This window comes from Lissotriton helveticus, chromosome 4_1 (genome assembly GCF_964261635.1).
Source record: "Lissotriton helveticus chromosome 4_1, aLisHel1.1, whole genome shotgun sequence".
Lineage (NCBI taxonomy): Eukaryota > Metazoa > Chordata > Amphibia > Caudata > Salamandridae > Lissotriton > Lissotriton helveticus.
Window position 1 is genome coordinate 1,608,094,285 of NC_136063.1, and position 144,179 is coordinate 1,608,238,463.

Consider the following 144,179-nt stretch of genomic DNA (forward strand, 5'->3'; position numbering starts at 1 on the left):
GCGGGTGCTGCTTGAAGCAGCACCCGCCGCAATGTTAAATATCCAGGATGTGACCGCCAGGATGGCGGTCACATCCTAATTTGCACGGAGGGACCGCCGCAGCCCATGCGGACGGTCCCTCCACCTCTGGGATGGCGGACGGACGCAAGTCCGTCCGCCATCCTAATCGGCCCCTTAGTTAGGTAGGGTTTTATATTTTCTAACAACTTTTGATGGATCTGTGTTATGGGTATGATTTCAGGGCACACTTTTAAAAAGAGCGATAAGAGGTCACTAAAGATATTATAAATACAAGTAAGGGGTTCTACCTTTTCCAGTATAGATGGCCATTTTACTGCCCTCCTGTTATTGCTCACTATAGGCTGTATGACCTCTGTGCCCATTCCAGGTTGTATCATTGAGTGTAGCAGGAAATATTTCCCTGTGAGATCTAAACACAGGGGAAAGCTCACTTTCTCTTCTGTCATCAACTTTAAAGTCCTGCACGTAAGCCCAATAAGCAACACTTATCATAAGATAATCTATCCGGGATGAGGAAAAAGTATTAGAACATTCAAGATCTGAGGGGGATCTGCCATGCAAGACCGTAGTCATTTCTCTATAGTAAAATAAGTAATTGCATTGCAGAGACAGAGCATCCCAGAGTCTTTTCTGTCCTTAGGAGCAGAATACTTATTGCTAGGTCTTCTCCCTCAAAAATTGTATCTAATCCCGACAAGGGTTCATAGCAAAAGTTAAAATCGCCTTCAATTATAATGGGCCCATTGGATTTGATAGAGTCAAGGACTTCTTCTAAATGCTGAATTAGTGGTGATTCTGTTGAACACTCTCTTGGTCTTACATATATATTAAATATGTACAGCCATTACTTGTTTGGAAACTTTAAGCTTAAGCCCAGTATATCATCTGTGGCAGTAGATACAATTTCTATAGAGGCATTTACATGATTTTTTATCCAAAATAAGAGACCTCCTGATGGTCTTCCGCTAATTAATTGTAGGGCCTCTATACTAAGGTGTCAATTCCGATTGGGTAAAACCTCCTACGAATCTCAGTACGGAGCATTTTTCCCATACGAATCTTACACCTACAACGTCCCATACGTATGATGAAGTACGATCCGAACCCAAAGCAGATCTCCATACGAATCGTACGAAAGACCATGCAACTTAAAAATACGTACAAATCGCATGCGGAACATGCAGTACGCGACGTCCCTATGGATTGAAGCAGCTTTTCACGAACCAGCAAGTACGATTCGTTACAACAACACTCCATACAACTCTTTTTCTACAGGAGTTTAAAATGTACGTAAAAGCATATTTCGACTCGAACCGTGTGCAAAACGGACCCCCCGGGTATGTGAGTGCACCCAATGATTGCAGGGGTACGGTGCATAGGGGTACGGTGCGTAGGGGTATGGTGCGTAGGGGTACGTGCATCGGGATATGGTGCATGGGTGTGCGGTGCATGGGTGTACGGTGCATCAGGGTACGGTGCATAGAGGTACAGAGCATGGAGGTATGGTGCGTACCCCCATGATTGCAGGGGTACGGTACGTATGTGAATGTGTGGTTCTCCATACGAATTGCTCATATGACGTTTTCTGTACGAATCGCGTTCTCGTTCCCCGGTCCGGATCGTACTTGTCGGGTCCTACAGTATGTTTACGATTCGTACGGTTCACTGTGAGGGTCCTATATGGTACGGATTTTCCCTTGCTTTTTGTACGGTTCGCACATATTCGTACGTATTTTTTTCATACGGAAATGGCTACGAATACGATTCGTCGTACGGATTTGTTTCCCGTATCGGAATCGACCCCTAAATGTTCTATAGCCTACTTTAAATAGTGGTTCCCTTGCCCAAGTCTGTTGAAAAAGGCAGAGATAAAAGTTATTAATATAATCCTGCCAGTCAGGTTCTTGGAGTTTTTTTTGAAAGGCTGGCTATATTCCAAGAAACCATTTTCACGCAGTCTGGAGTTGGATATATTGAGTTATTAGCAAGACAGCCACAATATGATGTTGTATATGTTAGTTTGTTAGCGGGGGACCCATCGTTAATAATACAAATAAACCCTTCTGACTCCAGAATATGAATTACTTGGCTTTCATCAAGGCTATGTCCTTCATGAAGTGCATTCACATTAAGTTGGTCATCCATTTCAATTACATCTCGGTCCTCAACCATTGAATACGATGTTTCCCCCCTGTGGAATACAGTTTCAACTCCTGGTTCAGTCAATCTACGGCTTCAAGATTGCTTAGCCCCCCAGAGGCGTGTGTGGTAATGCTACATCTGTCTATACAGGTTTTGTTTTGCCTAATGCAGATTTTGAAATTAAAAAAAGAATGAGGTCTTAAGTTCATGGTTATTAGGTTATGAGCAATGGTTTTGGAGTAAAATGTTAGCCTTATGTCATCTAGATCCCCCTCACCTTGCTGTATCCGTTCAGCACTTTTTATATCAGATCTTTTTATGGAGAGGCACTGTCGTTCTGTCCTGATCCAATGCATGCCTTTGTTTACAAGGGAATCCCTGTCTTCCCTAATCACCGGCTTCAATCTTGGGACATTGATAAGAAACACATTATAAAGATTCAGTTTGTCCTTAATCAGATGGTGAAGTGCCTGGTATAATCCATGTTTCCACTCTGGACCCCTATACCCTCTCCCAAAGTCCTGAGCGCCCTTTGTTGGTCTATTTGGGCGTAGAATATTTTTACCACTTGCATACTACCCCATAAGGACAAATGTAATTGCATCCATTTTGCATAGTCTGCCCTAGCCCTAGTGACAAGTGGATCCAGGTTAGCAGGCACCATGCCTCTCAACTCTTTGGACTGGTACACCCCTAATTATTTAAGCTGTCTGGCTGCTATTAAAAAGGATATTCTGCGATTGACGTAGCCATAGTCATGTGCAACACGCAAAGCCTCACACGTGCCCCAGTTCACTTTCTATCCTCAAACATCTCCGCAAGTGCGAGATGGTGGAAATAAGAGTTGGGAGGAACTGACTGAGGTCCATGAGCATGAGAAGTATGTAGTTAGTTTTAGGAAGCAGCTTGGATGGACCTGCTGGATTAGGGATCTCTACAATGTCAGGAGACTGACAGAAGGCTTCTAATGTTAGGAGAAATAGGAAAGGACATCCTTAGCACTTTCCTTCTGGACTTGTAGGTAAAGGGATGGTGCATCTTTATGTATGTCCCTGACTAGGCCACATTGGTACCTCATAGGTGACTGTGGGACGACCAGGCACAAGGCCAACCAGTGTGTGAATGATGAGTGTGGGGATGATTTTTTTATGGTGGGCTTGCCAGTAGTTTAATATTAACATTGAGGAGGGCTATGGAGGGTATTGCTGCTAAGTTGTGGGCCCTTACTCAGTTTGGGTAGGACAGCAATCACCACTCTGTTCAAAAGGCACGCTTTGCTGCCAGTACATTCTGCTTCATTATATGCAGCATAAAGAGAATCAATAATCTCAGTTTTTGAACATTTATATAATTCCCCGACAAAAGCATCTTCCCCGGGATTTGTTTTATGGGATTTTGGATATGGCTTAATTCATTCTTTGGTGATAATCTACACCCATAAGTGCACAGCCCTCCTCATTCAAACATGTTAGGTGGAGATTCTGAAAGATTCTGCCCACCACTACCCCATTTTTATAGATTTGAGAACAGGGCCTGGTCATACAGAGCACAGTCAGATGTTATTTCCTGTGGGTGTCTGAGCAGATGCCCCTCACTGGAGCGTATGGCAAAGATTGCCATATCCGCTTCCCTTTGACATAGTTGCACAGCAAGCCCTTTGACAAAGTTGCACAGCCAATAATCTACCGACCTTCTCTGCCTGTTCGCAACGCTGAGTTTGAAGTCGGTGCAGCATATATTCTACTTTGGACCTATATTAGTTATTCAATTCCATTCTTGCAGCTTCGAGCGGATGTCTAGTGGAGGGTCAAGGGTGATGAGTTTGCGGGGTATAGGCACGTTTTTGACAGAATATCAGCCTTGAGGGTGAGCTTCTGGGTTTGGTGATGTTTTTTGGTGATATGTTGTCTCTCATAATTTCACCCGTCAGGGTGGCTTTGGCTGCCGCCCTCAGGGTTTCTGCTGAGGACAGGGAGCCCATGTTCTTACCCAGATAAGTAGAAACATAGGATCAATTAGGCTTATTCTGTGGCCATTTTGGAATGTGAGAAGTTGAGACGCCATGGCTTGCAAGCTGGCCGAGCCAGCCTCCAGTCTATACAGATGCAGAGTGGTGCATAATCCAATAGAGAGCGTTCTAAAATGTTGCAGTCTAAGACCTGCGATGTCAGTGCAGGTGTAACAAGAAAGTAGTCCAGTCAGGATTGAGTGCCATGTACCGGTGATATGCAAGAGCATTCTTTGAGTGATGGAGAAGGGGCCATGCATCCAAGAAGCTATACTCTAGAATCAATTGGTTCAGTGTGATCCAGGATCACATCTTGTGGCAGGTTTTAGTCTCCATTAAGCATGGGCGTAAAATCCGTTCCGCTCGCGGATTTTGCGGATTTTAGGCAAATTCGCAATCCGCGAACTCTCGCGAACTTGCCGAAAGTTCGTAAAATCCATGCGAAGCGGATTTTTTGCTTGGTCGCACTTGCCAACTAGAATACTATACAATTTCGCGGGAATAAACACTTGCGAACACGTAGATGCGGCGGGCAGCGACAATCTCGCAATTGCGAGATTGCAAAATTTGCAATTTCGCACAAGAAATCCACCAGCAGGCAGCATAAACCTTGAAAATTATGATTTTTATCAGAATAACTCCTCAGGTTGACATTTGCCTGCACTTTTTCTTTGCAAGGAGTCCATTTGCGGGGGGGGTGGGAGGAAGGAAGTGCCCCACAGTCTCCAACTTCCTGTTCCTGTCCAGCAGGCTCCTCCCAGTGCTTTCTTCATGTGCTGGTCACTTTGATTTGGATCTTGACCTGGAAGGGTTACTTTTTGTGGATGCTGCTGGATATTTGGATTTTTGCAAAACTGAAAGCACTCAGCAGGTGCAAAAGTTCAATCTTATCATTAGTAACCTTTCCCTGTAGTGCTTCCTGAGGGGCCCCTTCAGAGTTCATTTGCCTACTTGCAACTATTCTATGACCCTGCTCTGACCCTCACAGCAGGCTCAGAGAATAGCTGCAAGTATACAACAAAGGTCCTGTTAAAAAAATTACACTGCAACAGAAAGCAATTACAGACAAAACTGAAAGCACTCAGCAGGTGCAAAAGTTCAATCTTATTATTAGTAACCATTCCCTGTAGTGCTTCCTGAGGGGCCCCTTCAGAGTTCAGTTGCCTACTTGCAACTATTCTATGACCCTGCTCTGACCCTCACAGCAGGCTCAGAGAATAGCTACAAGTAGGCCACAAAGGTCCTGTGAAAAAAAATTGCACTGCAACAGAAAGCAAATTACAGATAAGGAAGCAGGTGGCAGCCAGACTGGAAGTTTAAATTCAGTGACACATTAATCAACCCCAAATTAATTCATGTCAGTTGAAGCAGGGCAGGTGTGCTTGCTTTTTTTCACCCCCATAATCTACAGTGATAAACCAACCAGAGGGTGGCAGTGATGTACCAGAGGGTGGCATAGGTGTACCAGAGGGTGGCAGTGGTGAAACAGAGGGTGCTGTGAACCTGTGATGATGAACCAGACGTAGAAACAACATAGTCGCGGCCGTTGCGAGCCGACAAGTAAGTTCGCAATTGCGAACTGGTATACAACCCTCGCGAACTGGCAGAAACCCTTGCGAACACACAAAAAAAAACGCAAATTTGCGAGAGTTCGCGGATTTTGCGGATTGTGAATCCGTAAATACGCAAGTTCGCGGATTGCCAATTCGCAAAATCCACCCATGCTTAGTCTCCATCCAGGACCAAGTGGACAGAGCCACCCACCTTTGTGAGTCTGCTAAGGCAGCTAGGAAGTCTTGTGTGGATCCAATTGGGGTGTAGGTAGAGCCCACACCCTGTGATCAGTCCCCTATGCATAATTTTGCCAGAGTGTATCTGCATAACTGCACATGGGAGCAATTTGCGGATCATGATAGCTGCCCAACATTTGCGGGAGCCATTCGTGGAATGGCCCATACCTAGATTGGGAGGGAGTACTCCATAGCTGTAAATACTATGTCTCACCCAATCTTTCTTCAATTGTTAGGTCTCACTTTGGAATAGGTGGGTCTTCTGTAGGAGAGCGATATTGGCTCGCATGGAGGCAAGGTATGATAAGATCTTCTTATTCTTAATATAATGAGTCAGACCATTAATATTAAAGGAAATAATAGTGGGATATGCGGTCAACATGTCAAATAGAGGAGACATGGGGTTAGATCCTCCTGGGTCCTAATCAGGAGCAGGCACCTCATCTAGCAATGACAAGAAAGGACTAGCCGAACAGGGATCAGTCGGCTCAAGTGATTTCGGAAAGACTGGGGTGCTGGGTAGATAGAGGGGTGGAAAACAGGTGCCAAGGGGGTCAGTACATATACCTGGCTTAAGGGGGCAGTGTAGGTATGAAGCAAGCGAAGAACCTTGCAGACAGTTTCCATACCATGACAGGCCTGTGGACTGGGCTGTCTCTGAGGCACACCAAGAAAAAATGAGAAAAAAAGGGGAATGGGGATGAAACAAAGGAAAATTTACCTGTACCTGTCAATGGCAGGTCTTACCATAAATGCAGGCCGGGTTACCACAGGGAGTATAGGGGCCCGAAGCCTACGAAGACCAGTTCACAATGCAGAGATGTGGTGGAATGGGGCAAAAGTGAGTAAAGAACTAGAGTAGCTAGGGGAGGGAGAGTTGTAGAATGGAAATATAATGACACATTGCTCCTCCCTCATGCATGTTTTTCTCACATTTCTATGATTGAAACTTTAGGAAGCTGCAAGCATACACAAAATTCCAAGGAAGTCTAGGGTGGTGTTACTCTTGTGGATCCCACAATATTTTCTTAACCTTAAGGCCTTGCAAATCTCAAACTTTGGCTTAAAATGCACATTTTCCTCACATTTCTGTCAGAGAAACTTCTGGAGTATTCAAAAAAATGTTGCTACTCATCATTTCAATGCTTGTTCTGATAAAAAAACTCAACCCTACTTTTGTGGGTTGGCCTAGTACCCGCAACATAACAGGCCCCGAAACATAATCAACATTGCCTGTCAATAAATTACCTGATTTGGAAATTAGGGTAGCAGAGGTATTTGGGCCCGGGCTACTCCACCAGCCAAGGAAATGTGCCAAACCTGGATATTTTTTTTAAATAAAAACTTGGGGGAGTCCAGGGTGGTATGCCTTGCGTGAATCCCACAAAATGTTCTTTCCCACACTACCATGCACACCTCATAACTTGCCAAAAATCAGAGTTTACTCATATTTCTGTGAGGAAAACGTCTGGAATCTGCTGAAATCAACTATATTCCCACCGCACAGCATTACCACACTTTTCCCAATATAACGTTACCCCACTTGTGTGTCTGGGCCTAGTGCCCACAACAGGAACAGATCAAACCCAGGACAATGGGAGTCCGGTCCACAGATGCTTTGCTTTTAGATATGATTCCGTCGCTCATTTTAATCACCAAAATAGCCTACACAGTGTATTATGAAGCACATTTCACCTCACCTTAGAGGAGTAGGAAGGTAGCCACTAAACTAACACAAGCCAAAACAGTAACTGGTCAATCGATGCACACACTAACTCATTAACAGCACCTGAGCTTCAAAATACGTTATAGATTTGTATTAGTAATAATAAAGAAAACTTGCTAATTGTAAAATAAAGCAATAACAAAACTTGCAAAATTCCAATTTCCTCACTGAATCGGGAAACTTCACATTAGTATTCTTTACCACCCCAACAATGTAATTTAACTGTCAATGTGATTTTGTATCCAAGTTTCCCTCTGAAAGCAAATTGCAAAAGCAACTGCTTAATAAAGCATGCTTCAATTACTTATAGTCATAGTTAAGATCTTGTATCATTTTTCTAAAGTTAAACTACTCTTTTGTTAACTTCACTTTTCTACTCGCTCGACTCGATTAGCTTTATTCGATTTTGAAATATAAAATCATAAAAGCACATTGCGATATATATACATCATTACATGTCATTTCATTACACAGCAAGTTACATTATGGCATAAAATCTTTAAGAGAGATCAGGTCCCAAAATCGAACATTACAGAGTATATCAAGTCAAAGTCTGGATGATAACGCCCCTCACCCCGGAGCCGTTTCAGACCAACCAAAGGTTACTCTCTTCGTTGATCTTGTATGGGGGAGAAGTGATACTCTGGGATAAAAGGCAGATAGTCCCCAGGTGTGTATAGGTCCATCTCCTATTTGCGGTTGCCAGGTCTGGAGGTATGGGACAAGATTGCTTTTTCTAAACTTTATTAACACCAGATCGCCAGGTATCTCTTTACGAAGCGGGCCTAGCCAACCCACCCTTCTAACACTTTGTATTCTCCCGTCGATGTCAGTAGGCAAGGGTCTATTCTTCGTTAGCCAGAACAGTGCCTTATTTCTTAGTTCCTGTTGACTTTCAGTTTTTCCAAGTGTAAGTACTGGCACTCCAGAAAGAACGGACACAAACGGTTCAGCCTCCGGTGGTAATTGTATGTGATTTGATTTTCGTGGCATATCCCCTGGATTGGGAAGTGACTTTTTGGGTGGTATAGTTTCTTTGTTCTGCCTAGTTTTAAAGGAAGAGCTATTTGCTATTGTAGGTTTGATATGCACTTTCAGGATGGGTGGAGTTAGCATACGTGGGGCTGCTGGTTGGTGTTGGTCAATATTACTTTGAGGAGTTGTTAAAGGCGCTACAGTGTTACATAAGGGCTGTATATGATTGGAGCCTGCCATACTTTTTAGGAGTAGCGAGTTTTTCTTGGTCATTTCCTCTATTGCCACTATCCTATCCCCTAAATTGTCCATTTTTTCTATCAGGGGGAATATCAGAGAGTTGATCCTGGTTTCTATCTGGGCCAACAGGGTTGGTGAGGTAGGGGGTGCAGGAACTAACAGTTGCACGGGATCCTTACATGTTTCCGGGGAGAGGGTGATAAGCAATGGAGGGCTCAAATTCAATTTTTGCTGTTTTGCTTGGTTGCCTATATGTTTATCCACAAGTCGTTTCCTTTTACCAGGAAGGTCCGTAAGGGACATTTTGGGATTCATGTTTCCTATAGCAGGTGGACAGAGCGGAGTACCCAGGAGACATCCATTTAGTGGGGATAATATACTGGACGGGGGACTTGTGATGACTGTAGAGCAGATAGAAGCACTACATTGCTCAGATGTCGACTCGACAACAGAATACTTGGTTTTGCATAAGCTATTAAGTTCCTCCAGCAGTGATAGATTTTGTAGTGCAGCGACTGACTGTGGGGGGAAGAAATCGCTGATGGAACAGTCTGTAGACAGTCGTCGTCGTTCTATTCCTACTGTTTGTTGGACACTAGGTGGTGTTGTCTTGATTAAGTAGTGGTCCAACGTCCCCTTGGCCAAGTCCCTTGTCAGGGTAGAATTTTTTCCGCCCCCCTTGCATGTCATGATGTAAGTAGCACGTATACAGCAGCAGGCACCTACAGGGACTGGGAATGTCTCACAACACGTTGTAGCTAAGTATGATATACCAAGATCTTTACCTCCTTTTGTTACACAGCCAGGGGGGGTGGCCCGACCTGACCTCTTCTGGCCTATGATGGCCTTAGATGGTCCCGCCCTTGTCCCGGGCTTCTCCCGGCGGCACCCGCGCGCGTCCCGCGACGCGGAGGGAGCGACTCCAGTTAAGTAGCGCCTCCGGGCGCGCTGTGGGCGGGAACCAGGAAGTCCTCGCTAAGCTCGCTGGGAGCTGTAGTCCCCGGCCGCGGTGATCTGGAATGCGGCGGCGGGGTGACCTACAGCATTAGCCCCCCAGGAGCGTCCAGGCAGAGGGTAAGTGTCCGCACCTTGGGCTATAGGGAAAAAGCCCCCCGCTCCACCAAGGGAGCGACTCCAGTTAAGTAGCGCCTCCGGGCGCGCTGTGGGCGGGAACCAGGAAGTCCTCGCTAAGCTCGCTGGGAGCTGTAGTCCCCGGCTGCGGTGATCTGGAATGCGGCGGCGGGGTGACCTACAGCATTAGCCCCCCAGGAGCGTCCAGGCAGAGGGTAAGTGTCCGCACCTTGGGCTATAGGGAAAAAGCCCCCCGCTCCACCAAGGGAGCGACTCCAGTTAAGTAGCGCCTCCGGGCGCGCTGTGGGCGGGAACCAGGAAGTCCTCGCTAAGCTCGCTGGGAGCTGTAGTCCCCGGCTGCGGTGATCTGGAATGCGGCGGCGGGGTGACCTACAGCATTAGCCCCCCAGGAGCGTCCAGGCAGAGGGTAAGTGTCCGCACCTTGGGCTATAGGGAAAAAGCCCCCCGCTCCACCAAGGGAGCGACTCCAGTTAAGTAGCGCCTCCGTGCGCGCTGTGGGCGGGAACCAGGAAGTCCTCGCTAAGCTCGCTGGGAGCTGTAGTCCCCGGTCGCGGTGATCTGGAATGCGGCGGCGGGGTGACCTACAGCATTAGCCCCCCAGGAGCGTCCAGGCAGAGGGTAAGTGTCCGCACCTTGGGCTACAGGGAAAAAGCCCCCCGCTCCACCAAGGGAGCGACTCCAGTTAAGTAGCGCCTCCGGGCGCGCTGTGGGCGGGAACCAGGAAGTCCTCGCTAAGCTCGCTGGGAGCTGTAGTCCCCGGCCGCGGTGATCTGGAATGCGGCGGCGGGGTGACCTACAGCATTAGCCCCCCAGGAGCGTCCAGGCAGAGGGCAAGTGTCCGCACCTTGGGCTATAGGGAAAAAGCCCCCCCCGCTCCCTCTGAAAGCAAATTGCAAAAGCAACTGCTTAGATAAAGCATGCTTCAATTACTTATAGTTTAAGATCTTGTATCATTTTTCTAAAGTTAAACTACTCTTTTGTTAACTTCACTTTTCAACTGGCAAATCATGATTTTTTTTCACTCATCCAAACATGAAAACAGCCCAGTATTACAATGTTGTTCTGGGGTGTGAGGTAGGGGAAGAAAGCACTGCAAAGAGGGCACTAAACTGTTACAATGGATACTAGTCAGAGACATGTCCATGATTTGTCAATAGACATGTATTTTAATCCTATTTTGCTTGCACCAACATCCTGTGGCACTTGTATGAATTTAAAAACAGAGGGCCATATTTGGTGCAAGGCAGTGCAGCAACTCACCTTCTGGCAGAGCCCGTTGGTTTATGGATTATAGAAAACTCCCAACAGTACTGCTAGGATCTGTGAATTCGGGTTCAGACTATGAGCTAGGCTAGACAAAACGTTCTTCTAGCCTGGTAGATCTAAAATTCAAAACTACACCTTGCCCCATGCATTTATTTACCCCCTCTAAATCTACAACACTCTGCATGTCATAATATTATTGTCAAACAGACTTTAATTTAACCTGCTCTATTTCCTATCCAGTGCATGCTCTATATTTTAAATCTGCCCAGTTTCCTCTATGTGTATGTACAAGAGGGAGAACTTTCAGCAGTACCAAGCTTAGGGAGGGGCCTCAGGTGGCAAATTTAAAATGTTGGGACAGTCAGTAATCAATAGCCATTCACCAAAACATCACCGGTTTTATCTTTGATGTGGTCTGGCTGAAAAAGTACCCCATTCTTTGCTTTGCACAGTTGTACGTTTTTTGGCCTCCCTTACCAGAAAGAAACCTCCCACAGCTATTCACAATAGCTTGTATCTCAGCCATGTATCATAGTTTTGTGGTCTTACCTACCAGACTGCACAAATTATCTGGTTGTAAAACACCTTTTTTTTAGGCTTACAGTGAGCTTTTAGTCTGCCCATTGCTTACGACTGGTCGGTTTAATTGTTACTCCCCCTTTTCCTGTTTTGTTTTTACGGCTTTTCTTGTCCATCTTGTATTAGTCACTCCCCTGGAACATAGCTTCTTTACCATCCTCTTGTTTTGGCTGACTTGTGTCTTCCATTGCTCACTTTTAGGGAACTGAGGGGCCTATTATCAAGAAACGGAGCTAAAATCATCCCCGCTTTAGCGGCAGAAAACTGACGCCAAAGCGGCGATAATGGGCTTGATAATATGCCCTTGAGAATTCCAATAGAAGCTCATGTTCTGGTGTCTCAAGGGCATATTATCAAGCCTGTTATCGCCGCTTTAGCAGCTGTTTTCTGCCGCTAAAGTGGCGATAATTTTAACTCCATGCTTGATAATATGCCCTTGCATTTTTTTTCTTGATTAAGCACTCCTTGATAGTGCATGCGTTCCTCAGCTCTCTCCCTCGAGTGCTCCTTCGAAAAGACCACCCACCCGGCGCTCTGGCGTCCTCTCCCATGCACTTTGATTCATAGTCTGTGCTATTTTTTCTCTTGTGCGCTTCTCCCTCCTCTCCATGTGCTGCTGTCACCCTGATGTGCAGGTTGCTCTCACTTTCTCGTGTGCTTCTCCTCCATGTTCCATTATCTCAACTCCATCGTGAGCTTCTCCTCACCCCGTGTTTTTTCACTCCTTGTATTGATTGCTCTCTCCCTCTTGTGCTGCCTTTTCCCTTTACCCACCCGGTCCTTCTTGTTCCCCTCCCATTTGAGCGTTTGCACTAAAAAAGATTCTTTTTTTTTACAGATCTAAGTGACGCCCTTCATTTTGGATTGGTAAATAAAAATGATGGTAATGGTACCTGTTTGATTCTGCTCACGGGTTACGAATGTGAGTGAATTTGTTATTCCATATGTGCAGGTCATCAGAAGGATGTAACCACCAGTAGTTGTGTCATCATGTCTTTTTTAATTTTCGAGAAAAATAATTTTGCTTTTTTCCCCTCAACGCTGTACAGCATCACAAACGGCATTGACAAATCTAATAGGTCCCAGAGATGAGACCTATTGGCTTTGCCAATTCTTGTCTTCATATTGTGATCTCAAGGTAGTGGTTAAGATGAGAGGATAATATTTCTAACCTGCTGTATGGTTAAAGTCAATGGGTCTTATTTACAAGAAAGTGGCACCCCAAGCCCCTTGACTGCACAACGCTGCGGCACTTTCAAAGCACAGGGATGCATAATACTTACAACAATATGTCAAATCCCTGTGCATTCGTCTGCACTGGAGCAAAATTGGCTTCCATGCGCCACGCAGGCACCCTTGCGCCATGGTGCAAGGGTGCCTGCACTGCGGGACGACTGTTTCTGTGCAGGAAGGTGCACCTTCCTGCACATAAAACAATAACCCAAAAAAATAAAAAGAGGTGTTTTTCTGTTCCTATGTGTGCTGCAGAACGCAGCAACCCTAGAAAAAGGAAAAAACGTGGAGAAATGTAAACATTTCTCCTTGTTGCGCCTCGCTTCGTCACCCATGGGGTGGCGTAGCATTCTGACGCATTTCCAGCTTTAAGAATTCTCGTAAATCTGAAATTCCATCAGAAGACATGAATGTTGCGTGGGAACACCCACAGCAACACCCATGTCACGTCCCTTTGACGCAAGTGTTGCGTGAGAGGGGGCCATATTTACAAGGACAGGAAAAGCCACACAGGTTGGCTTTACGTGTCATTGTAAATATGGGGCAGGAGGTTGCACCAGCAGTGCATCACAAAAAGTGATGCCCCAGTGGCGCAAGGGCCTTGTAAATAAGCCCCAACTTTTTTCTACCTTTCCATCATTCCTAACAATATATAAGGATATTTTTCCGACAAAGTCCATATCCTGTACTAGCAGTCTAGGCTTTTTAATGTGTGTGGTGTTTATGCTTAGTGTGAAATAAAATGAAAATATACTGAATTAGAAGTTTATTTTCTGTCAAAGTGCACCTTAAACTTTGGGTGCAGGCTGAGACCCGACCCGCGCCATCATGATCACCGAATAGAGAATGAAGTTCCTCTCCCATTCAAGCTCTCTACTCCTGCCCACGCACCTTTGTTGCCACTCGTACTGGTAGTGAGGCAACATAGACACACAGGGAGTACACATACCAAATACTATGTAATCTCTCTCTTTCGTATCTAATAGCAACACTCTTTTCTGCCTTCCTACTCTCCCCACTTCAAGGGTCTGTACCGCATTTCAACAACAATGCTTCCTAATCTCCCCGCCTACCTCTTATCTAAAAGCTAATGCTGATATGGTCTTGGTGCATCCCACACAGCAAATTAATCACATCACTGCTCTTACAACAAAAATCAACGTATTTTTCAAAACTAACTCGCAGTGCTTCAACACCCACCGTACTTCTTTCTAGTGGGGAACAAAGGGGCATATTATCAAGGGGGTTTATCTCCGCTTTTTTGGCTTTAAAAGCCAAGAAAGCGGCGATAAAATTATCTCCCTATTACCTAGCTGTCTCTAACACCAGTTAGCGACAGCTAGTAGGAGATAGCGACCATCTTGGGCCCCACTTTCCATGTCAGTGATATTTATCACTAATGACATGCAAAGTGGGCGTGCCAAGATGTTAGCGACTGGAAACAGTCGCTAACATCGCTATCTCCTATTACCAACTTTTGGAACACCTGCCCTGAGCAGTTCTTAGCCATGTTATCCAATGGGAGGTGGATAACATGGCTAAGAGCATTAGCTCGGTAATGCATGAATATCGCTGACTTTTCAGCGATATTCATGCATTGCGGCCGTTTTTTATCGCATTTGCGATAAACCTTGATAATAGCAAGGTTTATCTGCGATAATTTCTGACGATGCTTAGCGTTAAAAAATTCGTTGCTAAGCATCGTTAGCGATAAATATCGCTTAAGGTTGGTAATATGCCCCAAAGTGTGGAGAGACCCACTCACACAGTTCTGATGTACCACAGCCAAGCAATCACCCAAACCCATTAACACACTTGCATACATATACACAACACAAGTAGATGAGTATAATAAGAGGCAGGAAACATATTTTGTTGATGGATGTTACAGGTTTGTTAAAGAGGGTCATTAGTTTTCTAAAACTTAGGGGTGATCCAAAAACAGCCAATGATGATAGAGCCTAAAGTGGCTGTCAGCATGATCTACCAGCGATCATTAGAGCAACATACAACTAATGTCAAACTCAAAAGGCTTCAAATGGCTTCACAGTAATTCGACCACTGGAGACCATTGTCCATAAGAACATAGCTTCCACTGAAGGTGGATCGAGCAAAGTTCACCCCCAAGATGCCCAGCTTACAACTGCCCCAGACTGAGTAAGTAAGTACATGTTATTAATTGCCTGAATAATACAAATCAATACAATATACATAAAACATAGTATAGCACTTCACACTGTGGTGCATTGGTCGCCGTCAAGATAAAATAAAGTGATTAGCTACAAGCACTTGCAATTAGATAAAACATTCACATCAAGAACAATATCTATCATTGTGCAAAAGGCTGGTGCAAAGAAACGCCAAAGTACCTCCATGAGTTTAAATCCATACTAAAAATAGATATCTACCATTGTTCAAAGATTAGTGCAAAGTATCGCTAAAGTGCTTCAAGAATAATATTCATATTAAAACATTGGGCAATGGATTAACCTTGCTTATTCCACCCAATACCGTTGCTGTTTGGTACAGATTAATAAAATGTTTAAGGGTGCTCCAACTCTAATTGGACCACTCAATATTGCCATTATTTGTAACAAATTGCAAAAATTCAGATTTGAACAAGGTTTGATAATATCAAAGAAGTGCGTCAAGTTGTTCCAGGTCGAAACGAAAACTTAAGGTTTTCATTTCATGACAAATAGCTCCGTGGAAATCCATAATGATTATTGGATCGTGGTCAGCATATTTTCCACCAAAAGCAAACACTTAATAATACACCAAATCAGAGGGATTGATTTTGCAGATAAACAAAGCATAAAGGTTTGGCCGCATCGTCTCACACCAGGTTCAATGAACAATGGTTTTAACAGATTTCATCATGCTTGCAGTAGACAAGGGCAGACACAAACTAAATGCAGTAAAGATTCTTTTGAATAGCTGCAAATTCTGCAACAGCTTGTTTGCCATTGTTGTGCCCACCTTGGGGTGTCATCCTTGTTGAGTACCTACCAAGTCTTAACTTGAGAAATAAGCCCCTCATGCGTGTTGAGAGATGCGACCGTAAACATGGCTCGATGGACATCATGTTTTCCAAATGAATTGATAATAGTCCAGGAATGACTTTTTGCTGCTAAGGCATCTTTGTTCTTTATAAAAGATAAGGAATATGTAGCTTGATTTAAAATGATCTTAAAAGAGGATTTATTTGTTTTTGAGAACCCGAATGACTGTCAGTTGAAAGTGTGGAGGCATTCAGATAAAAATAATCTTCAAACTCTTGTAGAATCATGATTTGTAAGTTCTTGCCCGCTCAAATTGACTTGAGAACCAGGTTCAGATGAAGACAGCATATGTAAACTTTTAAAAAGGCAGCCTGTCTCACAAATATTTGGCTTTGTAGGCTGAGCTCCAACTGAATTTCAGCATGACCAACGTTCTTCGGGATTGTGAAGACAGATTTGAAAGTTCTAATTTGTAACTGGTCCAATAATTTGCCATCGACACCTCGGATAATTACAGAGCCATGAGCTAATGAAGGGGCAAGCTTTGTCTACATAATTTTTACCAAATCCGTGGCTGGGGCATGACAACTTATCACACAAGGTTCTAAAAGTGAAGATAAGGGAAGCGGTTTTGGCCCTTAAAGTGTTGAAGTGGCCTTTAAACGATACTTAGGGGTCCATTAGGACACCTAACGGAGATCGGGACCGCCCGCCATAAGGGCGGGGGGTCCCGTTGTGGGTATTAGGATGTGCCCGCCACAGTGGAGGGCACATCCTACATGTTTTGCATTGTGGCGGGCGGTGCTCTCTGCACCGCCCGCCACAATGCAAAACATATGTTGACGCATTTCAAGATGCAAAGCGGCAGGCACCGCGCGGTGCCTGCCGCTTTGCATATGTACATGTGGGGGGGGGTACCATAGGTAACCCCCATGTGCCCCTCGACAGTGGTGGCAACCTGGGGGCCCTGCAGGGGGCCCCCACAGTAATCTCCGCCTGCCTTTCCGTGGCGGCATTGCCGCCGCGGAAAGGCCCCTACTTTGTTACACGAGCACCGCCCCTGTGAATGATTAGGGCGGTATTGATGTTTTCTGGGCTATCACCATCAAGCCCCCTCTTCTGAGCACATTTTCTTAATTGATTTCAAGTGCCCAAAGCATTGGCTTGCCCTATAGCTTCTCATTAACTACAGAAATTAGACATCCGATAAGGACAATAAGATTAAAAGAGGTTGGGTCTCCCGGACCATTCCGGTAGTGACCCAGGGGCGCAACTAGATCTTAATTTCGGGGGGGCTAACATGGCAAGTGAAGGGGCGTGGCTAATGTTAATTAATGGGGCGGAGCTAAAATGGCAGATAATCAGGACTTTCGGTATTCACAGAAGGAATTTAGGAGTCCTAAAGTTAGGAGTCTTAACTTCTGTGAATACCGAAATGAGTAAGTGTCTTCTGTGAATACCAAAATGAGTAAATGCCTTCCGTGAATACCAAAATGGTAGTAAGTTTAGGATTTTGTCATAAGTTAGTTCTGTGAATCGGGCCCTATATATATGTTTATATATCCCTGTAAATGGCTTTTTTTTTTAGTAAAGTGTGTGTGTGTATATATATATATATATATATATATATATATATATATATATATATGCACACACCCACATTTCCTTAAAACCCTACAACCCTTCAACCCATACCAACCCTAAAATTGCCCCCCTGGCACCCCAAAGCCCATACCCACCCTGAACCCTCAAATTAACCCAAAACCCACACCCACACTAAACCCCAAAATTACTCCCGGCACCCAAAAACCCATTACCAGCCTGAAACCCATGCCCTCCCTGAACCCTAAAATTACCACTGGCACCCCAAAAGCTATACCCAACCTGATCCCTAAAATTATCCACCCCTAGCACCCCAAAACCCATACCCACCCCAAACCCTAAAATTACCCCCTGGCATCCCAAAACCCATTACCCCCTAAACCCTAAATTCACCCCCCTGGAGCCCCAAAACCCATACCCGCGCTGATCCCTAAAATTACACCCTTGCACCCCAAAACCCGTACCCACCCTCAACCTTAAAATTACCCCCGGCACCCCAAAAACCATAACTATGCTGAACCATAAATTCCCCCTGGCACCCCATAACCCATACCCACCCTGAACCCTAAAATAGCCCCTGGCACACCAAACACATACCCACGCTGAACACTAAAATTAACCCTGTGGCACCCCAAAACCCATACCCACCCTGAACCTTAAAATTACCCCTGGCACCCCGAAACCCATACCCATGCTAAACCATAATTTCCCCTCTGGCACCCCATAACCCATACCCACCCTGAACCATAAATTTCCCCCTGGCACCCCATAACCCATACCCACCCTGAACCCTAAAATAGCCCCCTGACACCCCAAAACCCACACCTACCCTGAACCCTAAAATTAACCCTGGCACACCAAACACATACCCACGCTGAACCCTAAAATTACCCCCTGGCACCCCAAAACCCATACCCACCCTGAACCCTAAAATTGCCCCCTGACACCCTAAAACCCACACCCACTCTGAACCCTAAAATGACCCCATGGTACCCCAAAACCCATACCCGCCATGATATCTAAAATTACCCCCCTGGAACCCCAAAACCCATACCCACTCAGAACCCTAAAATTACCCCCTGGAACCCCAATTCATAACCCACCCTGAACCCTAAAATGACTCCCTGGCACACTAAAACCCTCACCCACCTTGAACCCTAAAGTTACGCACTAGCACCCCAAAAAATGAACACTACATTTACATATTCAGAGGGGACTGTCCTCTTTGACGTTTCCATGTATGTAAGTCAAGAACAACATTCACAGTAACCTAGATATGCAGGCAGTAGGTAATGCTGTGCTGAGAAATGCATTAAAGTTACTGGAACTTACTTAAAAAACTGCTGCCTGCTCTTCTGATACTATACTGTGGAATCTGGCTGATCAGCAGCACTGCGTCTTGGCATCCAGCCCCTCCCGAAGGTCTCACAGAGTAGATAGGTGTGGGCCAAATGTTTCCTGGTTTCTCCTTGCCTGGGCCTCCTCTGTTTCTTTGTGGGTGCCCTTGGATGCAAAAATAGAAAGATCCATGGCCTTGTTCACCATTTATCTGGTGAGCAGTGCAGTGGATGTGAATTCCATCCAAGTGCACAGACAGTAGGGGCAAAGGGATGGCAGTGCAGGTGACGCTTTTCCATTGTAAATTGATTTCTGCTGGTGTCATAGCCCAGGGTTTGCTGTCTGTGCACTTGTATGGAATACACATCTATACAAGTGCACAGACAGCACACCCTGGGCTATGATGCCAGCAGAAATTCCTTTACAAAGGAAAAGGGTCACCAGCACTGGCCAGCCCTTTCCCCCTGCTGTGCACTTCACACCTCATGATCACAAAACATCAAGTGCTTAGGTGAAATCCCTGCCTTCAGGCAAGGATTTCACCTCAGTGCCACTCTAAAGGAAAACAAGAGGTTCACTCGCTGAAACAGTTCAGAGGCTGGCTGTCTGGCTCGGGCTGCTGGGCATCTCAGAAAGCATTAAAAAAATCATATTCTCGGATCGGATGCGCAGCGTTAGTGAATCATTTCAGTGCATGTCATCTTAGCCCGGGCAGAGGAGGCGAGGGGGGGGGGGTTGAAGCCCGGTTAGCCCAATGGGTGTTGTGCGCCTAACTGACCCAACCGAAGAAAGGTGAAGTAGGCACTCTAAGCACAGTTCCGAGCTTGCTGGAATCCTGATCTTCTCCTCCCCGAACAGGATATGGGGTGTTACAGTGGGTACAATCATCGAAATGCACTGCTACAATGCTGCGTGTGTCTCCCTGCGATAAACATAGGCAGCCACATTTGTGAGAATGTACAGTGCTACGATGTAATATCATTGGCGGAAGTGCAGTACTTGAATTATAACATAACACAATACAAGACAACATAACAATATAACACAACACACCATAAAATGACTATAACACACCAGTACAAAGAATAAACTAAACTATAGATGGCATAACACGCCCCACCTGGCCCATCTCTGGGCGGTGCTGCTGCCTTTTTGCGTATTCAGTATGCATTGTCGAGTATGCAATTAATGTAAAATAATCAGAAAGAAACGAATATAATTGGCAAAAACAACAGTGTAACAGAATTGCTGTTGGAATCATCTCAAATTAAAAATGCCAACCAGTCCTGCAATTACACATTTAGCACTAAAACCAACACATTTCTCAAATTAAAAGTCATATTTCATTTCATCCTAGCACAACATTAGCAGTGATATGAACACCTAATTAAGCAATTTTATAAAAGTATAAAAGAGACTACATAAAGTTTCCTTTTCTGCTTTTATAGTAGCTTGCAATACATTCCCCTGCATCTAGCCTGTAATAGCTGGTAGCAGGGCTGTGACTATCTTGAATTCTGAAAGTTGAAAAAATGACTCAATCCATTATATATAATATGGTACCTCAGTTCAGACGCTCAACTTGAACTTTATTTTGTTCCTCAGTCAGTTCATAGCGGCTTATCTAATCTTGAACGCACACAAACGTATTTAGTAACATGGCACCCAGTATGCCTCTAGCTTTTAGTACAGCCCCCAACAAATGAATCAAATTATACGTGGCTGCACCTGCCAAGCGCGAGTCTAAAGGAGCGCGCACTTAGGACCCGGCCCCCCGGGCCCGCCTCCCGGTCACGAAGGTAGGGGGCGGTCGGTTCGCCCAATGGGCGCCCGGCCGTCAAGTGCTTGCGGGTCAGGGGGAGTGACGCACATCCGGTGCAGCAGAGGGCGGAGACCTTTGGCCTATTAGGGTCAAGTGCCCGTGGCCACGGCCTCTTTTCCCTCTGCTGCACCGGCTGACCTCGCCTTAGATGCTCCACCCCCCGTGGCTTACCCTAGTTCTTTGTTAACTTCCCAGCTGTGGGTATTTTCTGGAGCGGGGACCTGAGGATTTAGGAGCGGCGGCGAGACAACAAGGCTGAGCCCGGTGGAGAGACGACAAGGATGAGCGCGTGGGACTCGGAGACCGTCCATCTCGCCAGGTAGGGAGCCGGGTGCTCGGGGGGCCTGCTGGCGGCCGCCGATGACGGGAGGGGGTCGGTGGTGTAAATTAGGTGTGTGACTGCTCCGGTGGTCTGCGGCCGCCGGTGGGACTCCGGGGTGCGGGCTCCTTCGGGGGCGACATGGGCGGTCTTCATATGGGTTCGGGGTAGCTAGGCATCCTAGGGCCTCTAGCAGCCTTAATGGGAGCAGCGGCACATAGGCGCGAGGCAGAGACGGGCTTGGATCCACGTGGTCGGGGGCCATTAGGATCAATTGATAGACAGCGTACCTCGGGGCTGGACATGGGCGATGGGTACGCCGACTGCATTGTTAGTTGTGGGGGTTAATGCCCATTCGTGGAGTGAGTACTAGTGTTTGGTCCCCGAAGGTTTTCATGGCGGCACTATGGCATGTTGAAATCTTTCGCGCTGCTCGCTCGCTAGGGAGGATCGCAGCGGGGGGGGGGTCTGCCCAGGGCAAGCTGTGGCTGCTATGCGCGTAGTGTGGTGCGCAGGGGCCGACCGGATTGGCGGCCAGGGAAGGCAGGGAGCTTGGGGCCCGGCGGGGGCAGTACTAGAGGTCGGGTAACGGCATCGGTGATTGGGCAGCAGGGCGTCGAGGGCTCGACGCGGGCGATGGTGCCACAGTGTGTGTTTAGCGGCGAAGGAAGGGTGTATTTCCTTTTTTCTCCCATGGGAATAAAGCAAGTGGACACACTTTGGGGTCATCGTAGGATCACAGCCCAGTATAAGACAGGAATTAATTGCAGTTCGTGGGTGGGATATGGGACCCTCAGATGAAAGGAGGTAAAGCTGGTGTTGTCGTAATAGACGGAGTCCAAGGAAGGCTGTGTAGTTGAGCAGGTGGGGATGTGGGGTGTGCTGCGTTACCAATTCCTGCTCAAGCTGGGTTACCCTCGTCTTTCATTATGTGGTCTCTGTGATGGCTAAGTGAGATGAAGCCGAGATGCAGCTCTGGGCTGAGGACGGCCCCGGTGACCGGCAGTAGCGGTCAAGAAGTAGAAGATCTTCAATGGTGAAGTACATGTCTTCATGGCTAGCAACACGGAATATTAGACTCGTGTGACAGTAGGCCAAGTGCGAGTCTAAAAGAGCGTGCACTTCGGACCCTGGGCCAGGAATATTAGCGGTGTTGTTCGCTCCAGTGGTATTAGCAGTGTTGCTCGGTAGAACAGGCGGAGGTAACATGGTTCTGATCAGAGCTAGAGGTATCAGTGTGACCAGGGCCCGGGGGTATTTTGGAAGCTTGAGTTAGATGCGACTTTCACTTCCCGCAGTCAGTCAAGATGGTTGCTTTATATCGTGGATGTAGGTATCCCGAATTTACGCGGAAAGACACCACGGGTTACTTCTGGGCCTGGGGGGAGCGGCACAGTGCGTTTGTTTCTGTCCCTACGAAAGTGCATCTGTCCCGCCGAAAGTGCAAAGGTATAGTTGTTGAGGCGCGGGGTAACAGGCTGCGATCATCTAGGAGTTTTTGTTACTCCATCTGTGGCACTTCGGAATAGGTTATGTCATCACCGCCTCCCGGGGGTTGGATTGTGCACGACGATATGGGTCATGCACAGTTCGGGCACTTAATGGTGGAGCGGTCTCACGCAGTAATCTATACTTTGGCAGCTTTGTACTCGGCCCTCCTTGGTCGAACCGGATCCGCTAGGGTTCATTGAAACACGTCGGTATCGTCATGCAGCGTGTCTGTTGATTAGTGTCCCGGCCGCGGGCAGGCGCAGTTCGGGTTCCGGCCTGTCGCAGTGCTGAATGTTCTACGTCATAATGGCCTGTGTAGGTTAGCCGACGCGGTCATCTCATTCGCCTCCCCCCTAAGACTCGGTTAAGAGCCATGACCAAATCAGCGGTCTTCTTATTTAATGTAGATAGCGTCATGGGATACAGTCACTTCACGTGTCACTGCCTTTCGGATATATGTAATAACGCACATATGGTATGTACACTAGGCAAGGTGTAGCCGACAGGCGGCATATTATTTGAGTTCAAGGAACGGTATTGTTGGATGTTCCCTTCTCCAGAGGTCTCCACTCTGTTCAAATACCTTGTTCTGAAGAGGCGGGGGGCATTTTTGTCAGATTTCAATATGTCCGACTTCCACGGTGGGCAGGGAGTGATAGTCTTGCTGCTTGTTGGCTCAGTGGGTTAATGCATCCGCGGTGGTGGTCTATGTTGGATGGAGCAGAACCCCTAACAATTTTGACGCGGGTGCTCGCACAAAGGTGGTTAATGTAATATTACACTTAGGAGAGACATTTAGGGTCGGCGGATCCTTACCCTAAGGTGCCAGAGCGCGTTCGCATTAAGAACAGTAATGATGCCCAAGGATGGGGAAGGAATTCAAGGGCACACTAATGATGAATGCAATCGTTAATTTACATAAGGAAAATGTGACACTTGTGAGTAACCGAAAAACCAGATGGACCAAATGGTACATTACAAAGGAAAAAGTGATATGTGTGCTGGTTACAAAAGCGTGCAAAGTACAAGTAGGGATAATGCGGGTTAGTACACGCGAACTGGATAGATAATCTGGCTCACCCTGAAACAATATCACTAATTGCAGATCTTTCCACTCTGGGACTAAAAGCACAAAATAGCGGTGCTACCCATATAGGTGGCCACACCCTAGACTTAGTCTTCTCTAACTGCACCAAAGTAAGATGCTCACCTGCTAAAGAAATTCAATGGTCAGATCATTTTCTGATAGAGTTCATCTTAATGGGCCCGACAAAATTATCAAATAAAACGACACTCCCGCCAATTTGGCGTCGACAGTGGCATAAAGTATCGATGGAGAAGCTGCTGGAAAGCTGGAAACAACCAACTTTCACAGATAAGGATACAGCGGATACCGCAATAGCTAGATTCAATGATCCACTTAAGCAAGCCATTGACAGTCTGACCCCACTAAAGCTACATAAGCAATATCCCTCCTCCAAGCAAGAATCCTGGTATACACAGGAACTCAGAATAGAGAAGCAGAAATGCAGACGGGCGGAAAAGGTATGGAGGAAACTGAAAACTGAGGAGAATAAGAAAATATTTCAAGAGGCCCAGTCAACCTACTATAAAAACATAAAACAAGCCAGGAAAAACAGTCTCACCCAACAACTCGCGGAGGCGGGTAACTGCCCAAGGGAGCTGTTTAAAATATTACAGAGCTTTGTGAAACCTACAGCCTGCGAGAGCCCCGATGATTTCTCCCAGACCGTCTGTGATGAGATCTCGGTGTTTTTTGAAAATAAGATCAATCTCATTTATGACAAAATAATGGCCTCCAGTAGCGCTGGGAATGATAATTCTCCCCCACATAACTCATCCAAACAAAATTAAAATCAAATACTATCCTTCCTGCCAATCAGCGACATAGATCTTCCCCCTCTCATCAGCCACATAAAATCTGGATCCCCCAATGACTTCCTTCCTGCGAAAATGGTCGCACCTCTGATCACCCTCTTGGGACCGTCCATTCAATCTGTGATGAACATCTCATTGACAGAAGGACAGGTCCCAATGGAATGGAAGAAAGCAGTGGTGAACCCAATAAGGAAAAAAGCGGCATCCCCATGGACAGATCTTTCGAATCTCCGGCCCATCTCCCTCCTGCCGTACATCAGTAAGATGACCGAGAAGCACGTGAACACCCATTTATCCAAACACATCGAAGCAACGGAGGGCCTGGACTATTCACAATCTGCGTTGAGGCCCAACCACAGCACCAAATCAGCCCTCCTAACAGTGACCAATAACATCAGGATGACACTGGACGGAGGGGGGTCTATGATTCTGGTGCTGTTGGATTTATCCGCTGCTTTCGATACGGTGTCACACGAGGTGCTTCTCGGTCGTCTGAGGGATGTGGGACTAGGGGGTGTGGCTCTGTCCTGGATGGAGAGTTTTCTATCAGGCCGCTCTCAAGAAGTCAGGCTGGGCTCCCACAAATCCATCTCTAGGGAGCTCACCAAGGGAGTGCCACAGGGCTCATGCCTAAGCCCCACATTATTCAATGTGTATGTGGCCCCCTTGGCTGACCTAGTAAGATCCTTTGGGTTCACCCCGGTGTCGTATGCCGACGACACACAACTTCTGTTCCCTTTTAAGACCTTCACGCCTGCACTAAAAAAATCGTTTGCAGATGGAATGAGGGCAGTGTCAGAGTGGATGGCTAAGAACTGCCTACAATGTAATGTAGGAAAAACAGAAGTACTGTTGTTCGGGGAGGCAGCGACACTATGGTCCCCGAGTGGTGGCCCTTGGAATTGGGGCCTGTCCCCAGTCCTAAACAGACCGTTAAAAACTTGGGGGTGCTATTAGATCAAGCACTAACATTAAAAGATCATGTAAACCAAGTGGCTGGGACCTGTTTTCGTGCCATTGGACTGCTGAGAAGGGTTTTTCCATACCTACCTGACAGTCATAGGAAGACACTGGTCCAGGCGTTGGTCATCAGCAGATTGGACTATTGCAATGGTCTTCTTTTATCAGCTAATGAAGAACAGCTCAACAAACTGCAAATAGTCCAAAATACTGCGGCGAGGCTTGTCCTTAACGTTCCACCCAGGACCTCCTCCCGCCCCCTGCTGACCAAACTCCATTGGCTCCCTATGCGGCAGCGCATTAAATTCAAAATCCTATGCACAATTCACAAATGTCTGTCAGGCACCGGTCCCAAGTATCTAACAGAAGTTTTCCTACCTTATGTTCCTGGAAGCTCCCTACGCTCCAGCAATCTGCAGCTAATACAGGTACCCAGAATTAAAAAATCCAGGCAGGGAGGCCGCGCCTAGGCCCACAATGGACCTGTCCTCTGGAACTCATTGCCTCATATACTGAGACAAATCACAAACCACCTAACCTTCCGAAAATCCCTCAAAACTTACTTATTCAGTAACATCTAAAACCCATAATCACAGACTAACTATTCCTCTGACCAAGGATCAGCACGACCTATATTCACCTACTGGAAAAAGCGCGGAGATACCCCTTCGGGGGTCGAATCAGGCGCTATACAAGAATATAAATAAATAAATAAATAAATTAAATCCTTTCTTCTATTTCCTCACATGTTCAAATTCAGCATTAGGTATGCTACCGAGAATGCTGACGTACCAGCTTTTCTTAGGCCTCCTTTTTAGGTCTCACTTAAGACAGCGCAAGCTGTGTCTTCGAGACATTTTGTAAGTGGCTTTCAAAAGTGCCACCAGAGGCTTTTGCTGGCCTAAAGCTTGAGTACACGTGAGCGTGCACGCGCGGCGCCATCTGTCTGTCTTTGATCGTGATCGTGCCACCATGTCTTTGTCTTTGATCGCATTCATTTTCACGGGCGGGCAGGGGCCGCGAGGTCACATCACTTTTGCTTGTTTGTTATGGCTCTCAGTGCTTCCTTGTATCTTCTCACTCACTTCGTTTCCTTGTGGCAGTCCGTGCTTCCTAGTACACCCTTGTGTCATCTCGTAGCTCACTCTGTTTCCTTGTCACTCCCCGCGCTTCCTAGTGTCTTCTCACTCACTCTCTTTCCTCATGGTTCTTCCTGCTTACTTGCACCTCCTTGTATCTTCTCACTTTCCTTGTGGCTCTCCGTGCTTACTTGTAGACCCTTGTGTCTTCTCGTGGCTCACTCTGTTTCCTTGTCGCTCTCCTTACCTCCTAGTGTATTCTCACTCTGTTTCCTTGTGGTTCTCTGTGCTTCCTTGTACCTCCTTGTGTCTTCTCACTCAGTTTCCTTGTGAATCTTCGTGTTTCCTTGTGTCTTCTCACTCACTCTGTTTCCTTGTGGCTCTCCGTGCTTCCTTCTGCTTCCTTGTGGCTCACTCTGTTTCCTCTTGTGTGTGTAAGGGACTTCTGTGACTCTTTATTGAATGTGTAACTTCTTCCGGCTGCCTCTGTCTCCCTGGGGTTGTCACTCCACGTGGTTCTCTGTACCTCCTTAAGGCTCAGTGCCTCCTGACCGGGCTTTCTACGTCCTTGCGGTTCTCTGTGGCCCTTGGAGTTCTAAGTTTTCTTATGGCTCTTGATACCTCTGTGAGGCTCTTGAGGTTCCATTCCTCCCTGTGCCCTTTGTACCCCATTTTGGATCTCTGTGCCTTCTTACAGCTTTCTGTGCCTCCTTGTGGCTGTACATAACTCATTGCATCTCTTTGTGCCCCTGGAGTTTCTGTGCCGTTTTATGGGTCATAATACTTCTGTGTGGTCCTCTGTACCTCCTTGTGCCCATATGCCTCTTTGCGGCCTTCTGTACCTCATTGTGGCTGCCTGTGCCTTCTTATGACTGTTTTTGCTTCCTTATGGCTCGGTTTAACTCATTGTTTGTGGCTGGCTGTCTGTGCTCCTTGAAGTTATCTGCCTACCTAGGGGTCTTTATGCCTTCGCGCTACTCTCTGTACCTCCTTGATGCTTTGCGGCTCCCTGATTTTACTCATGGCTCGCTGTACCTCCTTGAGGGTCTGTGTCTTGTTGTGGCTCTCTGTACCCCCTTCTAGCTCTGCGTGCCCTCTTAAAGCTCTCTAGGCCTCTTTGGGTAGTGTGCCTCCTTCTGGTTCTACATGCATTCGTACACCGCCTTGTACATCTTTGTGTCTTTTTGTTCCACCCTATACCTCTCTCTGCCTCACACGAACGGCCACCAGAGCCTTCTTTCGATTTGTACCTATTTTAGTCTCATTGCGGGATGGCTCTGCCTCATTGTGTCACATTTTGCTAAATGTGTAATCCTTCTACCTCATTAATGATGTGCCTCGTTGTGGATTCCGCCGTAATTATGAGTCTTTCCCTAGAAAGTCTTCTAAATCGGTATAGACTTTTTTTCATCCTTTCGCCCCTCCTTGTTCTAAAGTTTGGACCCTGTTTCTTGACTCTTTCTCACTTGGCTGTTCCGAAATGTCCTTTTCGCAGTCCTAACAGTTTTATTCTATTCTCACTTCTTCTTATCTCAGGTCTTTCCCCTAAATCTTGACTCTTTCCTGCTCCCTCCTGTGCCCACCAGACTGTCTCATTAGTTCACCTCACTGTTCCATTCTTCTGGCCCTCTTTACATCACCCCTCATTATCATATCATCCCTCCCAGGTGCCCCTTCCTCCTCCACCTTCATCTTTCAGCGTACATCCCTTTTTGTAGCACTACTATAGGGATTAGGCACATGCGCTCAATGAGTAGGGCATCAAAGCGCTTTCTTCTCTTTGGCACCCATTTGCCACGTTGCCCTTTTCTTCTGATTCAGCATTTTCATTCTACCTCCTGATGATGTTTCGCCTCCTTTCTTTTTTCTTTTTTTTTTCAGATTTATGTAGCGTAAACTCGACCTGAAGGTATCGGAGTGCTTTACATGATCATCAGTTATGTTATACAAGGACACATTCATTCTTTGGAAGAAAGGGGAGCTTAAGTGCCTGGAATCACAGGATGTTGAGCAGAGGACGCCAAGACTCGAATCTGGTTCCCTAGCGCCACAGTCGGCAGTCCTGGCCGTTACGTCACCTTCCTTTTCTGGCCTCTAGTACCTGTTGCTGCGACCACTGCCTCTTCTATGCCCTGTAGGCCTCTCTGAGGATCTGCTTCCCCTGCTGGTGCCTCCTCTTCCTCACTAGTGCCCTTATATCCATCTCTTCCCCCTGCCAGCATGTTCTCCCCCTCCCTCTCTCTCTCCAGGCCTCTCTTGCCTCCTGACCTCACCTAAATCCTTAATGACTCTCGTCCGTCCCCTATGGACACTGTCATCTCTCTCCCACTCCCATTCTGCTCGCCCTCTCTGCCAGGCTCCCTCCCTCTGCCCCTCCACACTCCCATGTCCTCAGTGCTTTTCATGATCGGCTGAGCCCTCTGACTCCCGTAGCGAGCGTTAGTTTTAGACACAGCTGTACATATTGAGTGCATCAGTGGCTGCCTTTAAAAACTGCAAATCCCCAGGTTTCACCACCACTTTCCTTTTCACCATTTATTTATTTAATTAAAGTTTTATATAGCGCTCGCTTGACCCATAGGTATCAGAGCGCTTCACATACACACTGTAAAAAACAGAAGGATATAGCATTACATAGTAGGAAGGCAGTAAGGAAGCAAAACAGAGATAAAAACAAGCATTGGCATAGCCAATAGGTCTCGCTTTTGGGACCTTAACAGTATTTAGTTATGCAGCACAATATCCTTGGTGCAACAACATCAACTGTTGCCTGGTTAAGCACTTATAAGATCCCAAATGCGAGACCTATTGGCTATGCCAATGCTTGTTAATTATTTCTGCTGGTCGAATGCCCAGGTGAAGCAAATGTTTGTTCGTTTTCTGATTTTATGTCATTAAAGTAAGTTGCCACATTCTAACATTTTCTCTCAGACCTGCAACTGAATTGGACATAAAAGCAAATAATATTTGTAATTCACCCCTTTAATACAACAGCTGTCGTAAACGTTCACTATAACATACAGTAACCAAACGTAATTTAACACAACAAAAAGCAACAAAAAATTGCATAACATACATACGACTCCGCCTCTCACATCTGAATAGCATTCTGACACAAATAATCAACTATCAATGTGCAATAATATGGTGTCAGACTAAAACGACACTGCGCATATTATCACTTTAAACCAGCTTCTAACCCAGCGCCACACTAGCCAGCCCTAGATGGTGGGTTCCCATTAAAAAATATATATTTGAGATGGTGAAACATATAAACATGTTGTATCAATTTTTCCAGTCACTATTCTGTATTACAAAGCAATATGGTACTTAATCAAGGGGAGGGAGAACCCTGCAAGCAAGTCAGCACCAGTTTCCCCACTGCATTATTGTAGAAGTCGTTCCTAATGTAAAAAAGTGTTTGTCACAAATGTTGGCATAGTCTGTGTTTGCAATTCTAGATACACGTTTCAGGATTTCTGACCTGTGGCAGGAAGAAGCAGAGGGCTGGAGATTGGCTTGAAACCACAAAATTGCTCCTTGCCTGTATGTGGCAATGAGCATGAAACAGGTATCCCTGGATATACAGCTCTTCCTGTGCCAACACTGAGTGGCAAATGATTGTTTTTTTCGTTTTAATTTCTTTATTAGTTTTACAATTTTTATGTATCACAACAAACAAATTATTAATTTTCGTATGATCCATGTAAATGCGCACCGTGGCGGTTGCGATAACATACAAACTCAACATCATAAAATGCAATAAGTAAAGCAAAGAACAAGTGGGGGAGGGGGAAGGGGGATATATGAGAATCGATAGGGTGGCAAATGATTGATAGTTAGTATGAGCACTATTAAGGACTGCATCTACCAGAGTGTATTTGGACAACTGGTTCAGAAAGACAAGTAGTGCACTCCCCTCGCCCACATTTCGGTTTTCATTATGGTTCTTGGAGTTTCACTTTTCTCGTTGTTCGGATAGATCTCCACAATGCTGCCAGGTAACATGTATTTAGTTGTAGTTTTTTTTTAAAACAAATATTGTTTATTTTCCATGTACAACCACACCAACAATGAACTCACTAGTTGTGGTTTTTGATCCAGTGCTTCTTAATCCCCAAGGGTGTAAAGGCGCTTTACATGGTACGTATCAGATTAATGCAAAGAAAAGTTGATTTTGATAGGTAGGGGACAGAGTACCCTTCAGGGCAAAAATGAATGCAAAGGCACTCACCAGTAAACAGGTGATTGCGACAGAAACTATATGAACAAGAAAACATATGGTGTATCCCTAGGCAGATAAGATATTATATGTACATTGGCCCCGAATGTAAAAGAGTTTAACAGTAGTTATAAAGTGGAAGGATATTTAAATCTGTCATGCAGATATTTTCAACCGACTGAAGTCAGAGGTGACAGTCAGCAATGAAGGCTACTGTTAGAACTGTGGTTTCTGATTGTCAAAGTATGCGCCCTGTAGAAGCAGGAACCACCACTCTAGTCAGGGTAAACTAGATACACACTAAAAGATAACCTGTGCTCACTCTCTGGTAGCTTGGCACAGAGCAGTCAAACTAGAGAGGCAATGTGTAAAGTATATGTGCCACACACACAAACACACACACACACACACACACCCACACACACACATATACATACACGCACATACACACTAACGTAAATACCACTAAAATACTCCACTGGGGATTAGAAAAATTTATTGTATTTTGATGAGTAAAACAAGACCAAAACAGCAAAAATCAAATAAGTAGAACCACAGTTATGAATACAAAAAAAACAACTAGTGCCTCGAGTCAAATAGCACTTAGGGGTTGCTTGAGGTCTCGATGGACCGGGTTAAATCCAAAGTTCAGGTTGACTGCGATGGAGGGCAGGCCCGCTATAGAACTCACGCAGGTCCGCTAAAAAGGTACCTTGAATGGAGCAAGTGTCGACATCGAAGAATCTATGCATCAAGTTCCAACCTGCACAGGCCATGAAGGCTTCATCGATGAGCCCCTTCATGGTGCAGGTGCTCCATTGTCATCAAACCATGCTGTCCTTCATCAGCGAGCCGCGCAGTCCATCAAAGCAATGCCATTGGTGTTCTCCTGCATCGGTGTTGAAGTGCAATTCTTTGGTTTGGATAGGTGCAACGTCATCACTGCATCGATTTTGATGGTTCTGGACAGCAGAAATCACCTTTTAAGGGCCCCCTTGGCAGGGCAGGACTCGCAGATGGCGGAGTCCAGGTGCTGTTGCAGAGCTGAAGAAAGTCTTTGATGGCCCAGAGACTTCAGAATAGGGGGCAAGTCAGCAAGCCCTTAGAGTCTCTCTGGGTTCAAGTGACATTGGTCCAGTCCTTGTCCTCAGCAGGGCAGTGATCAGCAGGCAGCAGGACAGCACAACACAGCAGAAAATCAGTTTTCCAATAGCAACAGGCAAGTAGATTTGCAATCCTTGTAGCACAACAGTCTTTACTCCTTGTAGAGCTCTTCACAGGTCCAGTGGGGGTACTGTCTTTGTAGAGCCAGTGTCCCAGTACTTATAGCCAGTTGTCCCTTTGAAGTGGACTTCAAAGCTGTCCCTTGAGGTGCACAAGACCCCCTTTGTTTCCAGCCTGGCTCAGTACTATCTGTAGGGGGTAATCAGCCCTTTGTGTGGGAAACAGGACACTGCCTATTCAGGTGTAAGTATCAGCTTCCACCCCCTCCTTTCTTCATGGCCACGATGAGCTATAAGAATGCAGATAAATGCAGATGAGTTCTCTGTCACACCTACCCTTCCTCTGTTTGTGTCTGTCTAGAGAGAATGCACAAAGTGTAGCTGTCACCCACCCCAGATGTATATTGGAGACAGGCTGCAAGGTACACAGAGGAGTAAGGGCAAAGAACTGCCCACTTGAAAAGTTACAAACACAATGTACATTGTCTGAATTATTCACACACAAATTGCTTTCTCATGAACAAGAAATGTAATTAGCATGACCATTGATTCATTATGTTATATTCATTTGACAATTTTGTTTAGTTCTTTTTACATGATAAATCATAACCATTGGATGACATGACCATCAGTTGAATCTCATTTGCATTATAATGGCCCCCATCTTATTCATGAGTACTTCAAACAAACAGAAAACATAAGTGAAATTAACTGTTCCTAAAAATACACCTCAAAATGTTCCAGTCCACAAGTTTGTTACCAAAGGATTTGCAAGTGTTGTTTTCACATTACCAATGCTTCTCAAGTAAATCTGCATATAGCATTAGGGCATAGAACACCTTATCATTTTAGCCCATATGAGGCACCAAATCAATTACACATATTGGCATATAAATAAAACCCTAATGCTTGGTGTTCAACGCATTTGGACCCCCGTTGTTTTCGGGGTTTCCTCAGGACCGTGAACTGGGTACAGTTTAGCATGGCAGCAAAGTTCAAGATTACCTCCATAAGGCAAAGTGTATATATTTACATTATGGTATTCATGACTGCTCCTATCCTCCAATTTACTGAAGTGCAAATAATGAAAGCTTAATTTAATTAGATCAGGATTGCATATCACTATCTAAGTTAAAGTGCAACAGTGCTGGAGCAGACAATAGCTGAAAATGAGTTAATTTTCCATTGCAAGGAGCTAATTACATGTATTATCAAGAGTTTCTTATTAAATTATAGGGCATTGCTGCAACCCTGCTTAACGTATTAGCGGGTAAACCAATTTTAAAAACATTGCTTAAAACAAATTGGTTTTCCTCTGCAGGAGCTAAAACGGTGTGTTACCAAAGTGCCTTATTAAGTGCAGAAGATTGCTGAGAACCTTACTAAAAACAGTGTGAACCAACATGACGGAAATGTAAATGACTTAACATGATGATTTGCTTAGTCTAAAAATTGCTTTCTTACTTAGAATAGTAAAAGTGTGAACCCACATCTCGAAAATAAAAATGTCTAGACGTGATGATTTGTTAAACTAAAAATAGCTTTCTGCAATCCCTTGGCCTTAAGCGAGGTGGGATAGCGGTGATATTCTTCTAGCCGTTGATATCACCGCTAGCAGCCATAACAAACTATGGACCTGATAAGGATAGCCGTTGCACTTACTTCCGACCGCCATCCCTTCTGAAATGGGACCGCCCAACTAGCTGTCAGCAGTCCGCCCCACCCCCCGGATCACAATGCGACCGCCTTCAAGGAGTCGCAATCTATATCCTTGTATTATGGCATGTGCTGCGGCCTGCAGCAGATGCCATGATACAAAAAATACATATCTGACATATCCCTGTACTATGCAGCAGGCACCATATGGGGCCTGCCACATGGGTAATGGATATCCCCCAGGCCAATATCAGAGGTCCAGCGGGGAAAGGGGGCCCACTACGAGCCCCCAAAGACCCTTTCTGCCAGCCTTTTCATGGCGGGTAAACTGCATAAAACGGCTGGCAGAAAGGGACATTGTAATCCCTAGGGCGGTGCCTGAGCAGGCACCGCCACAGGCTCCTTAAGCCCATCGGATGCGTGGTGATGGGTCTCTCCGAACGCCAGACATCTGCCTGCCATCCTAATGTGGCAGGTGGTAAACAGTATTACGATGGCGGTGGGACCTCCACCGACGGACTGTCGGTGGCGGTCCCACCGTCATCGAAATCAGGCCTATATATGTGTAAAAAGAGGCAATTTTTATCCTATTGCTCAGTTCTTTGCACTTTTTATACTCAAGCAGCCCAACCCCATCTGGTTGGGTTTCATGTTATCGACTTCTACACACAGCCTAAATTGGGCATGTTGGTCAGCAGAACCATACCCAAATTGGTTCACCATGACCACTCTAGTACATCCTATAGGTCCGGTTCAAATGAAGTAGTGCGTTATCTGCTTTTGAATTCTTTTTGACTGGGCCAGCCGACAACTGTGGGTAAAGTAAGGACCCGAGTTCACCAACAAATGTCCTACATCCTGCCTGGACCCATGGGGCAGACTGTAAAGCAGAGCATGGAAGCTTCCTGGCACATGTTGGCCCCTTGGGATGGGGAGATCGGATTCAACAGTTGCTGCCTTGTAGAATCTAATTTGGGGCAACAACACAGCAGGTGCAGCCATGATTTGTGGCTATAGCTGCAAAGCTTGCATTCCACAGCTCTTTCTTGGCAGGTCTGCCTGTTTAGAGATTCCAAAAGGTATGGTTGCAGCTTCCCCACCAGTTAAGAATTGTGCAGAGGGAGGAATGTGCAGAGTTATTTAATGGCTTTAGGTCCTTGTCCCTTGAAATTTCCCTCAAGTGCCTGTTTATTGCTTTTTTCCACGCTGTATAGGGTACGTCCATGTTCTTTAGAGCCGTTTCCTCTATATGGAGAGACATAATGGCGCGCTGCAGGTAGTGATGCCACAGAATGTCCGGAGTCTCAAAGATACATTTGAGATGTGTTCTTTAAGAGTTGTCAGATGCCTCCATAAACTTGATATAATATTTCAGTATGGCAGCTTCACATGGACCCAAGTCCCCATGTACAATGACATTATTGCCCTTAACAGTTGTGGGCGGATGCCCCAAGCATTGAGTTTCCTCCATAGGGTTGCTTGTTTCACCCTATCGAAAGCTGCAGTGTAGTCTATAAAATAGCAGTAGAGTGGTAACTAATTTCTTTGTGCAGCTCGATGGGTCAAGAATGATAAAGCTGTAAAGGAATTTACTGTGGAAGCGGTCTCCCAGAAACTTACCTGAAAGAAAGGTAGGAATTTGTGATCTGCTACCAGGCTTTCAAATGTTTGAGTAGGGCTCGAGCAAAGCCATACGAAAATATTACCATTTGATTTATATAAAATAAAATGATCTCATATTGTCCCAACCTGTAGTAGGCGGGTCAAGCTTACTTCTTCTGTGACTCTTTAGAAAGTACCTATGTCACTATTATTCACTGCTAGGGCATATATCCTACAGGTACACTGCACTGTACAGACACTGCAGGAGAGCATGATTTTACAGTAGAGCATCTGAGACATTTCCAGGGACCAGGGCATGTTATTCCCTGATGGTTTTGGGTTTGGGGTGTGCACTCCTTATTAGAATGGGGTTAAACGTTCTTAATAATATAGGAAAATGGTGAGTAGACACATGTTTTCCCAATATCATGATGTACTGCTTTTATTTTGGGGGCATCTGATATTTATTTAGTGTGCATATGTTTGTTACAGGCCTTAACATAATGGTGGAGTCTTCCTAAACAGAAGTTCCTTGACCCTGGTTGGCAATTGGAGGTTATGGCAGAGTTTTTTCAAAGAACCTTTTTATGGGTTCGTGGATTCAAGATTGTAGGAAATTGATTAGTGGGTGGGGGTATTCACCTTGTGCTAGAAATAAACAAACAATCACTATTAGGTCCAGTCAAGTCTCAGTGAGTTAATCCTTGGTCAACACTTTGTAGCTTGAAAAATATGCAGTTTAGTTTATGCTTAGTTTAGGAAACAGGTATGTGTGAAGTGTTTAATATCACCAAAACAGTATATAAGTAATGCCTACAATAAGCACAGAGAATATTGTTATCTTGAAAAGGCACTAAAATTACAAAATGTCAATGTAGGGGACCAGAGATATGAATTTTTATCGCTGAAATCAAAAATTGGCATTCTAGCGCCAACATGCTTAAATTGTCGCTCACTTCTATCTGGTCGTGCTCGACTAGGACAACCTCAAAGTTTTAGGTGGAACCCAATGGAGCACAGGTCAAATAGGCTGAGTTCTAGGTCTCAGTCAGAAGTGTACCTTCAAACGTAGTCTTTCCTTTGGAGATTTTCTCTCGTTGAAGGGCTCACCATGCTTTCACCGATATGAAGTTCGATTCAACGTCAGTGGCCTGCTGCAGTGCGATGCCTCTGTGAGTTTCTGGAAGTCTTTGTGCTTGACCCTGAAGGTGAAGTGTTAAGGGGCTTTCAGTGAGACAAACTAGCGAGGTCAGGCCGATTCGCAGATCGACAAAGGCGGCTTGACTCTCGGCGTCATGCTGGTTTCCTTCTAGAGCTTTTCTGCATTGAGAGTGCAGCAGGTGCAGCCCTTTTGACTGCAAGCCTTCTGTGGTGCAGTCCAAGGGTCTAGACTGGCAGTCCTTCTTCTTCTTTTGTTCCAGGCAGTATTCGGTGGAGCTCCTGCATCTCTCCCATATTTATCCTCTATTCTGGGCTGGCAGGGGGAAGGGACACTCCAACCAATAGAGGTAAAGCTACCTCCCTTTGCTATGACCACTTCCTGTGTATTCTAGCACATTTCTGATGCAGAATGCACTGTTCTCCCAAAAATCAAAATGTAGAAATTCTCTCCTGGGTGTGTGTGTCTTCGTACCCCAACCCAGAGGTGTGGCAAGCATCTGACTCCATTCCATTCCACCCCCTTGCCTAATTTAACACCTTCAGCGTGGCGCGAATTGGGCGGGGGTCCTAAATCTTTTGGCCGGTAGTGTGGGCCCCACTCATTGCAACTGCCGCCCGACAGGACCAGTTCTGTCTTGCCTGGATTTAATTTTAGGTGGTTGTGGTCCATTCAGTGCCGAATAAAATGCATGGTAGACTGAAACTCAGATATAGACTGTGGAGAGTTGTCAATTGTGAAAAATAGTTGAAGGTCGTCGGCTTAATTAAAGGGGACCACTTTCCTTTCCTTCAGAGATCTAATCAGTGGGAGAAGGTAACAGTTAAACAGGTGCAGGGAGAGCAATGAGCCCTGTGGGACCCCACACATAGTTTTTAATTTAGGGGCCATAAACTGGCCGCACCGGACGGCCTGGGGACGGTCATTCAGGAAGGAGTTGATCCAACTAAGGGCTGGTCCCTGAATTGCCAGCCTCTCTGACACGGTCGACCAATATACCATGGTCGACCGTGTTGAAGGCGTCCAAGAGGTCTAACAGCACAAGGGCCTGGGGAGTACCTCTGCTAGCAGTACTGGACTCCACATGGGCCTCCAGCTCCTTAGCTAAGTATGGTAGCAGGGAGATGGGGTGGTATTTTGACAGCCAATTAGATGTATACCAATAGGATATAACTTTAGAGGGCAGATAAGTCACCCTGAGCCTGTGTAGCGGAGCCCAGGGCACTTTCAGAAGCAGTAACCACCAGCATCAGTCAAAAAATGGAGGTGATCAAGGCAAAAGGATGACTTTCCTACAAAGGTCCATCAATATTAACAGAGGTTAGTTGTATCATGAAAGGTTGAATGTGATTCACTTAACATGTTGGAACTGATTGTGTTTTAAGGACATTTATCCACTTCTTTTCTATTGTTGTGGTCTTTTAATTGAAATGGTATACAGCAACACATTTAGGTTTAGGATTGTATTATATAATTGATTCCATTCAATGTCATCATTGAGGCATTCTAGATGAGTCTTAGGCTGAAATATCTAACATAGCCCATACCTCAGTATAATTTTGAGTTCTTTGCTAGGGACCTTATCTATCACAAACTCATGAGATCACAGTCAGTGTGATTTTGTCCTTTGAAGTGACTCGCTAACATCGTTGTTAGTTTTCCTTGATGTATATTTCCTCTGCTCAATGACCTTCTGCATTGCCATATCTTCAAAGTGTAATTCACATTGACATGTTATAATGTATCAATAAATCAATCAATCAATCATAGCATTTACAAAGCGCACTACTTACCCCTGAGGGTATCAAGGCGCTAGGGGGTGGGAAGTGCTGCTACTGCTCGAAAAGTCAGGTTTTGAGGAAGGTCAGCAGGTCTTGGGTCTGCCGTAGGTGGGCGAGGAGGATGTTCCAGGTCTTGGCGGCAAGGTGGGAGAACAATCTGCCTCCGGCTGTCGCTCTTCGGATGCAGGGGACTGTGGCGAGAGCGAGGTCGGCGGAGCGAAGCAGAGCTGGCGGGTGGGGGTGTAGAAGCTGAGTCATCTGTTGAGGTATGCTGGCCCAGTGTTGTGGAGTGCCTTGTGTGCGTGGGTGAGGAGCTTAAAGGTTATCCTGTTGTTGACGGGGAGCCAGTGCAGGTCTCTCAGGTGGGTGTGATGTGGCCACGACGAGGGATGTTGACGATATGGCGTGCAAAGGCGTACTGGATGCGTTGAAGCCGTTTCAGGAGTTTGGCCGAGGCTCCTGCGTAGAAGGCGTTTCCGTAATCCAACCTGCTGCTGACAAGGGCCTGGGTGACCGTTCTTCTTGTTTCGGTGGTATCCACTTGTAAATCTTCTGGAGCAAGTGGAGGGTGTTGAAGCAGGAGGAAGAGACGGCGTTGGCCTGTTTAGTCATGGAGAGGGTGGAGTCCAGGATGACCCATAGGTTGCGTGCGTGTTCGGTGGGTGTTGGAGCTGTTCCCAGTGCAATCGGCCACCAGGAGTCGTCCCAGGCTGAGGGGGTGGATCTGAGTATGAGGACCTCCGTCTTGTCTGAGTTCCGACTGTTCCTCATCCATTCGGTGATGGCCTTCATTCCTTCGTGGAGGTTAGTTTTGGCAGCGTGGGGGTCCTTGGTGAGGGAGAGGATCAGCTGGGTGTCATCGGCGTAAGAGATGATGTTGAGGTCATGCAGTCGGGGGACCTGGGAGAGCAGTGCCATGTAGATGTTAAGCAGCATTGGGCTGAGGGATGAGCCCTGGGGTATGCCGCAGATGATCTTGGTGGCTTCGGAGCGTAAGGGGGGAGGAAGATGCTCTGTGTTCTGCTGGAGAGGAAGGAGGTGGTCCAGTCCAGGGCCTTCTCATGGATCCCAGCGTCGTGGAGGCATGTGGGTAGTGTGCAGTGGCAGGCCGTGTTGAAGGTTGACAGGTCCAGAAGGATGAGGGCTGCGTTTTTTCCATTGTCTAGCAGGGTCCTAATGTCATCGGTGGCGGCGATGAGGGCAGTTTCGGTGCTGCTGTTGCTGCGGAACCCGGACTAGGACAGGTCCAGGATGCTGTTTTCCTCGAGGTAGCGGGTCAGTTGTTTGTTGACGGTCTTCTCAATGACCTTCAGTGGGAACGGAAGCAGGGAGATGGGCCGGAAGTTCTTGAGATCTTTGGTGTCTGCGATGGGTCTCTTGAGTAAAGCGTTGATCTCGACGTGCTTCCAGCTCCCCTGGGAAAGTAGCTGTCTCTAAGGAAATGTTGATGGCCTTCCGGAGATGGGGTGCGATGGCAATGCTGACTTTGTTGAAGATGTGGTGCGGGCAATGGTCTGACGGAGAACCGGAGTGGACAGTGTTCATGATCTTGATGGTGTCGTTGTCATTTACGTTGGTCTAGGAGATCAGGGAGTTGGTGTGGATGGTGGTCGTGGAGATGGAGGTCTCCGTGGTTGTCAGGGCGATCGTGGCATTGAAGCTGTCATGGATGTCTGCGATCTTGCGTTGGAAGAAGGTGTCCAGCGAGTCACACAGGTCTTGCAAAGGTGGGATGCCATTGATGTTGGAGCTGGGGTTGGAGAGCTCCTTCATGATATTGAAGAGCTCTTTGCTGTTGTGTGCGTTGTTGTCTAGGCGGTCTTTAAAGGAGGCCCTTTTGGCGGATCTGATGAGGTGGTGGTGTCTGCGGGTGGCATTCTTGTGGGCTGCGTAGCTGTCCAGTGTTCGTTCGCGGTGCCAGTTCTTCTCTAGCTTTCGGCAGGTTTGCTTGGAGGCCTGGAGGTCTTCAGTGAACCAGCTGGCTTTTTTGCTGGTGTGGCTGTTTGAGGGTTTCTTGAGCAGGTCAAGGGTGTTGGTGCAGTCATCGATCCACTGTCTGAGGTTGCAAAAACGGCGGAGTCGGGGTCCATGGGGTTGATGGGTGGGCTCTGGGCAATGGTGGTGGTTAGCTGGTCTACGGTGACTTTGCTCAAGCTGTGGCGGGGCATCTGTTGGGTGCGGGGATGTGAGGTATGTCTCCGAAAGTGGAAGTGGATGCAGCGATGGTCGGTCCAGTGGAGTTCGGTGCCGTGGTTGAAGGCGACATGGGGGCTTGCGGAGAAGATGGGGGTCAATCGTGTGTCCGGCGGAGTGGGTGAGTGTTGTGATGAGTTGTCTGAGTCCGAGGTTGGCGAGGTTGTTGATCAGGGTGGTGGAGTTGGTGTCGTTGTTGTTCTCGAGGTGGATGTTCAGGTCCCCAAGGAGGATGTAGTCCGTGGAGGTGAGGGCGTGTGTGTTGACGAAGTCGGCGATGGAGTTGCTGAACTGTGGTTGGGGTCCCGGGGGTCTGTAGACGAGAGTTCCTCTGAGGGTGGTGTTGGGGTCAGTGTGGATCTGGAAGGGCAGGTGTTCGGTGGAGCTGAGGGTGTCCTTGGTGTTGGTCGAGACTCTGAGAGTGTGCCTGTGGACGATGGCGATTGCTCCACCTACTCTGTTGTTGCGATCCCTGCGGGTGATCTTGTAGCCTTCCGGGATAGCTATGGCGATGTCGGGTGTCAAGGAGGGGTTTAGCCAGGTCTCAGTCAGGAAGGCGATGATTGGGGAGGTTGAGTTGAGCAGGTGCCAGAGTTCAATGGCGTGTTTGTGGGTGGAGCAGGTGTTGGGAAGAATGCATCTGAGATAGTTGGGTTCTATCCTGGTTGGTGGATTGGTGGGCCGGATGCTGATGAAGCTGCAGTTCCGGCAGGAGAAGGGTCCTTGGGAGCGCTTCGGGGCGGCCAGGCAGCAAGTGCGTGATCGTCCGGCGATGAGTGCATGGAGGGTGCTGGAGGTGTAGCGGCAACGGGTGTCATGGTGTTCATGGGGGCTAGGGGTTCTGACACTGCGGGCAATCCAGGCACGGACGGTGCAAACGGGCTTGCCTTAGGCGCGCCTTCAGTGCGCCAGCGGTGCACCTGCTGCGCGGCCACACAGCGGCCGCCATATATGGGGAGGTGGGAGGGAGGAGCAGCTGGGAGGCGGGAGAAGGGTGGCGAATGGGTGTGTGGGAGTGGGGCCGCAGGGAAGGAAGCAGCGGGAGACAAGTGGGAGCTTAGCGGGTGGAAACAGAAGCACAGGGACAGTAAAATAAGCAAAACAGAATAATAGAGTTAAAACAGTTAAATCAGAACAAATAACCCAATCCAAATACAAGGGCACAGAATACAAAACACTGGAAAGGGGGGCAGCTGACTTACAGAGGTGGCGAACTCAAGCAGCAGGGGACTGAAGGCACGAACGCACAGGTGGTGCTGTGCAGCATGGTGAGCGGCCTAACCTGCAAGCAGGGTCAAGGGTCTCTCTCCTCACCTCGCAGCGGCCACCATATATGGGGAGGTGGGTGGGAGGAGCAGCTGGGAGGTGGTAGCTGGTGGCAAATGGGTGTGCAGGGGGGTGAGGCCGCAGGGCAGGCAGTGGTGGGAGATGAACCGGAGCTTAGTAGGCTGAAACAGAGGCACGGGGACAGTAAAATAAGCAAAACAGAATAATACAGTTAAAACAGTTAAATCAGAACAAAGAACCCAATCCAAATACAAGTGGCACAGAATACAAAACGCTGGAAAGGGGGGCAGCTGACTTACAGCGGCAGCGAACTCAAGCAGCAGGGGACTGAAGGCACGAACGCACAGGTGGTGCTGTCCAGTGTGGGGAGCGGCCTAACCTGCAAGCAGGGTCAAGGGTCTCTCTCCTCACCTCGCAGCGGCCGCCATATATGGGGAGGTGGGAGGGAGGAGCAGCTGGGAGGCGGTAGCGGGTGGCAAATGGGTGTGCAGGGGGGTGGGGCCGCAGGGGAGGCATCGCTGGGGGATGAACCGGAGCTTAGCAGGCTGAAACAGAGGCACGCAGACAGTAAAATAAGCAATACAGAATAATACAGTTAAAATAGTTAAATCAGAACAAATAACCCAATCCAAATACAAGAGGCACAGAATACAAAACGCTGGGAAGGGGGGCAGCTGACGTACAGCTGCGGCGAACTCAAGCAGCAGTAGCCTGAAGGCACAAACACACAGGTGGTGCTGTGCGGCGTGGGGAGCGGCCTAACCTGCAAGCAGGGTCAAGGGTCGCTCCATGGTATTACCCTTCCTTTGTAATTTTTTAATCAAACAGAATTTAGGACTTGACCCCAGAAAAGATGTCTGCTCGATAGGGGAGCCCAATGGCAGCTCGGGCAGAGTTTCGGCCTCGTCAGGGACATGGGCGTATCTGCATGGGGTTGGAGGCCTTCAAAGTACGAAGGACTCCGGATATGACGTATGCAGTTTTGTGAATAATCAACTGGTAGGGAAGAGGAATAAAGTGTCCACTTATTTCCCCAGGGCAAGTATTTATTTATCAAAGAGAAAGGACACTTGTAACAATTCAAAACCATTAGTTTGAAGACACCCTCAAAAACTCAATGTTGTTTTGGAATAGCGGTATATATTGTTCATCCGCCCTACATTGATGTTATGGTATTTATCATTGGATGCTGCAATACGTGCTCAATGCCAGCCTCATCCAGAGGCACCTCTGGTTTCGAATGCAGTGTCCAGAGAATGAGGGATGACCCCAACAAAAGATTAAATAACAGAAATGTTAGAAATGTTGAGAAATAGAACATCACCGAATGGCTTTAATAGAAAGTGAGGTTCTATTGACGTAAAACATTTGGGTACTTAAAAGGATCGAGTTACCAGATCCATTAGTATTTCAAAAAAGGTTGTCGACATGTTTCAGCTCCCTTTGGCCCTGCTGGGTCTATGGAGCTTTCGTCAGGACTCACAAACATATAAGTGTACTCACACAACTTGTGTAGTATGGTTCTAAGTATCTTCTTTTGACACTTATTATTGCAAAACTTGTTCTCTGTGATCTGTGAATACAAAAGTAGAGACATGCAGCAATACACAGTTTTTGGTATCTTGCTACGTTTCGAAGGAAGGTTGGGGTGAGGGTTTTCATTATCTGAATTAGATTTGTATATTTCTATTGTCACTGTGAAATTCTAATGAGAATAGGACTATTTTTGGTAGAGGACTATGGTGTCATTTCGAACTATATGATAAATCTGGTTAAGTCGTTCTTCTGCCTAACTCAATTCCAAGGTTTAGTTTGCATTTTAACATGTAGCGGATGTCGAGGTATGAATATCAACATGTTTTAGGTAAAATGCGTATGCGAGGGTATACAAGTATGTCGCACACTGCTATAAACACAAATAAATAAAAAAAAGTAAAAAAATAAAAAAAAATTAAAAAAATTAAAAAAAACGTGACCAGTCGCCATTATGCTAACTTGGTGTAAAAAATGTATCAAAATTCGATAGTCAAAATGGTGCAGAGCAAAGAATTTAAATGTAATCATGCCACGCTGTCGTATTTTCAGTCATTACAACTCGGGGGAACATAGATTATAAAGCGAAAAGATACCCACAGATATTTCTTAAGGGAATTGATTCCATTGTGATACATGTAGATTGTAATGTTTGTATCGAGCTACGTTTACAGAAAAGTTTTTCTCTATAAACCTTACCTTTACACGAAGAAACGGTTGCTTCGTCAGGGGATATCGCTATAAAGCGCAAAGCTGGGGAAGAGGGATGCATTGTATTAAAATCGTCCCTCTTACATCTTACCGCTAGAAGGAAAAAGACGTGCTTCCGCCATTACCCGCGTGATTTCGAATATTCTGACTTGTGCTGACTCTGCCCCTGGACATCAGGAGGGCGGGTTCCGCACGTATTTATGGGATCATGACGGCGGTGACTTTTTTTTATTAAAACAACAACTTTATGCTTAATATGTTTAAGCTGCAAGTGTAGTATATAAGGACGGACAGCTGATTGATTGACATTTCTTTTTTTCTTCATTCGTGTATAAAAGGCATTTACTCGAATGGTCAGGATGAAAAAAAATTTTTTTTAAATAAACTAAAAATCAAATTTTGCGGATCGAGACACTATGTTGTGTGGTGATTTACATATCTTCGTCTTTCAGTATACTTTCATTAAGTGTTTTAATAATCCTATGTAAATGTATATTATGGTATTTTACATTTATTCACCAAATGAAAAGTCAGTTATTTCTTATATGTTGTTATTTTGCGAAGTGGTGCCATGGAATATTATCATTGAGGCCCAGCACATGAGTTTGGAGGCGATTCACCCACCTCTGTTCCTTTTCATAGAGTAGTTTTTCTGCATTCTGTGACTTATCTAACAGCATTTCTAACACAGTCCAGTGTAGATCATCACAGGAGTGGTTCATTTCAACAAAATGTGAACCGAGTTTAGTTGTGTTCTTTTTTAGTCTGATATTACTTTTGTGTTCCCCTATTCTGGTTTTAACCTTTCTACAGGTTATCCCAATGTACTTTTTTTGGCAGGAACAGTTAGCCATATACACGATGCGGGTGGAGTTGCAGTTCGTGTGCTGTCTTTGGGTCCACAATAAAGTCTCTGTTAACTGTAATGACTTTGATATTGTTGTTGATTTGCATGCTACACATGTCCCACAGGGAAAGTGTCCTGTGACTGGTGTCATTGAAGTATCTCTTATTTGGTCAGGTGGTTTGCTTTTTGTGGGACGGGTATGTACCAATGTGTCCTTTAAGTTCTTCGTTCTTCTGTTAGCAAATCTCGGTTTAGGCCAGTCAAATATTCCTGTGTTTAATATGTGCCAATTTTTCTTTACCAGTTTTTGAACTTCATAGGATGATGGACAGAATGTCGTTACACAAGTGGCTAGATCTGGCACTTGTTCTTTTTGATGGATTTGTAAGAGGCATTCTCTTGGTTGGTTATTTGCTCTCTTTCTACATTTAGATATAGTTCTGGAAGTATAGTCTCTCGCCTTTAGTTTTTCACTTAGTTCTTGAGCCTGGTTCTTATAATCACTGTCTTTACTACAGTTCCTTTTCAGTCGTAGAAATTGACTGTATGGGAGGTTATCTCTCAATGGCTTTGGGTGGTAACTCTTGTACGATAGAAGGCTGTTTTTAGCAGTTGGTTTTGTATATGTTTTGGTTTGTAAGGTGTTATTTTCAGTAAAAATTGTTAGATCCAGAAATTCTAAATGTGAGTTGTTCGCCATGTAGGTGAATTTAAGCCAAGGATCGCGTCCATTTAGCCAGACGATGAATGATATTAGTTCCTGTTTAATGTCCCAGATTAAAAGAATATCATCAATGTATCTCTTCCAGTATAAAATACTGGAAGAGAAAGGGTTAGACTCATTTAGGACATGTTGGCTTTCAAAATGGCTGACATATAGGCCTGCTACCGAAGGAGCAAAAGCACTGCCCATGGATGTGCCATGATTTTGTAGATACAGGTCTCCATCATATTCGAAAAAGTTTTCTTTTAGTGCTAATTTACAGCACTCTAAAACGAAGTGTCTTGGGGTGTTATATTGCCAATCTTCCATGAAAAGAACATCCTCCAGCATCTGGAGTGTTTCGTCTTGGGGTAGACTGGTATACAGTGGCTCCACGTCGAGTCCCACTAGGAGCATCGTATCGGGGTCAAAGAATTTATCGGAGATCTGTATTAAGAGGTCTCGGGTATCCTTCAAATAGGTCGGTGTTTTTTTAACCAAGGGCTTGAGATATTCGTCTGCAAATTTAGATAGAGGCTCCAAAATTGATCCGATGCCAGAAACTATCGGTCGTCCTGGTGGAGGGTACTTATTTTTGTGGATTTTTGGGAGCGAGTAGAAATATGGAATCTTTGGTTCTTTTGTTAACAAAAAATCAGCTTCTCTTTTTGAAATCCACATGTTTGTCTCGGCTTCGTAGATCATCATTGCTATGGTATTCAAAAGTCTCTCTGCTGGATCCACAGCGATTTTTTCATAGAATTTTGTATCTGACAAGAGGGCGAGGCATTGTCGATTGTAGTTGTCCTTACTCAGGATTACAATGCCTCCCCCCTTGTCAGCTGGTTGTATTACTATGTCTTCATTCATTTGTAAGGCCTCTAGTGCCTGACGTTCTTTCTTACTTAGATTTTGAAAAGTTTTTTTCTTGTTTCTCTCTATATGGTCCACGCCTTTCATTAGTGCCTGTTCGTATGTCTGCAGTTCTGGAGGAACAGTACCTGGTGGAGGGTTGAATGTGGATCTTTTCTTTAGAGAGGTATCTCCTTCTTGTGTTAGGGCAGGTTTCCCCGAAAAGTAGGCTTTAAGTTTCAATACTCTGCAGAATTCTGCTAATTCGCATTTTAACTTGAAAGTATCGAATTGGGGAGTGGGCACGAATCCTAGGCCTCTGTTGAGGACATTTATCTGGTCTTGGGAAAGTTCTATGTCTGATAAATTGATTATCAGTGATTGTTCTTGCTGGTGGTTGGCTGAGCTGCAGACATACTCCTTGTCAGTATGTTTCTCTGTTGGTCCTGCCAGGTTAAGGACTTTTTTCTGCCGCGGAATTGTTTTGGCCCCGGGATAAAAAAGACTGCTCTTGTGGTTGTAAATTTTGTTGTCCTGTAATCTGTTGGTTTCCCATTTGTGGCATCTGTTGCATCTGTTGCATACCCTGATTGTAAGGATCCATCCACCCTCCATACGGTGGAATGAATGGTTGAAAATACGGTACATTCATATTAAGGTAGTATGCAGTTTTGTGGCACTGGTGAGTGCTATTTTGATCTGTTATAGCCAATGCATTTCCCCACATAGGATACGTGTCCGGCATTTTGTTTTAGTGCTGCTCCGCTCGGTATTGTCAATTAGGCAGCATTTCATCGTTTTTCGTATGATATGCAGGCCAACATGGTTTGGATCTGCTTTTATTGATTGTATTGGGCTTTTCCTCATGTTTGACACCAAGTTTTATTTCACTGAGACTTTCCCTTGCAAAGAGGGTGCACTATTTTTAAATACCTTCCATTTTATGTCTGTTCTCACCTCATACCCTCTCTTTTTTGTTTCTCTGAGAGTGTATTTATGCCTCATTCTTTTAGTTTTTTTCTTGTGCCTTCGGCACTTTATTGTGAACCCCAAGGAGTTAGGTCCTTTAGGACGTGGTGAAGGCTGGACCCTTTTTAAAGTATACAACAAAAAATTGCCTAAACCACACTTACTGAAAGTAAAGACGACTTTTGGGGTCAGAGGACTATTTATTATGACCAGACCCTGGCATCATTACTTCATGCCACTTTTTTATAATTTTTCTTTACATTTCTACTACACATTAAATAGCAAAAAGACAAAACACACTGTACACTCTGATATTTACACTATTGTTTATACTACATAGCATGTAAAGTAACAAACTAACATAAATCATCCTACACAGAATCGTTACAAAAACACAACATTACATACAAAAAAATCAATGAATTAACAAACTCAATAGACCGAGGAATATAAGCCAACAAATGGCAAATGTTTAAAAAAAAAATTTGTAGACTAACTGATCCTAGTGTCTCTTTCAAGCCAACACTCTATTCCTCCAGATGTGCCGACGCGTTTCGAGGCCAGGCCTCAAGTTCCTGGACTCTCATCAGGGCCTTTTCTTTTGTGTCAGACTCGAATTTGAGGGGAAGAAGGCTCGTAGGTCTTGTGGGGTAATAACCGGTTGTGCTTTAAGCCTCACCTGTCACTGGTGTCCCTTCAATGTGTTTATCAAGCAATCTTACTCATCGTGGTGGTTAGCCCAAGGTGTGTTAAAGGCAGGCATCATGGTTTAAGCCGCTGTATCATCTGACTCTGGTGTCCGTGTATCTCATACTACTGTTCTTGGGACGCCTTTGTTCCTTCACTCCACGAGCGTGATCCGAAACGCCACTTCGATCTCAATGTGCGGCACTTTATTGACATTATTCTTTAGCTGGGTACTTCTCCGAGTGCAATACTTTTGCCTGCATGAATTTAATCATTGCTAAACTCTCACCATTATAAGGGTCCTGACTGGAGTTTATAGGGAGAATGAAGTCTACATGCCAAGTTTCTGCTACTTCTTCAGTGTCCTCATCTTTGGCGGATTATAATCCTTTTTAACATCCTTTGAACAGACATGGAAAAGTCTGAATGCAATATGTTATCTCCTCCTTTGTGTGTCACAACATCATCGTCAAGTATTCCACTTCCCACTGATAAACTTACTTCTAAAATGGCTGCTTAATCTACACTCTCTCCTAGTAAACATATTAAAAAGGATCCTCACTCCCCTGCTATATCTCCTCTGTCAAGAGCCATGGAGTTACTTCTTGAGGACATGTGTGCTCTTCCAACTTATGTGGAGTTAACTAATAAGAGTCTTCAAGCCTTAGATGACAAGTGGTCAAGCATGAAGAATAAGGCTTTGTAAATTGAGCAGAGAGTGGACTCTTTTCAGGCTATGATGAACCCGGCCCAGTCTAGTAATATGGACATAACTCACCTTAAAAAGGTACTCGAAAATCCCTAAAATCGTAACAGGCATAACAATTTGCGCATATGTAATTTGGTGGAAGGTTTGGAGGGCTCTGTTCCTTTCTTGTTTTTTTAAAATATTTTTTTCCAGAATTTCTTGATATTTTTAACTTTCCTGTTCTGAACATTCAAAGAGCACACCGCCTGGGTCGTTGTCCAAATATGGCATCATCCTATAGCAGACTAATGGGTGTGATTATTTTTATTTTTTAGTATATACTGTCTTAACCCCTTCGACGCTCATGACGAGCTCAGCTCGTCATGAGGTACGCCTGTCGTACGCTCATGACGAGCTAAGCTCGTCATGAACCGCGGGTTTTTTCAAACTTCAGCGCACAGTGGGAAAACGCTTAGCCCGGATGGTGTTAATGAAAGTTCTGCAAGCAGCCAAACTTAAGGGACGAATTTCATGGCAAGGATCTCCTCTTTTCTTTTCTCAAGACTATGATATAGAAACAGCAGATAGAAGAAAGAGCTTTTTGTACATGAGGCCAATGCTTCGCTGTCTCAATGCCAGTCACACATAAAAACACAAGCTTTGAAGATCCTGTTTTAAGACAACGTTTTTTGGATCACTGCAGAGAAGAAGATGTGGATGTTTCCAAACTTTCTAGTGTTTAAATTAATTGTGTTGTGCTTTAAATGCTCTCTCTTTTAGTTGCATGCTATTATTATATGTTTTGGTTTTGGGCACCTAGGTGTCATCATGTTTTCTTCCTTTTGTTAGGTGTAGTTTTCGTATATCATTGTGATTCCCGGTCTGGTTTGGATGGGGTCTTCTCCTCCAGATCCACCCTGGATTGTCTGGCTAATTGTATTGTCTTCCTTAAGTGGCTTCACCACCCACATTTTGTCCAAGTTATTTTTGGCCTGTTAATTTGTTCTCAAAACATATGGTTTTTGGCTTTCCTTTTTGTACATATTTCTCTTTTTTTTTCTTCCCTTTCCTGTCTTTTTGCGAATAATCTTTCTTCTCTATTAGGTATTTTTTACTTTTTACATCCTTTCTATTCCTATCCTTGCTCATACCTAACTTTATATTCATTTGCTAGTTCCTTCCCTTCCCTAACTACTTATTTCTTTTTCTATGCTAATCAGTTTTGTTGGTATAGTTATGCATTCTCTCTGTTCATTCCTATTGCTCATATGATATTATTTTATTTAAAATGTTTTAGATTTTCCTGTCAAATGTTTATCATATTTAATGAGCTATGAATGGCTTTATGAGTTATCTATTGGAATGTTAAATGTTTAGGCTCTCCTATAAAACGCCAAAGGGTATTAACACATATGTCTAATTTGAATTGTGATATTGCTTTAATACAAGAAATTCATATTTTAGACAAAGAAATATCTAAACTTAAAAGACAATGGGTTGGTCATGATTTTGCTTCTCCGGGTACAGGAAAACTTAATGGAGTAGCCATTTTATGTCACAAACGTATTGACCTGCAGGTCCTTATGCAATATGCTAATGTAATTGATAGATGGGTTTCTGCTTCTTTGTTGGTTAACAACATTTCCATGAGTATTTTCAATCTTTATGCACCTACTGCCCCAGACCCTGCCTTTGGGCCCTCAGCATCATCTAAACTACTGTCCTATCAAGATGATTATTAATTGGTTGGTGGCAATTGTAACATGGTTTTTGACCCCATTATTGACTGTAATTATAAATCGAAATTCATACCCCCCACACATGCACTCTCAGTTTACATCTACTGTTCAGCAATGGTCCCTAGTGGATGCTTGAAGACTATGTAATCCTAAAGTTTTAAAATATACTTTTTTCTCCCCTGTGCAGTCTTTCCAATCCTGAATATATTATTTGTTTCTTTTTTAATCACTCACACAACATATTACTCAGATATTGGCTCCGTACTAATCTCAGATCATGCTCCAGTTACTTAGGACTTGGATCTTTTTCCATGTACTCTAGGTACTTGAAGTTGGAGATTCAATATTTCTCTCCTTTTGGATTCCAATTTTACTCAAAGGAATGGATCTTTTTCCACCTACTCAAGGTACTAGAAGTTGGAGATTCGACAATTTTCTCCTTTTGGATTCCGATTTTACTCGAAGGTTTGAGTCATTTGCTACCTCTATTTTCCTTGAAAACAAGAGCCTGTCCATGTCACCTCAGATTATATATGACACTTTTAAGGCTGCCTCCAGGGATTTTATTATTTCTTTTGTGTCTCATAGAAAAAAAGTTTCTCTGAATAATTTAAGGTTACTTACGGTACGCATTAAGCAACTAGAACCTTCTTACTCTCACACAAACTGTAGGACTTGTCTCAAATCCAAATTTGAATTCAATAAAAAATAAGGCTGGTACGCTTCTGGCTAATTATCTCAAAGTGAATAAAGAGTGTACCAAAATTGATTCTATCCTCACTTCTACCAATCGTATGGTTTATAAAAATGAAGATATATTATCAATATTTACACAATTTATTCAGACTCTTTATACTCCAGATTCTCCTGTACTTCAAGAAGATATTCTCCAATATTTAGCTTCCATTGCTCCACCTTCTTCTCCTAATATACATATTTCAGTGCTAGATGATGATATTCAAAGCTTAGATATTCTTATTGCTATTACATGTGGTAAAGCCCCGGGACCTGATGATTTTACTATTGAATTTTATTCTCATTTCTCAAAATTTCTTATTCCTAAACCACATCAGCTCTTTCACTTTTTTATTTATTCCCCACAATCTAGTGGTTCTTTTCAGGCTGCTTTGATATGTCTTCTTCCCAAGGTTAGTAAAGATTATATTCTGGGTAAGAATCATAGACCCATTTCTTGAATTAATTTTGATTACAAAATGTTTGCAACAATTTTGGCTCACCATTTAGAATCTTTATTACCTCCATTGATTGGACGGGAACAATGTGGTTTTATTAAGGGCAGACATATTTCAGACAAAACTAGACTATTTTTCAATGTCCTTAGCAAATCCAAATCCTATAGGAATTCTTTGGCAGCCATCTCATTGGATGCTGAAAAGGCTTTTGTTCATGTTGGTTGGCCTTTTATCTTTTCTACACTATCCTGGTTTGGTGGCACGTTCGTTAATTATGTCTCTTTGTTATATTCTTCTCCTGTCTCCTCTATCAAGGCTAATGGTCTTATCTCATCATCTTTTTCATTACAACGTGGGGTTAGATGAGGTTGTCCTCTCCCTCCCCTTTTATTTATTCTCACACATAAACCTTTCTTGATTTGAATTCATCTGAATCCTCAGATTGCAGGTTTTCTGTATGGTGCTAGTCAATTCAAACTTTCTGTTTACGCTGATGGTATTTCCCTCTTTCTCTCACAAACACAGACTTTGTTACCAGCTTTTTTATCCTAAGTACATCTTTTTGCCTCTGTGTCAGGTTATAAATTAAATGTTGATAAGTGTGAAATTCTTCCAATTACAAATTATGTTTTTCTGCAGATTATATTTCTTATGGTTTTCGTTGGAACTCAGATAAAATCAAGTATCTGGGATTATGGTATAAACCTTCTATCAAGAAATGCATATTGCTTAATTTGAAAGAGTTACAGACAACATTGAGGTCTTGTACGTCCAGATAGAATCCCCTATTTTTATCTTGGTGGGGCTGCCTTGATACAATAAAGATGATGCTAGTTCGTATAATACTTTTTATGTTTTTAATATTCCTATAAATATTTCTAACTCTTACTATAAAATATTTTACTCTAAATTATCAAAATCCCTTTGAAAAACAAAAAACCTTGCATGTCTCTTCTTAAACTCAAATGGCCTAAACCTTTAGGGGGGGGGGTAATTTTCTGGATTTTCAACCATTATCATACAGCACTTTTCCCTCAAAAACTCCTCTTTGTTACTACAAGAGGATGTAGAGGCAATCGTACCATTATGTACTATTATCGAAAAATCTTTTTTTCAGCGATTTTCTTTTCAGAAATTATTATCCTTTATGCATAGACCTTTGTCACTTTCCCTTCCTATTTTTTAGTAAACTTCTGCACCCAATTTTTATTGGTTATCACAATGCTAAAGATACATTTTTGTAATCCTCAATATGGTAATAAATATCTTAAAATTAATTATAAAATCATTTTCTGGAAGGACTGTCATGCTAAAGGACTGTCTTGGGTTTATCAACTTTTTCAAGGTGACACTTGTATAGTCTTATGTTTGATCAAGCATGCTTTTCTTTACCTTCTTCTTATGCACCTAAATATGCATCTTTAACCCCTTCGATGCTGGTGGCGGAACCGTTCCGTCATCAGTCACGGGTGAGCTGTGCTGATGACGGAACGGTTCCGTCACGACCGCACCCTGTTCTGGAATGTCCAGCACAGGGCGCGGCTACGGCGCCGCACAGAAGCGGTTAATTTAGTTGGTCCAATTAACTTATAATCACCTCTCTCATACTCCTACCTCTCCTTCTTCAATTCTTAGTATTCTTTCGGTGCTGGCTCTTTCTCCCTCTACATCTAAACCTCCTTTCCAGTTACTCGAAATAAAACAGAGGTGGGACTTTCTTGGGATTCTGATCGTCAAATTTCCTTTTCTATCCATGTTTGGAATAGGATTTGGACTAAAGTAGGGAAATCTTCTAGAGCAGCTAATACTACTATTTCATTGCACAAAATAAATCCTACTTTTCCCCCCTCTTGTTGGTCATGTAATTCAATTCCAGCAGGTTTAAAACATATGTTATTTGATTTTCCTCATATTGATACTTTTTGGACACAAATCTGATGATGAATCAATACCATTTTTAACTCACAAATCCCTTCTACATTTATCAATATATTCCCGGGTAGTGTCTCTGAAGGTTGGGCATTTTATTCTAGTAATTTTTTATATACCATATTTGCTTCTTACAGTTGCTTTCCAACAGATTATCAGTGCATGGAAGGACGCCACTACTGTTTCTTACGAGCTTGGGGGTATGGAGTCAGTTATATTCCCAGATTGGATAGAGCACATGTTTGTCCAGTTTCCCTTACTATCGAACAAGATTTTCTTTGGTCACCCATAACTCATTTTTTATATTTATCGGCAAATGCAACATACTTAGGCTTTCCTGTTTTCAGTTTCTATTTTTGGTAAATTCTGGTGGGGTTTATTCAGTGTTTTCAATATCTTAAAAAACAGTTGTTATCAGTGGTTACACATTTTCGCGCCACTAAAAGCAACAGAAAAAGTGTTTTTCCGGTGTTTATGGAACGTTTTGCTTTTATTATTGCTTGCTTATTGCACTGAAAGAACATGGTATATAGACAGTGTACTTATAGTGTATATGAGGTCCAAATAGATTTTTGCAAATTAATCTTAATGTAGTACACCATACAATACTTCTTCAGTGAGTCTTTGGGTCATGTGCGCTCGCTCTTTCCTTCCCATGTAAACTTCTGTGAAAAGGCCCTCTCAGCATTCATAGCCCCTTGTGCTGAGAACCATCAGCTAACGGACACAGTTGGGATGACTCTTTCATTGATGCCACATGAATCACAAAATGATAATTATTTGCATTTTAGTTCCTGTGCATAAGAAAACAGTGCACCAGAATGGACTAAAAAGTCAAGAGCATCCCTCATTAACTCTGAAGATTGTAAAGATGCTTTCATCATACCATCTAACAAGTGGCAAGAATCTACTACATGGAATCACTTCAGCTCGGGTATCAATTTTGACAGGTCATCTCCCACAACTTTTTTATATACGTAGCTGAATCACTGCAAATACAAACAACATCGCTCCAGTCTTTGTTGAACTTGGAAAGAACCTTTTTTGCAGAGCATTACAAGTGACACTGCGTTCCATGTTTTCCAAAAGTCTGGTGTCATGTTTTCACCACTATCCCAGATGCTTGGTGATATATATATACTTGTCACTATACCTTGTATTGAATGTTTAAAGCCTGAGGTGTTAGCAATTTACCTACTATCAATACTGACCCAGTAAAAACTATTGTCTGATGTGTTAAGGGTTTTTACCCATTCTCTGTGGGCAAATGTGATGACACATATTAGGAAAGATTTTTATGAAACCAGCCATTTTACCTATCAGTGAAAGTATCAAATGCAGCCAAAATATCAAATATGAGTTTGGTATTTCCTGATTCTCTATAATTTATAAAATAATTAAACTGGACCTAAAACATGAAACTAAACCTTGCATCTTTAGGCCAAAGGCCACAAAACTGAAAAAAGTAAAACGAAGAAGAAACAATAATGTTAGCCAGTCTTTCTTACTGCTAGCTTGTATAACAAAGTTACATTGTATTGACCACTTCAGGAAGAAAAAAATGACTCTTTCACTCTCTTTATTTGAATGGCATTTAGTTTGTGGTTGTCCAGGTGTTTTTCAGTGTTTATATGTTTTCACCGTTGAGGGCTATTTTTCTTTCAGTGGGGTTTTATCTGTTATTATAGGTTTAAACCTAAAACCCCACAGCCTAAACATACTTTCATAATCCTCAACTTGAAGAGGTGCCTAGACCCCGTGAATATGTTTTGTGTTGTATTTCATGTCAGTCTCACTCACTTTCGATTTGTTTTCTTGCTCTATGCTTTTAGAATAGTTATTGTATGAATGCTACAGGCAGAAAAAAATCGATGTTCAGCCAAACCTGCCTTAAGCTCCCTTAATTGGCTCCCAATCCAGGAGAGAATTAACTTTAAGTCCCTCTGTATAACACATAAAATCCTCCAGGGTAAGGGCCCTCTTATCCTAAGAGCCCGATCAAACCATACAAAGCCAACAGAAGCTACGATCTGACCACCTCTTCCTGACATCCACTCCCAGAATTAAGAAGGCACAATCAGGGGGACACCTCTTTTCTTACTACGCTCCTAAGCTCTGGAACTCCCTCCCCATCGACATTCGTAGGGAAACCAACCTATTAAAATTCCGTAAGCTTCTGAAAACCTGGTTTTTCTCCTAGGTCCCACCCGTTCCCTTGCTAACTCCACATGCTCAGCGCTGGGACGCCTCTGGGTAGCCAAGCGCTTTATAAATCCTAGTCCAATTCCAATTCCAATGAATGGATATGTTATTCCAGATATATGCGATTGTCATTTATTTTCTTCCTTTTCTTTCCTCCTTTTCCCTTGTTTATCTATTGACTTAGCGTGTGTGTAACTTGATTTTCTCTTGCATTTTATAATAATGTGATTTTCTCTATTTATAAATAAAATCTTTTCAACCTAAAAAACTGAATTTAGGACTGAGATCAAATGATCAAGTATGGACCAGATAGTCTTGTAAGCTTTTGTCTCTTTTATATCTTGTTAAACAATGGCTAGAAGTTTGTGCCCATAGTCAGTCTTTCAGGTTTCTCTTTAGCTACACTTTCAAGTAAGGCATCCCTATTGCTCTTCTGCTTTCCTATATTATTTTCTTGGAGTAATTACTAGCCCTTAGTTCCACTGATTGTTTTGTGATTGTTTTTCAAACGTTTTCTCTTTGGTACCCAGTTTCCTGCGAATCCTCAGTAAGTGTCCAAATGGTACGCTCTCTCTTAGAAATATGGATGGTGTCAAATAACAGAAGAGAGTTCTTATCTGTTGACTTTTGGTATACTTCACAGTCTGCTCTCTTCATCATTAATGAAGAATCCCGGGAACATTACCTTGTTGAGTGAATTTCAACTGTCGAACTCTTCCATTCTACCATGAGCCAATTGATGCTGCTTGCTTCCTCCCTATTCCCCGTCAGATTATAAACACATCATCAATTTTCCATTTGCGAACTATCATACTGAAATGTACCTTAACAATTGTTTGTCATATAATGTGTGATGGCAAGACAAACATTCACTGTGAGAGTCAAAGATACAGAACTGACTTAATTCATTCCAATATTCATCATTGTTCATGTGAAAATATAATCTAGTGCTTGTTATAGCTGTTGCTTACACAGGCATGTAAAGGTATTTTGTACATCCCTTCCATCAACAAAGTTTGTAGCATCATTTCGCCTTCATCTTCCGCTTGTTTGCTTATATTTGTTACTTTACTGTGTCATTTTCATTGTATTGTAATTGTGGCAGGTTTCATGTATCCCATGGTTGATGCTGAGTGCTAAAATATGATCTATGTCTATTTAGTTTTAACTACCATTAAAATGTGGAATTTGAATAACATGGTGGACTTATATAAAACTACCATATGGTGCCATCTATCCCTATCTTCAGGTTTGGGGCTGCTTGACTCTGAAGGTCAAGGAAGAAAATTGACGTGGATTTGCTTTCTGCTCCTCACCCACGCACACAAAGCACTCCACACCGCCGGACCAGCCTACCTGAACAGCAGACTCAGCTTTTACACCCCAACCTGCCAGCTCCGCTCCGCCGTCTCGCCCTCGCCGCTGTTCCCCGGATCCAACGAACAACCTCCGGCGGCAGATCCTTCTCCTACCTTCTGCTGCCAAGACCTGGAACACCCTCCCTACCCACCTACGGCAGACCCAAGACCTACTCGCCTTCAGAAGACTCCTCAAGACCTAGCTATTTGAGCAGTAGCGGCACCCCCTCCCCTCAGCTCCTTGAGACCCTCACAGGAAAGTAGCGCACTTTACAAGTACTCTGATTGATTGATTGATTGATTTGGAGACCTAACCACAAAATCTGATATCATATATAAGTGTATTCTCTTGGAAAGACTTATGTCTGCGCACACACCCTTCCTAGTGTAAAGAAGTAGCTTAGGAATTTTTTATCAATGCATATAAGTAAGCACTTTTTCAATCGGGCCTAGAGATGATTTTAGCTGACTCGCCATCCTCATGTTTACTAAAATAATATTAAAAATCCTACACGCACATCCATATATAATGGTAGATAAGTTTACTGTTGGCAACATACCCAAAAACCACAAACCAAGTAAAACAAATTTCTATAAAATTGTCTATAAAATAGTACAAATAGTCCTAATTATACATATGTAAACCACTCATTGATATATAAAGTCTACTTTTACAAGCTGCCAAGAAAAAATGAGAGTCAGTAGAAACAACTTTGATAGATGTGTCAGTTTTACATAACTCTAAAATCTGGTTTAGATTACTGGTGTCCACAATTCCTAACAAGTCCCCATGCCACTTTGCTCTTGATAAAATGTACAATGGGCATTGGAGTAAGAGATGTGTTGCTTCCTCAACCAAGTCAGTACTGTAAGGACAAAACTTACCTTTGAAGAAGGAGGAATAACACGTAGAGGTAATATTATTCAATAGTAGGATGCCCATTCTGGATTGAGCATGCAGAAACTTGGCTAGAGAAGGCTAGACTTCATCCAAAAACATCTTCAGTGTGTTTTCATCGTAGACATGCATGGATCAATGAACCCTCAGGGGCCAGTATGTTCAGATGCACTAATGCCAGGACATACATTTGGCCTTTAGTTTTGCTGCTGCCTCAATGAAGATGGATTCTGGGCAGGTCAATAACTGTGGTATACCTATCTGGCGTGCAAATGTGCAAACATGTCTAAACCAGGTCAATAAACTAATCCCACAGTGCCTAAAATGTCAATCACATTTGTGCTAAAATGGCTCAATTATAGGGTTCCCCACAACCTAACACATTAAAGTAGGGGTTGCTGTTTTGCTAGATGAGACATGCTCACAATACGAAGGTCTGACAACAGAGGGACATTGAGCGCACATAATGGAAGTCACAAAAGATATCCTTGTATATAGAGGTGAGCCACATTGTTGTACCCTCAGATTTCCGTGCTTTATAGTGAGGCATTTTGATATAGTGCTCTGTACACTTTTAGGGCTGTTGCTGTTTTCTTAAAAACTGCCAGTGAGATGTCATGAGTGATGTAATATGTGAGGTCATAAGTTATAGTTAGCTCAGGTAAGATTAACTACTGAATTTCTATGGTTTTGTGCATTTACAATCTGAGGCTAACTATTAACCCTGGGCGTAGTGTGCGGAGTGGGGCTCCGCGGAGCTACGCGAAGTGGGCACAGAACTACGCCCACCCGCACACTCCGCGTAGCCCCACTACGCGCCGCCCGCCTCCCTCCCGCCCTCCCTAAATACTTAAATAAAAGGATAGAAAGCTTTTAAAAACACTTACCTTGTCTGCCGCGTCCCCGGGGCTCCCTCTCGCCGTCCCGCAATTCGCGCCGCCACCGATTCAGATACTAATGCGCATGCACCTAGTTATGTTTTATTTCCATTGCCTCCTATCCTTGTTGCTAGGCAGCACCTCTGCATTCCATATGTCATTCATGACAACACAATGCTCTTTCTTCCCCTGCTGCGTCTTTGCTAGTTTGATTTGAGCTGCTGCTTGGCTGGTGGTCTGTGTATGTGCTCCTGAATAAATCTACTGAAGAATTGCTGAGTGTTTCATGGACTTTTTTACACTGGCGACGAGTTGGGCCTGCGTGGCATCCCTTGACCATCAGCTTCCCCATCCGACCCATTTGTGAACTACAGCGCTTACTTGGCCATGGTTGGTTTGATATCTCCTTGGACTCTGGCTATTCAGGTACTCTGTATGTCTGGCGTCAACCATTTCTACTTTTTGGTTTTGCTAATCCTTTAGAAAATTATTCTACATTATCGCGAAGTAGCGGTTGTACTTTGAATATTACAGGCCTGAAGTAACTGCAATTTTCTACTGGAACTGTACTGTCAGAGTGGGCCTTGTGAAGTTGCTTACCTAAGGCCTCTTCGTGTGCTGTACTGTTTCCCTGGGAATGGAGGGTGTGCGCGCTGTGAGTACACGGCCCTCATCATTGACCTTGGTGCCGGATTTCTTGATGGTGGCACGCTAAGCCCATGCTTATGCCCTCAAGCTGCTGTTCATGGAAGGTCTCTGAAGAGAAGTGGAGCCCACACGACAGGTAAGGATAAGGGCTTTATTAAACGTCCAGCCACAGCAGCTCCCCGGCAGCAACTGCCGATAGCAGATTCTTACAAGTGTTCCACGCAGGGAACATTCTGTTATGGAATACAAAGGCAGAGAGGAGAAGTCCCAACACATCTCCCTTTCTTCATAGAGAAAACAAAAGAAGAGAAAAAGGAAAAGAAGAAAATAGAACACAGAAAAGAAAAAGACAGAAGCAAATAGAAAGATGAAAACAAGGCAAAACAAAACACATCATTTCTCAATGTAAAATTAATACTACTTAGCTGAAAAACAAACATTACTTTGCACCCACCATGTGGTCTAGGAATTTACATCATCACATAGTCCTGAAATTTTCCAGGAACAGATCTGACCCTGGAAGAAGTTTCCCTCCGCGGTAAGTTTCCCTCAGAGCGCACAACACCACCCACCTTGGGAGTAGGAGGGGAAACGCTAAGCCCCAACCACTTTCCGACACTCTCAATCATGGGGCCAGGCACGATAGAAACCATACTCTTGCTCCAAACTCTTCCATCTTCCAACACCACCACATAATCCTTCACTGCAGACACCTTCTTAGGAGAATAAAACCATGACTCCCCCTTACAGAGAAACCCAGGTTTCTTTATCCTCACCCAATCACCAACCTTCACCTTGCAAGAAGACAACACGTCCGATTTAGTATCATACTTGCTCTGAACCGAAACCCTGACATCAGCTACACCAGCTAAACAAGCAGCATCCACAACCTTCCTAGACATCCATTCTTTGTTCAACTTGGTACCAGCGACCCTACCACGCAACAATGTAAAAGGAGCAACACCAGTCGAAACATGCGGAGTGGTTCTGACAGCCCATAACATGTCGCTAACTGCTTGACGCCACTGCAAACCATTCACTAAAGCCAGCTGAAGATGCTCTTTGACCACACGGTTGAAACGCTCAACCAAACCGTTGCTACGAGGATGATAGAGTGACGTACAAATATGCTTAATGCCAACTTCCTGGAAGAACGAAGTCATCTCAGCAGAAACCAACTGCGTACCATTATCCGAGACTATCTCTTCAGGAAAACCCTCCCTAGAGAAAACATCTCGTAAAAACGAAATCACTACAGAAGAACTGATGGAATCAACAAACCTAACTTCAGGCCACTTGGTCATATAGTCAATCAACACTAAGATAAATTTGGGAGTTGAACCAACGAGACCATAAGGTCCAGCAATGTCTAAAGCTAACTTGGACCAAGGAACATTCTTCACAACGATAGGTTCAACAGGCAAAGGACGGGTGACTTGTGACTTATTACTAACAATACATTCACAGCATTCACAAACAAAATGTTCAACATCCTTGTCAACAGACGGCCACCAAAAATCCTGCCTCACCCTTCGCTTCATGGAACGAATACCAGGATGACCTTCATGAGCCAGACCAAGAATCTTACTACGAATCGAAAATGGAACAACCAATAAACCACCCCTTCTCAAAATTCCACCTACAAGAGACAACTCATCCTTGACTCTCAAGTAAGGAACAATAGCGGCAGGACAAGCTTTTTCACACGGCCAAGGTTTGCAGAGGAGATCAATAACAATCTGCATGTCATCATCTGAAGCAATCCCCTCCAACCACTCACACTCAGAAAGAGCACACCCAACAGAGTCACATAAAGAACCAACCGCACAAACCATTTCCAAATCATCACTCGCAACGCTGTCATCACCATTGGAAACGGGTAGCCTGGATAAGTAATCACCAACCAAATTCTTCGCCCCAGCTACATACTCAAGCTGATATTGGAATTCTTGCAGCCTGAACTGCCACTTGGAGATTCTTGGAGTTGCCCTGCCACCACCTTTGGTCGTGAATAGATCGATCAAAGGCTTATAGTCAGTACTCAAGATAAACCTGTTGCCCCACAAAAATGTTTTGAAATGCAAAACTCCCCACCACATTGCTAGAGCCTCCTTTTCATGGGTAGAGTAAGTTCCCTCAGCACCCCTCAAAGTTCTGGAGGCAAAAGCAATGGTTTCTTCGTCACCATCACTCCTTCTCTGCATGAGGACAGCCCCCAACCCCACATAACTTGCATAGGTGGAAAGAATGCATAAGTCATTGATGTTGAACAATTTCAGAAGGCGAGCACCAATAATTTCTTGCTTGATGACATTGAAATTGCTATTACAATCATCATCCCAAACAAACTTGACATTCTTCTTGAGTAGGCTACACATAGCAGCAGTTTTGGAAGAGAAATTCTTAACAAATTTGGAGTAATACTCCACCAGACCAAGATATGAACGTAATTGATCCTTGTTCGTAGGAACAGGAGCATTTTGAATGGCATCAATGATCTTGGCCTTTGGTTCAACCCCATTTTGGGAAATGTGGTGACCAAGATAGTCCACCCCGTCTTGAAGGAATTTGCACTTGTCTTCCCTCAAAGTTAACCCACTAGACCTTAGTATGCTGAGACCAAGTTTAACACGCTCATAATGTTCAAGTTCGGTTTTGCCATGAACCAGGATGTCGTCCTGGAAAAAGACAACACCAGAAATGTTCTTGAACAGGTTGTTCATTAACCTCTGAAAAACAGCCGAGGCTGCAGCTAAACCAAACGGCATGCGGATGTAACGATAAGCTCCCTCCGGAGTTACAAAAGAGGTAAGGTGCTTGGAATTAGGACACAGCTCAATCTGATGATATGCGGATTAAATATCGAGGGAGGTGAAAAATTTAGCACCTTCGAGGGTGGCTAACATTTCGTTGATATTTGGGAGTGGTTGCCGGTCGATCCAAATATTTGCATTGAGATCACGCAGGTCAACACACATCCTCAAACACTTGTCAGATTTCCTCGCCAAAACTATGGGAGCAAGCCACTCAGAACCCTCAATTGGCTCAATCACACCAGCAGCACATAAACGCTCTAATTCCTTTTTTAATTCCGCACGTAGGCTTAAAGGTACTTTCCGCACTTTATGGGCAACAGGAATGGCACTCTCTTTTAAAATTATCCGGTGTTGGAAACCCTTGAGTTTGCCTAATTCCCAGCTAAAAACTTCAGGAAACATGAGTGCCCACTTGGTGTTAGATACATGAGATACAGCAAGTGTTTTTGGTGATGCAGAAACCGAAGAGTAAAACTCACATAATTCTCTGCGGGATATCACCATGTCTGGATGGTTGGGATCCAAAAAAATGTTTAAATCTCCCTGTTCGTCCCACCCTAACAAATTGGTACCATCCTTAACTATGAATACTACACTGGTGGTGTGATCACCATGAAACTCTAGTTTAGCAGAACATTTTCCCAAAACGTCAACCCTTTTGCTATTATACGCAAAAATCTTGATACTGGAAGGTTCCAAAAGTATATTAGATAGTTTGCTGAAGTCAGTAAAATTCAACAAAGTAAAAGGAGAACCAGAGTCTGCAAGGAACTTGCAGACAACTCCAACCACAGTTATTAAACAAGAAGGAGACTTCCTTTTCCGAAGACCAGACAAAGCAGACAGTTCCACTACCCCGGCCTCATGCGAAGCAGCAGACAGCATCAACAGTTCATAGCATTCTTCATCAGATTCCCCTGAAATATTTTTTATAGAGGGAACGGGCTTATTCGTAGAAGCAGCTTTGCACATGCGGGAATAATGACCTTTGTTCCCACACTTATAGCAGGTTTGATTGAGAGCAAAGCAAAATTTAGCAGAACCCAGATGTGACCTACTGCCACAAAGAAAACATATCAATTCATTCTGCACAGACCTGGTTCTGGAAGCAACATTAGATGGAACAGAACGGGTAACATTAGGCAAAACAGAGGCTTTAGGTTTGAAAGGAGGTTTGGAATTCAATAGTTTGACCTCTGCAGAAGAAGAGGGCGTGGATGAAGAAGGAGAACTCATTTCTCTAACACAAAATTGAGAATGCTCAATACTTTTGGCTAAAGTGAGAGCAGTCTCCAAATCAGGATCGCCAGAAGCAAGTAGTTTCTCTTGAATTTTCTTGTTGGAAGTCCTTTCAATAAGTTGATCACGTATGATTTCATCTCTGAATTCCCTGTAGTTACAGTTAATTGCCAGTATGCGAAGGGCTGCTACAAAGTCATCAGTTGATTCACCAGGGGTTTGGGCACGTTGAAGAAACTTACGGCGTTCGAGCACAACGTTCCTCTTGGGAGAGAATCTCTTATTAAGAGTTTTGATCAACGAGGCATATTCATCAATTAGAAGTGATTCCCCAGCATCACCACCACTAACTGTAATACTGACTACTTCAAGAGTCAAAGTTTTTAATATGTCTCTGCCTTCAGTGCCAAGATTATAGATAAGCAGAGCTTTTTTCTTTTTGCCTGTGAAGGTATCGCCATCGATAGCTTCTAAATACGCTTCAAAAGTGTCCTTCCACTGCTCCCATGGTACAGGGGGAGTGCCAGCAGTCTGTAAGAAAAGAGGAGGAGCCAAAACACGATCCATTGCGTGGGTGAGTTGCTGCCACAGTACACACAAAAGAAAATAATTTCAATAACTATTAGAACATGAAATTATTTGCTCAATCATGTTTGCATTAAAGATAATAAAATAAATGTACTTGAAAAATGTACACAGTTTCATTTGTGGTGAATATGGAAGGTTGTGCCCAACAACAATGATGAAAGAATTCAGCTCTCTTTTTTTCTTTTTTTAGCTGTGTGCCTAAAACACGTTGCGCCAGTTATGCCCACTTATTATTGCTCACAAGGGAAGGAAAGAGCTTTGCTGTGCGCATCAGCGTCGAAATAGTGATTTAAAATGCTAGATGACGAGCTGTGCGAATCAGCGTTAAAACATACAAGCAGAAACAGCTGTGCGCTCGAAATCGGCAATGTTGTGCTGTGCGCATCAGCGGAGAAACAGTGGAGCAGAATCAGCTGTTCGGTTGCTAGGTTGCAACCAAACCTCAAAATGGCTGCTTCACGCAACGTAGAATGTCTCGCCTGCGTCGTCAGGCAGGTCAGGCACAATCACGTTGTAGCGCGAGAGCATGGCAAAAGCTCGATCGTGCAGGGAAATGGAAAAAAAAGTACCTTGAATCTTCACTGGGGAAGCATCGAGGAGTTAACAGGCAACCAGGACACCGTCGAAAGCCTCTGGAAGGAGCCCTTAGTCGAATATCACTTTTCCCCACAAAATATCGATTACTCAAATTTCAAGGAGAAACAGAACCAGCACAGAGATTTTTCACGGAGTTGGGGAGGCTGGAAGCTGGAACCAATCGTCGCCACTGAAGAGAAGTGGAGCCCACACGACAGGTAAGGATAAGGGCTTTATTAAACGTCCAGCCACAGCAGCTCCCCGGCAGCAACTGCCGAGAGCAGATTCTTACAAGTGTTCCACGCAGGGAACATTCTGTTATGGAATACAAAGGCAGAGAGGAGAAGTCCCAACAGTCTCTTCACGCCATGCAGAGGACCATTCTGGCTGTTGTGCCCACGACCTACTAGTTTCACCGCTTCCGAGGCATGATCCTTCAAGATCTCTCTCTGCGCCTGCCTGAGGAGTGCGGTGCATGCGCAGTGTGCACCCACTTGTTTCTTGCCCTGCAGGGAGCATGCGCAGTGATGGGCACACCTTTCTCTGAACTGGAAGAATGCCCAGTGATGTGCACACCTTCTCAGAAGTTTGGAGCATGCGCATTGTGTTTTTTTGACTGTTGAGTTTCATTATTATTCAATCTGGGATATGGGCAGGGATGGGCACACCATTTCTTTGAGGTTCTGTGTATTTGCAGTGTGTCAGTGACGCACTCACTTCTTCTGGTTTATTTAGAATTTTATTACGTGCCCGCTGATGCGCACACCTTTCTCACATGTTGAGACATTTCTATATTGCGCACAATTTTCTGGGTTTGCCATGTTTTCGGTGATGCGCACACCATATTGGCTTCAGCAATTATTTTAGATGGTGCCTTACCTTTTGGTTTCCCAATTGGAATGCCAGGTACTGTTGTAATTGCTTTGGTAGTGTTATGACACGCATAACCTAAAATGCTTTATTCCTTTTTGTTTTTTTCATTCTTATTTGGTTTCTGTAGTAATCTTCTTTGTTAGTCATAGAGTGTGGAGTGCTGAACACAATGCATTCCACATTCCTTTGTGCACGGGCATTTCCACTTCTTGTCAGTTGCTGTTGACTGGCCAGAGGGACAGCCACGTTATTTAATCTGCTGATCTTAATAATAAATAATTCATTATCTTTACTAAATTTATTGTACATCAACTTACTACAATTCTTGGCGACGATCTGGCGCAGTCATTCATGCAGAGTATTGTGGCTGATGAATTCCGGCGTGTCGAAAGAGAAATGCCGTCTGAGGAAACTGGTGATTTGGTCGCTTGAAGGAAAAGAACATTTGTGAAGAGTGGTCGTTGCTGTTTTATTGAATGCTCAACTGGATTTAACTGTGAGTAAACACAGTATATAGTTAAAGTGCATTGAGAGTGACAGTTGGATCTAGCGCGTTACGAACGACTTCATTGTACCCGATCGCCTAAAAAAAGAGTGTTGAGTCACGCACAGCTCGTTTGGAATACAAGCTCCACTTTGTATCGAAACAAACGTGAAAAAGATGTGGCGGCCATTTTATGTGAAAGTAAATACTAGTGAGAAGCTGTATTACGAGCTGTAGAACGAGAGGCGAATTCAGACACAAAAGAAACTTGGATGTTAACAATTGTATATTTGGAAGGTGACGACTACATAACAAATACAAAGGTATTTCTTTTTATTAAAAATAAACAGTTTTAAGAGAAGATTTTTGCCTTGACTGTAACTTTCAAACTGTTGCCATTGTACAAGTGAAACTGTTTTGGTTTCTGGGAAAGAAGACTTCAAAAATCAATTAGTCTACTAACACAACTTATATTAATATTTGTTATTCACAATGGCCAACCAAGGTACAATAGTGACACCTCCTGTATTTTTAGCTTCTCCGGGACCGCTTTCTGTGGAGTGGGAAGATTGGTTACCTATGTTCGAGAATTACATAGATGCTATAGATGGATATAAATTTAGCGCAGCAAGAAAAAAAGCTTTACTATTGAACAATTTAGGAAAAGAGGGTCAACGTATTTTCAAGTATTTACCCTTAGCAACTTTACCCAATGGTAAAGCAATTGAAGACGTATTTGAAGAAACAAAGAAAACGTTGGAAGTAAGATTTGCAAAAGAGATCAACATAGTGATGAATAGGTATCAATTCTATACCCACAGACAGAGCGAAAATCAGTCTATAGATGACTTTATTTCGAAACTAAGAGAGTTATCTCTTAAGTGTAAGTTTGGAGCGAGGACAGATGAATTAGTTCGCGACCAACTGATCGTACAGTGTAAATGTAAAAAGACACAGGAGAGACTTTGGACAGCGAAAAATCCAAGCTTGAAAGATGCCATTGAAATAGCAAAAGTAATGGAACATTCACAATTTTGTATGAGAGAAATGAACAAGAAAGGAGAAATCAATCCTACAAACGTTTCTTGTGTTTCCAGTGAAGAATCAGACATTGCAGCAATTTCTTGAGGAACAAAATATTCACAGAGAGGCAGACAGCAGTTTAGGTCATGTTATAGGTGTGGTAGCACATACCATAATGCTGATAATAGGAAGTGTCCTGCTGTTGATAAAAATTGTTTAAAATGTGGAAGGAAAGGTCACTTTTCAAATATGTGCAGGAAATCCTTCAAGCAGAGAGTTGCCATGATAGATAGTAATGATGCTTCTTTGTCTCAGAGTGTAAACTTATGCGAAACTAACAATGTGGTTTCTTCGCAGGTGGACAGAATACTCTGTGTAGATGATCCTAATGACCAAAGTGGCAGGAAAAATAGACCTAAGGCTGAATTCAAAATGAATGGAGTAGTTGTACACTTAATGGTCGATTGTGGGTCTATGAATACTATCATTCCAAGGTACGTTTATGAGAAATTGTGGCCTAACACCACACTAGAACCCAAAGATATCAACCCAGGGGGATATCAAGGGAAGAGCATTGATCCTATTGGTTATATGAAGTCAAGTATTGAGTTTAAAGGTAGGCTAACAGAAGGCAAGGTATATATAGCTAAAGATGGACCTCCTATTTTAGGATGGATGCATTAATTTGATTTGTCTATTATTATAAATCCGAGACCTCCAACACAGGTCTTAGTTGTCGACAATCCTTCAATAGAAGAAATCTTAGACGAGGCTAAGGATGTATTTAAGAAAGAGTTAGGTTGTTTCAAAGGATACGTACACAAAATAATTCTTAAGCCTAATTTAATTCCAGTACAGCTTAGAGAACGAAGAACACCCTTAGTAGCTAGGGAAGCCATCAAAGGAATGCTTAAAGACATGCTTGATTCAGGGGTGATAGAGCCTGCAGAGAGTTCGCCATGGGTTTCGCCAGTAGTTATCACAGATAAATCGGATGGCAAGTTTAGGTTCTGCATCGACCTGAGATCTCTTAATCAGAATTTCCTTCTAGTGGGGGGGGGGGGGAATTCCCTTTTGGACAGTCATCTTCTGGGAATAGATATTAAATGGCCTCTGCCGTTAACATTTCTGCTAGTTTTCATTCCCTAGGTCATTTGATCCATCCATGTGAGACATCAGTGGCGTGTGTATGTTTGTCTTAGTATGTGGTAGTAGGATGCGTATGAAGAGTGTGTGTCTTACTAAAAGGACACAGGAAACCATTGTGGCATTCCTTTGTGCAGATAGCTCCACAATTTAGAGGGATTTGGTGAGACTACTATGGTCATTTTGTTTGACCTGCAAGCAGCTTAAGAACGATCATGAACCTTTTCCTAGGGCTGTGTTCCAGCCGGGCTCATATGGCTGATCTGTGGGGGTAAAATGGTTTTCCTTTGTTTCACTTGCGGGTGCGTCTGGGAATCTTCCAGCCCGCTTCCCCAGGATTGCCCTTGAGTATGATAATACGTGCTAGGCGGGACTGTTCATTTCGTTGATTGGATGTGCTGGGCCTAAGGAAGATTGAAGAATCACATCTAGCAATTGAGTGAAGCTTGCCCGGGCAGGAGAGACAACATGGCGGCACACTCCCAGCTGATCTCAGCACAGCATTATCAAGTGACATCCCAGGTCACGGATGCAACTGCTGTGTCTGCCCACCAGCCCGAACTGATCATAGCCTGTGTGCACAATGCAGCCATGGGCGTCTGCAGACATTTTTCCAGGGGGGCAAAATGTTAACACCATCACCATCATCCGACATGATGTGCGCCAGGTGGGGCACAAGAAACACTGGGATGCCAGCGGAGCCATGGGGGGCAGGGAGCAGGCTGCATATGATCTCATACACCATAGGGTTATTGTGCCGCAGCCATCTCTTTCTTTTGTGGCTTTTGGTAGATATCATTCACACTTTCTAGCAGTTGGCATCAGAAAATGTACTGCATAACGCTGCAGCCCTATTTTTGCTGCATAATTTAGTTAACACTGCAACATAATTTTGTCCTCCATTGCTGCATAATTCTGTGGCCCCAAAGCAGACGGTACAAAAGGGGGTGGTGTTGGACGGAGCATCTGAATCAATCAAACACTCACACCCAGTCAAAAGATCTGGGTTTAATCCATCACCGTTCTTAAGCCCACTCTGCCACCCCAGTTCAGACATGGCTATAAGCAAATCAGTCTGACCCTGTGCCTCATGGGACCAGTCCAGCCCGAACTGCCAAGCCATGTCTTCCCTGGACCGGAAACAAGCTTCCGAGGACCGGTTTCTGACATTCCAGCCGTCTTAAGCCCGGCTTGCTTGAATCCAGTGGCAAAGTGAGCAAGGGACTCACGTCTGAGCATACCCTGCCACACTTATGGCGGCCAAAAGCGGTACAAAAGGGGGTGGTGATGGACGGAGCATCTGAATCAATCAAACACTCACGCCCAGTCAAAAGATCTGGGTTTAATCCATCACCGATCTTTAGCCCACTCTGCCACCCCAATTCAGACATGGCTATATGCAAATCAGTCTGACCCTGTGCCTCATGGGAACAGTCCAGCCCGAACTGCCAAGCCATGTCTTCCCTGGACCGGAAACAAGCTTCTGAGGACCGGCTTCTGGCATTCCTGCCGTCTTCAGCCCGGCTTGCTTGAATCCAGTGGCAAAGTGAGCAAGGGACTCACGTCTGAGCATACCCTGCCACACTTATGGCGGATAAAAGCGGTACAAAAGGGGGTGGTGATGGACGGAGCATCTGAATCAATCAAACACTCACACCCAGTCAAAAGATCTGGGTTTAATCCATCACCGTTCTTTAGCCCACTCTGCCACCCCAGTTCAGACATGGCTATATGCAAATCAGTCTGACCCTGTGCCTCATGGGAACAGTCCAGCCCGAACTGCCAAGCCATGTCTTCCCAGGACCGGAAACAAGCTTCCGATGACCGGTTTCTGGCATTCCAGCCGTCTTCAGCCCGGCTTGCTTGAATCCAGTGGCAAAGTGAGCAAGGGACTCACGTCTGAGCATACCCTGCCACACTTATGGCGGCCAAAAGCGGTACAAAAGGGTGTGGTGATGGACGGAGCATCTGAATCAATCAAACACTCACACCCAGTCAAAAGATCTGGGTTTAATCCATCACCGTTCTTTAGCCCACTCTGCCACCCCAGTTCAGACATGGCTATATTCAAATCAGTCTGACCCTGTGCCTCATGGGAACAGTCCAGTCCGAACTGCCAAGCCATGTTTTCCCTGGACCGGAAACAAGCTTCCGAGGACCGGTTTCTGGCATTCCAGCCGTCTTCAGCCCGGCTTGCTTGAATCCAGTGGCAAAGTGAGCAAGGGACTCACGTCTGAGCATACCCTGCCACACTTATGGCGGCCAAAAGCGGTACAAAAGGGGGTGGTGATGGACGGAGCATCTGAATCAATCAAACACTCACACCCAGTCAAAAGATCTGGGTTTAATCCATCACCGTTCTTTAGCCCACTCTGCCACCCCAGTTCAGACATGGCTATATGCGAATCAGTCTGACCCTGTGCCTCATGGGAACAGTCCAGCCCGAACTGCCAAGCCATGTCTTCCCTGGACCGGAAACAAGCTTCCGAGGACCGGTTTCTGGCATTCCAGCAGTCTTCAGCCCGGCTTGCTTGAATCCAGTGGCAAAGTGAGCAAGGGATTCACGTCTGAGCATACCCTGCCACACTTATGGTGGCCAAAAGCGGTACAAAAGGGGTTGGTGATGGACGGAGCATCTGAATCAATCAAACACTCACACCCAGTCAAAAGATCTGGGTTTAATCCATCCCCGTTCTTTATCCCACTCTGCCACCCCAGTTCAGACATGGCTATATGCAAATCAGTCTGTCCCTGTGCCTCATGGGAACAGTCCAGCCCGAACTTCCAAGCCATGTCTTCCCTGGACCGGAAACAAGCTTCCGAGGACCGGTTTCTGGCATTCCAGCCGTCTTCAGCCCGGCTTGCTTGAATCTAGTGGCAAAGTGAGCAAGGGACTCACGTCTGAGCATACCCTGCCACACTTATGGCGGCCAAAAGCGGTACAAAAGGGGGTGGTGATGGACGGTGTGGCAGGGTATGCTCAGACGTGAGTCCCTTGCTCACTTTGCCACTGGATTCAAGCAAGCCGGGCTGAAGACGGCTGGAATGCCAGAAACCGGTCCTCGGAAGCTTGTTTCCGGTCCAGGGAAGGCATGGCTTGGCAGTTCGGGCTGGACTGTTCACATGAGGCACAGGGTCAGACTGATTTGCATATAGCCATGTGTGAACTGGGGTGGCAGAGTGGGCTAAAGAACGGTGATGGATCAAACCCAGATCTTTTGACTGGGTGTGAGTGTTTGATTGGTTCAGATGCTCCGTCCATCACCACCCCCTTTTGTACCACTTTGGCCACCATAAGTGTGGCAGGGTATGCTCAGACGTGGATTCCTTGCTCACTTTGCCACTGGATTCAAGCAAGCCGGGCTGAAGACGGCTGGAATGCCAGAAACCGGTCCTCGGAAGCTTGTTTCCGGTCCAGGGAAGGCATGGCTTGGCTGTTCGGGCTGGACTGTTCCCATGAGGCACAGGGTCAGACTGATTTGCATATAGCCATGTGTGAACTGGGGTGGCAGAGTGGGCTAAAGAACAGTGATGGATCAAACCCAGATCTTTTGACTGGGTGTGAGTGTTTGATTGGTTCAGATGCTCCGTCCATCACCACTCCCTTTTGTACCGCCCCAAAGCAGACAGCATATGTTAAAAGTGCTTGTGCATGAAGCAGAGACCCAAAAGCTTGCAAACCTAGTTTGGTGTGCGTGCAAATCCTGCATTGCCGATCCCTGGTGAGTTGCACTACTTCTGCAGAAACAAGGCTAATGGAGGGACTAATGGGCGAGGCGAACTAGCCTCAGGTTCCTGTGACCTCAGTGACAGAGTCACTGTCGCTCTAGCACGTGCTGCTTCATAGGCCTGCCCAGAAGACTGAAGGTGAACTTCGGTATGGATTGTGGGGAACAGACCTTCAAGGTTAATCCACTCTTGCCACAGCTAGGGACATGCTGGTGCTAAGACACCAGGGCGTCTAAGGTCTTGCGGGGCCTTCTAAGGTCTAGCATGGGAATGAGGTCCCTTAGGAGAGAAGGCTGAACCTGGTTCCCTAGTTCCAAATTTGCCAGCTCTGGCCATAGTTCAACATTTTCTACTCCAATGAACACCATACTCTTCCACTAAAAGAAACTCACACTGCCTTTAGATGCAATTCAATTGTGTTCCGCTATAAACACCTGGAAACCACTCAATTCAAATTATGTACTAGACAAGAGTAATATTCTGTCTGAAAAAACAGTAACAACCTCCTGGAAAAAGAAAATACTCACAGGGAATGCAGGACTGAGTAAAGTATGTGAAATGTAAGCAGGAACAACATGCTTACCTTAATGCTTGTGCACTCGTTATTCAGAAACCAATCAGTGTTTTGCCTGAAAAGCTAAGGACATGACTACAGGGCCCGGGAGGGACCCGATTCAATGTTCATTGCTTAACTCCTTACAAAACATAAGGTGTATGGTTTTAAAAGATCACATTTCTGAACATAAAGTTGCAGTACTCTACACATTTCATAAACTAATAAAAGGAAAACAGCTGATAAGTATCACATGAAACATTTGCTACACCACGCATCAACCAGATATCTCAGGACCTCCAGAATTGGTGAACTTCCTCACCTGAGGAAAAAAATGCTACTCACAGACGAGAAAAAAATGAAAGTAGTGCTTCACTGGGAAAGTCTGTAAAGTGGCACTAATATTTTTTGGTGTGAATAAAACCAATTTGGCAACTTGGTGACCACTCTGTCTTGTTTTAAATTATTTAGTTTAAGCTACTACATCTGTGGGTCGAGGTTCAGCCTATAAATAATAGTTTTGGTCTTGTGTGTGCGATCTGGTGGTATGCTCCAACAGTGATGAGGAAGGTATGGCAGCACATTATTGCATTAGGTGGACTGTGAAGGAGTGTGAGAGGCAAGTTCTCAATTTTCTTAAACAAACCAGTACACTGTGTAGCAGAAATCACTTGAAATCATAATGCAGAGAATAGCCAGGTGTTTACTATTTTTAGTAGGAAAGGTATTCCAGAGATTAAATGTTAGCCAATTGAGGAATACACATTTAAACCTAGAAGCGCCTCGAACACTGAAAGAGCTCTACAACATCTGCAATGCTTGCTTTTAAAAAAGAATTGTAGTTTTATATAGCACAAACTCAACCTAAATGTATCAGAGTGCTTTACATGAGCACCAGTTGCATTACAGACGGACACATTCATTTTTTTTCCATCTGTAATATAAAGCATACTTTTGGGGAAAAGTAAACTTCACAATGTATGTCAGTTAATACAAGCATCGTCATAGCACATTGTTGTTGAAAACTTCATTTCGATAGCCCTGTAGTTTATCACGGGCAGTGTTTTTAGTTCTTTTTGCTGGAAATGTAGTTTATGACTTTGGCATCAACCACAAATGGGGTAACGTGTGTTGAGATTTTACTAAAACGTGTGAATACCAATACTGAGAGTGAGTGAGTGAGTTATTTATCTGGTGAGGCAAATACTTCAATTTTGAGTTTTCGTCATATAAATGAGGGATTGCGTGTGAAATTTGGGGAGTTCCACTCAGTGGCGGCTAGTGGCATTTGAAAGTGGTGAAGTGAATCACGTCAGCAGGTCTCGGGGCTCACGGCTAACGGGAACAACCCTGTAGCCCTGCATCCCATGTCTCTGCATTTCACTGCCATACAGATTTTAATTTAAGCAAGCACGGGTTGTAACAAGAAATGGATCAAGGGCAAATGATACACAAGCCAATTCATTCTTATCCTTCCTTCCAGACGTGTGAGACTCAAGGTCCTTGCTATGTGGCATCAAGAGCTGCAAATTTGAACACAAACGCTCGTGCAACATAAACCACAACTGAATTCAGCAGAGACATAATTGTGAAAGGTAGCTGGTCCAAATTATTTCTCTCAATGGCTCCGTTGTCTTGTATACACAGTACTTACTGCCTGTCCCCTCCCCCAGGTGAAATGAGTTGCCCAATGTCACACAAAGCTAAGAGGTATAAATGAGACTACAGTAATTGTGTCTTGATCTGTAGGCAGCAACCTGACCTATAGACCGCCTGCCCAGCTTTATGTGGCTTCAATAAATCAATAAAAAGAAAATGTGTACATTTCAACCTTACTTTTAAACGTACTCAATGTGTCATTGAAGCTCGTGCAAAGCTTCCCATCTTGCAGTGCAATGGAGGATCTAACAAGCAGTTAATTTATTTCTTATTGCAGATAATACACCTTGCTCAAAAAGACCTCCATTAATTTTTGGGCGAGAGGCTGTTAAACAAAAGTGTAATCTTTTAAATAAATCTTTATTAAAATAGTCGATTTGCATACCATACAGTGGCAGTAGCCTGTACGAATACTGATAACTATTAATGCGCTGAGGTGAAGGTCCCGGTTTACACGTCAGCCCCGTCAAACCATAATTTCACAATATCTGATTCCCTAATGCTGACATATTAACAAAACCAGTCGCTCTGTGTCAGAAATCTGGCATGAACATAACGATCTGGGATTTTCTAGAACACACGCTGATGCATTCCAATCCAGCTTCCGAATGTGCATTGCGACTTGCAGCATCCTTACATTCAGTGAATTTCGTCAGGTAGGGCTGGCCTCTGCTCAGAAAGCACACTGAGCGAAAACAAATGTTTATTTATTTTATTTATGCGATTTTATATAGCGCAGACTTTACCCTAAGGTGTCAGAGCGCTTCACAATAGGAACAGTAATGATACATGAGGAGAAAATTACAAGTGAACAAATTACAAAAGCAAACGTTAAGTTACATGAATCAAAAGTGACAATAGTGAGCAACCAAAATACATGAGGTAGCAATCGGTACATTACAGGAGGAAAAAGTGATATGTGTGCAGGTTACAAAAGCATACAAAGTACAAGTAGAGGTATAATACTGCAATAAATGGCAGACACTCCAGCACAAGAACAAACGTTACGTAGACAATGGTGGCACTTGTGCAAGTATCTAAAGAAAACAAAAAGTGAGAGGTAGCATACAGTGTGTTACACGAGAAAAGTGATGTGTGCAAGTTACAAAAGGGTGCCATACACAGGTACAAGGATAATACTGCAATAAATGGTAAACACTCAAACTGCCAGAACACACTGGGAAGGCACTTCCATAGTCATGGACAGTAGAATTTTTATTAATGGGAGGTCTCATTCAGATGATAGAGAGGGCGTGAATTAGATTTGGAGGTGTCTTTGGAGGAGGAGAACTTTGAGGTCCTTTTTGAAGGCCTGGGAGGAGGAGGTGGTCCTTAGCTGAGGCGGAAGTGAGTTCCAGATTCTCACTACGTTGCCTGAAAAGGATTGGGCCATCGATCTTTCCTTCTTGAAAGTGGGGGGTTCAAGCAGTAGATTTTCCGCATTACGAGATGGTCTAGAGCCTCCAGACAGTTTCAGTTTATTCGACAGGTAACGGGGAGAGGAGGAGTGCAAGGCTTTGTCGGTGATACAGGCAGTCTTGTAGATAGCTATAGCCTCGATTGGAAGCCAGCGAAGGGTGGATAACAACGGTGTGATGTGGTCGCTTCTTTTGGCCCCACAAATGAAACGGGCTGCTGAGTGGAGGACAGATTTAAGGGGGGACAGGTGGGATTTGGGGAGGCCAGTAAGAAGAGAATTGCACTAGTCCAGTCTGGAGAGGACCAGAGATTGCACCAGTGTTTTAAGGTCTTGTTCAGGGAAAAAGCGACGAATTCCCCAAAGAAGGCGCAGTTGGTATCGTGCAGATTTTGCAATAGGGTTGATGTGGGGGATTAGATTGAGTTTGTTGTCGAGTATGACACCAAGGGATTTTGCACTGTCGACAATGATGGGTTTATTGTTAAGTAGATTCATCTGATCCATCCATGATTGAACCGGGGGAGGAGAAAGTGAGGAAGAGAGGAGGAGGAATTCAGTTTTGGAGGGATTCAGAATCAGTTGATGAGTTGACATCCAGTTTTGAATGGAGTCGAGAGTCGAGCTTAGGATGGTGAGATCATGAGTGGAGGCAACCTTGAGGTAGATTTGAGTGTCATCTGCGTGGAGATGATAGTGGATCCCGGATTTACTTAGGAGATTTCCTAGTGGTTCTAGGTAGAGATTAAACAATGTGGCTGCAAGTGTGGAGCCTTGAGGAACACCTTGACCTACCGCCAAAGGAGATGAAAGACTGTTCTCTATTTTGATCATTTGGGATCTATCAGAGAGGAAGGAAGCGAACCATTTAAGCACAGTGCCCTGCATGCCCATTCTTTGTTGCAGAGTGTTGAGGAGAGTGTCGTGATTGACAGTGTCAAAGGCTGCAGAAAGGTCGAGGAGAATTAGAAGACAGGACCCCCCGAGTCGAGTATCCTCAGCGCGTCATCAACCACTTGTAATAGGGCTCTTTCAGTGCTGCAGTTTTGGATGAAGCCGGACTGACAATTGTCAAGAAGATCATTGTCCTTGATATGACGAGAGAGTTGTTTCACTACACATCTTTCTGTGATCTTCGCAAGAAAGGGTAGGTTTGTGATGGGGCGGAAGTTGTTGAGGTCATTCGCATCAGCAGTGGGTTTTTTAAGCAGAGGGGTGACTGCCCAGTTTTGAAGGAGACAGGAAGGGAGCCTTGACAGAGGGAGAGGTTGACCAGAGTGGTCCAATAGGAAAGCGAATGGGAATAGAAGTCAATGGCAATGGCATTTTGGATGGGGTCAAGAGAATGGTTGGAGGGCTTTGTTTTGAGGATGCACTTGGGGAGGTCATCTTCATAGATGGGGTCAAAGTTCTGCCAAATGGCTAAGGATTTGCGCTCCTCTGGAGGGGTAGGATGAGCGACCTGAGCCACAAGGGATTTCACTTTTTCGTCAAAGAATATACCAAAATCCGCTGCTTTCTTTGTAGAATCCTCCAGCTTGGAGGTTGGGGGAGAGCGGTTAGGAACCTTGATGAGATTGAATAGTTTTTTGGGTCAATATTTGGCAGAGTAAAGGAGGGTTCTGAAGTGCGACGCTTTCCCAAAGAAGATGTTCTTGTGATACTTGGATCTTGCTGAACGAAGCGTGGCCAAATTATCAGTGGAGGGCGCTTGCCTCCATTGTTTCTCCAGGAATCTTAGTTGTTTCCTTTCTTCATAGAGGGATTTGTTGAACCAGGGTGCTGAGGGAGTGGGCCTTATCTTTTTACTTTGGAGAGGAGCGACGTTGTTGATTTCGACTGCAAGGACTGTGAGGCATTGGGAGGTGAGTTAGTCAACATCTAGGTTCGGGTCTAGCCTTGGAAGTGATAACAAAGCTGATTCACAGAGGGAAACAATGTCAATATTTTTAGCATCACGGAACCAGGAGGTAGCCCTCTTAGGTTGGCCAAGAGTTATAGAGTGTGATAGGTGAATAGAGAATGGGATGAGGAGGTGGTCAGACCAGTCAACATGAATAGGGGTAGTGATAGAAAGTAAGCATGGGCGGATTTTGCGGATCCACGATTCACGGATTTGCATATTCACAGATCGTGGATCAGCAAAATCCGCGTATTTGCGGATTAGCGGATTTGCGGATTTGGGGCGGGGCTTCCATGCGAGTGCACATGCCTCTTGTGTGTATAAAAGGTCAGAGACCGATCAGAGCAGCGGATGAAGAAGATACAGAAGCTCCTGGCCACAGGAACAGCACGAGGGTTGCGCTCGTGAAAGTCAAGGATGCAAAGGCCTCTGTCCAGCATCACAGCCGATTTTCGATGGTATATTTGGGAAGAGGGCACAGCTGCCCAGCCTTGACAACGCTCACGATTGTTTTTTGGGCCGATGAATGAGTCACTGAATTTAAGCTTCAACTAGGGCACATGCTTAAATGATATCTGTAAGTGCTTCCGGTTGAGGTTTAATTTTTGTGCCAGGATCATCGTGCCAGAATGAACCCTGCCCTTCATATTTATTCAATTAGACGCCACCGTTTTGTGCCATACCTCGTTGGCTAAATGTATAGTGCTTTCACTACACTACACTACAGCTGCCTAAAGTGCCAGAGAGTTGTCTACAGCGACCAGGTGTGTGTTACTATGCAATAGCGCGGAAGGGCGCAGGGGTCCCTTGAGTGAGCTATAAAAGCTCCTGTCCCCAGGAACAGCACGAGGATTGCCCTCGTGACAGTCAAGGATGCAAAGGCCTCTGTCCAGCATCACAGCCGATTTTCGATGGAATATTTGGGAAGAGGGCACAGCTGCCCAGCCTTGACAACGCTCACGATTGCTTTTTGGGCCGATGAATGAGTCACTGAATTTAAGCTTCAACTAGGGCACCTGCTTAAATGATATCTGTAAGTGCTTCCGGTTGAGGTTTAATTTTTGTGCCAGGACCATCGTGCCAGAATGAAACCTGCCCTTCATATTTATTCAAGAACACGCCACCGTTTTGTGCCATACCTCGTTGGCTAAATGTATAGTGCTTTCACTACACTACACCACAGCTGCCTAAAGTGCCAGAGAGTTGTCTACAGCGACCAGGTGTGTGTTACTATGCAATAGCGCCGAAGGGCGCAGGGGTCCCTTGAGTGAGCTATAAAAGCTCCTGTCCCCAGGAACAGCACGAGGATTGCGCTTGTGACAGTCAAGGATGCAAAGGCCTCTGTCCAGCATCACAGTCGATTTTCGATGGTATATTTGGGAAGAGGGCACAGCTGCCTGGCCTGTTAACTATTTTACGATGGCGCCGGCAAGCTGCCAGCGCCATCCTAAAATAGTTACTAAATTAGCTTCAACAGGAAGCTCGAATAGATAAAATAAAGCAGATGCACGAGCGCCTGCTTGATTTTATCTATTAGTGCTTCCTGTTGAAGCTAATTTAGTAACTATTTTACGATGGCGCTGGCAGCTTGCCGGCGCCATCGTAAATTAGTTACAACAACAGGCCAGGAAGGCTTGAACTTTTGGCCTCGGAATCCGCCGCTCGCGGATTGCGAATTTTTGGTAAATTCGCAAGAGTTCGCGGATCGCGGATTTACCGAAAATTCGCAAAATCCGCGAGCGTAGCGGATTTTGCGCTCATGCTTAATAGAAAGCATGTCTGCTTTAGAAATGACAAGGTCCAGGATTGAGCCCTTAGAGTGCGTTGACTCTGTGCAGTGTTGGATAAGATCGTTAGCAGAGAGGAAGGTGGCCAGCGAGTTCGCAGAAGAGTCTTGCGGTGAGCCCCAGTGGAGATTGAAGTCACCCACAAAGGTCTGATTGTCACTTTGCGAGTATTGGTCGCTGATGAAGTCAGTGAGTTCCTCCATAAACGAAGGGCCGCTACCCGGCAGGCGGTAAATGACATGGAATCTGAGGGGTGAGCGGTGGTGCAATTGTAGCTCAAGAGAAAGGCATTCAAAAGTGCGGAAGGAGCTGAAAGGAAAAGCCTTCAGTTGAAGGGAGTTCCTAAAGATGACTGCAACACCTCCCCCAACGCTGTCAGTTCTGTCATTCCTAAGTAAAGAATAGCCTGTGGGTAATAGGAGATCAAAGATAGAGTGAGAGGTATCGTTGAACCAGGTCTCTGTGAGGAAGAGCATGTCTATATTGTGAAAGGTGATGGTATCGGAGATTTCAAGTTTGTGTTTTACTGCAGATCTGCAGTTGTGGAGCAGACAGCGCAGCTCTGTCAAGACTGTTTTGGTGACGGGGGCACTTGGGCTCTGAAGGGTGATCGGGATATTGTGTTTATACGAGGGTGCTCGGGAGGGTTTAGGTGGATGCTTGGTTCTGACAGAGGAGATGGTCGGAATAGAGTAGATAGTAGGGTTACAGGGAGGTGCAGGTTGCAGAAGGGAGGAATTCAAAGGCTTGTGTGAGTTGACGAGGTTTGTAGAGGACAGGTTCAGCTTTGTTATAGTGGGGTGAGGGGGCGAGGTGCAGCTCGTGGGATGGTCAGGGTTTTCCAAAGGAGAAGAGGTGTATGGAATGGTGGAAATCTTGGAGCTTAAAAGTGAAATGGCAGTTACAAGCTGGGAGATGGAGGTGATCAGAGAGTTTAGCTTATTTTCCAGAGAGAGAAAGGCAGAGTTGGGTGGCTGGATGGAAACAGGAGGGGGTCGAAATGGTGGTGGAAGGCAGGGAGAGGTGGGGTACAGGAGGGGAGTTGGGGTATAGGGTTCAAAAGGGGGAAAGTTGGAGGTTGAGAGCGGGAGTTGGTGAGTCAGAGGCGAAGGGAGAGTTGTCTTTGTTGGAGTTGCAAGAAGGAAAGGAATTAAGGACAAATTTAGGGGGAGATGGGTGCGGATCAGGGCGGTATGGTAGAAGGAGAGGGGAGGCCTGTGTGGAGTCATGGGAATGTAGGAGGTTAGGGAGGAAAACAGGGGAGATGGTTGAAGAGGCCCTGTCATCGAGAAGAGGTGGCTGTGAGGGAACGGGCATCTGGCTGAGTGAGGGGGGTTGAGAGAAAGGGAAGCTGAAGAAAGGAAGTGGTTCTGCTGTGCCCGAGGGAGGGAAATGGAAAGGGTTAGCAAGGGGGGAAGTGGGTAGCACAGCACAGCTGGAGGAGTGGGGGGAAGGAGGGATATGCAATCGGTTTGTGGAGAAATCGAGGTGAATAACGAGGGGAGGAGGGGGTAGAGGAGAGGGGGGAAGGAGGAATAAGGGGAGCGTAGGGAAGGTTGACCAGGGGAGAGGGTTGGAGGAGAGGTGGACTCAAAAGGGGGGTGGCAGGTAGGAGTATGGGTGAGGTGAAGAGATTGGGGAACCAGGATGGTGCAGATTGGACAAGGAGCGTATTAGTTAGAGGTAAGGCTGAAGTGATGAATGGGGGGGCAAACTGTGAGGGGGGAGGCATAGGGGAGGAGGGCACAGGAGAGGGGGAGGGAAGAGGGGTGATCCAGCGGGCTATAGAAAATATGTCATAAACAACACTACCCAATTTCATAACCTAATAACAAACTCTACACTAACTCATGGACCCATTTATAAACCTGACATATTTGGGCCTACTGAATCAGGTGGTCAGAATAAATCTATATACACCTAATTTACAAACTATATACAATATTATACATTAGCGAAAAGAATATTGTCATTATAACACATCCTCACTATTTAAACGACCACCATAGGCGACGTGATCTAGCTAATAGTAACCCACACTTCTGAATAACCAAGACCAGCTTGTTTGTCAAAAGTAAGATTTTTATTACTAAATTATGGTATATAAGTTGATAGTTTTATAAATGAATTTTATTAGCATTAAAGCAAGCATGATTGTAAAGAAATATGAGAAAAATACAATTTAAGCAAGTGAATCAAAATCAAAGTGAATATTTAAAGTTTAGCATTTCTAAAACCTAAGTCCCTAACTGAGCTAAATAGATAGAAATTAAAGAAAAGTTCTTTGAGGATTCTTACGTGCTCCACGCAATGTCCGACAGCACTTCACCCTCATCGGAAAGTCAGAAAGCAGCAGCCAGCCCATCCCTAGGGGCATGACTTTTTATACCTTTCTACGCTAACTAAACTACGCAAAGGAAAGTTTTCAGAAATCTTCGACGTCCCATTGGCTGAGAGTGACAAGTGACATGTCACCCACATTTCAAAAGTTCCATTAGGTCACTTTTCTTAAGGACCATTGTCTTTTCTGTATGCAACCAGGAGCTTCCTAGGTTTGCAACAATTGTATATTAATGTTCTCATAGCTTCCAATTGACTTCCGCGGATGCCAAGTTAAGGGCTGACAAAATGTTCTTTTCGACCTTGGCCATGTCCGACAAAATGATGATAGCACGTCAGTTTTTGCTTTGTGAACGCAGCTTTTGACGAACATTTTATTTCAGAATGGGCGTCTCGTGACTTTTGCAGAAGTAAAATTCAGCTTTTTGTAGCTCGAGCAGACTAGGCCCAAAAGCAGGCAACTTATGCTTTCTAGTATAAAACAAACACAAGAAAAGTATTAATGTAAGAAATAATATAGATTCTGTATCCACCCCAGGATTTACTAATTAATTAACCCACCCGATTAATCAAATGTTACCTAGCAAATGCAAACAAATAAAGCAGCGTTTATATCTACCGGTCTCCATTAATCCATGAGACTTATGTGCACCTAGAATAGTAGAAATGACATCACACAGACAAGGAAAAGCAAAACAAGCACATGCTTCTTTTATGTTTGCAGCAGTTAGTAATGACAAAAACGAAAACAATAAATTATTTTATTATTTTGCACGAACAAAAAGATGCAACAATTATGCACGTTTATGAGCACACATGTTAGTCCCCCCACGTGTAAAGTTTAATCTAAGTTGTATCAGCACGACATATCACAAATCGTTAATATTATTATTCATGTTATGGAAATGTGACTTCACGAGTTTAAACAAAATTTTGTTTTCTATCTCGCTCCATCAACTCCCTCATCTGGTGATTAACAAATCACCACACCAGCACCCAAAATTTTGGTAATTTAAACTTCCAAGAAATCGATTCAAATTCAATTGTATTAGTAAACCTAAAAGTCAGTTTCTGCATAATCTTTGGAATTAGCATAACGTTCTCTATGTAACTCCTGTAATTCGATTTCCCTTTCTTCTTCTTTTCTAAGTTTATAGATTCTTTTCTTCTCTTTCAACTGTTTCTTTCTTTTATGTAACAAACAACCTATTTTGGTCAAAATAAAAATGAATACTATTACTATCAAAGGTGCCAAAATCTTGCCAAGAATTGAACTTCCGATATCATGAAACCAGTTTTTAATTGCTTGAAACCTTTTTGAAAGTTTCCCTGTAAAATCTTCTTCTTCTAAAGGAATTATCTCTGAATGCATTTGTGTAATATTCTTGATATACATTTCAATATTCTTACTTTCGTCAGGTATATATGTGCAACAATGTTGTACATGTAAAATGCCACAGACTCCTCCCTCTTTTGCTAGGATTATGTCTAAAGCAAGGCGATCTTGAATTACCATGGATCTAATTGCAATAACTTCAACATTTACTAATTGAAACCCATCAGCTGTGTCAGTTGATAATCTATCAACTATAGTGGACAATTTTCTAATTCTCCCTGCATTTAAGGTTATACCAACAAAAGGTATTACTGCTTGAAAAATATCTCCTAGAACTTCAGTAAAAGTTTCTCTTTTAACTCTATTTACATAATTATGTATTTTAAACAATCCTTCTGAATCTCTGTCAACATGAAACACTTTAGGAAAAACAATTCCCACATAACAAGTTCCGTACCAGTGGTCTGGAAGGTTGTAGTAGGCTTTGTCACCACAAACAAAATAAATCCCAGGAAAGATTGGATCCTTTCCACCTTTGAATCCCCAACCTCCCATAATCTGATAAGTATCTTCACAGTTACTTGCACCTACAAAGTAATTATCAAAAAGTGTGTTATCTCTTCTAATGCAAAGCTTTCCACTAACTGGTTTGTCTATGTGAATTGCAATATTTTCAAGCATTTTGCCATTTAACTTCTCATCCTCTTTCTGCCAGAAACTTGACCTAGTCTGCTTGACTAATTCATTCCTCTTATAAATTGCTCTTCTCTCCTCAACCATATTCAAAAATTTCTTTCCTTCAGCACTTAATTTGCAAGTTAGATTATTTTTATAAGCATACTCATAAGTAAGTTCGTTAGTAACAAGGAAAAATTCTCTCAATTGCTTTGCTTTCTTATGCTTATTTAAAGCATTTTCAATTTTAATATTTGCAAAAATTTCATCGTAATTTGAATAGTAATATTCTAAACGTCCAGTTTGATAAAATAAACTAGTTAACACACTACATGTTACAGCATAAGTGAGAGGAAGCATATTATATGTTACTCCCTCAGAAACAGAAGCAGGTAACTTAACGCAGACGTAGCAGTCTTTTGCATCCATTACCTTAACATATTCACTCAATAGCTTTGTGAATGTATTACTTGAGAAATCACTAATTGATTTATCTTGATGAATGTTAGGCTGATGATCAATAACTTTTGTAGACGCACTATGTTTAGTTTGGCTAACCAGAGCTTTGTTTGTTATGTTAACTTTGTGTAATTCTCTATTCATCTCTAAAGGGATAATCACAGCTAAAACCAACCAGAGCAGAATTAAAATGAGCAGACACACCAGAGTCATCTTACAACATCTCTTAAAAACAGAACACTTTGAAGTGCTCTCCTTAACATAAGGCATTTTTGGTTAGTTTAGCCTCAAAATAAAATAAAAATAAATTTTAAAATTCTAAATTTATATTTACACCCTCCTTTTAAAAATTATTATTTTTTTTTTTTTTTAAAACCCTAAACAAGATTTCTTCGACCTTATGTCATACATAAGTTTTCTTCAACTAAACAGTTTTTCTTCGACCTTGTGTCAACTAACAATTTTTCTTCAGCCTTTTGCCAATTTAATATTTCTGTATTTCAATCATTGTCACTAATTTCTTGGATTTCGTTTTCTTCTTCACTACTATCATATATGTCAATAACAGGTGGAATTACTAAGTAAGTCCACTCAGGAGACTTGTATTTTTGGTTTGGTCTTACTATTCTTTTTCCTTTTCTTGATATCACTTCAATTTTCCTTCCAACTCCAACTTCTTTTCCAGGACTCTTTTGACTACTGATTTCTTCAACTTGTTCTTTTGGTTTCTTGATCAATCTGATTCTCAATCTTCCACCAGGCCAGTAGTCTGCTTTTCTCACGTACTTCTTTTTTGGTTCAGAATTATTTGATTCTGACTTCCAAGTCCTTTTCTTTCTGTTTTCACTTTCACCATCCACGTCACTTTCTTCTGTTTCGTAGTCTGAAATTTCAATTGACTCAGGAACTTCTCTATTCGGCAATTTCACTCCTTCAGGAACTTCGCTTTGTCTTCCATCACTGGTACTCGGTAATTCGTCTTCCTCCTCTTCTTCAATTACCTTCAACTTCCCAGATTTCGGATTTCTGTTCCTTACTTCAGAGTTTGTTCTCTGCCTTTCGATACTCTCCTGGTCTGAAACTTCTTTTTGTTCTGCTTCTTTGTCTTCGATATAGACAACCGAATCCTCAGTTATCTTTCCCTTTAACAGATTCTCTTCACCTTCAGAATCTATTTCAATTATTTCCAAGTCTTTTCTTGTCAAATTTCCATTTACTGGCACAGTTTCCAGATGTCGACTTTCTTGTCGATCTTCAGAATCTGGATTTATTTCACCTTCTGTTTCGCCTTCTGCTTCAGAATCAGAATCATCTGTGGTATCACTTTCAACATCAGAACTCTCAGGAGTTGGTACTGGAATAGTATGACTAGGATGAATCCAGCGTTTCAATCCTCTGCACTTTACAGCATTAGTAGTAATCAAAATTATCTGCCTAGGCTTCTGCCATCTAGGAGCTAGACAATTCCTTCTCCGATGTACTTTCGTTCTGACCCAATCGCCAGGTCTCAGATCATGTGTCAAAACCTTTTCATTTGATTGTGCTTCAGTTCCCACCTGATTAGACACAGAAGTTACCATATCAGATAACCTTTTACAGTATTCCAAAATAGCACTGTCATTTATGCTCAACAGTTTACCTACAGGTACAAAAGCTTGCCTCATAACTCTTCCCATTAAAATTTCATGAGGACTCAAACCTGTCTTTTTATCTGGTGTGCTTCTTAATGACATCAAAACAAGTGGAAGAGCATCAGTCCACTTTACACCTGTTTCAAGACACATTTTTCCAATTCTGTTTTTAATTGTTCCATTAATTTGTTCAACCACTCCTGATGCCTCTGGTCTGTATGCACAGTGTATTTTCTGCTCAATGCTCAAAGCTTCGCAAATTAACTTCATCAGTTTGTTATCAAAATGGCTTCCTCCATCACTCTCAATAGTGACTGGAAAACCATACCTTGGGATTATTTCTCTGAGCATTAGTTTTGCTACTGTAATTGAATCACAATGTCGTGTAGGGAAAGCCTCTACCCATCTTGAAAATAAGCAAACAATTACAAGCACATATTTCAAACAATTGTGTAAGGGCATTTCGATGAAATCCATTTGTAATCTGGTAAAGGGACCACCCTCTCGACCAATTATTCCTGTCCCCACCACTGATTTTCTGTTTGGATTCATTTGTTGGCATGACAAACACCTTTGACAAAAAGATTCTGCAATAGTTCTAAACTTGGTATTGAACCATGTTTCTCTAAAAAGTCTAACCATAGAATCTCTTCCCAGATGTGCTGGACCATGATATAATCTGGCCATGTCAGCAATCAAGCAATTTGGTAAGACTACTCTGCCATCTTTGTAAACCCACACTCCATCTTCTTCACGTGGTCTACAATCTGATCTTAACCACAAGTCTTTTTCTTCATCATCTGCTTCATTTTGTAAATCTCTAATCTCATGCCATGTTTCTACAACTGTTGTTAGCATTAATGAATTTGAATCAGTTTCTTTACTCCTTTCCCGATTGTATGCATAACCTTTTCTTGCACAGAATTTAGCCGTTTCATCTGCAAAGGCATTGCCCTTGGAGATATAATCAATTCCTCTAGTGTGCGCTGCACACTTAACAATGGCGATTTCTTTTGGTAATTGTATTGCTTCAATTAATCTCCTAATGAAAACTGCATTTTTAATTGGTGATCCTGCTGATGTCATGTATCCTCTCTGTGACCAGAGTTGTCCATAATCATGCACAACTCCATACCCATACTGACTATTTTGCACGAACAAAAAGATGCAACAATTATGCACGTTTATGAGCACACATGTTAGTCCCCCCACGTGTAAAGTTTAATCTAAGTTGTATCAGCACGACATATCACAAATCGTTAATATTATTATTCATGTTATGGAAATGTGACTTCACGAGTTTAAACAAAATTTTGTTTTCTATCTCGCTCCATCAGGGGCTACCTGTGCTTCTCGAAGGTGCACCATAATGGTATGTAGGGGGGTCAGGGGAGGAGAAAGTGAGTAGTGGGTGGAGCTAGATGAAGAGTCAGGGGATAACCCAGTCGCAGAGGAGGGGAGTAGGTAGGGGAAGAGGTGGTCAAAGAGCGAGAGACAGGTGTCTTTGCCTTGGATCATGACAGTACCGTTGTTATAGAGTGAGATAGTGAGGTAGCCGTTGAAACGCGCAGAGGGGGACATTTTTACTTGTTTATCATGAGGGATAGAGGAGGAGGAGGTGACGTTAAGGGAATTATATAAGCTGGTGGATAGAATGAGATAGTGAGGTAGCCGTTGAAACGCGCAGAGGGGGAACATTTTAGTTGTTTTCCATGAGGGATAGAGGAGGAGGAGGTGACGTTAAGGGAATTATATAAGCTGGTGTCACTTTCCTAATCGTCCTCGTGCTAAACTGAGACAGAAAACGGAAGAGGTAAATCTACATTTTAAAACATACTATGGCAGCACCAGAAGGGCGGGCCGGATGATCAAGGGGGTGAGGGGGGTGGAAGCGCCCATCCTTGCCCCTCTGCCCCCCACCCCCCCCCACCCCAGCGTAGGCCCATGTGCACATGTGCACAGGGCGAAACAGGGGACCATAGGTTGGTCTGTGAAACCACCAGACTTTGCAGTCTTCATTTTGTTAAAAAGAGAAACACTGTGTCAATCACAAAGAGCCATTTGGAAGTGCGTCTGGCTGCTTCATTGACTATAAGAAACCCCAAAGACCTTTTGACAAAGGTCTATTTCAAACCCCATACAAGATCTGTAGGCAGTGACTGATTAACCTCAAAGCCATTAGTCAAATGCTGTAGACAGATGTGAACGGTGACAGGTATAGGTCTATTTTATTGGGAAAATCCAATATTTACATTGATCAATGTTGCTGTATGCCTTTTTGTATATTTTCATGCCTAGTATTTAAGTGTGTGTATAATACATAACTGTTGCTCTATGCTATTTTAAAAGCACTTGCTGGCCTGAAAACTTTGTCGAGTGTTATTGTTGTCTCTATCGAGTTCTGAATGTGTAACCCATATCTCCCTCTCTGAGTAAGTCTTTGACTGCTCTGCCTCACTACATGCTCAAGGGGGTACTTGTTGCTAGTTTTTGGGTATTAGTAAGGCAACCTCACAACAATGGAGATAACATGCTCCAGTTGACTCAATTGTAGCACAGGAACTCCTGATTGACCTTGGACCCCAAACCAGTTCCTGCTGATTCGCTCACTCACACCCTCAGACACGTCTTCCTTAACACTCTGTTGTCTTGTTTCTAAAGATATCCATTCGGGTACCTGTACCTGAAAATTGTAAACTGTCCAATTGTTTGTTTACCTTGCATTGCTCTCAGTCTTGCCATAGGAAAAGCCACAGTTGGTAAATTATATGACTTAGAACCATGTGTCCATTGTCCTCAATATGCTATCCATGATACGATTTTCCCCATGTTTAACTCCGTGTACAAAAGGGCAACTATGTTGCTCCTTAAACAGTTTCCCGCTCTTTCACTATTACTCTGCTGATCGTGCGTAGGATTCAGTGGCTAATTCCTTACAGGCTTAGTGTAGGCTTGATTCAATTCTGGCTGGGTTTTTGTTATAGCTACTTCCTGTAAGTAAACAAACAGGGTCCCTAAGTTAGGAAAGTATTTGATTTTCAAGGGCATTTCAATGTGATGAAATGGAGGATTTTGTAATGACAACATTACCTTCCTTGCATGCCTGGTGCAACCTTTCATGGCAATTAGTGTATTTCAACTTCATGTCTATGAATTAATGATGATTTCAGGATCAGTCGCACTCGTTTTGGAAGAAATGACTTGGTAATTTGGAAAAAGTCTTTACCATTTTGAGTTCATATTTACACAGCAAATGAACTTCATCTAAAGGTTTCACAAGCTTGGATTCGATACAGTGCTTAATTTGAGCCGGTGGTATCAGGTGCACGGCACCGGCACTTAATTGTCTACACCAACGCTTGTCGCTTGCCACAGCCTGGGGCTGTGTGGCTAGTTTAGAGATGACCACAACAAAAGTCAATGATTAAATCAATAAACATTAAAAAAGACTATTACCTGCGGCCCAAGCCTTGGGGGCCTGTAATTGTGTTTTTACTATCATTGGCAGCATAGGAGGGGCAGTGTGTGGTGCAAGTTGCAGTGGCCTCCTGACGAGAGCCCTGGTACTTATCTTTTTTACAAATTAAGCACTAATTCGATACAGTTTGAGCAGTTCATGCTCTGATTAGCCAGCAATGTGGTTTGTAATTTTACACTTTCTACATTTCTAGCATTATTTTTAGTAACAAACCCTCCATTTCTTGAGGATAAGAATATGAAGATACATACAGAACTCTGATGGACAGATGTAACAAACTTTAATTGCAAGTCCCAGGTTAGAGCTCATATGGGAGATGAGCATGCATGCTTTGATGTCATCTCAAACACTGGCACATATAGTCATGCTCGTGTTATTAGGTGGCATGAAATCACCTCCAACTGTCTTGTTGCTGTTTCTAGAACGCTCATTAAGCTTGTTTTACCTACTGTGACATCCCATAATCTGAATGTTAGACAGTTTCCTGGAGGAAATAGAAGAACTGTAGCCTAAGGATACACGAACACAGTCAACCATATAGACATCTTTTCAGGTTAAAATTACTTTCATTTACTTTCTATTTTCATCTTAGCAGGTGTACCGATGCTGAATCCCTTTCAATTTCTGTGGCCTGCGATTCTCTAGGTGAGGCAGTTTTTCACGGCCTTCTCTCATTTGCATGCACTTTAAATGCGACAGCTGATGTTAGAGTCCGAGAACATCTACATTAGAGCTGCATTTATTAAATTGAGCAGAAGCAGAGCGATTCGTTTACTCTCCTTTTTGCATGTCGCGTGGGGTACTGAAAAACAGGCTGTGCGGCGTCTTCTGTATTAGTGGTCGGCAAAGAACATGCCCCAGGACACTTACCGAAGGAATATTACCTATTCGCTGGGATTTAATATGCAAATTATAATATAGGGGTGCTGCCACAAGTAATTAATAACCACTAGAAGGGAGTAGGGGCTGGCCAACGCAAAAGAAGGCCATTGGCCGAGGGATGGCTTTTAAAATATTCTCACTTTGCTGCAGTGATCTGCCCCATATTTTGAAATGGGATCTGAAGGAACCAGTGAAATGATCAGTCAGATACAGCACTCCCTATTGGTAGGATGCGGAGGATTCTCCTGAAAGATTATAAGTTGTTGCCAGAGAACATTGACAAAGGACTAAGTTGTGAAGGCTAACACATAGGGGCCGATTACAATCTCAGTCGGAAAGCATCCGACCTTTGTAGGTCGGAGGCTTTCAGACTGAGATCGTTGGTTTCACTTCCGTCCACCTAATTACAATTTAGGCGGTTGGAAGTGAAACCACCTGGTCATTCCAGCTGGCTACCGACAAGCTCAAGGAGCCCGTTGGCAAGTCAGAGACCGGTCCGTAAACCATATGGACGGCTTTTTATGCTGTATGGATTACGATGCTAGGTTTCCGGCATACTTTCCATGCCGGGCTTTCTGACATAGAAAGCCGGTCGGAGAGTGAGTTTGGGGGCCTCTAGCAAGGCCGCCTTCTGTTCGCAGCCTCTGCCAAGGGGCCTGCTCCATAGTGCAGGAATGAACACAGCCTCCCATTTCCCTATGTGAGATTGTGCTATTGCTGGTTTATGGTCATAGCATATGCGCCCATAGGGAAATCTGAGTATGCATCCGCATCATGGGCAGTCGCATCTAATTAGGCAGTCAGGACCACCGACCAAAGCTCAGTCGATCCCATTTCTGTGACGGTGTCAGGAGGATGCAAGTCCGCTCAACATTGTAACAAGACCCATAGTACGTATGCACCTGTGCTCACCTTTCTGGTAAGTACTGAATAGGGTCCCTAGTTTGGAGCCTCCAACTGTCACTAACAGCTGTCAGCAGCCTCTGTTGGTTGGTATGTCCTTACAGCAAAGTTTTCCCTGGGTTTTGGACAGAGGCCAGACTTAGAGAACAGAATGGGCCATATCATCTTGTTGACCAGGGTGGTACTGTCTTTCTACTGGAATGCATCTGTTTGGAAAGCTAGGGATAGGTACCTCACAGATCAAGTCTGTAAATGAGGAAAAGGTTCTCAGCATCAAATTGTTTATTTTAAGACAAACTGATAAAATACAACATACGTATAATATTACGAAATATGAATATCATCAGTGACATAATTGCTATCATCTTTAAAATGTGCTTTAAAATACATAAATTCGTAACAAATTGTGTAATTGATACATAAACTGACTGACCCCCCCGACCCCCGCCGGAGCCTACACCTGCCGCACCTGTTACTTAGTCACCTTTGCGACCCACCTAGCTGGCCGAAACACTTCCTTTGTCACATGTTTGCTTTTTCTTTGAGGAGGAGGAAGAGGGTAGGGGGGGAGGGAGGTTTGTTTTCTCGTTCATTGTGGTTACTGCCTGAATATACCACAGTGATATGCCGGGTTGCAACCCGATGATTGTGGAGCACATTGGCTCTTTTGTTCTTTCTGTGGATAAAACCAATAAAAGAAATTTAATCCAAAAAACTTATCAGAAAAAGAGCTCTTTTGCAATGTGGGATTCTGAATACATATTACATAGTTCCAATTGACTATCTTCAGAATCAATTTAGACACCACACAAAGACAATTTGAGTGGCTTCCATAGTAAATACAAAGTAACCCAAACCAGAGCATAGGGCTGCCTTGTGTTATTTTGCTTTGGTAGGCATTAAATAGGTGGAGCATGGGCGTTCCTGTGCATCCATATGTGTATTTTGAGGCCAACCCAGAATTACACACACCGTTAAACATGGGCTTGCACCAAAATAGTGTGCCTACACAACAGTGGTGTAATGAGGAGCAATATCAAAATTTCTACTCATTACTTCCTTTTCCCATGTCTGCTGCATTCTGCAGCACACATAGAAAGAGGAACATGAATATAAGGATTGCTTTTGTGTGGGACAGTCTCCCTTCCTGCATGAAAACAATCCTGCCCATTACGCAGACACCCTTTCAACATGGTGCAAGAGTGCCTGGGGTGGCACTAGGCAGCACACAGTGCAGCAGCACTATGAGAAATCAGAAGTGTACGATAACTTAGTGGATATGATGCTTTTCTGCTTTCTTCCTTTAACGCAGCACAACAAGTTGACTTGCTGTGCTGCATTGCATGAAATATTAGTATATCTGGCCCTAAGTCCGAAGGGAAAAAAAACTTCTGACAGGGCAAAACCTGGTTTCTGAGGCTGGCTTGCACTTCACTGCAGTCAACCTCAAACCATGTGTAGGTCACAGCCTTCTGTGACCGGTTGACGGAAGTTGGATTTTAATGTTTTTTCTAAGCTTAACCAAACATTCTCTAGGAAATGATTGGCATTGATGTGATCTTTGCCTTGAGCACAGACAGTTTTTTTCATGATCTTGCAGATGAAGGATAGGTGTTTAATGGCCCTCTAGTTGACACGGTTATTAGGGTTTAGAGTAGGTTTCTTTAGGATTGAGAAAATCTGGCTAATCTTGAGAATCCTGAGAAGATGCTGTGAGTGAGGGAGGTGTTAACAATGGTGACATTGAGTTAAACAGCTCCTCCAGAGAGAGAGCTTTGCTAAAAGACAATTGCAAGACATCATCTTTCGAAGAAGGGAGTTGAGTACTGCAGTGTGATTTGAAAGAGTCAGGCTTTAATGAATGCTTTTGCAGGATTCTATAAGAAGGAGTGGGTCGAAGAGGAAAAGCTGGTTTGGTGTTGTCTATGTGCTCTTGGATCTTATTTTTTTCTCTGAAGTAGGTGATGGCATTTCACTTGTCTGTTTAGTGTGGGACAAGAGGGTCAGCCAGGGGCCTGATAAAGTACTTGATTACCTTGAAGATGGGTTTGCTTCCGTTGGTAGCTTCATTTATGGTATTGCATAGTACTATGCTTTGGTTCATATTGTGAGTCATGTACTTACTGTGGAGAGGGATTTCAATATTGTGATCAGATGTTCTGTTTTAATTCCATTTCCTTTCCTGTCTGCAGCATTTGGACATTTAATGTCAGTGGGGGTCTTTGAAGCACCAGATTACTGAGATTTCAGGTTCTAGTTTCCAGAAATGTTTTGGCATTGTTAAGAAGGGTGTTAACATCAGATGTGGAGCTGTCAGGTCGAGAAATTAGTTCAAGCTTGAGGTTGTTAGTGGAGAAGCCGGCAAAAAATGTGAAAGTTTGGTGTTCTTTTTGATTTGACTTTGGATTACTGTTTGGAAATTGAGCAGGGAGATGAGAGATGGGGTTGGCATGTTGGTCAGTCAGTCCAGGTGTATGGTTGATTTGCTTTGGATATTTGGTGATGCCCAGAAGACAAGGTTGAGAATGTGTTGTTTGGGTGTCGTGCTGTAATACATTGAGTATGTCAATGAAGTTGAGACAGTCACTCAAGGCTTTATTTTGGACCTTGTGTTTGTCTTGGAGACACAAATCATCCAGAAGTGTGGTGTTTGGATTGTTGGATCAATAAGGTGGTGAAGGAAAAGATGTAAAACATGTATATAAAATACATACTTAATAGACATTTTCTGACATTTTCTGACTTTTGTTGATATAAAGAATGCAAAGAATCAGAAACTGTGGTAAGATTGTTTTGTAAAAATCTTTTTAAATAAAGGTTTTGACTGAACAGTAAACCTGGGATGAAGAAAAGTACATGGTTTAGTTCTTGAAATTCACAATTACAATAACGACAAAACTAACATTTTAAAGATTATACAGGACGACAGATGTATTCGTCTGTTGGTACATTGCCTAATTTAAAATTCATAAACAACCTTAGCACTTCAGAATCTCTTGCAAAGGAAATTGAGCTTCTCCCAATTTTAGGAAAGAGCAAATTATATGCAGTTGTCTATTATAAAAAAAATGGGGGAAAACATTTTCTCCAGGTTCTCTTGATTAGCGAATGTTTCATGTTGCCATAATGGACTGAAATCAAATCTCTGATTTAGGTATTAGGCACCGACGGAAATTAAAAATGATTAAAAAAACAAATACCGCAGATTGACATCACGTAATAATTTATACAAGATGACACTTTTTAAACAGAGGAAGAAGCCTTGGGTAAGTGATAGAAATGGTGAACCACCTTGGAAAAAAGGCACAATAACTCATCATGCGTTGGAAAAGTTCTAGTCGTAGACAATCAACCTAGAGTACATAGTCTTAAACCTAGACAAGTCTTCAAAAGACAATATTCTGCCTTGTTCATTTCGCTAACTGTAGAAGGGGGGTTGGGCTTCAATAGCATATGAGGCATTGGCAGCAATTTTAGAAATACAATAGAAAAAATGCATCTTTCTTGGATAAAATTTTGAAGAAATGTAATTGGCGCAGTGTAACATAGCTGGCTTTGGCTGATTGTGTTTTTGTTTGGTTTAGCGATAGATTAATAGAAACTGTTACTCCCAAATAGAAATAATGCTTCACAATTTCAAGACAACCATCTTTGAGTGTTCACTGGCAAGGAGTTGCCACTAACTGGAAAGCCATTGTTATGATTTTGGTTGTTTTTTTAATCATCAGAGTATAGGCTCTCAAGCAATTAGCCAGAGTTTCAAATTGACATTGTAAGTAGGGGTGGGTGGAACTTTCATAATTTGACTCCGAGGAATTCTTCAGGGTGAAATAAAAACTAAATGAGATACAGCCGAGTCCTTCCAATGGTTATAAAACATGCAGATCATGCTACTTCCACTGTAATTTAGTGCCAGTATTGTGAGCAGCATTGAAAAATCTGTGTAGGTTTCACCATGCATTGTGCAAAAGCATGGAGTCATTTGAATTGATTTTGCTGCTGCTTGAGAGTAGAAAATCAACTTGAGCAGCAGCAAATCTTCTCGATAACCAGACCTCTGACTAGACCCACTTGCGACCGCCAGTTACTGCTCACATCAGAAAATCATGCCTGGAGACACCAAAATCTAGCTTGCATGTTCGAAGCCTCATGGGAAAAAAATTCTGCCACAGGTCGATTGGTGAAATGTACCCATAATTAAGTCACCAAATTCAGCCAATTCTGCGGCAGAATGAAACATTCTGACCACCCCTAATTGAAAGCCTACCAGGGTAAAGTTGATCAATAGTAAGGGCCAGATTTAGAGTTTAGCAGTCAGGCACTCAATCAAAAACATAATAGTTATCCCATCCACCTTATTAAAAGAGCATTATAAGCTAATCCACTTGTAATAAGTCTGACAGGGCATCCACCATGTTTATGATGTAGTACCTATCTGCCAAACTATAAAAAACAATCGGCATAAAATAATCTACATTAACGTGTCAATCATAGTTCGAGAGGGAAGAGGTTAAAACAAATTACAAATGTAGGAAAATTAGATATTTAAAGTGAAATAAAAATAAGGAGTGAGAACACAGCCCTGTTTCAGGCCTTCCACCAAAGGGATTTTATCAGTTAGTTTATAACTAGTCCCATTCATGACCGAAATCTAATTGTAAAAGTGTAAACTTACTATTGCTTGTAATAGTTTGAAACAAGTTACAAAATGCAATGGTTTCAATATTGTTACAGTACTCAAATTCACCCATTTAAAGAACTCTAAAACCATGTTATAGTCCATACAGGCACAATATTTGAAGGAATGTTCCATTTGTCAAATGCAACAAAACACAGGGTTCTGTTCAGAGAGGTGACTCTCCAAATGTAGATTTATCAAAGGTATATTCACTCTTACATTTGTTTGAGTAACCTTACTACTTTTGCCTATTCAACATTCTCAAGTATAAACTTACTCAAAAGTGTAGATACATACCCCCACCACCTGAATTAAGAAAATAAAAAAATATATACTAACCTGTTGTGTTTCTATCTAGGACCCTAATTCGATATTCCCGATTTATGCCCTTATATGGCTATAATAAATAATAGCCTTATAAAGGCATAAGAATCATATCCATATTTAGTAATAGCTCATGCAGTCCAAATACGGCAAGGCTACTCCCCTAGACTCCTAGAAAGTACAACGCGTTCTTTAAACAAACGAAACAACCAGCAACCTGGGAATTCCCCTTGCTTTTGTTTTGATTTGTCCTAGAACTCCTGCGAGCACTGAAAGAACGGCCAGTTCTTAGTGACATCTTTTATTGACGTCTTATGTTCAACCTTACGTCAAACCCGGCACCTTTCAGGTATAAATATACCAACAGTTGCCTTAAGCAAACACACGGTGGTTTGGAGCAGAGCGGCTATCTACTTGCCCGAGAGCCCAGCTCATGCGAGAGCCCACAGACGCCGCCCCTCCCTTTTGACGCACTGAGAAAGACGCTGTCTTTTTCTCCAGCCGAGAAAATCCAGCTCCGGTGTTTCCAGCCGCCCTTGCGGGTTGCTGGGATATCGAGTCGTGAGAGAGAGATACCAGACCTCCTGCTTTCTATTACCCAGGTACGGAGCTGACTAAACCCTTAAAAGAATTCTTGATTCAGATTCTTTGGCAAAACCCAACTTAACTTAAACTGCTACTTACTTACTCCTTCCCACGTATTAGGCTTAGGTCAGGTACACCGGGGTAGGCGTAGATTAGAAGCACCAGTTGAGTACGTTAGTCAATGTTTTTATGTATGTATATATTTTATCCATTTTAAAGTATCATATGGCTAAGAAACCATATCAATGTTTTTACAGTATTATTTTATAATACTCCTTTTACTGTACGCACTTTACTTTATACTAAGTATTGCAATTGTGGCAATTCATTTCTCTTGCATGAGAAAGAAGACTGCTCAATAAATAACACCTTTTATTGAAAACGCCCGTCTCTCTATTTCTCTGCACTCTGGTGAAACTAAGTACGCACGATTGACTGAGTGAAATAATTGTCTATTGTTTTCACACGACTCTAGAGATACACTCTTATTCTGAGGGAGCAAAGTTGTCATGTTTTATGGTTGTTAGAAGCTAATCCCTTCTTGTCTATCCAGGGAAGTTAAACTCCTCCTTGTTTATTCGAGAAAGTTTCTAGTGACCTCTGAGCTAGCTGGCAAAACTAATTAAGTCTAATATAGTCAGTAGAGACCTAGTCGACCTCAGTCCTACGTCTACACTGCTGTTTATATTATTCCAATGCGCAGAGCCTATTGGGAATATAGGAACTACACTACATGGCGCCCAACGTTTGTTAAGGCGATAATCTAACGCAAGAAATTAGAGTATTTAGTCGTGCTTTTTCACACAGACCCTTTTTCCCGTAAAAACTCCAAAAGACGTCTGGAGTGGGTAAAAGGTTAAAATCCGCCAGAACTTAGTAGGAAGAGATTCCTATGTATTCGTTTTTGGTTTAGTCAACGTTGAAGGATACAGTGTTCCAAAATATTGTGCACCTAATCTTTGTTTCCCTTGAAACTTGATCTACAACAAAAAACTTTCTGTTAGTAAAAATGAAGGAAAGTGACGATGAAAGGGAGGCAGCTAGAATAGCAGCTCGACTCCTAGCGGATGACACAAGTCTCCAAGAAAATGACCCGAACGCTATAATCATTCCGGTAAATGTAAGGAAAACTATAACTCTTAAACTTATAGAAAATGGACTAACACCAAGAGGTGGTACAGTCATATTCGTGGTAGAGGCCCATGAATATCGGCAGACAGAGGTATTCTATTCATGGATAAACTTTCCAGCAGCAAACGCTGTAACACACGAATTCCACTATTACAAAATAGAGGAACCTCCGGATGAATACACTCCTTTCGAGGATGTTGAAATCCCACTAAATTACCAAGAGCACCTGCTCTGGTTTAATGGCGCCCTAAAACATCAAAATCACATCACCAGGCTCGGTCCACTAGGTAGACCAGGAGCCACGTGGCCGGTTCTAGCCAGCTACACACCACATCCCGACATTGAAAAAATGTCAGACCGAGAGCTCTTAGCTCAACTAAAACTGTTAATTAAAATACACAGACAATTGATCCAATATGCCATGAGGACTTCAACAGTCCAACCGGCAATCAAATTTCCAGAGACCACCCCTCACCAGGGGAACACAAATAAAATCACACCACAAAATATACAATCAGCCATTGGCAAAGTACCTACAAAACGGGAACAAATTCCATTCTGGTTAGCTCAGAAAATAACTCAAATAGAGGCAGTATTTCCTGATACTACACCTACTGAGAAACACAGAATTCTGACTATCTGTCTTCCAATGGGGATCGCACCACATGTGGAGGACTGTGACACTTGGGGCACAGTCTTTGCTTCAATTTACACAAAAACACATGGTGTTCCGTCCATGGCGGTTATACCAGACGTACTAGAACAGATTCAAAATGAATACGGTCCAGAACCTGCTTTAACTCTAGGTATGAAATTACTGAAAGACTTCAAACAGGTTTCGGCTATATTATTAGCCAACATAAAAGGAGAAGCAGCATCTGTGGCGATCCACCAGAGATTGAAAGAAACAGATATACCAGACCAACCATTTGAACTTGCCAGAATCATAGAAAAATCCTATGAAGAACTAGGTAGAGATAGTTTGGGAGGGAAACTAGTAAAACCCCAACTACTTAAAAATCCTGAAAAAACATTTCTTAAAAATAATCTAAATACTCCACAAAAGAGTTTGGATGGAAATAAACAATCCACTCCCAAAGAAAAACAATTCCAGTCCAGAGGAAGGTCTCCTCAATGGAGAGAAAGATCTCAGGACCAAGGACACAAGTCTCCCCAGAGGGAGCCCTCTGAGAAAAGATACAACCTAAGAGATAGGGATAAATTGAGAAAACCTGATAGATATCAAGATATTGATACACATCCCTCTCGATCTTTTCAGACTTCCTCACAGAAATCATAAAGAAGAGGACGGTCAGAACACAAAGAAGAGCACGTCAAATCCAAAGACAAGGAACCTGCTCATCAAAGTAAAAAATTACAATTCCAATTGAAGAAGAAGGTAGCTAGTACTAAAATAATTAAACATGCCGAGGATACTGAGGACACAACTGAAAAACAGAGAGTGGGCCCAGACAATGCTAGACAGCGCAGCAGAAGTGACAATAGCTCGCAAGATCTTGATGAATCTTCTGGAGACAGTGGACACGAATGAATACATTCAGGTGGAAACTGCAGATACCAGAGTTAGCAAACCTCATAAAATATACGAAATAACATTACGTATAGAGCGGGACAAGACTAGGAAAGTAAGGGGTCTCTTTTGGGATAACCTTTCGAAAGGCTATGACATCCTGTTAGCTGAGAAAGACTGGCCACCAGAGTTTGTCAGGGAGTTCCCTCATGGCGAAGAAATGATTATGCCTGCCTTCTCAAATCATATTCCAATTCATAAAAAATATACACTTGCAAGAAAATGGGCAGTGGCCCAAGCTCCTGCATTATATAAAAATCATGTAGGATGGGATGAGGATTCCCCTCATCACAAAATCCAGTTAAAAAATCAACCCACTGCACAAAGGCAGTACCCAGTTAAACAAGAAGCTAAAAAGCAAGTCAGGGAGATCTTATATCAACTTGAATATCAGGGGGTGATTGAAACATGCACCTCACAAATGAACAATCCTTTGTTTCCTGTCTCCAAGCCAGACGATTCATATCGCCTAGTTTTGGACTACAGACACTTAAACTCCTGTTGCAAAACATTTGCAGTACAAAACTCACACAGTGCAGCACTAATGAATAACATCGTGCGCAAAAAATATAAAACAACATTAGATATCTCAAATGGATTCTTTTGTCAAAACATTGCACCTGAAAGCAGATATTTGACCGCTTTCTCAATAATGGGGTCTCAAAAACACTTCTGTCAACTCCCACAGGGATTCAAGAATAGCCCAGGATTATTCTCAGTAAGAGTAACAGAGTTACTACAAATATTTGATGATGAGGCATTATCCTATGTCGATGACATCTATCTCACAGATGATGACCCGGAGACTCACTTGAAAAGAGTGAACACCATAATACTTGGGTTTGCAGCTGAGGGTTACAAATTCAACTTTAAAAAGTCACGAATTACCCATCTAACTGTCCTATTTTTAGGATATGAATTATCAAGTGAAGGCAAAAGCCTAGCAGACAACTTCTTAGAGAAGTGTGCTGTACTCCAAGCACCAAAAATGCTGAAGAACTTACAATCAATACTAGGTTTCATGAATTTCGGAAGAACATACATTCTAAATTATGCAGAGAGGGTAAAGCCTCTCTATGAATTAATAAAACATAATTTCAAACCAATTAATTGGACTCAGAAACACACAGAAATTTTAAGATCATTGCAAACAGACATGTTAGCTAAAAAAAAATTGCAAACTCGCGAAAACATACGCAACCTTGTAATCCGAGTCATCCCAGGAAGATGCGGATTCACGTACCTGACCTCTAATGAGGGAGAAACGGTACCAATAGCTTACAAATCACATTTGTACACACAAGCTGAAACGAAATCCAGTTCTACTGAAACAATTCTAATAGCGGTTTAAACTGCTGTAGCGAAAGAAAGAGCCCAAGCACAAGGAAGAAGAATAACTGTTTTCACAGCAGAATCAGCCCTTGATGCATTAACAAGTCCATGCAATTTGAATGCTGTGGCATTAGATCCAAAATGGATACAATGGGAAAATTCTCTTGCTGCAGAAGACGTGAAATACTATTTTGACCCGAAAAGGAAAAAACTAGAAAATCTAGAATATGAGAAGAATATCCTCTGCCAATCGAAATTCTGCCTCTCAAACAGTACACATGTGTAATCTACATGGACAGATTTGCACAACACTACGATGTAGAGGAAAAATCCTACAACGCAGAGTGCGCGTTTGTTAAAGGTCGTTGGCGCTTTGGTAAATTCAGACCATTAATTACCAAAACTGAATCACTCAGAAACTGTTCAGCTCAGCGAGCTGAAATAAGATCTTTAAAGATGGCGCTTGAAAATGCTGATCGCAAATTCCCCACACTAATAGTGTTCAATTCGCATTTCTGCGTCAAGTCTTACAATAATGACATGCAGACCTGGATTCAAAACGGTTACAAAGATGACACAGGTGCCACAATCAAGCATAAAAAACTATGGGAACAAGTAGTTCTTTTGCAGAAAGAATTACAAAAGACTCACGTGATACATACACTGAGTCATCAACGTGATGGCGTTCACGTTGCAGGGAATTCATTTTTTGAGAAACAACAACGGTCCATGCAAAAGAATTATATGCAAAGCAATGAATATAGACTGAATCAGTTCTATATTTGGGGCGACATGTCCAGCCGGACAGAGGTCTTCAATTTTTTACTCAATTGAAATATTTCATACACAGGAATACCTTCAACAAATCACCAGTGTGGGGCACAAGCCTGTACCCAAACACAGTCAGATCAGTACAAAAGGTAAACAGAGGAAAAGAGCAGGGCTTTTCAAGGCAAAAGCAGTGATTTCTGTAAAGTATTGAGTGTACAGAAATATCAGTTAAACACCATTACATAAACATATAAATCAAGCATTTGTATATGGTGTACAATGACTCATATCATATCAAGCATTTGTATACGGTGTACAATGACTCATTGTACACCATATACAAATGCTTGATTTATATGTTTATGTAATGGTGTTTAACTGATATTTCTGTACACTCAATACTTTACAGAAATCGCTGCTTTTGCCTTGAAAAGCCCTGCTCTTTTCCTCTGTTTACCTTTTGTACTGATCTGACTGTGTTTGGGTACAGGCTTGTGCCCCACACTGGTGATTTGTTGAAGGTATTCCTGTGTATGAAATATTTCAATTGAGTAAAAAATTGAAGACCTCTGTCAGGCTGGACATGTCGCCCCAAATATAGAACTGATTCAGTCTATATTCATTGCTTTGCATATAATTCTTTTGCATGAACCGTTGTTGTTTCACAAAATATGCTCCCCGAGGTCCGATGCTAATTCACTTGGGGCCCCTTGTTGTCCTTAACATGCAGGGAATTCATTGGCTCTCAGAGTCACAGCGGAAGCGATCCTACTGGCTTCCGTAGCCACAAAAAAGCGTTCTAAAAATACATAGACGGAGAAACAATGCTGGCGGTAAAAGCGTCTTTAAAAGGCCACTATGCAGCATTACCTCTGAACTATCCACTCAGTTATACATACATAATTGATACAAACTCCGTTCCTTTTGCTCAAATCCCTGGAGTGAGGATAGAGTAATTCCAAACACGAACAGGAGAGTCTTTTTAATAGTAGACGCACATATGGGATTGGGTCTAGGCACCAAGAGATCGTGAAATCTCTAAAAGAATTACAATCAGAATACTGGTGGCCGGGGATGAGCCTGCAACATTACAAATTTGCAACGGGCTGTCCAAACTGCAATAGAGATCGCAGTCGTGAACCGACCGGAGTATTGCCAGGACCGTTTTATTAGAAAGCATCAGGCTCTCTATACGCAGAAATCCAGCAGGAGAAATGCGTCCCCATAAATATTAAGAGTAGATTCACTTAAAATGCAGACACCAGCGCTCGGCTGACGCCAGAACTGTTGTAAAAGATTTGCGAGTCTTTATCGGCATATACGCAATTGGCATGCTACATTCTGACCAGGGTCCTGCGTTTTGCTCTCGAGCTTACAAAGAGGCCATGACCAGCATGGGCATTGCATTGCGGTACTCTTTTCCATTCCATCCTGAGGGAAATGCGGTAGTGGAAAGAAAAAACCGTGACATAAAGCAATCTATAACGGAGAGAGTATTAAGTTCGGGTGATGGGTGGGTCAAACATTTAACAAGTGTCCAACGTAGTCTTAATAATCTGCCAAGAAATTCTCTAAAAGGTCTCACTCCGTACAAACTATTGTTCAGTACTAGAATGCATATCCAGGATCTTGATAGTCACACTTCAGTGGTAGAAGAAAAATGCTTTGATATCAAAGACCGTTTCGCTGTTTTACAGGACTTAAATGAAACAAGAAGAAACCTGAGTAACATAAAGTTAAAACAACAGCCAACAGCCACTGAAGAAAAACCACCTGTCCCAGCAAGACCTGTCTGAATTCCAAAGATTAGGGATCTGGTCAGAGAGAAGATCGCGGTGAAGAAGGAATTTGGGCCTTCTTACAGAAAAGCAGTACCTGTCTTAGCTGTCAGCGGAACAAGATCAGTTGTACTACCGCCCCTTGCTGGTAAAAAGGAGAACTGAGTTGTATCCATCGACCTGGTAAAACCACAATCATGTGGCCAATAATAAGTAGTAGGCCCAGTGGACTCCCAAGAAATAGCAGAATACCAACATTTGCTACAATCGAAGAGGTTCAAACTGAAAGACTAATCACTTTTGATAAACCTGCAGTGAATAAAAAAGGACTATGCAACAAAGCCATGGAACTTGTGCCTCTTGAAACCCAAATTGCAACAGTTCGTCAAGAAACACCAGTCTACAACGATGTAGCCTCAGACTATGCTAGTGAAACAAAGAAAAATCCAAAAGCAAATGAAAATCCGGAAGCAATTCCAGCAATTGACAGAACTGCATCTGGCTACTTCATCAATTTTGATGACTTTTCTGAAGATCCAAGCGAGCATGAAGAAACGCCAGCAACAAAAACTTTCAAAGACAAAGTAACTGAACTCTTTCATCAACTCAAAGAAACCTATCTGATTTCTCCATGGATTGAATTTTGGATTGTGTTAGGTGTACTTTTCCTCCTGCTTTGGCTCATCATGGTTCTATGTTTGGGAAAATTCATTGATGGAACATATAGTACAATGGACACAGCAAGTCAGAACATCAACTTGGTCCTGAAGCCTCACAAATCCTCTCACATCACAAAAAGAGAACTATCATCAGTGAACATCACAGCCAACCCAATACCCGGTGGGGTAGCATGGGACAAAACTGACTATGAAATCTATGGCCCGATTGAGCTCTTGAAATATCTACACCAATTTAAGGTTTCATTAAGTGACTTTGTAAAACCAAGTACTTTCTCTGATGATTGGGACTTTGAAAATATTAATAATATGATGTCAGATTTAGTAATGTCAGCAAAATTTACAGAACATGATTATTTACAGGATTTATCAAATTATGAAGAAATGTACTGTTATAATCACTTTGGTCATCACTATTGCATAAATCTGCACAGCCTAGAAATGTTTTTAATTATAACCAATGGGAACATTGTGCAACACCGCCTAAAGACAGCTCGAAAACATTTTATGAGAAATTCCCATACTTCTCAGGTTTTAACACAAGTGATGCAGAAACGTTTTATTTTAAAATGTTAAATAAGACAGGAATGAAAACAATGTTGACAAATATTAAATTGATTTATTCTGATACATTTTATGAAAAAATGACTACATTTGTTTTTGAATTTTGGAAACACAACATTGAAACAAAAACCATCTGAGGTACAAAAGAATGGCAGGTCCAAGGTCTAGATGCATTGTTTAGAGCCTGCATGATCCCAGAACAAATAATATTCTTGAATGACACCATTCAACAAACAACCTGTCTTGGCCTAAACAAACCGTCTATTCCGAAGCCCATACCTGATAGTAATAGCACTATAGATGTGGAGATAGACGTATCCCATATTTTACACCAGAACAGAACAAATCCTGATTGGAAAAATGGTTGATCTGGCCCACACAAATAACTGTCAAGATAGATTCCTGAACAAAACACAGGGGTTTAAACAGACCAGGCCAGACCCTAGATACTCCCAGAAACAACATCCAGGGATAGTTACAACATACAGTGTAGGGAAACTCTGCCTTGAATGGCTACAGAAATCCACACTGGCTGAAATTAAGCAACACTTGACTTTACTTAAAGACGGTGCTGACTTGCGTGATTTCATACTGGGACCACGCAAACAGCGTCAAAAACTTTTCATAGCGGCCGGTATATATGCTGCTTACAACGAAGCTTGGAAAGTAACACAAATTGAAACAGCAGAAAAAATACGAGAAATTGATCGTATTAATTTGGAAAAATCACTTTCTGTTGTGGACAATGGGTTAACGATTCTGTACTCCAGAATATATTCACTGGACAGTATCGTATCATCTACTATTGATATAATAGAGCAGGACTTACTAATGTTACAACATGGTCAGTACCAATTACGTTCTATTGTACAGCTTGGCTGGACGTTGCAAAATCTGCGTTCAGGCTACGTGCCATGGCGTTTAATCAACGTAACGTCATTATTCTCTATCTTTAACCTTACTGATAAACAAATCAGTTTGGCACAAAAAGGGGCAGACTATACGATTCTGAGCATTGAAAAACTTGAGAGATTACCCATTGACAATGTCAGAAAGACCTGTCATTGAATGGATAATACACGGAATTATTACAATTCCGATAACAACTTTCCAGTTTAAATATTGCCAAGAGTATATACCAGCGGGCCAGTGTGAAAGGTTGGGTAAAGGATACATCAAGTCAACATGGAAACTACCTTATACACACAAATGTTATAGTGAAAAGAAAAAAGAGGTATTCCTTAGTGGTAACAATTGTAAAAAATCACTAAGTGGTACACTCCTGTGTCAAGGTATTAACTTGCATGGAGCCTGCGAAGGGTCTTCAAATAACCTTTCATGTCACCTGCACGGCACTCCTGCAAAACAGATAGAGACATTTTTTAGACAGCTTTCCAACGGTAGTTACGTTCTAATAAGTGACCACAGCTGTTGTGGCATGATGCCAGGAAAAGCCTATCTTGTGAGCGTTAGTTCCATATTCACTTGCTGTATGCAAGTATTGTATCCAAACAGCAATCCAGACATGGAGGCGGCAATATGGCCTAGTTTGAATATCTCTTCTATTCGAATTGATACTTTAAGCAGAATGAAGTCTATTCTTTTACAGACAACTATGCCTTTAACCTCGTCCAAAGAGACGTATGATCTGCAAGTTGCAAGGACAGCAGCGGAGATACATTCCTTATTATCAAGAAATTGCCCCGTACATTTCGTAGAAATGTTAAGCCAAATTTTAAACATGTCTGATACCAGTGGCATTGCACATGTATTTAAGACAATTTTTTCGGGACTGTTAACACCCTTTGAAACAGTTCTGGGCATCTTTCCGAATTTTGTCCATTCTGTCTCCGGCGGTCTGCCTCTACTTTTGGGACTCGTAGCAGGAATTTTATTTTTGATTCTTCTGCTCCGATATGGCAAGTTAAGCCACAGACAAGACTACAGCAACGATGGAAGAAACGATCCTAGCAATACGCTACCGGGACCGCATAACTAAAGTCCTTGGATTAGCCCGGCTAAGAGATCTGAATATGACCTGGTTTCTTTCATTCAGACCAATCTGGCAAGATTGCATCTTACCTGTGCTTCGATGTATGCTATGCGGAGAAGAATGCGTGTTGGACGTCTGTCTTACACTACCATCAGCAGTACCAATGGATACAGATACCTTGCTAAGTCCGGTAATAACTCATGCATCGTGTTGTCCCCAGCGGCTACCTATTCTGATGACGGCATTCGTTGAGACTTCACCACTACGAGTATGTGGCGGTGGGGTACGAGATGAAAGCAGCACCACACAGGTACAACCTTCAGTGAGCATTGCTGATCCTGACATCGATGATAGCAATCATTCTCACACATGCACTGTTATAGCATTTTCAAACTTGGTCGAACTTTCACCTGATGTCGTTGACCAATTTTTTGCGAGTCTGTCTGAAATGATGTTCTCCCCTGAACAACGGGAATAAACTTTTTAAACAACGAGCACACAGCGTTCCCTGAACTCTGAATTCGGCCTTCAGCTTTGAAAAACAAAAGCTACTGAAAACAATTGGAACTATTTTTCCCCCTGAAAGCGAAATTATTTTTTTTTCACTTCCAAAATATTTACCCTTTTTCTGGCACAAAATACTCTGCTTAAAGTAGAACTATTCTTAGAGAACAGAGCTTCTATTTTAGGAACTCTAGAGACAATATTTTACCTCAGCCTCTAGCACATGTACAGCATTTGTATAAATATGTGATGGAATGGTCTCGACCTTCTTTTCTGTATTAAGAGGCATTTCATGTGTACATTTCGCAATTCATTCAGCTGATATATATATGCATTTAACTGAATGATGACACTGCTTAATAAGCGTACAGTACCAATACTCATTTTCGTGTATTTACCATATACCATTTCAAATGTGATTTATGTATTTTGGGGTGGGTTGGAAAACACACATGCAACATTATATGTTTACTATTGCTTAGTTTTAGTAATGATGGACATTAGATCGTGGAGTGTGTGTTGTGTTTCTATCTAGGACCCTAATTCGATATTCCAGATGTATGCCCTTATATGGCTATAATAAATAATATCCCTATAAAGGCATAAGAATCATATCCATATTTAGTAATAGCCCATGCAGTCCAAATATGGCAAGGCTACTCCCCTAGACTCCTAGAAAGTACAACGCGTTCTTTAAACAAACCAAACCTCCAGCAACCTGGGAATTCCCCTTGCTTTTGTTTTGATTTGTCCTAGAACTTCTGCGAGCACTGAAAGAACGGCCAGTTCTTAGTGACATCTTTTATTGACGTCTTATGTCCAACCTTACATCAAACCCGGCACCTTTCAGGTATAAATATTCCAACAGTTGCCTTAAGCAAACACACGGTGGTTTGGAGCAGAGCGGCTATCTACTTGCCCGAGAGCCCAGCTGATGCAAGAGCCCATGGACGCCACCCCTCCCTTTTGACGCACTGAGAAAGACGCTGTCTTTTTCTCCAGCTGAGAAAATCCAGCTCCGGTGTTTCCAGCCGCCCTTGCGGGTTGCTGGGATATCGAGTCCTGAGAGAGAGATACCAGACCTCCTGCTTTCTATTACCCAGGTACGGAGCTGACTAAACCCTTAAGAGAATTCTTGATACAGATTCCTTGGCAAAACCCAACTTAACTTAAACTGCTACTTACTTACTCCTTCCCACGTATTAGGCTTAGGTCAGGTACACCGGGTTAGGCGTAGATTAGAAGCACCAGTTGAGTACGTTACTCAATGTTTTTATGTATGTATATATTTTATCCATTTTAAAGTATCATATGGCTAAGAAACCATATCAATGCTTTTAAAGTATTATTTTATAATACTCCTTTTACTGTACGCACTTTACTTTATACTAAGTATTGCAATTATGGCAATTCATTTCTCTTGCATGAGAAAGAAGACTGCTCAATAAATAACACCTTTTATTGAAAAGGCCCGTCTCTCTATTTCTCTGCACTCTGGTGAAACTAAGTACGCACGATTGACTGAGTGAAATAATTGTCTATTGTTTTCACACGACTCTAGAGATACACTCTTATTCTGAGGGAGCAAAGTTGTCATGTTTTATGGTTGTTAGAAGCTAATCCCTTCTTGTCTATCCAGGGAAGTTATACTCCTCCTTGTTTATTCGAGAAAGTTTCTAGTGACCTCTGAGCTAGCTGGCAAAACTAATTAAGTCTAATATAGTCAGTAGAGACCTAGTCGACCTCAGTCCTACGTCTACACTGCTGTTTATATTATTCCAATGCGCAGAGCCTATTGGGAATATAGGAACAACACTACTAATCTTGGGTTTACTTGCTGAAAAAAAGTGGTACAATGCCTCCTTAGGGGTCATAAGTCCTACTGCGACATAAATATATTTACATTTATAATTGGGCGGAGTCACTACAATGGTTAAATAAGTCCATAACCTTTGACAAAAAGTGACTTTACAGACGTATTTCATGCTTGACACATTTGGCAGACACATTTGCAGTTGAGGCAAAGTTCTTGCTATGGTAACGTATAAGGAAACATAACTTCTAAAATAGTTAGGAAAATATGTTTAATGAATACTATTCTGAATTCATTTTATATATTAATTGTAAATGCAAACTTCATTTTACGTGTAATTTAAATGTAATGATTTTGAATTTATTCAATTGAAATAAAAGTATTTTTCTGAAGTTTAAAATGAAAACTTCCCACCTAAAGTAAAACATATATATATATTATGTATTAAAAGTATTACAAGCACTGTATACAACTAATTAAACATAATTTAATTATTTTCTAAATAATATTGTTACATTTATATTTTAATTTATAAAAGGTAATACCATTATAAAATTAAATAATATTTAATATTTTATTTCTAGACAGTTTTTAACATCAAATACAATGGTATGTATATTTTCAAATAGTTTAAATGCATTTCTTTTAACATTTGTTCCTATGGCGTTACTATCTCCATTTTTGGTTTTGCCTTACCAGTGGTTGGCTATGCGTGATGTTGGATTTCCACTCTGACCTGGAGTAAATGTACAATTGTTTTGGGACCTTTTTGGTTATTGTGACTATAGAAGGGTAGTATGTATGCAGCATTTGGGTCGGTGTTTGTTTCTCCCTAAATACTTCCTCGTTATCCGCAATCCCCTCCTTATTCTTTTTATACGTCCTCCTCTTTAATAGTAAGTATTCCCCATTTTCCAGCCACTGCCCTCCGTCCCTTTCACAATTGCTACTAAAAGGTATACTCGGACAGGACAGATATCTGTGATTAGCATTTTGCAATATGTTAGTAATACTAAAGTAGTATTACTAAATGCACTACAAAATGCAGTTTGTGAATAGACCCCACAATCTGTACTAGTGATAAAAAGTAATAGGCACAGCAAACAGAGCTATATGTGTTGTCCATACAATTTTTCAATAACATCACAACGTCATCTACGGATAGAAGGAAATATGGTAGGTAGCATACATTTTCTCAGTTAAACCCGCAGGACCAAAGTATGAGTGTCTATAATATGTTTCACACTTAGGAAATTGGGGCACAAATGTGGAATACACACATGTGTACTTTGAAGAGGTGGTTCATGCCTGAGATCACAACACAGTATAAAATCTGAAAACAAAGTGAAACTCTTGCTCAAAAAGTAAACAGAAAATAACTAGCGCACCTCTAGTGTTAACCATCAAACAACAGTGCAAAATTACAATCAAGCTCTGCTTCCACTCACAGTGGTAGATAAAAGAAGCCTTTGTGCGATGAAATCTGGTATCGTATACCAACTCTCCAAAGGCAACCACAACCACCACCATCACTACTGCGATGATTTAATGACTCCACTGCAGTAGCTTTTGGGGGTATGCCAAATAGGCAGAGCTAGAAGACATCACCTACAGAATCCATACTGTTTGGTAAATAAGAAATACTTTGATGACACTAACCAACCTGAGGGTTCACATATGAAGAGAATACCAACGGCAGTAAAACATAACCCTACAATCTCTATATGTGCATTCCATGTTGCACTAGCACATACAAATACAATCAAATATGTCCAATTGATACCTATAGATGTGGTATCATTGACATTTTGGGAACTTAAAATTATTAGTTATATACTTCATCAGAGCAGATACTTAGGAAGTCATGTGTATTTGATACATGTGCCACTTATAAAATCTATAAAGACATAAACATGCACGAAAACAAAAAAATACAAGACTATAACCAACATTAATACTACATCATTTATACACATAAATTCAACAATACTGCAGTCACAAAATCAATACACAAACATGTATTAACTTGTATTTGATCAGAAAACCAAAAACAAAATACATTATTCATATTAAAAAATGTGTTTGTGTAAATACCTAAGAAACACCATGACAAGATTGCAAATATTTTCTGTATCCCCCATTAATCTGTTACTGTTTTTTACTTCATCCTGAACTTGTAATATGGAAAGAAATATAAAATATTACCTAACTTAAATTTTTTCAAAATCTATTAATTGAATTTGAAAGGCAGTTAGTTGCTTTTTCGTATAGTGGGAGTAATTCCATTATTGTGCCACAGTGAAAAAACAATGTGCAAATCAATTACTTATCACATTGGGATCAATTAAGATTCACAGCCTCTCACTCATTTCTTTTGAATTAGAATAAAACCATTTGTTTGACACTAATCACAAAACAATCCACACACTCACCTCCTTACTTATTGATGTGAATTACTGTTGCCTCTATTACTTAAAGGTATAGATCTATTCAAGTTTGCTTGCTGCACCCCCAGGTTGTGCAGCTACCACACACAAATTCACTGTTAAATTAATGATATTCACTCAGTTAGAACTGTCTTCCTACTGTTAAAGAAAATGGAATCCAATTATTTATAACAATAAAAAGTCCTCCTTACCATTTCTATGTTTTCAATTATGTCAGCTTTCTGTTGGGCTTGTTAAGTAAACGCAATGGGTACTTCTCCAGTTTTGGAAAAAAAGCCCCAACCATACAAACATCTAAATCGTGTTGCATGAGCTTGCATTCATTATTTGAAACTGACTCTATACGTTAACAAATAAAGCAGTATATAAAAAAATTCTATTGTATTAAAAAATACCATGTTCAAGAAAATATGCACTGCATTCTGCTGGTGTTTTACCTCAATTTACGGTCTCCTACTGCCACAAAATTGTGCCCTAGCACCTCCGTCCATACCATCTTCATCAGGTAATCCATTCTTCTATCACATAGTCTCAATAATGAAACACAGCTTAATTAAATAGACCCATACATTATTGCACAGGATGACTGGAATGCTAACTAGCATTTGACTGACATTTGGTTCATCACAATGAGTTCAAAGTGAGTGTAAATTTCAGACTGCCTAGGTTTACTTCCGAGATATCATAAAAGTACACTGTCTTCTAATGATACTTTGTGACCGTAAATCACTTCCACCACCATTCAGAACAGCTTAACCTAATAGTCAATTAAACATAAACCACAAACCTAAATTGTTTGTTCTTCCAGTCTATTTCTAGTCTACTTCTCTTTCATTTAGAGATAACCCAAATGATTACATCACTAACTTATTTAAAGACTTCACTGCTAACCATGGTATGAACTATCCGGGTAAAACCATGGGCAGCATCTGTGTTGAGTTCCAGGAAGTAGAAAATGAGGAAAGCGCACAGCTTTAATATTATCCAAAACTTTATAGATTGTTAAGGTGCTCCATAGGTGGCGGCCACGTCCCTGGACGCCTATTAATAATTTACCACATGTGTCTCTAATGAACCATTAAAGGCATCCCTATGTGCACACCCAATTTCCTCAGTGCAAAAATGAGGATTCCAAAACACCAGTTCCTTTAAAGATTGGTTTATTCTTCTTTCATTTAGCTTCTTTTGATATCTTTATCACATTATTTTTATATAGTGACTTCACATTTTAATCAGTATTTGTACAAGCAACAGAGTTACTTTTGACTCCAATGCATTCCGGGCGTAATCCACAGTGCCCTTCATCAGGGAATGAACACTACAAACAGAAAAAATTTAATGAGCAAATGTGCTATGTGTGTCTGTCTTAAACAGTGGCTAGTGATCTACAAAACAGTAATGTGCCTAGTAACCAATAAAACCAATCAAACGACCGTGTCCTGTGTGTTTATGATCAATGTCACCAAATGTACCTTATAGACCCGTGGCTACATGCCGAATTCCAATTATTTCTAAATCACTTACGTGTCGCGTCTATGATAAGGTTCGGCTTCCTATTTCAAAATACTGTTAAAGAAAAAGCGTACGAGCTGTTACAATCAAATAACGAATAACGAAGTTGCTAGTATCTCTCTAGCTTTCATCCACGTGTTCTCAAAAACATATCATTCTGTACTGACCTGATATACGATCTATATGCAATGTACGGTCTGCATCTCTACTCCTAGCTTCCCGCCGAACTTCTAATTGTGTGTCACTATTCTCCGCCATCAGGGTTCGAATCGCACCGTCGTTATTTTATGTTGGTCGGCTATTTTTACACTGAACTTGAATGGAGCTAGAGGGAGAGAGGTTACCTTATCAGAATATATGTTTTACTTGGAATATTACACCCTGTTAATATTACGAGGGTAGAGATTACACGGAGTATTTTTTCTAGCTCTACAGATCACATGACCGGAACAATATCCAGAGGTTTGACTCGGTTGTGGATTTAATGGCGGAGAATAGTGACACACAATTATACATCAAACAAACCAAGTGATCCGTCCTATCATTTGGCCGTCCACACCGTGGCCTGGCGGCTCCCTAGATCATCTAGACCCCATGCCACACAGTAAATCGTAGATACTGGGTGCAGTCCACAGTAAAATGAACCTCCAATTGTTGGCCAATTTGTGATGGTTGGTGAAAAGTGATAGAAACACAGTGCAACATACAAAAAAGTGGTGGATATAAAATAGGGTGATGTATCTAAACAACTCTTTAATAGGAACAAGGCACATCCCCTAATTAAAAAACAGGAACAGCGCAAACGACAGTATGGAACAAATCACTGTCGCGAATAGGGCCAACATGTTTCTGCCTACCGGGCAAGACGTCCCTTGGCTTTCATCAGGGCCACTGCTCTTAAATCAGTTGCTACTGTTATATGTGTGTGAAAACAATAAAGCACCCAACTAATAGGTGAAAAGGATATAGATAATACTGGTAGGAACGATACAACCTGTACCTACATTCATATACTCATCCTCCTTGTCACTGGATACTCAACGTGATCTAGGAAAACGTATACACATCACTCTTGTTAGTAACAAAAACTTTCTCCATAATTCAAACAACCACACGTGCTCTTATTCTTCTCTTGTATATATAATAAATGGTAAAAAACGTTATTGCTCACCCAGAATGACAGGGGACTGGACCTCACCTCACCTGGACCGTGCTCAGGTACACGAGGCCCCGCACTGTGGAACAAATGAACGCGACCAGGGGAAAGCATCAAAAATCCATACTTGATATAGAATCTAAAGATGCCTAATTGTATTCCCTACTCAAAGGATCACAAAAGTCCAGAAAATAAAATAAAAACAGTGGTAGAGTGCACCCAATTACCAGGCTAGTACCCCATAGACCAGTGTTTTAGAAAAACACCTGTCTTTCATCATGACAACACATACTTTATGTCAATTCAGCACAGGTTGTCTTAGCTACAAGTGATTCCAATGTTGTCAACTTCTATAAGTTACAATGCAGTAATAGAAATCTAGTCATGCCCCAATTCACTAGACATCTACTAACTAAGCATCTCGCCTACACAACTCACCTCTCCGTCGGTGCCACCAAACTAACCTGAAGCTTGGGGGAGGCACCAATCCGGAGGAGGTGTGGGTATAAATACCATAACTGAAAACTAGAAAGAGGACTACTTTTCTTTTGTGTCATCCCTGCCTGTTACCAGTTTTCGTCAGTGGGATTGAATGAGATTTAATCTCACCTCTTAACAGCAGCTGTCAAACCAAATCGAAACGGAGTGACAATGTAAAACTACTCCGTTTCAAACCGTGCCAAGCTCTAACTCGCTATAAACATTCCAAAACCGGCGTTCAGATCAATGCGCCGGACTACAGGATGACGTCATCGGGGCCCGTTCTGTAGTTCCAACCACGCGCATACTCAGAATGGTGCTTTATTGATCAATACGCTGTCACCATATCTATTCCTCCTTCCTAGAAAAGTCCTTTATATAGTGTCACCCATTGCTACTCCTACCCAGCAGCTCGTAGTGACAAACTTGGAGGGGGAAAAACGAAACAAATTGAAAATAGAATCAGAACTACAGGATGACTCAAAGTCGGCCATCTTTGTAGTTCTGGACATGTGAGTTACTCTCTAGTTGGTGTATTAGGTTGGAAGAATATGTTGCTAAAACCCCCTGGTGTAACCAACTAGGACATGATTAAAGCTTACTGTAAGAGTGTCCTAATGCATTGCGGTCTCATTGCCGACATGAATATGCTGAAGCAATGGGTCTTAGGGACTTGTCTACGACAGATCGAACTCTTACCACTATATGGAGTATAGACACAGTATATAGAAGAATACAACTCATTTCATGTGGTATCTCCATATCTATTGAGGAGAGCTACAGAGCATACCACGGTATCTGATCATTGAGTCCCGCTGTATCCGAAGAAAGCTTATAAATCCATTTTTGCTCTCTCAGGAAAAGATATTTAGAAACATTCTTCACATGGGAAGGTATGAAGGGCTTCTCCAAGACCGTCCATACAAATTCTGATTCACCATGTCGTTTCTCCAGAAAATGTTTGGTTAACTGCGTCATAGATTTTTTGCAGCGGAACGAGCTCTTATGCTCCAGCATGCGTATTCGCACCTTGCGAGTGGTCATTCCTACATACTGAAAAGAGCAAGAGCAGGTCAATAAGTAAATAAGGTGATCACTATTGCAATTGGTAAAGTGAGTTTGTAACCAGGGCCTGTCAGTGCCTATATCTATCTCAATAGAATGTTTGGTTTGTGGACAGATAGAGCAATTCCCACAGGGATGGTGGCCGACTGCAGGTGGTATATCCCACAACGTGCCCAGAGGTATTTTCGGAGTCTCTTTGGGGCGCGATCCCTGATGCTGGTTGATCTTTTAAAGGCAAACAAAGGCAGTGCAATTTTCTCATTGCCATGATTCAGGATACGCCAGTGCTTCCTGATAATTCCTGATAATTCTCTGCAGGCTATTGCAATAAATAAAACTAATTTTGTTGCGCGCACTGCATCACCAAATGCGATGCAGTGCGCGCAACGAAATTCGTTTTATTTATTTATATGTTTACTTACCTGTAAAACTCCGTAATCCATACATTACTACCCCCCACCCTGCCCCTCCCCCTCCCCACGTCACCGCCCTGCAGGTCATGCCACTACCGACCGCGGCTGCAGGGGGGGTGGGAGAGAAATCTGAGCAAGCTTTAGGTATTGTCCTCTGCGCATCAATCACTGTATGATGTCACGTTGTTATCTCGTCAGTTTAATACATTGTTTAGACCATGAACTGACAATTATAAAAAAAGACTCTTTGGGCCAGATGTACGATGTGATTTTGCATGCGCAAGGGGGTTGCGAACCCGTTTGCGTGTGCTAAATCACTGTTGGCCCTGTACAATTTCTAAATATCGAGTAGCAATTTATTTGCAACTCGCTATTTAGGAATTGCGAGTTGCAAATATGAAGGGGCATTCCCTTCCTAATTGCGTCCACAATGCTATGTGTGAGTGTTTTGTGACTGCAATTGCGGTCGCGAAACACTCACAAATTACAACCGTCTTCAAGACGGTGGTAATGCAGTCGCAATTTGGAAGGGGTCCCCAGGGCATCCCTTCCACTTTGTGACTCTCTCTAAAAATATATTTTTTAAGGGCAGGCAGTCCTGCCCTTAAACAATTAAACGAAAACGTTTCATTATTATTTTTTTTTAATGCATCCCTTTTTCATTTAAGGAAAACCGGCTACATTTTTTTAAAAAAACTGCTATATGATAAGCATTTGCAATGCTGGAGGTCTCGCATTATTAAAGTTGGAGTTATTGTACTAGACAATTGCAGAGGGTTCTTTTTCAACTCAAACCAAAGGCGGCGGCCTCGGAAACAAAGGGCAGGAGAAATGAGCAGGAAAGCAGAGTGAAGGCCACTTGGAAAAGAAAGAATAGCTCCACACAAAAGGCAGCATGCGTTGTGTTGCATTCACTGAAGCACCCAAAGGCACTTGCTTTTGACATTTACGAGAAATCTGAACACTGTACTCGAATTTTTAGGAATGCTTTGTTCAGCAGTGTCGCGTTGGTCTTGGTGCATCGGGAAAAAACTAATGTGCACTGTCACTGAACTTTCTTTCTAGTCTTGCTGCCATTCACAGGCTGCTAGACAGAAGCTGCAGTCTGCACTCCCTGGGATGAAAACCAATCGACTGCGACAGGCCAGTCAAGGAATCAGCCTTTAGCAGCGTTTAGCGAAATAATTCCTTTCCATAAAAAATTGCGAGGGATACTTTAGACCGGTTCACATGCGGCATAAGCCAGTGGAAGTCCACAGCCTAGCGAGCGAACAAGCATCTGCAAAGACAAGAGGTCTGACTCATATTTGCCTCCTAAATACACATTAAAAGGAAAGCAGGCAGCACTTGAGAAAAAAAAAAATCGGTCGCTTTCTGCATTCAATGCATCCCTCGGCGAGTTAAATGTAATGAGTGTAGTGTGCGCACTAGTTGATGCACGTCACGTAGACGTGACATGCGGCGGCCATGTTGGCGGCGCTGCGCGCGCAGGCTCAGATTACGCGCCGAGCAAGGACAGAAACGGCAGCGTCGGCCGGCGCTCCTCATAAGAACAATATTTGTTAATTAATAAATACTTTAATAAGCTCATTGGCAGTCATATGGTTATTGGTGAGCACACACTTTACAGTGGCGATGAGGTCGGGAGGTACCAGCCAGCCAACACGGAGAAAGAAAAAAAACGGACCCTCCACGTGGGCAGCAACAGGAAAGGCAGCACTCCCGTCCGCCCAGATAGTGGCACAGAGCTGCCCCTTACAGCCCAGGTGGCAGACGGCTCAAGGGGTCACGGCTGAGCCCACTCGAGGTACAACTAGTTGAGGAGCATGGCAGTGCCGCAGCCAGCCAAAGAGACGGCGAAGTGGTCAGAGAGGCAGCACCAACGCCCCGCAGCAGAGTGGCCTAGCGCGCAAACGTCCCAAGACACCGCGTCAGGGAGGAACAGCGCTGGCTACCAAAGAGGAGGAGGCGGGGACCAGCACTAAGAGTCCCCAGGAAGACACCAACACAGAAGCGAAGGACAGCACCCCAGGGAGTCCCACCAGCAAAGACGTCAAAGCGACAGCGGCCAGGGAGGTGAGAATGAGCACGCCAGCAGGCTATGCAATTGCACCAGTGCAATTCCTACCTAAACCTGGGGACCCCCTGATGAAGTGGGAGGACTGGAAAGAATATATCGACAATTTCATAGGGGTACTGGAGGACGAAAATGAGGAAAAATTCACCCCCCAAAGAAAGAAACGTATCCTGTTACTGAACCTGGGACCGGAGGGTCTCAGGATTTACAAGAGTCTGGTACCCAAACAGAGAGATGACACAGATAGGGACGTGTATGCCCATGCAGTGGAAGACCTAGATGAACGGTATCGCCCCACTATCTGTGTGTCAGTGGACAGGTTTAATTTCCAGCAGAGAAAACAACGGGCTGGAGAAACCATAGAAGAATACGTAGCGGCCTTGAGGAAGCTGGCGGCACCGTGTAAATACGCACTGTGGGAAGACGAATTCATCAAGGATCAGATTGTGATGCACACTACGAGCACAAATGTTCAAGACAAGCTATGGGCAAGCGGCGACACCACACTCAAAGACGTAATGGTCATGGCAGTGCCGCAGCCAGCCAAAGAGACGGCGAAGTGGTCAGAGAGGCAGCACCAACGCCCCGCAGCAGAGTGGCCTAGCGCGCAAACGTCCCAAGACACCGCGTCAGGGAGGAACAGCGCTGGCTACCAAAGAGGAGGAGGCGGGGACCAGCACTAAGAGTCCCCAGGAAGACACCAACACAGAAGCGAAGGACAGCACCCCAGGGAGTCCCACCAGCAAAGACGTCAAAGCGACAGCGGCCAGGGAGGTGAGAATGAGCACGCCAGCAGGCTATGCAATTGCACCAGTGCAATTCCTACCTAAACCTGGGGACCCCCTGATGAAGTGGGAGGACTGGAAAGAATATATCGACAATTTCATAGGGGTACTGGAGGACGAAAATGAGGAAAAATTCACCCCCCAAAGAAAGAAACGTATCCTGTTACTGAACCTGGGACCGGAGGGTCTCAGGATTTACAAGAGTCTGGTACCCAAACAGAGAGATGACACAGATAGGGACGTGTATGCCCATGCAGTGGAAGACCTAGATGAACGGTATCGCCCCACTATCTGTGTGTCAGTGGACAGGTTTAATTTCCAGCAGAGAAAACAACGGGCTGGAGAAACCATAGAAGAATACGTAGCGGCCTTGAGGAAGCTGGCGGCACCGTGTAAATACGCACTGTGGGAAGACGAATTCATCAAGGATCAGATTGTGATGCACACTACGAGCACAAATGTTCAAGACAAGCTATGGGCAAGCGGCGACACCACACTCAAAGACGTAATGGTCATCGTAAAGAGGGCGGAACTCGCACGGAGGTGCGTTGACGCAACCAAGAAAGACGTAGCCACCCCAACCATGGTGAACAGGATACAAGAGGGAGACCACCGCAAGGACCAGAGAGGCAAGGACCCAGTGGCCAAAGGAACCAACAGATGGCAAGGGAAGCAAACAGGCAATGACGGCAAGAAATCGTGTTACAGATGCGGAAGTTGGTCCCACGATGCACGTGATAGAAGATGTCCAGCTTTCCGAGCCAAGTGCCTACATTGTGGCATCTTGGGCCACTATGAGAAAGTGTGTAGAAAGAAACAACCCAAGGGCATTGTGAAATGTGTTGATCAAGGCGAAGAAGATCTGGAGGAGGTTGCAGAGGAAGAGGTGGTCACCGTCTTATGCATATATGACCAGGTATTGAGCATAGAAGGGAAGAAGTCAACAAAACCCGTCCTGGACATGTCAATGGGCGGGATCACCATCACTGTGGTGGCAGACACCGGATCACCATTCACCATTGTCCAAAAGGCAGTGTGGGAAGAAGCGTTCACACCCAAGTTGGGCCCAAAGTTGGAGAAACTAGACATTCCGCCGGTCACCTACAATGGTGACCGCATTCCAATGCTGGGGTTCCGACGCCTGTTATTCGAATTTAGGGGCCGATCAGCATGGTGCAAGCTGTACATTGCAGAGAGAGGACCCTCCGTCCTAGGATGGCTAGACCAGGGCGACCTAGGAATAAAGCTGGATCCAGGAGGAAAGGAGCAAATACTACTCACAGAGCAAGAGGAATGGCCGGACCTGAACAAGTGGAAGGAGAACTACCCAAAAGTGTTTGGAGGCACGGTGGGAAGGATGGAAAAATTCCAACACAAGATCGTGCTCAAGGAAGGAGCCATCCCGGTAGCTCACAAAGTGAGGAACGTACCAATTGCGGTGAGAGAGGCAGTCCAGATGGAACTCCAAGAATTGGAAAGGAAGGGAATCATAGAACCGATCACCTGCGCAGAATGGTTGGCGCCCTTAGTGGTCGTAATGAAGCCCAATGGGAAGGTCCGGCTCTGTGTGGACCTGAGAGAACTGAATAAAAATATTGTGGTGGAGAAATTTCCCCTTCCCAGAATCGAGGAGATGTTGGCCAAGACCAGAGGAGTAAGGTGGTACTCCACTATCGACTTGACCTCGGCCTATCACCAAATAGCACTTCATCCGGACAGCAAAAGCCTTACATCCTTCATCACTCCGTTTGGGTGCTACCAGTTCTGTCGTATGCCGTTTGGGCTGGCCTCGGCGGCTGCAGTCTTCCAGAAAATGATGCACCAACTATTCAGAGACTGCAAGGGCGTCCAGTATTTTCAGGACGACATCCTGGTGATGGGGTGCGACAGGCTGGATCACGATCAGAAGCTGGGGAGAGTGTTACAAACGCTGGAGAACAAGGGCCTTACAGCGGAGTGGACTAAATGCCGGTTGGGCCTGCAATCCGTAACATACCTTGGCCACGAGATCGGACAACAGGGCATCACCCCCAAGGTGGAAAACGTAAAAGCAATCGCTGAAGCACCGCCCCCCAGGAACAAGGAAGAGGTTAGGTCGTTCCTGGGGATGGCGGAGTACTACAGCAAGTTTGTGGTACACTTTGCATCCAAGACCCACAACATGAGGCTGCTGACCTGGGAAAGCACTGTATTCCAGTGGACTCCGGAAGCCCAAGCAGAGTTTGAAACCATCAAAAAGGACGTCACAGGAGCCGTACCTCTCAAAGGTTACGACCCACAAGGCACCACTGTACTTACGACTGACGCCAGCGACAAGGGCCTGGGCGCTGTACTCATGCAAGACCGAGGAAGAGGGGAAATGGAGACAATCAGTTTTGCATCCAGAGCATTGACAGATACAGAGAGCAAATACAGCGTGATTGAGAAGGAGATGCTGGTGGTGGTATGGGCCATGACGAGATTCCGGCAATTTCTGTGGGGAACCCGTTTCCTACTCAAAACAGATCACAAGCCGTTGGTAAAGGTATTGACATCGAGCGGACACGCCAGCGCCACACCCAGGATATCCAAAATGTCTCTAAAGTTACTCGAGTTCAGGTATGACGTGGAGTACATTCCTGGGAACCGGAACCGAGTAGCGGATTACCTGAGTAGAGCGGCCACCATGGAGCCTGGAGAGGAAGACCCTGCAGGCAGTGGGGAGTTGGTAGCTCTCCTAGAAGACCAAGAGAAGTTAATCAGCCAACAAGAATGGGCAGAGGCATACGAGGAGGACACCGACATGAAGGAAGTAAAGGTGCACATCGTACAAGGATGGCCTGACAAAAGAAATGTGAGGGCGAGCCTAAGGCCATACTACGAGGTGCGGGAAGAACTGTCGGTAGGAGACAAGGGGGTATTCATTTACAGAGGAGACAAGGTGATCCCCCCAAGGAACCTCACCACAAAACTCTTGGACCTGCTACATGAGGGCCACCTGGGTATAGGGAAACTCAAGGCAAGAGCTAAACAAAACTACTGGTGGCCAGGCATGGACATAAGGGCCGAAAGGCATGTCAGGGAATGTCCACAATGTCAAGGAGCAGACAAGACCCTAAAACCTTTGAGGCCAGCGCTAGGGAAGTTTGAACCCCCCTTAAATCCGTGGGAAGAACTATCTGTAGACATCTTAGGACCCGTACTAGATGACCAAGGCACACAGAAATACGTGTGTGTACTCATGGATCGATACTCCAAGTGGCCGGAGTTGAAAGTGGACGAGTCCATGGACACAGAGAACATCCTAAAGTTCCTGTCTGAGACCTTCACAAGGGAAGGAATACCCAAATCCATCTTGAGTGACAATGGGCCCCAGTTCACATCGGAAAGGTGGAACAAGTTTATGCAAAGAAATGGCATCACTATCAAACACACGGCAATCTACCATCCAGCCGGTAACGGCCTAGTGGAGCGATTTAATAGGGTAGTGATGGGAGCCATACAAGCCGCCATATCCAGTGAACAAAACTGGGAGAAAGCGCTAGAGAACATGGTGTGGGCCTACAGGATAACCCCCACTGGCACGGGGTACAGTCCATTCCAAATATTGAGGGGGCGCGAACCATTCACGCATGACAACAGGATCTGGAAGGAAAAGGTCGTCCCCAGCGAATGGTCCCCTGCAGTGGTACGGGCCAATCTGGAAAGAGCACAGACTATCTACACCAACCACTACAACAAACGAAGAAATGTGAAAGGGACAGGCCTGGAAAAAGGAGAATGGGTGAGAGTAAAGCTAGCCACTCTACAGAAGAAAGGAGACAGCAAGTATAGCAAGCCTATGCAAGTCATGGAAGCGTATGATCGAGCGGCCCTGCTGAGCGATGGAAATGTGTGGTCCCAGGACCGCATGGCCAGGTGCAACAAGGTTTTGGGCTGGGAGCAATCAGGAACGGAATGAGAAGATATGGATGATTCGAGTATGGAGAGGAGACAAGGTGCAAGTGAGCAGCAAGGCGGAGTAAGCGCTGGAATGGAACAAGAAGATGAAGAAGCGAACGGAAGTCAAGAAAATGAGACGGACAGGCGGAAGAGAAGCATGAATGAAGGTGGGGCTATGTGCGAAGGTGTGGAAGGCACAGAGATGCAGAGCCAAGGGACTCCGAAGGACCCTGTCAGGGTCACACGGAGTGGAAGGCAGGTGGTAAGGCCCTCCAGATTTCGAGACTTCGAATTGGACACTGAACTGTAAGTGACTCAGCAAAGTTTGGAAAAAGGGGGAGATATGTAGTGTGCGCACTAGTTGATGCACGTCACGTAGACGTGACGTGCGACGGCCATGTTGGCGGCGCTGCGCGCGCAGGCTCGGATTACGCACCAAGCAAGGACAGAAACGGCAGCGTCGGCCGGCGCTCCTCATAAGAACAATATTTGTTAATTAATAAATACTTTAATAAGCTCATTGGCAGTCATCTGGTTATTGGTGAGCACACACTTTACAATGAGTCATTTTTCAGTATCGTACTAGGAAGTAAAATAGTCCCGCATGAGTTGCAATGAAAGCACAGCATAGGAGGGAGAAAAATACCGCAAACAGACAATGACTTGAGTTGAAAGGAAAATACGCTTCCGAGAAGGGACAACGCCTACTATATCTATATGCTAAAGAATTGGTACAACTGTCCATGCACATAACTAGGCTGTCGATCCAGACAAAAAGAGTAGGGTGGCCATTCAAGGTGTTTAACTGCACTTGAAAACGTTACCTGGGATGTGACGAGAAACGCCAACATATGTAGCTTCAGAAATAAACGAGTGGTGCACACGGACCACAGAGGAGTGGGGGCTAGGGAGCGTGGCAGCGAAAGCGCGCTGCTGTACGTGCTAGCCACCGATGGGAATGGGCGGAGCAAAGGCAGGACATGTGCCTGCCTTTGCCCAATTGCGTGCTGGCTTTTTTAATGAAAAGCATGCGAAAGTCAATAGAGCCATGGGAAGCAAAACCACACGCACAAGCGTGTGAGCAGCTTTTAAAACCCCATACAAACGGGCTATCGTCAGTGCTGCGCACTGCAACGCAGGCGCGAGCCCTAAAAAGCAGTCCCAGACATGGTGGTCAGCTGAGCCCAGCAGGCCACCATCATTGGGAGGGCTGGCATTCCCTATGGGCTCGCAAATTGCGAGAGGCTCATTAATATCAATGAGCCTTTCAATTTACGACCCCTTTGGGAATCGCAAAACATGGTAATAACACTGTTGTACATTTAATTTAGCACCTCGCGATTTGCGACTCACAATGAGTCACAAATTGCGAGGTGCAAAATGAAAGCATCGTACATCTGGCCCTTCATCTCTTTAGCGCTTCATCTCTTTTGTTTCCCTCTTTAAATAACCTACCCTCCAACAAATAGAAGTTTTGCCTACAAGCAGTGTAATCCCAAAATCAGAGTGACCCCACCGTTAATGAGCTGAAACAAATCTTGCAGAACACAAGATGCACACTGGCCATCTGTACTGAGTTTCTAATTATTCGTCTATGTGATCACTCACAGAAGTCAATTAGTGCACTTGCGCTGATTCTCACCTAGGAGCATTCTTTTGCTTCTAGACCAACTGAGTCGTGTGGGACCTGTAGTAACTGTATTGGAAAGCCGTATATGGGTGGAACTCTGGCAAACATGCTAGAGTGCTGCCTGGTGTGGAAATTATAGCAATTGTAGTAGAACACTATGGTTGGTGTGGGAACTGTAGAAAGAGGCTAGAATCCCATAGTTGTAATAATTAGAACCCTGTGGCTAAACCTCAATTACTATGTGTAGTATTTTGTTTTGCTTTGTGTTTTTTAGTAAGATATACACTGGGCTGAACAATACCCTATTGGGTACCCACTCTCATTATCTCCCTGAAAAGCCTTTGACTGCTCACCCTTGTTATAAGCACAGAAAGGGGGCAAGTGGCCCAGTATAACCAAGGTAGGAAGATCTCCAGGACACCAGAGGCAAACAACACCAACCACATGTTTGTGGCGTAGTAGGTCTACCTTCACTGTAGCGCCACAAACATTATCTAAACGTCATCCTACAAATTCAGGAATACTTGATAAGTTAGTTACATTTGCTCATGGAAGAATCCCTGCATCACTCAAATACTTGCTAAGAGTAAACCTTCACCCTTGATCCATACTATCAAAAGGAATATTAAGGGAGTTTTTGAAAAATATTTGGATTGCCTCTGTCGGGACCATCTCTCACCCAGATGTTGTGGGATCTTGATATTACCCATAGTGCTCTTCTTTCACTTACTGACACTGCTGAGCACATTTATACCAGACTATATAACAGATGGGAAACATGTTTTTAGAAACATAATAACTAAACTTTCAGCGCATGCAGTTTTAAAGAAAAAAACTCAAGATATTTTGAAAGGCTATGGGTTTGGGTTAGCTTGAGTAAATATAATAGGAGTTATTGGAATGGAAATGTCCTCCACATGGTAATGGGTGTGCACCCCTGCCCTGAGTGCTCAAGTATACTGAAGTCTTGATCCCTAATGCAGATTTTTGTTGTCATAGGCAAACACAGATCATGGGTAAATGCCATGACATAGACCTGTCTCATGGATTGCAGTTTTGTTGGACCAGGAGTGTTGCCCAAAGCACTAACCTCATAGTGGTGAGAAGCTACTGCCTTCACCAGGAGTTAAGCAGCATGAGTGCAGTGGTGACAGCATAACTTGTAATGATCGGCAGGAGTGAACAGTTCCTTTTATCTGTGTCACTGAAGTGAGACCTACAGGCTCACACAGTTAAATATCCTTTGCTGTGTGCCTAACTCACTGTTGGCCTACATCAGTTTGATGTGTAGTTCTGCACAGTGCAAGAAAGGTGAATCTGCGTTGGCTATATGTGAACCTGGGAAGAGTACAAAATAGAAATAAAGCAGTATGTGCATACTAAATGCATGTGCTGGATGCATGTGTGCCTATAAGTTAAACAGTACAGAAATGATGCAGTGCTGTGCAGTGAGTGCATGTTAAATATACATGTGATGTATGTACGTGTGCCTAGGAGTGGTACAGTACATGAAGGCCTGCATGGTGAATCATGAGAAGAGGGGGTGGAAAGATCGCCCCTCCCTGTGTATTGCTGCAATCCTGTAAGCACGGTGGGACATACACTGGAGAGTGGAGAGCCAGGTTTCCCCTGTACACTTCAAGGGTTGCTCTTTGATGCAGTTTAAGGTCACAAGGAAATGGCCTGGGCACACGTCAGGGAGGAGATGGGGCTGGTAAGAGAATCATAAAGAGCAGGCTGGGGCAGTAAGCTAATCTTTTGATATAGGGAATCACTGTGGCTAGTAACCAGGTGTGAACTCTAGTCACTACCATGGCCTCTGCTGTGGGACTATGAGCTTTAGAATCACTGCTGCTGTGACAGTACGCTTTCAAAAGGAGGAGAGAGAAGAGGAGTGGGCAATCAGACCCCCAATATACACTTCAAAGACTCAGACTCTAAATCACATTTGGTGTCTGGAAATGGACTATAAGAAGGGGAGCTTGAAACCCCAAATATTATCATCTGCTGAGTAACCAGAAGGGATGTGTGAGGAGGGAAAGCTCTGCAAGACTTGATAAGTCCTGTGACCAGGATTGGGGGTCAAGGCCTGTTAGTCTCCCTGCTGGATGAGCCGGTATCTGCCAGTGCATCAAAGCCCATCTGCTCTGGACTGGAACACCAGAGCCTGCCTGTTTGCCAAGACCAGTGTGCCCTTTGAGGAGAAGAAATGCATTGGAGGGAGTGAGGTCCAGTGGGGAGCCCTGTTGAGTGGACTTCATTTGTGAGGAGACTGCTGCTGCATCAATCGTCCTGCACACGAGCAAAGACCCTTGTATGCCAGAGGAGCATTTTCCTAAATTGAGCCATGTGAATCATTATACTGATTGAACCGGAGCCCTGCAGAGTGGAGAGTGGCAAACCTGTATACCCGTAGGGCCTGTCATGAGAAGATGGTTGTGCTGTAAGGACCAGAGCCCCATATACTATGAGAGGCAGTTGCAGAGAATTTCACTGTGCTTGTCGGGCTGGAGCCTGTGTATCATGAGGAGACTGTGATCCCGTATGCTAAAAGGGGTCACCGGGACTAGTTAGTTGTGTGACGTTGTCGGAGTCATTGCTGGTGTACGTAGGCTGCTGTGGGACTCTGCATACCTCCCAGGAACATTGGATTTGCACCAGGATCTTCATACCAACAACACCCCCATTGCAGGAGGATTGCAAGTGACCACCTGTGAGGATTCAACTGCTGAGTGCAACCTGCTAGAGGTTCGGCGGTCCTGCCAGGCGCATTATGATGCAACCGCTACCCTGGCGGTCTCATCCCGCATATTTCACCTGCCACAATGTCAAATATGCATGTTGTGCATTCAAGAATGGTGTGAAAGAGTACAGTTTAAAGAACAAATTTTACATATATTTCTAAAATAACTTAGGTGCTGAAAAGGAATGTTCTCCACCAGTTAACCCCATTTCAAAATGTGGTGTGGGTGCCCTCATATGTCAACAATTATATCTATTGTGCCAGGACCAACATTGTGTCCTAGGTGCTCTCATATTTTTTACGTGCCCCATTATATCCAAATGACATAAAATATGCCAGTGCCAAATTTGTTTCAATTTATGCTGTCCATAACCATAGCTGACCCTTATGTCAAATTTTTTCTCAGTATGTCAGGGCCAGCATTTTGTCATTTGTTGCCACAGTCCCATATGCCAGATTGTCCCCTTTATGCTTAGAATCACCTCCATTGAGCTAGAACCAGCATTTTGTGAAGAATTTAAGCAAATATATTTCCACTGGTTCCCTGACTTACCAACTTACCACCAGTATGCCCGTCCCTGTATTTTACGATTAGTGCCCTTTATGCCAAGAATTAACCAAGAATTAACCACAGTGCGCTAGTGTTTTGTCACTGATGTCTGTCATGCTAAGAAATCCTGCAAGTATACCAGCAGCAGTATTTTGCAGTGGGTGTCTCTATGCAACAACAATTACCTTCAGTATGCCAGGGCCAACAAAAAACTTGCAAGCATCACATCGGGAAACATCCATTACAACAAAACTTTTACAACGCACTACCATTACGACGCAACTTTTACAACGCAAACCATTACAACGCATAGCGCTGGGGGGCGCTCTAGGATAGGGAATGTATTTAATATACTATCCAACACCTTCCCTACTATCCACGGGGACTGGAGTTGGAATAGTAAATTAAATAAATCACTATCCAGCGCCTAAAAGCATTATGCGTTGTAATGGTATGCGATGTAAAAACCGCGTTGTAAAGGCATGCGATGTAAAAGTATGCGTTGTAACGTCATACATCCATCACATCATATTCTCACTCAAACTCACATGTAATCACTCACACTCATTCTCCCATTCACACTCACATATACCACCCTAGCTCTCATTTTTATTCATTCCAACTCACTTGCATTCACTCTTAATGTCACCCATCCTTACTCACACTTACTGACAATAAGGCTCAGGTGCTAACGCTTTGTACCGGGTGTTCATCACTCTTAAGATGTTTGTGATACAAACCTGGTGCAAAGTGTTAAGGTGGAATTTACTACCCAATGCAAATCAGGATTTGCATTGGCAGACAGGAATTTGTGCCAAAATCTTTGGCCTCCTCAAGACAAGCATAACAAGGAGAAATGTTTTAATTTCTCCCTGTTTTTCCAACTTCTCAAGTTTCAAATATTGTACAGCTCACATAAAAAGTGGGATAAGCTTATAGGCATATTTTGTGAACTGGAAAGGACCCCTTGCATTACAAACCAATGCTTCAGAGAACAAACTCACTATTGAACTATGGCACAAAAGTGTATGCGTTGGCGCATGGCTGCCAAAAGTGTGCCAGCACTGGGGAAGGGGAAAACGTGCCATTGAAGTAGACGGTACATTTTTTCATTCCCTTTGACGCAAGGCATCACAGAAACTTTGGTGCAGCATTGCCTTACTTCAAAGAATAGTAAATCTTGGTCTCCATATCAGTCACACACAACATTATTCACTACTTGTCCCAGAGTCTCCTTCACTTTCACATATGGACAACATGCTCCGACACTCTCTCACATAAATACACACTGGCCTACAAGCAAACACATAAAATACATTTTAAATCAGTTGTATTTACCACATATCTCACCAAAGGACCTGTTCTATTGAAAGGTGTTCCATTTTTTATTAGTCTATTAGTGAATAATAAAATATTATCCACCTTTAGTATATCGAAAAATTGGAAGAAAATACAGAATGAGGAGTCGCCTCCTGTGTTCCTGACACTCATTTTGCCACCTTGATAGCCATGAATTACAAAGGCAGTTTCAGGGGTCACAAAGGGCAAGCGAGTAGTCACACCTGCAACCCATGGCAACCCCTAAATGATGTGCATGGGCAGGTGGGCAAGTTGAGCTCCATTCAATATTCAAAATCCCGTCAACTGTACTGAGGCACATTTTGATCCTCTAGCACAATTCTGGAAAAGCCCTCTTCCCAGAATCAAATGCAGGGTCATATCTCCATATGAAGAACCAATAGTACACCTTACTGTTGTTTGCTGTAATGAGAAACCTTGTGTATTCAGTTCAGACAGGCCTAGAAACAAAACGACAGCAGATGAAGATGTAGGGGATTTGTTTCTCCTCTCTGTGCACCTCCCACCATCTAACAATCTCACTTAAATAAATGTCAATTTTCTCTCTGGGTGGCCCAAGTGACAGATGCAGCAGTAGTGTTCATAAATAAGTCGGAACTGGCTGTACCAGGCACCAGACTTTTCCCAGTGGGCTGGAAGTGTGGGCAGATTTTCTTGCTGTGGATAGGGCTCCCAGCATCTCCTGCCTGCAGCACTTCATTGCTCCTCAAACAAACAATGAAAAATAAATGCTTTTAAAGCATCTCCAGTCAGACCACCCTTCTTCAAAACCATTTTTGTTTACATTTCTTTGATCCCTTTTTCTTTATAATGTGACATTGAGTGACAACTGTTAGAAGTGATTCTAATCACTTAGGGGCAGATGTATCAAGGTAATTTTTAGTCGCAAATGCTGCGATTCGCAAAAAAGCAGCGTTTGCGACTACAAATTCGCAATTTGGAATGCATAAAGCAAAATGCATAGGAAAATTAAGGAATCGCAATTCATTTTGCGTAAGCATTTAAGGAATCGCAAATTGCGATTCCTTAAATGCTATGCATTGCATATGCATTAAGCATTTCAAATTAGCGATTTGCCCTTAAGAAATCGCAAATTACCACCAACTTGTAGTTGGTGTTAATTTGCAAATTCTTTTACAAATGCACTTTTTGGCATTTGTAAAGGTGCCATGTGGCGCTCATACATGCCCTTAGGGCATGTATGTGCGCCATATGCGCATACAACATGTAAATTTCAGGGGTGCATCAGGGTGTCCTTAAAATACCCTTGCACCCTTGAAATTATTCCCAATTTGCGATTCGCAAATTGCGAATCGCAAATTGAGAATAACTTCCCATTCCTTCCTGGCCCATAGAAATGAATGGGAAATTATTCCTTAATTGCGATTAGCAATTTGCTAATCACAATTAAGGAATTTTAAGAAATCGCTAAAAAATAGCAATTTTCTACATACATCCCAAATTGCAATTCTCAAATAGCGATTTCTAAAAAATCGCTATTTGGGAATCGCAAATGATGGTGATGATACATCTGCCCCCTAGAAACTTAGAAACATTCATGCACCTCTGATGTGCACTGCAAACGGTTAGTGAACCAAGAGGGATATCAGTTGTCTTTATCACCCTATATAGACCTAGGGTGTTACTGTAGATGAAGTAACGTTACAGTCTTCTTTTTGTAGCACACACTCTGCCTGATCTTTGCTCTCATGTGGTTATGAAGCAGTAAGAGGCAATGTGAAAAAAGTAATTCGCTAGGATCACACAACATGGTCAAGTGAATGCCGGGATTGATGCAAGGTTTCTTGCTTTCAAGCTCTGTTATTCAGCCACTGCAGGGTTATTTCTTTCTCTCTGCCATTTTAGGTCAAAGCTTAATGCTTAGTACCTAATTCTTTGAAGCGCTAAAACAGCACACTGTGTTAAAGACATACGGGGTTTGAATGTTTCTCCAGCATTGGTGATGGTATTGTTTGGGAGGAGTGATGTTTTAGTGGAGAAGCTAAAATGAATACCACAGCACACACCCATAATGAGTTTACTGAGGCTGTTTGCTCCATGTAGCTTAACATTTTTATTCATTGGTATCAATTTTTGAATTATTGTATCTTCCCACTCCTCAACCATTGTGATAAATTGGGTTATTGGTCAAAGGGTGTGAAACCCTTCTCAAGCAACAACTAGTCTTAGTCAGGGCGAACTACATAAAGTCTCTAAATGCTTAACATCTGAGAGCTTGGTACAAAAACTGTTAGGCTTAACTTACAGGCTATAGGTAAAGTATTTATGAAGCACTCAAACAGTAATAAAGTGAAAAATACAACAAACAAAAAATCCCACTCCACTCTAGGAAAATAGAGTTAAACCTAATAAATAAAATGAAACTGGAACAATAGAAATTCAATAGTACATCAGGAAATCTGCAATTTCAAAGTCTTTGGTAAAAGTAGGACCAAAAAGCTGAAAGCTCCTACTGGGGTTATATGGTCACGCTGGACGTGGACAAAGTCACAAGTTCAAGCTGACCACAATGAAGCACAGGCCAGGTACACTGTGGGGTGTGGCCTGCTGGGCATTGTACCTGATTGTACTCAGATGGAAATGCAAGTTCCTGTGTCGGTCCAATGAGGCCATCAATAAGGAGCTGTGAGGTGCTGCAATAAGAGATCCTTCATCACATTATTGTGCTGCGTTTGTTCTCAGGGAACTCACAGTTGGACCAGTAAGAGTACACTTTGATGCCAGCCAAAGGTCCAGGACCTGGGGCACCTATTAGGGATCAGGACTCACTCCATAAGAGCCCAGCAGCAGGCGTGGGCAGGTCCAGTTGAGTTTGAGCAGCCTGATAGATGCAGGACAGGTTTCTGGAGATTGTTATGTTCTTGTAGCTCAGAACAGGAGGCCCGTCAGCTGGCACTTGGACTCACTCTGGTGGTTTTGGATTCAAGGAGCAGGTCCAGTCTTTCTTACTCAGGCAGCGGGGCAGTCCTTCTTGCAGCATGGCAGCTTGGCAGTCCTTCCAATAGCAGAAGAGTCTTTCTTCTGAGTCTTCCACAGGTCCAGAGGTAATCTGCCAATGTGGGTTATAGGTCACAAGAGAACAAATATGACATTTCTATCTCTTGCTAAACAAACACTATTACTTATTAAATGTAATAAACTAACCCAATATTATCCAATGGGAGAGGTAAGCCTTGCAGTCGTGAAAAAACAAAATAAGATTGTTTCACTATCAGAAAATGTAAAACTTAAAAGGACATGCCCAATTTTTAAAATACACTGTAACTCATTCCTACCATAGGGGTATATTATGTGTATTAAGAAGGAAGGGTAGACCTGGCAAAGGTTTATTTTGCCAGGTCAAAATGACACCTTAAAACTGTACTACTGGCTGCAGGGGCAGGTCTGAGACATATTTTAAATGGCTACTGTAGTGAGTTGCACAATGAGTGCTGCAGGCCCACTAGTAGCATTTAATTTACAGGTGCTGTGTACAAGTAGTTACACTTTACTAGGGACTTTCGAGTGAATAAAATGTTCCAATCAGGTGTAAGACAATTGTACCATGGTTTATGGACAATACACACCCACTTGATTACTTGTTTGCAGTGCAAAGTGCACAGTGTGCTAAAGACAACAACAACAAATTCAGGAAAACAGGAGGGGTAAAGACAAAAATGTAGGAGGTGACCCAGTATAGAGGGCTAAGCCCAACATCCATCCAACTATTCTTGAATTAGCTTGAGTCAAGCAATGATGTCTACAATCTCATCCATCCATTCAATTGTTGCACACGTTTCTAAAATTAAAAATATTTTGTAAAAGGAACTGTATTTGCAATTTGTGTTAAATACATTTTTGATAGGGAGTACACCGTTCCCCACAGTCCTCCCCTTGCAGTTGTTAGGCTTGCTCTCTGCGCTCGGTCGTTACATGGAGCATGAGGACTAGTCTGACAAAAGTTGCCAGGACTGCTTTTGGATCCCAGTCCGGTCCTATTCATAAAGTGTTTACTGTGTGTAGCTGTCCTGATGGTAATGCTTATTGTTGGCAGTGGTGGAAGTATGGTCTTCCTCTTGGGAATACAGAGTGGGGACATTTAGGGTTGCCTCTCTTAGGATTCACCCCAAGAGCGATCAGGAAAGCACCAATTTGCAGTTCAAGGGTGAACTTCTGATGGGTGCACAACCTATTGTCAAAAGTAAAAAAAATGAAAAATCTGAGGAACTTTCTGTGACAAAGGGAAAATAGAGGGGGTGGAAGAGCTGTACAGATTATCAGGGACTTAGACACGCTCACAGAATTGTTTTTATTTCAGCAATGGGTGGGTGTTAGATCTGGGGGTCTCTAGTTGGCACAGGTAGGTACCAATGTCCAAATAGGGACCCTTGCTTCTAGTCAGGGTAAGGGGGATATACTCTTTAGATAACCCCTGCTCACCCCCTTGGTAGCTTGGCACGAGCAGAAAGGCTTATCAAAGGCAATGTGTAAAGTATTTGTACGAACACTCACAGTAACAGAGTGAAAATACCACAAATGGACTCCACACCAGTTTAGAAAAATAAAGTATCTTTATCTAAACTACACAAGACCAAAACGACAAAAATCCAATATACACAGTTCAAGAATATGATATGAAAAGAGTTCTAGGGTTTGTGTCAAAATAATCCATAGTTGCATCACGTTTAGCCCCAAGTACCTGTAGATGTGACAAAAGTTCGAAATGGAAGCTGCTGCATTGGAAAATAAGCGATGCGTCACTCCTGAGACCCTTGGGAGGCGATGCCACAGCCCGGCTGGACGCAGCGGGCGTGTTGCAATGAATCCGGTCTGTATGGGGAGGGATGCGATACCTTTTATGGAATCCGGTGCGCAAATTCGGTAGAAGGCATCTCGCACAGAAACGATGCGACACCCTTCGGGACGGCGACGATCACAGGTGCGGCAGCGATGCGCGGTACAGCGTCGATCTTCTCCTCTCGCGGCCCCTCGATGTGATGGCTCTGCGACGATGTTCGCTGCGACGTGATGCAGTCCGCATGCAAGTGGTGCGGCGATCTCACTCAGCAATGACAGGCTCTGTGACAATACTCGCAGCGACAGGAATCATCCCACACCGGGGCGATGCGCTCCGAAAGCGAACGATGCGCCGGTTCTTGCAACGGCAACAGTCGCTGCGACGATCTTCGCGGCGACTGGAATTTTCTCACACGGTCGACGATGCGCTCAGCAAGCGAGCGATGCGTGAACATTGCAGAACTTCTTCTTTTCTTCTTGTCCAGCTCTCAAAACAGCAGGCAACAACTTGCAGAGGCCCCACAATTGGATCAATCAGTTTATGAAGGGCAGAACTCACCCAGCAGAGTTCAGGGGGAGCTGGGGTGAAGTCCTTTTGTTCCTGGGACTTCTTAACAGGAGGCCAGCTCTCCTCAGGCCCTTGGAGATCTCTTCAAGTAAGGGGACACAGCAACAGCAAAGTCCTTCCCCTCTCCTTGGCAGCAAAGCAACAGCAGGTCACCCCACAAACACACAGCAGGACAGTCCGTCTACTTCAGTCTTCCAGCTTTCCCCTTGGCAGAGGTTCCTTCTTGATTCCAGGATGATCTAATTTTTTTCTGTAGTCTGGGGATCCCTTTTTATACCAGTCTTTCCTTTGTTCCCTGGAGTTCTGGTCAGTCCTGGAGCACTTTGTTTTCCTGACTTCTTCTTTCCTTTCAGAGAGAGGGGCAGGGTCGTCAGCCGCCCAGCAGGAAGTGGAGCCAGCATTGTGGAAGACAGGCACAGCCCTATTCAGGCCCACGTGCTATCCCCTCCCACCACTCACGATGCAGCTATTCAGCCTAGGGCTGACTCATCCAGCCTCCTGGTGGCTCCCCAGCCCCTGTCACTCACAAACCAGAGAGTCAAATCATAAACAGGACAGGGCACACAAAATGGACAAGAGAACAGCCACTTTATAAAAGTGCTGTTCTCAAACACAGGATTTTAAAACCATCCTTCCTAAAAGACAGGTTAATAAATTCTGAGATCAGGGATACCAGACTTTAATTTTCTATCTTGCTCCTATGGGAAGATATGCAGGTAAACATTATACACAGCATACCCCATTATAGCCTATGGGCAAGATAGCCTTACAATAGTGAAAAACAAAAATGGCTATAATTCACTACCAGAGCATGTCAAACACACTAGTATATGCTGTACCTTTCATACACACTGCACTCTGCCCAAGGGGTACCTAGGGCCTTCTATAGGAGTGTCCACTGTATACAGAAAAGGAAGGGATTGGCCTGGCCAGTGTGGACACTGGTCAGGTCAGCATGGCAGGTAGGAACTACACACAGGCACTGCAGTGGCAGGCCTGAGACACCATTTCAGTACTACTTGAGTGGGAGGCACAACCAGTGCTGCAGGCCCATTAGTAGCATTTGAATCACCAGCCCTGGCACACACAGTGCACTTTACTAGGGACCTACTGGTAAAACAAATATGCCAATCATGGATAACCAATCATAATAACAATTTATACAGAGAGCATATGCACTTTAGCACTGATCAGCAGTGGTAAAGTGCCCAGAGTCCTATTGCCAACAACCACAGGTCAGGAAAAATAAAGGAGCAAGAAGCAAAAACTTTGGGGATAAAATGACCATTTCCAACAGTGGGAAAGAAATCTGATGTAAATACATCACTTATTAATATATGAATTCCCAAATGCAGAGTATTCTTTATACCTACCATTGAGGTCACTTCCCGGTTCGACATATTAATCAATCAATGAATCAATGAATCAAACAGGATTTGTAATGCACAACACTGTCACCCCTAGGGGTATCTGGGCACTGTGTCTCTGCCAAAGAGCCAGGTCTTGAGTCTCTTTTTGATGTCTTCCAGCGAGGGGTCTGTACAGAGCTAGGGGGGCGGTCATTCCAGGTCAATCGGGGAGATAGAGCGACCACAACTGCAGCTGCAACAGATGAGGGGGTGTCTGTGTGTGTGGGCGAGTGAAGAGGAACGCAAGTGTCTAGCGAGTTGGAGAAAGTTCAGTTGATGGTTGATGGAGGCCAGTACTAGGTCATTGATGGCTTTGTAGGCGTGCGTGAGGACATATAATATTGGCAGCAAAGTGCTTAATTTGTAATAGAATGAGTGCCGTCCCCAAAGCTCTGCTCAGAAACCCGCAGACAGACCTTTTAAATATCAGCGCAAGGCTGCATAGTCTTGAATTGACCTTATAGCTCTTCCATCCACTGCCAGACACTCACTGCCCCATTAGCTCACTCCTGTGCACTGGGCAGAAATTAGCTTTCCGTACTGATGTGCAGGTCTCCAAGACTAATGAGGTGCGCACTAGAATTTTGTGAGAATTTGCATTGCAGACTGAAAAAAATAATCCATCTTCCGTTCCTGTTTCGGGAAATGTATTGATCACCTCCTTTGTTGGGAGCTATTGGTTTGAGCAATAGTGAATAGTAATGTAGTGCATAGTGTTTGATTTGATTATTAAGTATGTAATTGATTTACAAGTTTTTTTGCTTTGTTTGTCATCCTACGATTTTTCATTCCCTTACCTTACGTGACCTCGTTCAGCCTCATTTAAAATATCAAATTCAGTCCTACCAAATTAGGCCGCTGCCGTCGAGGTAGGTCATGGACTCGGAAGTTTGAGGCACCTATAAGCCATCTGGATGTAAAACCTTGTGTTAATCTAAAGGCTGTCACTTTAACCCCTTGGACGCTCATGACGAGCCCAGCTCGTCATGGAGTTTCCATTGGTTTCAATGGAAATTACATAGACCCCATGAACATGCCTTAGCATCCAAGTGGTTAAAAGCTGTCATTGTAATCAGTGTATGCAGACTTATAATTATATTAGTCTGCATACTCGTAGTTATGTCACTTGTAAGCACTGTAATTAACAGCAGTTACCTTTAACCAGTGTATTGTATTTAAATTACGATTAAAGGCTGAGTATGCCTTGAGTGAACTGGAAAAAATGGCCTCTGGCACAATGCATTTTCAGCTCACTGAGCATCCTGCCGACCAACTTATGATCAGGTTGCTTGATTTCCATTTGGAATTGCAGTTCTGGAAGGTGATATTAATAATTTCCTGTGAGTTCTTTTGGGATCATATGATATTGAGAGAGCGCCATATAAAGTGAATTTTGTAGAGGTGCACCATATGTACAAGTAGTCAGCACCCGGATATATAGAGGACCTTACTCATGTTTAGATGCGATATATGACAAGGCATTTGAATGAATTGGCATCTGAAAATGTGCAGAACCAGCGTTACAAGGTGCAATTCCATGCTTACTGCAACATAGAGGTGTTTTGAAATGAAATCTTTCAATAATGATAGAAGTGTTAAATTGATTAATAACGTGCCTTTGGATGAACTATAGCGAAATGTATAATCATGCTTTATGTACTAGATAATTAGTTTAAGTTAGAGCAAATGCTTTTGTTGTTAAGGTTGGAGGCCTAAGTGAACCAAGAAAGTTCTAATGTAAAGCGTTGGGCCTATAACCAGCAGAGGCCTAGTACATGGAAATAGAGCAGGCTTGGATGAAAATGTTTTGCTTAAACATATAAACGATAGAAATACTTATGAAAGACCTTTTAGAAAATGCTGCAACATTTTTAGACTGTGAGTTATGTGCGTATTTCTTTGCAGGCGCCTCATCAAGCAGATAGTAGGGTAGAAGGGCCCATTGTGTATGAGCGTTAGGATACTAGACTCAGACATGGAGGAGTAGACCAGGAATTTACCGAAGCAACTTGAAAGGATGAAGAGCCTGAGACCCAAGGACGTTTGAATGGACAAGGATGGACTCATGCCATGTGGAAGTTTACAGAACCCAACACCTTCTTGAGGGGCGTACCAGAAGGCGTGACTTTAACATTGTGGGGTTTGGTATTAGGGACAGTGCCCCGAGGGTGGAGGCAGAGCAGACGAGCTGAGGAGCTAGAGAGAGCGGTCTGATGGGCAAAGGGCATAGATGCAAGTCAAAATGATAGTCTAAGAGAATGTGGGCGAACTTCACTTGGAAGTCACCACGGCTGACACCTTTTAGATAGGACGGGCGGTTGTTGAGTAGGGATGTCATCTAGTATAGAGTAGGGACAGACTAACCTGAATTTATGTCTATTATCCTGATGAGTACCAGAACTCAAGTGATAGCAATTTTGTTTAGCCTGATGGTTTTGGAATTGATTCTCGTTCTGTTCATTAGCCGACTGAGACTTTTCCGTAGGATTATGTTTGTATTAGTACCTGTTTATCTTTTGAACCTCTTGCTGAGGTGCCTGTATCTCCAGTTATTTTTGGTTATGTAATAAACCTTCTAACTTCAGTCTTTAGTCAGTGGTTCTTTGGGGAAAGCAATTGGGTATTTCGAATTTGATCTGTTTAGTGTCAACTAGGTTGCCTTATTCACTCTATGACAGGTAAAAAGGTCCAGTCGACCTGTGACGGGATTATACAGTCAGGGAAGCAGACTCTAGAGGAGAAATCCCGCCGTATCAATTGGTAGCAGAGTAGGATGGTTATCTTCTGAGTGAGGGTAAGCTAGAAGTAGGTTGAGATTTCCCCGAGGCCCATAGAACCCAAGGATGAGTGTCCAGAAAATCGCGGATGGCGGATGGCGTTCCATGGAATCTGACGGAGAGTAACAGTGCGGCAGACAGCAGCAGGTCGGAGAAGAGTGAGTATGAAAAGGGTCATGCGTTGTTAGATTGCGGTGTCATGTTGTATTGTATGTGTATTGTCTTGCGGAGTTGAATGCCTGTAGTGTGAAAGAGGACAGGTTGTGAGCGCGCGCAACCGTTGAAAGTCTTAAGCTCAAGGGCAGTTTAAGTGGTTCGGGTGTATCGAACACCCAAAGTAATTGTCGACCATTGTAAAGGGGGTCATGAGGTACCATTGATCGCCCGCAGGACCGAGATAGGGGGAACGAATGTGTGAGTGTGGGTAACGGACGCTGGTCGGAAGTTACCGTGAACTTGTAACCTATCAGAGTGGCGAGTGTCCGGTCGTTCGCGGACAGACATCTGCCAGTCGGTGACAATTACAGTTAGACTGTGGCCGTACAGTCAGGGAAGTGGTTGCTTGGTCGGAAGTAATCATTTTCAGTGTATGATTGGGACGCATGCGAGACCGCGAGAAGAACGGAGAGAGGAGGGGAACTGCTGCGAAACGGAGGTGAGTGACGTCAGAAGAAGCCGCGCTGTGATAGGGCGGTTAGTGTGAAGCCGCGCTGTGATAGGGCGGTTGGCGTGAAGCCACGCTGGGATTGGTGGATTGTCATCAGGAAGTACAGCGAGTGTTGTAAACAAGGAAACGTGTGGTTTACATCATGAAATGTTTTAAAATATTGCGAAAATGTTTTAAAGGAGAAAACAGGATAGAACCTCGGGGTGGGGAGGAGGCTCCACCCGAGGATACTCCAGCTTACTACATGGCAACGAATGTTGGGTTGCATACCATATTGTGGCTCGATCATTGGTGTAAGATGACAGATGGAAACGAGGAATTGACTTTTCCTAAATATGGAACGTTTAGACTAGAAGTGTTATACCAGTTGAAAGCGATTATGGCCGCATTGCGACCTTTGCCCAGACCAACACAGTTCGAAGCACTAAATGCATGGATAAGGGCAGCCCACGACAGGAACAGAGATAGGAGACAAGAAAGAGTGAAACGCTCGGTAAGGGCAGTTCAAGATGCGAGATGGGATGCCATGGTAAAGAGATGGAGGGTACAGACCATTGTAGGGGATAGGTTGTATCCGTTGCTGGAAAGTGCAGGCGAGGGGCAGAAAAAGAGTACAGAAGATGAGGAAAGCGAGACAGACGACAGCCTGATAGAGAGGCTGTTGTCAGAAAGGCCACCCCCATACAACCCAGAGTTGCAGCGAACGCAAGCACCGACAAAGCACTGGGAAGCACCAGTAGGGGAAGGCGGGGGTCCAATGGGGAACGGATGGGAAACCCCAGGGGACAAGTTTACCCCAGAAAAAGGAGAAAGGGCACCCCCATCCTCCCCAGTGTCGAGAGTAGTGGGACGGTTTACAGTACAGAAAGTTAGGGTAGAAGAGGGTGTTCATTCTCAGAAATTGCCAGATGCTCTGACGGTACCTGTTACCATAGGTCCTATAGTATCAGTGTACAATCCAGAACAGACCCAAGGTGAGAGTCCACCAAAGATGGGGAGCGAGAGGAGTGCTAGTGAAAGTAGAACTGATACGGCAGATGGGTGGAAGACATTACCCAGACCGGTAGAACGGAGCACCCCTTTGGTGGCATCGGCAGACTCCTCGGAGGAGAAAAGAGGTTGGAGGGATTCGATGGATTTGAGAGGACCGAGGCCGAGGTCGATGAGGGAGTTAAGGCCAGATTTGAGAACTTGGGAAACAATTGTGGACACCCAGAGCGACAGATCAAAGAATGTGTTTGGGTCGGAGAACGAAGAGAATAGGATGGGTTCTCACTGTGCAGCTAGCGAAAGCAGGCAGGAGTGGGAAAACGGAGGTGTGGGGAGCAGGGGGACGTCTCATCATTCCTCCGGAGATAGGCGGCAGGAGTGGGACTGTAAGAGTTGCGAAGGTAGAAGGGTTCCTCCTAATACACCTGAAGAGAACAGGAGAGGGAGTCAGGAAGGTGGCGGAAGGGACTCTAAGGAAACCTCTAACCAAGGCACATTGAGAGCGGCAATAAAGGCAAGGAGGTTAGATGTGCTGAGATTAAAATCAGAAGTAGAGGAAATAGTGGAAGGTACACTGCCACTAGAAAGGATTGAACTTTACGAACCAGATGAGTTGTTGTTTGTGGCAAAGGATGTTACTCGAAAGGCTAGGGCAGCTCATGAGAAACTTTCTGAATTGGCAACCAAGTATGTGGTAGACTTGACAAAAACGAAAGCCCTACAGGGGGGCCACAGGTTACAGTATTCAGATCAAGATTTAGAAGAAAAGAGGGCGATCGGATTAAAAACCCATATTAGGGAACTGATAATGGGAATCCGGACATGGTCCCAGCTGGAGAAATGGGAGGAAAGGTGGTCAAAGAAAAAGACAGTCAGACGGAGTGTTATCGAGACATCCCCGGGAGGAGGGTTGATGCACGCGGAAGCGTACCCCTTGCGGGAGGTGGCTCATGGGGGATATGTACATGTACCCTGGAGCAGGGGAGACCTGGCTGCTTTTACGAACACATTTCCAAAGTTGAGAGAGAGTCCAGTTGAATGGTACAAGCAGGTAGAGAGGTTTGGTAAAATTTCTAAGGTGCTGTGGATTGATTTGAACACACTGTTTGATATTGTGGTTCCAAGTGATTTATGGATAGCATGCAAAGTCAGTGTCGAATGACCCACTGCGGAGCCAGAGAGAGATAGTGCCACAAATGGACCGTCACCTAGGGTGATGGCAAAGTACGAGCAGGCGATCACGTGGCTAAAAACTAAAGTACCACCACAAGATATCGATTGGGTAAAAATAGACCGTACAAGGCAGGAACCAAAAGAGACGGTGCATGAATTTTATGAGAGGCTATTGCTGATTTTCAAGCAGTACAGCGGATTAGATGTGATGGATCCGAAGGATATGGGACAGTTCGTATCCAAGTTTGTACTGGGATTGAGGCCTGATATCTGCCTTATGATACAGCAGCATTTGATCTGTTGGCAAAACAAACCTCTAGACGAGATTTTGAGATATGCGAGGTACTGCAGTGATGAGATAGACTCAAAGACAAAGAAGCTTAAGGATAAACTAATGTTAGTCCAGATGCAAGCAGGAGGACAGGGTCAGTCAGGAAATGGCACCATGGGAAGGAGATCAGGGGGGCAGAAGAAAGACGGGGAAGAAGGTCCGAGACCTAGGATAGACATAGAGGCCCTGAAGAAGACGACCAGGTGTCATCAATGTCACGAGGTCGGGCATTGGAGACGCGAGTGTCCCCATAACCCAGACAATCAGGTACAGGAACAGGAGCAGGAGGAGGAGGAAGTCCAAGCCCCTCCGGCACGGAAGATGACAGTGCCTAAGTCTCAGATGACGAAAGGGGGGTCTTCAGCCCCTAGAGCTCAGGTTCCCCAGCCACCAAAGATTTCAGCAGGGAACAAGGTATACCACCAGATGCCTTTCATAGTCGAAGGGGATGAGTGCTATTACTTTGACACAGTGACTGGTTGGTACCAGGATGGGGAGGAGGGCTGTACCCTTGGAGCAGTACTGGAGGTAGATCAGAGAGGACCGTTTGTGGAGGCAGATGTAGATGGACATCCCACCACCTTCTTGGTTGACACGGGCGCTTCTCGCTCCACTGTGCGGTCTGCGGTAGTTCCCAACTTACCCCTCTCAGGACAGACCATACAAGTGGTAGGAGTAGCAAACAGAAGAATGACAAACCCCCTGACTGAGCCGGTCCCTGTGAAGATTGGAAGCTTTAGAGATCGACACCAGTTTGTGGTGTGTGATTCCAGTCCTGTGTGTCTGTTAGGAAGAGATCTTTTGTGTAAACTTAATTGCACCATCTATTGTACCCCTAAGGGAGTAGAATTGCAGACTAATGATGACGATGCTGATTTTAAAGTTGCAAATACGCAGGTGTGCATTGAATTGTACCCTGCCATAACTGTGGATGAACTCCCATGGGATTTGAGGGATTCAGTCTCGCCGGAGGTGTGGGACTTTACGGGAGAAGAGATTGGACTGATCAAAGGGGTAGAGCCTGTCCGAATCCAAGTGAGACCAAATGCTGAATTCCCGAGAACACCACAGTACAAATTGACCCCAGATACACTTGCAGATATAAAACCCGTGATTGAGTCCATGATTAGACAAGGGATCCTGAAGGAGGTTATGGGCAGTCCCTGTAACTCTCTGATAATGGGTCTGCAGAAGCCAAGTGGGAAATTCAGGATAGTGCAGGATTTACGAAAGATTAACAACATTGTCGTCCCGTGCTGTCCAGTGGTACCGAATCCATCAGTGATACTGTTTCAGATACCGTTCCAAGCTGAATGGTTTTCTGTGATTGATTTGTGTCAAGCCTTCTTTTCCATCCCATTGCATGAGGAAAGCCAATTTATTTTCGCTTTCAAAATAGAGAGTCGCGTCCTAACATGGTGCCGCATCCCCCAAGGGTATACAGAGAGCCCATCGATCTTCAATCAATTGTTGAAAAGGAATCTCGAGAGTCTGGTACTGCCACAGAACTCAGTTCTCGTACAGTACATAGACGACCTCCTTGTTGCGTCAGACACCGAAGATGCATGTAGGATTGATACCATTGCCTTGCTGAACCATCTGGGAAGGAACGGACACAAGGTGTCCCCCAACAAGTTGCAGTACTGCCTGCAAGAATGCAGTATCTGGGTCACAGAATAGAGCAGGGAAAGAGGGAGGTGTCGCCTGACAGGATCGAAACAATCATGAGAATGAACGTGCCCTCGACCCAAAGAGAGGTTAGAATGTTCTTGGGCATGGTTAGCTACTGCAGACAATGGATTGTTAACTTTTCCCTGAAGGCGAAACCCTTGCAGAAACTGACGCACAAGGACGTGAGTGATCCGGTACCATGGGACTCAGACTGTATGATGGCTTTTCTTGAGCTGAGAGAGGACTTGTGTCGGGCTCCGGCTCTGGGAATGCCTGATTACAATAAATCATTTGCATTATTCTGCTGTGAAAGAGAGGGATGTGCATTGGCAGTTTTAGTGCAAGATCATGGAGGAGTCCGTAGACCAGTTGCATACTTTTTGGCTACCCTAGATCCAGTAGCCGCAGCGTTGCCCGGATGTCTCAAATCCGTTGCTGCAACAGGTGTCAGCATTGAAAGATGCGAAAGTATAGTGATGGGATATCCACTGACAGTGCATGTACCCCATTCTGTGGAATTGCTGATGACCAGGACCAGGACGCAGCACCTGACCAACAATAGGCTCACACGCTACGAGCAGGTTATACTTGCTGCGGAGAATGTGACTCTCAGAAGGTGCTCTGTCTTGAATCCTGCTACCTTGTTGCCATTACCTAATGATATAGATGATGATTGGGAAGATCATGATTGTCTTGATGTAACTGAACTGTGTACCAAACCTAGGCCGGATATTGTTGATGTGCCGTTGACGGACCCTGATGAAATTTACTTTGTCGACGGCTCATGCATAAGAGACAATACTGGTCAGTTGAGAGCAGCGTTTGCTGTTTGTACCATTTCTGGAGTAATTGAAGCAGCCTGCCTGGAAGGAGTAAAC